Below are 131626 nucleotides of genomic sequence, written 5' to 3' on the forward strand. Positions count from 1 at the left end.
TAAGGTATCAAAAATCAATTTCATTTTCTAAATTCTATATTTTTTGAAAATTTGTTGTCCCATTTTTTTAAAATTAATTTTAGTCTCAGTTTTTTAAAATAATTTAATATGATGATTCCAATTTAGCAACACATAATTTATTCAATGCGCAGTAAAAAATTGTTAAGGTAAATATGTTTTAACAAGAGAAATCTAAGATAAAAAAATAATTGTTTAAAAAAAATTATAAATCTCATTTGATCCTTAATATAAAGAGTAAAAAAAAAATTTATATAGCTTAATCATTCTTTTTAATCTTTATATTAAGGATAAAAATCAATTTCATCCTCTAAATTTTACAAATTTTAAAAAGTTGTTATCCTATTTTTAAAAATTTTTTTTTATTTTTTAATTTTTTAAAAATAATTCAATATGATGATACCAACTCTTTTTAAAACTATTCAATGTGTTAACAACACATAATTTATTCAATGTGAAGTAAAAAAACTTGTTAAAATAATCATGTTTTAATGAGAGAAATCTAACGTAAGGAACAAATTAAATTGTTTTTAAAAAATTAAAAAATTAATTTGATCTTAATATAAAGACTAAAAAGGATAATTAATCATTTACGTGTTCATAATATGTTATTTTGGTTTTCCAGATTAAATTGTGGCAATTGAATTTTTATGTATAAAAATGGTACAACATCTCATGCAGAACTCTTGCACTAAATCATTCAACAGCTGGATCTTCATTTCTTGCGAACGAGTAACTTGCCTCAATTTGTCAACAAACTATAGATAAACAATTATGCAAGTAAGTTGTGGAAAAAAAAAATTCTACACGAAGTTTAAAGACTATAAGACTGGTTCCATCCGTTACCTTTTAGGATTTAGGATTTAGGGTTTTAGATTTATTTTTTACCTTTTTACTCATGTAATGTTTAAAAGTATTATCAAATTTTGCGGTGAACAATGTTATGAACTCGCGTAGTTCTGGCAGATCAGAAAATCTTGATGCTGCATATATCAATTGTTGTACAGCTTCTTTGCATTTATCAGGACAATCCCTATAGAAGAAGATTAAAATATTGTCATGAATAATTTCGGCTAATGCATTCAAGAGAATAAAATGTCATATGATAATATTTTAATCTTATATTGTAGGGATTGTCCTGATGAATGCAAAGAAGCTATACAATAATTGATATATACAGGACCAAGGTTTCCTAATCTGCCAAAATTACGTGAAACGTTGTTCACCCCAAAATTTCGAAATACTCTTGAACCTTACATAACATAAATAAAGAGGTAACCTATGGAACCACTCTTATAGTCAGAATAGTTCCTTCTATTCGTGTATGGATCTTCTCAAGATTGAAACCCGAAGAGATAGTGAAGATAAAAAACTGATTTTGTTATTTTTTTTATCAGAAAGTTAATTTATTGGATTAGATAATTACAAAGTTAATTAAATAAATACAAAACGATTTATTAAACATAATTCCTTATTTTATGAAAAAAAAAGTATATTTTAGGTCATTGCAATTTTAAGTTTCTTTAGTTGATTTTGAACTTTTATATTGTTTATACAACTCTTATAGTTTTTGTTTAACGTTCAAATATTTCATTAAAACTTTAAAATAAATAATATAATGTAAAACCATAAATAAGGCAACAAAATAAAAAAAACTATTAAAGTGCTGCAGATAAAGATGAAAAAAATAAACATTTCGGTAGTTGAAAATTCAAATGCTACTTAAGTAACTTTTGGAAAAAAAAAAATACCAGTTAATTAGGAAAATGACTTCATATATTAAATATTTAAAATATAGTCAATTAAAGAGAGGTGTTTGTTTCTGCGTATAGTAGAAACGCACTGAAATACTATTTAGTAAGAATCGAGAAGAAAGAGTAAAATTCAAAAAGAATAAACATGTTAATCGAGAAACAACTGTTGTTTAAACTTTTTATTTAAAACTCCGAAGAAAGTTTAAAAATAAATTATTTTTAATAGATTAATCTTTTATAATATAATTTAATTTTATTAATAATTACATTTTGTAAAAAAATAATTAAAATAATGAATAAATGATAATGTTTTATTTTAATTAAATATTAAAATAAAGTACTTTATTTGATATTAAAATTAAAATTAATTTATTATCATTTTAAAATTTAACTTTTTATATATTAAAATTTAAAATAATTTATTTATTTATTTTAATTTACAATTTATTTTAATTTTGTTTACATTTTTAAAATTTAGTTTTTACATTACATTTTTAAAAATAATAATAATAAAAATAAATTATAAACAATAATAATAAAAATAAAAATAAAAATAAATTATATTTTTTATAATAATTAAAATAAATTTATTAAATAATAATATTAACAGTAATAAAAAATAATTTTAATTTTGATTTGATTTTATAAAAAATACGTATTTATAAAATTTTAATTAACTAAAATTTACACACACAAAATATCTCATGTTTACATATTTAATAATTTTTAAATATAATAGTAAATTTACAAACTTACATTTTTATCAATTAAAAAAATATAATTTCAATCACACCCATCACATCATTCACAAACTTTCATAAACTTTCGACTCTATTTATCTTAATCCAAACACCCTAACTTTCTTTACACTTTCTCTTCAAATCATCTAAAATCCACTCCCTCAAATCTACTCCCTAATCCAAACACAACATTAGAGGTATAGAGGAAGAGAGTGCAAAACGTTTGAAGAAGAGAGCGGACACATTTTATTAAAAAATCACGCAAAACATAAATTGAAAAAATCTGAAAAAAAAACTTTGAACATATTCGATTAACCTATCTCTTAAAAACACAATCTAATTGATTAAGCTAAATTTTTCAGCACAATAATCAACTATGTCTTTACTTACAAAATAAACATAATTGAGTATGCTCATATTTACACACATCAGATAATTGATTATGCTTTCAAAGAAACAACACATAATCGATTATGTATTCAACCTAATCGATTATCAACTATTTTGAATGACATAATTGATTAAGTGTTGTGTTTCTTTTAATTGATAATCAATTAGGCATGGTAAAAAATTCACACAATGGCTAACATGAGATTGAAGATGCAATAACAAACTTACTTTCTTTGCACTCTACTAACTCACGAAGTTCTCCAAGGTCACTCAAACAATGCAAAAGTCTGTTTTTTGTTCAAATGCGGTATGTGTTTCACAGAACCATGCTTTATATAATTCATGAATGAACAACATTATGTATGACCTAACAACTTTGGGGCAATGCATTCACTAAGTTCATGGTGGTCAAAGAAATTCCTGTGCCAAAGTCAAAAATATTTGAAATGGAATAACTGTAATGTCTATCGTACATGACACTGGTGCATGACACTAGTGCAATATAAAATCAATTCACTGAAATATTGTGAAAAAAAAAGTGAAAAAAATAGAGGGTACAATGGTATTTCACATACTATGATGTGACTTTCTCCTCACTCATCTATCTTTTCTCTTCAACCTTCAGAAAATCACTCACTCACTCAACTTTTTCTTCCCTCACTCCTTCACTCTTGTCTTTGTCTTGGTCCAGATGGAGTAACAACCTCTCATTTTTCCTCAAATAATGTCAGTTCCTAATCCAAACACATTGATAATGAAATATACAATATATTCCTTTAATCTTTCATATAGATATATTATTTATTATTGTAAAAATACACTTATAATAAACTACAAGTATATAAATTAATTATATCATATAAAAATATTTTAAAATGGACCAACTCTATTTTACAATATTCATAGTAAAGAGAACACATAAGTATACTTATATATAAATAAATTTTAAATTTAGATAATAAATTTGGATTTTGTTTGAAATGTTATTAAAGTATTTATTTCATTGAGTGTTTAATATTAAAAAAAAATGGAAATAAAACTCCCATCATGGTTAAAATAAATTAGTAATCAATTAAACAATTTTTTTTAATAAATTGAAAGTATAAATATTACAAGGTATGAAAAAGTTAAGTATGTTTCCATGGAAGAGCATGTTTGTGCAGAGAGAAGCTTAAGAAGCAGGAGGTAGGAGAATGGAATCGGAAGGGGATGAGATGGGTGGCGAGGAAGTGATGAGCGAGGTCCACCTCGGTTGTCCACCTCATTTCACCGGTCCCTTTCTTTCCCTTTTCACCATTTCAATTTCTGGTAACCTAACCCTTCTTCTTCTTCTTCTTCTTCTCCTTTCTCACTCCTCTATCGTTCTTTCACCTCTCTATTTCTTCAATTAGATCTTTCTCGCACCACACACCTTCATCCTTCACAAGACAATCCATTACACGCTAACAATCTCCACCTCGATCAAGACGGTGACCTTCTTCTCCCTCGACGACGCCGCAGTAACTTCTTCACTTCACTACTCTTTCTTTTCTTTCCTTCACTTTTTCTATTTGTATTGAACTTATATAAGTGTTTTTATTTGTTAAAGCAAATACGCCTTCTTCGTGTGATGGCTTTAGCGTCAGAATCCAGCACAACATCACATCGACAATTCCAAATGTTGGCCTGCAGGTAATTCTGATTCATTTCTGATCATTGATGATTTTTTCGTTTTCAATTCTATTCCTGCATTTCTTTGATTTTATTATTTTTAATTTTGATTATTTTGCCCCGAATCGCCTTCAGGTTTGGAAAGCTGAACTGGTATTATCAGATTTTATATTGTATAAAGCATCGTGCTCCTCTGAGCTTCACGGAGTTGTTGCATTAGAACTTGGCGCTGGAACTGGTTTGTTATTTCTCCTTGCTTTTGCAATCAATTTTTTTTTTCTAAACAAAATTGTAAGATCTCCAAATTTTGACTTGCTTTTAGTCAGAAGAGCTAGGTAACATGTTGAAACCAAAGACTGATGGTTTAGTGAAATATGCTATTGGATCCCTCAGTTTTCATTTCTGTCGTATAATAATTAACTATAGTTATGAGATGAGAAATGCTGACGACATACTCTTTAAGACTCTTCTTTTAACACTTTTCTCTGTTATTGAATGAGTTGCATGTTAATCCCACAAATAAATTGGAGGCCAGGGTGGCTAGCATAATAATAGTTCTGCAGCACAAACACATTCACTAGAGATTTAGAGCTAGTTTGAATGACTCAAACTTGCAAGAAAAAAACACGACTTATTCACCCTAACTTTTTAGAATTTATCTCATCTGACTTCTTCATACACACCTATATTAAACCTACTATACTGGACCACAGAGAAAAATTGCTGTTATCGTTTTAAAAAGTAAAGCAATAAATGTGTTTTTGTTATCCAACTGCGGATTATTTTATAAAACCCTTTGAGTCACTCCTAATGACTGCTTTGATGATCTATGAAGAGGAATAATCAAATCTGACAATTTGAAATGACATCATGTTATTATAAATATATGTTTTTGATTTCAAGTTTTCAATCAGGCTTGGTGGGTTTATTACTTGCACGTGTTGCGAATACAGTGTTCCTAACAGGTATGTGCCTCTTTTTATTTGAGTCCTCAGCTCCTATGAATTATCATGGTGAAAATTTATATTCTTGTATACAAATGGGGATTTTATTGCATAAATGTTACATATAGAGAATTACGAGGATCAGTTTCCATCATTAATAGTAGCAAACTATTATCCGAGGCTGTTTAGTTCTTTTAAATTTTTGTTCATTTAAGGTTGACGATTTTAATGGACAGCTGATGCTTATTATTATGTCAGACTATGGGATTGAAATACTTGACAACTGTGCAAAAAATGTTCAGCTTAATTTTGGATTATTGAACTATCAAGCCAAAATTCATGTACGTGAACTTGATTGGTTCAATCGCTGGCCTCCAAAAGCAAAAATAGAAGAGGCTCCTTGCGCTCAAAAGTAAAGTTAATTATTTTGGCGAATAGTCTCTAATAAATAATTGCTTCTTTCTTTTTCTTTTGGGGGTTGAGTTTGAGTCTCTAACTTCTGAAAGGGATTTTTGTATGGCACTAACAATAACTACCTATGAAGCACCAACGCCTTATAAGACATCCTACATATGTGTGACACTGCATTTAAGTGTCAAATTTAAAACCAATTTTTTTTACTGTTCTGACACAATATTAATGGGTACAGACAGGGTGATTTTTCTTTTTTAAAGTTGAATAGTCAGAAACTTAATGTGTACGTTTTTATTTCTCTATTAAACAAACAAACAGCCTATTTCACATGTACATTTTCTCTTTACTTCACATTTACATTTTATCTTTACTGTGTCACTTGAGTTTTTCCTTCTTTATTTAAATTTTTCTTTAGATAAACATGAGTTAGAGGATGTCTTTTTAACTATGTGTTCATATTTTTATAAATCTCGATTCCCAGTTTAAATAATTCATTGTTCACTATATATATGTCCTACATTATAGAAATTTAGTGTCTGTGTTTCCGTTCTTCATAGACAAACTACTGGTTTAAAATTGTGTATCAGGGGTGCATCACAATCACTTTATGCATCACCCAGCTATTCGTGGACTTCTGGAGAAATTGAAGAAATAGAGAATGCTTCTTTGCTGTTGGCTGCTGATGTTATTTATAGTGATGAGCTGACTGATGCATTTTTCAGTACCTTAGAGAGATTAATGTCAAGGGGTTCAACAAAGGTATAATCTTAGCGGTAAAAAAAGGAAGAGGGGAAGTGCCGATAAGTGTGGAGTATGGGCTGGAAATTTTGCAACCATGATCTGTTTTGAGCTCCCCTTCTGTGCTATCATTTGTTCAATATTAGTTATTTGCCTAATTTTTTTGTAGGTGTTATACATGGCGCTGGAAAAGCGCTACAACTTCTCTATGTCAGACCTTGATGTTGTTGCAAATGGATATTCACATTTTCGAAGCTATGTTAGGGATGAGGACGGTAAGCACATAGACATATTTTTAGTGTGCATTAATTCCACCTAATTATTGTGTCAATTTTTTTTAAATAATTGTTCACTATATGGAGTGCTTGATGTGTATAATTTATTGCAGAAATTGAAAGTCTTGAGTCTGTAAGCATCTCTAATTTTGTTGGAAAGCGGATAGACATCTCTCAAGTTCCACAGTATGTTGGAGAATATGATAGAGGACGTGATGTTGAGATTTGGCAGATCAAGTACTTAAAGTAAAAAACATGAAGCCTCAGTTCAGTTGCTCTTGGGTGAAATTTGGAAGGGCAGGGGCCTTGGTAAAAATAAAAACAGTAAATAAAGTTTGTTTTGAATTTATAGAAAATCATGTTGGAATGCATAGGAAATCACGGCATGCGAACATTTGTAACATTTAAAAATTACATTTAATTTTTTAACCAGTAATTTACATGGCTTTTAACACTGAAAAGGAAAAGAGGGAAATTAAGAACATTGAAGAAAATTAGAAGAGAAGGAGAATTCTTGGCGAAATAGTATTTCTAGGAATTTTGCCTTTGATTGAGTTCAAAGACATTCTGTGTAGTGAGATAAATTTTTTGTTGTTGGCATGTTATAATTCTTTAATTAGTGTCTTTATAGTACTTCTTAGTATTTGCCATATTTGAAAAAGAATTTTATTACCATTATCTTTTTTATTTATTCTTGCTTAATTTTGTATTACTAGATTCATAAAGTGTAGGTCTGGTTTGAGTTCCTCGGTATTTGGAAGTAACATAGGATCTCAACAAATCCAGGTCAAATTAGGTGGGTTCACATAAGAGGACAAGGTTATCCAAATGTTTATTTATTTACTATTTTATTTCCAATCAAATTTGATTTAGTATTATTTAAGAGTAATGCATAGAGGTAGGAGTAGTAGCAGCAGCAGATGTAGTGCATTTCAAACTATTGGAATTTACATACTTTTGTGATTCAGTTTTTTTGATGATATTATAAATAATTTATTCATTAAATCAATTGCGATCCCTCTTCGTGGTACATTCCCTCCACTTTATTATTCAGTGTCTGTTGGCTGTCTTTGCTGTTTGGGTACAAATTTTTATTACTGATGAAGCATAGATATAACATGTGAGGTTTACGCCAGAAAACCAAAAGTTTTCATAATGTGTTTGGTTGGATAGATGTGTTCTTCACGTCAATTTGGAGACTGAAAAAGTGTCTCTTTAGTAGGCATGATTTGAGGTTAATTGATTGGAAAGAAAGGAGAGGGAGAGGGAAGAAAAGAGTGGAGCTATGATTTTTTTTTTTAACATGCTGATGAGTGAAAATTGAAACTGTATTTGGTGCCAAACAAGCATAATGCCATAATCATGCATAATCCATTATAGCCAAGTAGGTTCTGCATTTTTAATTGTTGGTGTTCAATTCTAAACAAAACATCTCATTTTAGATTCTACAATTATATCTTTGAATATTATCATAACATTAATTATTTATTTATATTTTTGCTCATTTTTAATTAGTTATATATATATGTGTATGTATAATTACACACACATATTCATTCTGATGTAAAAAAAATAAAAAAAATAGAAATACTTTATTAAAATTAATAAAATACATTATCTTTTTTGAAAAAAATCCTAATCGACATTTGTCATAAAATATATTTTTTTAAATTGAGAATAAAAATAAAAACTTATTAAAATGCATTTGCATGGTGCTTACAAGAAAAATTTAAAATTAACATAACAACCCTATATAAATTTAAAGAAGACGTCTTAATAACATTTTTTTAAATTGGAGATTATCTGACCAATTTTTAGTCTCCTTTTTTTTTTATCACGTTTTCATTTTATGTTAATATAAGTATTAATATACATAAAATAATTAAATAATAAATTTACATTTAATGGAAATATTGATAAAATGATAGTATTAACAATATTAATTATAAATATCAGTAATATTAAAAATAGTAATAGTTTTTAAAATTAAGTAATATTGAAAAAAATACATTATTTCTTCCCATAAATAAATTATATTTTCTTTTTCTCAACTAACAAACATATGTTTCTACTATTTTTTATATATATTTTTCTTAATTTCTCATCAGTCAAAGAATAGTATACAAATATTGAAATGGTGGAGTAACGTTGATGTGGTCATAACCCATTATAACTTTATTTTTTCAAATAAATATAAATAGATGGGCTGAGCATCTCAACATTGTTTAATGCTTGTAATTGATTAAAGTTTTGTGTAATCAATTAATATTGATTACTTAATTGATTTTTAATTGATTAGGAAGTTTTAGTCAACTCTCATACATAATCAATTAAAGACTTTGTATTAATTTATAAATATTTATTCATATAAATAAGTATATAAACTTTTATTAATAAATATTTTTTTTAATTTAAAATTTTCAAAATTTTGAGTCATATGTATTTTTTAAATCAATTGATAACACAATTATATTTTTATCATCATAATACTGGTTTTAAATAAAAATTATGACTTTTTAATTATATTTTTTAAACAAATAAATAAATGCATGTATCAAACTTAATATATAAAATTTATTTTTATTTTAATTCAAAATTTTAAAAATAAAAATACTTTAATAAATTAATAAATTACACAATTAAATTATTTTATATTTTAATCACATCAATCATATCATCTATAATTTTTTTTAATTAAATTCATTTTTTCTATATCCAAACAATTTAATTTTTTTCTCTTTTTCTTATACTTTCACTTGCACCCTCATCGAAATCAAACCTAAAAGAATGCAAGGTGAAATTGAATTCCATGGCTGTTTTAAGAATAACATGTTTGAAAAATTCATGGGGGTTACAAATTAATAATGGGATACATGTTTTTTTTGTTAAAACAAAAGATGATAATAGAGCCCAAAAAAAATAGTATAAATTAATAGTTGTCACACTGTTACTGCTAAACACAACTCAGATGGCATGCTGTAGCTTAACTGGTAATTTAAAATTTGAATTTTTAAAATATAATTAGATTATTTACCTGTGAATTGTAATAAATGTTTATCTTATATAGTTAAAGTTAATGATTGATAAATAAGTAACTTCCATTAACTTTCAACAGTACTATCTTTTAATGATCTTATTTAATTCAAATTTGAATTTAATTAGAAATTTACTGAAGTAAATTTCAAACTTGTTTCAATAACTTACACTCAATCTTTTACTAAAATCAATTAATAAGAGCACGGTACTTTGTTCGCTAATCCCAATTATTTAGTACTTATCTCATTATTAAGAGTACTAATGAAGTAAATAATAGGGGAAAAGTCAATTTTATCCTCCGAATCCCTTCTTCGCTTCTTCACTTTGTCTGCACACATTCGCATTCGCTCATCTCTGTCACTGCTTTTCTCACTTCAACGCATCTTTGTTCCTTTTCATTCCTCTGCAAAATTCAGTTTCTCTCTCTACGAGAAAAGTGCCAATTTCTCTTTCGAATCCTAATTCTGAATCTAAATCTCGCTGAAGGAGATATGATCCGAAGAGGAAACTGAGCAGGAATCGAAGGATTGAAAAATGGGTTGCAACCAATCCAAGATCGAGAACGAGGAAGCGGTGGCGCGATGCAAGGAGCGCAAGCGCTTCATGAAGGACGCCGTCTCCTCCCGCAACGCCTTCGCCGCCGCCCACTCCGCCTACGCCACCTGCCTCAAGAACACCGGCGCCGCCCTCGGGGACTTTGCCCAGGGCGAGGTTCAGAACCCTCAATTGCACTCCAACGACAATAACGCCGCCTTTCCAAACCCTCAGCCCTTCGAGATTCCTCTCCCGCCGCCGCCTCTCCCGGACTTCTCCCCCGCGCAGCCCCTCCAGCGGGCCATCAGCATGCCCGAGATGAAGATCAACAAGCCCGACCCCCGCCCCATGCACGAGACCGTTGGCACAATCGTCGAGGAGGACGGCGAGGAAGATAAAGAGTCGGAGAACGAAGGGTCCTTGAGGAAAAGAAGAAGCAACAACAGAATGAATGGTAATAGAAGAGTGCCGGCGGAAGAAGAACAGGAGCCTCGTCCTCCTATGCCTCCTCCTCCTTCCAAACAACCTGAACCTCGTGATCACATCGCTCATCATCATCACCACTCCATGGCTCAGGATACTCAGAGTGGTGCCTGGGAGTACTTTTTCCCTTCCTTTGAGAACATTGCTGGGCCCAGCCTCAATGCTGCCGAAGAAGATGCTGTGGGGAAGGTCCACGATGTTGAGAGGAAGGTGTTCGATGAAAAGCCCAACAGGGTGGTGGAGGAAATTGACGATGAGGTTGTCACGCCTGTGAGGCATGTTGAGGTTCCTGTGCCTGAGCCCGAGCCTGAACCCACGCCCGAGCCTGCCGCTGTGCCCGATGAAATGATGGAGACGCCGGTGGGGAAGGGCGTGAAGTTGAAGCAGACGCCGAGTTCTGTGGAGGGGAAGAGGATTGTGAAACATTCTATGAATCTGCAGCAGATATTTGCTGATCTCGACGACAATTTTCTCAAGGCTTCTGAGGCTGCTCATGATGTTTCAAAGATGCTTGAGGCCACACGTTTGCACTATCACTCCAATTTTGCTGATAACAAAGGTACTTACTTACTGCTACTCATCTCCTGATTCTCTGTAACTTTGTTTTTATGTTGGATACTTGTTGCTATGAAGTAACGATCTTTTAACTTCTAGTCTTCAGGATTATTATGTGGTAATGGTGTGATAAGGAGGATTACTAGATAGATTCCACCATAGGAGTGGCTAGTATGTTCATTAGAAGGGGGGACGTGGGAGGCAGATTGAGTAATAGTCCTGTTTATTTTGTGATAAACTCATGATGGCATACATCTTTTGTATCGCCATATTGATTTGTATTTATGCAAATCTTTTTTGCTTGTGTATTCTTTTTGCAGGACACATTGATCACTCTGCACGGGTCATGCGAGTTATTACATGGAATCGATCCTTTAAGGGAATACCTAATGTGGATGATGGGAAGGATGATTTTGACTCAGATGAGCATGAGACGCATGCCACCATCTTGGACAAGTTGTTAGCGTGGGAGAAGAAACTTTATGACGAAGTCAAGGTAAGTTGACTGAGGCAAATATTATGTGATAGGAGTTTTACTTGGATTATTTTTCTATTTGAATTTTAACAATTTTCTTTCACAGTCATGAATCTCTGAACATGTCAATGTGTGTGCGTGTGTATTTGTTAAATATCTATATTTTTCTTTCTGCTCATCTTTTTTCTAATGCCTTGTCTTTGCTTAGTTCTGGGTTAAATATGTAGATACACATTTTTTGTTCTAATTCTTAATTTGTCTATGTTCTTTTATAGGCTGGTGAACTGATGAAATTTGAGTATCAAAGGAAAGTTGCCGCACTTAATAAACTGAAGAAAAGAGGCACCAACTCTGAAGCACTGGAGAAAGCAAAAGCAGTTGTCAGTCATTTGCATACAAGATACATTGTAGATATGCAATCCTTGGATTCAACAGTCTCAGAGATTAACCGTTTACGTGATGAACAGTTGTATCCAAGACTTGTTCAGCTTGTTGATGGGTGAGTTGTAATTTAGAAATTATTATTTGTAATTATAGAAGGCTAGTCTTTTAACCTCAAAGAAATTCTTCTCTTTTTTGTTTTTACAATTCATATTTTTGGCATACGTCTTCTTGAGTATACAGTAATGTTTCTACTCAAATGAATGATTATTGCATATTTCTTGCAGAGAAGCTTTTTTTTGTTACCGTAATCCAAATAATACATTAGCCTGGATCACTATGGGTGCACAAACTCATCCTCATGCATAATATGACACATATAAGCTTCTATGCTGATATTGATGGCTTTTTATGGACTGTAGGATGGCTGAAATGTGGAAATTAATGCTAGAGTACCATGAGAAGCAATCAGATACTGTGAAATTGCTGAAAATGTTGGACATTTCCCAGTCTCCTAAGCAAACAAGCGAACACCATCATGACCGAACATACCAGCTACTGCTTGTTGTGCAACAGTGGCATTCACAATTTGAAATGCTTGCCAACCATCAAAAGGGATACATAAAGGCCCTGAACACTTGGTTAAAATTAAATCTTATTCCTATTGAAAGCAGCTTAAAGGAAAAGGTTTCTTCACCTCCAAGGGTTAGAAGTACGCCCATCCAAGGCCTTCTCCTTGCATGGAATGACCGTCTAGAAAAACTTCCTGATGAGCTTGCTAAGACAAATATAGGAAACTTTGTTGCTGTGATAGATACTATTTTCCACCAGCAAGCAGATGAAATCACTATGAAGAGGAAATGTGAGGATACGCGAAAGGAGCTATCCCGCAAAACAAGGCAATTTGAAGATTGGTATAACAAGTATATGCAAAAGAAAATACCAGATGAATACAATCCAGATACAGCAGAAGACAGTAACGGTCCTGATGAGGCTGTTACAGAGAGGCAGGTTGCAGTTGAACAAGTGAAAAAGAGATTAGAAGATGAGGAAGAAGCCTATGCCCGGCAATGCCTCCAAGTGAGGCAAAAAACTTTGGGAAGTCTCAAAAATCTCATGCCAGATCTCTTTAGGGCTATGTCGGATTTTTCTCTTGAATGTTCAAAAATGTACAGTGAATTGAGGTCTATATCACAGAACCTAGGTCAGAGCTCATCATGAGCTTGGTTGCTCATATTTTTTCTGGGTAAAGTATTTTTTCTTGGTTTTGTTATATGATTTGAGATCTCTTGGTTGGGGATGAGTCCTCGAGATTGCACATGACATCTTTAAATAAACAGCATTTGAATTTTCATATCATTGCAGACAATATATTTGAATGGATTCATGTCCCTTTATTGTAAACATTTCATGATCCATGTTTTGTTCAGTTGCATATTTGTAATTAATGTCAATCCCCTCAAACAGATTCAAAGTACTGTACATACTACTGACTGATAGATTATGTACAATTTACATTTATAAACATGCTTCTGGCCAAAAAAATTATTAGTTTATGAAATCCAATTCTATAATACAGTGGCCTTATATTGTACCTCTTGATCAATATCAATCTCATGTCATTTTTATTATAATAGTAAATATTGTTATTCTCATTTTAGCTGAAAGCATATAAAGGTCTTTCGCCGTAGAACTGAGGATGCGATCGTATATATACAGTGCAGTTACATTATTCATCTGCGAAACCACATTATCTATAAATAAAACTTCTGTAGTAAATGATTTTTTTTATATCTGATAACTAAACTTTGCCTCCTAATTAACTCAAGCATCATAAATTGATGTGATAAACTACTGATTTTGTGTTTGTTACAATTACTTAACATTTACCGCAACGTTCTAATGAGTAATTTAATATTTGATTTGATATGGCATTCGTCTTATTTTGTCATAGCGGCGTCCCTTAAATGTAGTCTGTACAATTTAATTTTAAATAAAACAATTTTAAAATTTTTAAAAAATATGGGGTGTAAAAAAAACTATGGAGGTACATAAAAAAAGAAAAGGGAATTACTTCCTGATAAAATTTGAGATGCTTAGAGCTTAGGTGAAACAATAAAGATGTCTTTAAATAAGGAGATGCAGATCAAAATAGATTTATGGATTTTCTTTTTTCAGAACACGCTTTTAAATTTTGTTTTAGAATTTATTTTTTGTATTTTGGAATTATTTTTCTGAATTAAAATTTTGATTTTTCAATTTTATTCCAAAATTTCATTTTAGAAACACAAAATGTACTCCATATTTATTTTTTCAAAATATATTTCTTTAATTTCAGAATGAAAAGCAATTCCGGAAATTTTATGATGTATCGAGTGCATGTAACAATTTATATAGTGCCAAAAGAAAAAGAAATTGAATCAGACAGTCCATGGAGAGACTTGGCGCATGCAGTGAACTAAGCTATAGTTAATATAATAAAGTGTTAATTTCTTTTTATGTTAGAATTTACAAAAAGAGCTTTTTAATTTTTTTAAACCAAACATTGATTTAAATGTGTATTTAGACCAGTGTTTCACAAAATTGATTTTGAGTGAATTTTTGAAAAGTAATTTGATTCTATAAAATTATTTTTGATGAAAAAAATATATCTTTATGTTTTTATTCTAAAAGTAATAAATCTCAATATTATTTTTGCGCTTCAAATTAAAAACTATTTAAAGTTTTTCAAACTCAAAACCAGTTCTCTTTAAGCTTTGATCAATGATACACAATCAATGCTTTGAATACAACCATCCAAGTTGGAAGGAGATTATATACTCACAGGAACAAGAATCAGAAGTAAATTATGTTCAAATATTCAGTCGTGAGTGCATAACAAAAGAACGATGTCAAAGGTACCTTGGCACATTCTGTGATTTGATTACATATGAATATCAAGCTGAGCAACAAAAATAAATTCTCCCTCTATCTTGTACATTGCTGTTCAAATTCATTCCAGTAGGCTTTGGTGGTAAAGCTCTAGCTAATCTTTTTGCTGAATTCATCAGATAGAAACAACTTAATACACCTGCTATATTCCTTTAAACTGACACACACCTATGGTCAATTTGGCGTGGAGGTGAAAATTTGTGGATAAGCTTTATCAGTAAAATAGTATTGCAATCTTGTCCATAAAATTTCAAATCAGTTTTCTCCACACCAAAAGCTAACCATTTGAGGAAAATGACTGAATTTGCTAGAGTGTTTTGAAGATGTTCAGAATATACCTATCTCATAAAAAAGCTCATTGATGTTCTCTGCAGTCTTAGCAGATGTTTCCATGTAGAACATTCCATTCTCCTGAGCAAATTGCTCTCCTACCTGCAATGGTTTAATTTACTCAAACGAGTCACAAGGTAAGAACAGAAGCAAAGAGGGAACTGTTGCAGTTACACTAACTCTGGTCCTCATAAGAAATAAATAATGAAGATAATGCTGAGAAATGAACTTTCTCTTCCATAATTTCAAAATGGAGAGGTGGAAAAAATGAAAACAGAGTTGGGTGAGAATTGATAAGAGTGTTATATGTTAACAACCATGCACCATATTATAACTCGAAAGAAAAACATTTTTTTGCTGAATTGGAGCAATTATAAAATTTTATAGGTCAAATCACAGTTATAAATTGGTGTTTTTCAATAATTTCCAGTTGTCAAAGTAACAATTTCCGATTTACAAACATAAAAACTGAGTATTCCTATGTATTTTTCATCATTTTTCTATTCCAAGTAAAAAGAAAGGAGAAGGGTATGAGGATGATCTCAACACTACCTCAGCTTCAACCTCTCTCTTTGGCTCCAAGTCAGATTTGTTTCCTACTAATGCCATCACCCCCTTCTGATTTCCTACATGAAGTAGATAGGTTTTACTGTAGCTACTAGTGACATTGGAATTAATGAAAATAGTCTATTGATTAATGTCCAAAGACAAATAAGAGTAGGTGGTGATTGAGGATAGTGGCTTTATTTCCAACTTCTTTACTCCTTAGGAAAAACTTGAATTGCAGCAACAAGAAAAATGTAAAAATATATAGCATTTGTTTATTTCCTGATTTGAAGCATTACCGTGTGTTTGCAATTCCTGAACCCATTTTTTTGCTCGAACAAATGTATCCTGGAATAGAAGATCATAACAGACAAAAAGTTTTAAGATTCATTCAAGTGCACTAAAAGAAATAGAACTTTCATGATAGAGAAACTTCCGAAGTATCAGTTACTAATGTAGTATTCAGTATTAACGTATAGTGCAGAATATAGAATTTTTTTGGGGCAGAGTATTACAATCTTATCAGTTTATGCAGTAATTTCAAACAAAATTGCAGTAAAGCCAAATGTTGCTGGGCTTGCAATGTCACAGCACAAGTTTCAGTGTATCTATCCACTGGTAAACCATAGTAATGCTTTCAAAATTAGTAAATTGAATACTTACAACGCTTGAGATGTCATAGACAACAATTGCTGCTGCTGCGCCACGGTAGTACATAGGAGCCAAACTATGATATCGTTCCTGTCCTGCTGTGTCCCATATATCAAACTTCACAGTTGCTTCAGATAATGATAATATTTGGGTGAAAAAAGCAGCTCCTATTGTTGGTTCCTGTGCCAGATTAATTTTATTAAGCTTTCTAAACTGTTTTCTTACCATTCTGGGGGTACAATACAGTGATGTGTGAATGAAGAAATCAGATTTCAAATTTCAATTAATGCAATAAAATGGAAGCAAATTACCTGGTTAGGAAAGAATTGGCCTTTTACAAATCTCAATGCTAAACTGGTCTTTCCAGTTCCCATGTCTCCAAGAAGTACCTACAATCAAAAAGGGCATATTATATGAATCTCTATGTTCGATCTAAATGAACATAGTTATAAAAGAGTACTATATTGAATGGTTCATAAGATGTTGATATATAAACATGTTAGTTGTTTTTTTTTAAATACTATGTACCAAATTGAAAATTTGGCCTGATTACATTTAGAAAATCTTGTGTGCTATCTTGATCTTCTCTGCCTGTTTCTATTCCATATTTAATAACGATCTATTCATCTGATTGTTATATCTGACAAGTACAAATGTTTGATACAGCAAGGATCATGCAATATACAGTAGAACTCTTGGGAACAAGAAAAATAAAATTAAGAACAAGGTAAGACATACCCACCAGCTTGGCTTGAATGATCTTGTTCCCTGGCCTTGCCATACTGCAAGTTAGGTAGGTTGAAGAAAAGGAAGCAAATTGTAGAAGCTGCAGAAAAAGAGAGTTATGTGATTAAAGAGAGTAATAGCTAAATTTCTCACATGAAACTTTGCCATCAACACAACCTGTGACTAGTTGACTGGTAGTTTTGTCTAGCGTTGACTGTTAGTTTGTTGAATATGCTCTAAATGTCAGCAATAATCCACACATATTCTAATTTCCTGCTGTTCTTATTCTCTTCAATAATCCATACACGAGATGCATCAAGTCAGTCCAAAAGCAATAATTTCAACTGGATGCTTCAGCCATATCTGTTCCTTTTAAAAATGCATCATCTTCAACATGGTTTTGCTTGCTTTGAATGTCAAATTAATTACACGTTAAGGAAAATAGCAGCAACATATTCTAGAACCAAGGTGAAAATTCTAAACTCTACAGTACCTATAGCACACAAACTTTTAAAATGTAGACAACAAAACCGAAATAAAAATAGTGTAGAACAACAAATATATTAAATTATTAAAGATATTTGATAAACTTATATATTATAGTTTTTTGAACTGAAAAATATGTTGCAATCTAAAATGAAAGAGTTGAAGGAGAAGTAAAAAGATGGTGAAAAGGGTAAATCCAAGTTAAGTGTACTTGAAGCATAAGAAAAATGATGAAGGAAGAAGAAAAGGTAGCATTCACAGACAAAATAGGAAAGCGCGCCACAATTTCCCAAACACCACACCTAAGTTAAATTATTATTCATATTCTTGAATTCTTCATATTCTATTCTGCAATCACATTATTATTACACACACACAGTGTTTAAAGAGAAACCATGCGAATCTCAAAACCTTCCTTCTGCGCCCTCCTCCTTCACAAACCCTACCACCATCAAAACCTCGTCGTTTTATCGCGGCGGCGTGTTATCTCGTGCGCGGTGAGTATGGCGCTGCTCGTGACCACTCTCTACGTCTTGTGGCCGTCAGGTCCAGATCTGAAGATCGTGGGGCTGAAGCTGCGGCGGATAAAGGTGCACCCGGTGCCGCCGATCACCGTGGACATCTCCATGTTGCTGACGCTGCGGGTGCGCAACGCCGACGTGTACTTCATGGACTTGGGTGCCGTGAACGTGGCAGTGGCGTACAGAGGGAGAATGCTGGGGCACGTGAGGTCGAGGGAGGTGCACGTGAGGGCGAGGGGGTCTTCCCACGTGGAGGCTGACGTGGAATTTGCCGGCATAAGTGTTCTTCCTGAGCTGGTGCTGCTTCTGGAGGACGTGGCCAAAGGTATCGTACCCTTTGACACAGTTAGCCACACTAGTGGCCAACTCGGCCTTTTCTTCTTTCACTTCCCCATGAAGGTAACTTTTTCTACTACCACTAACCAACTTATATTAAAATCTGTAACTAAAAATCAAGCTCCTTTATATGTTGGAGATCTCACGTCGACTAGAGATTAGAGTCTTTCATTGTATATAAGTGGGTCCAAACCTCAACTCTATAAACCGGTTTTATGGGGTTGAATTAGGCTTAAAGTCCACTTCGTAACATAGTATCAGAGCCATTTTGAACCTATCCTGTGTTGGACCTATCGTGTCACTCCCTATCGAAGTGTCTAATTTGTCTAATTTCAATTTTTGTGAACTATTTTTACTTGGAATTTGGTGATGCTGCTGTATGTAACACGATAACATCCGACAGGCAAAACTATCGTGTGAGGTTCTGGTGAGTATTGTAAACCAGACTATTATTCGTCAACATTGTCTCCACCAGGTAATTTTGATTAGCTTTTTTACACTTTTAATGTGGGGTAATGTTTGTTGATTAACTTTTCACTTTACAATGAATATATATGTTTATGATTTCGTTGTACTGAATGAATATCTTTATGATTTGACTTCAGTGACCACACAGGGTCCCCAGAAGAGTCCAAAAATGTTAGCCCCACTATATGTGTATACATCTACTCAAATTTATATAGGTGTATTGTGGGGGTGAGGCCAGTATAATGCATAACAGTATGATTATCTTAAAAGATTAGCAGCTGAAGCACAAATGTGTACTCCTTAATCATTGTTGTAACAGTGGCTAAACATCACTCATGATGGAACTAATTATGCTGACATCCTTATATATATATCAGTAAATTTTGATTTTGTAACATGATACTGTAATAACATTTTGATTTGGTTTGGAGTAGTTCTTTTGGCTTTTTGAGGCCATTTTTTGTGTTAATGGGACCAGAAGATAAAACAGTAAAATGAGTAGAACTGTGTTGTGTTGGGGGAAGGACTTAGGGTGGTGACAGTAGAACTGTCTAAAAGTGAAGAAGGAATTGATAGGACCAAAGGAACTGTTGTTGCTTCAGTTACGGACAGTAAAATGCAGGGACTATCAATGTCTGGTTCGTTAGGTAACATAACTTTTAGTTTATCTTAAACAAAGTTTTTAACAAAAAAAAAAAAAAACTAGGGAAAGTATTAGGAGACTCGAACAAGTGTATACACTTGTAGGATATGTATCGATGAAATGTCTAATTAAAAAAAATATTTATTGAATTTCTTACCATTTTAAAATAGAAAAATGCATTAATTTTTTAAAAAATCAAATTTATTATATAAATTTTTATTATAATTACAAAAATAAGGAACAAATACTTTTAAATCAGTGAAAAACATCTTTCTATTAAAAAAATAAACATATTTGTGCACGTAAATCTTGTCAATTTTGTCTCTGTATTTTATATTTTAGAGATTCTACATAGTTGTATTTTATATTTTAGAAATTGTACATACTTTTATATTAGAATTAAGTAATATGTATTTTATTATTTTTTTAAAAAAAATCTTACTTGTTAGTTGAGGTGATGACAAATAGAAAATAAAAAAATAAGAGATAAAAAATGGATAAAACTAAAACAGTGAATAATTTAAAATTATTTTACGAGAAAGATAAAATAAGTAAAAAGAAAAAAAGGATGTCCAGTTATTTATTTATTTAGAAAAAATATTTTTTAAGTTAAACAATTGTCTCTAAAAACGATGAACTTTTTTGATATAATATCAATATCATTATATAATTGGTTTCATTTTTTAGTATATTGAATTAAGTAATGTAAATATAATTTAAAATATTAATGCATGATTAGATAAAATAAATAATTTTTTTAGTTATTAATTAATATAGACACTAAATTTTTATTTATTTAGGGCACGAAATTATATCCATGGTCCTAAGCCTAGAACTAGAGTTTTATAGGATATTATTTACATAAAAATTAAAATATTAGGGCTTAGATAAAATTTTGAATCATTACAAAAATAAATATTTTTCTCTCTTGAAAGTATCATCGACCAAATATAATATTAGTACAAAAAAGTTTTAAAAATAGTGTAACACATTGAATCCATAAAAAATAATTAAGATATCAATTAATAATTGAACTTAAATACAACAATGCACAAGACATATTAATAGTAAAAATACGTAATCATTTCACACTTTTAGACAGAAAATAGTTTTATCTTATAATTATATCCTTAGTCTCTAAAAATGTAGTCTTAATTAATTATCCACCAAATAAGTTTCAGTGTCTTATAACCAATACATGAGAGTTTGTTTCAAATATTAGTTATTATTCTTCTTCTAAATTTTTTGCATTAAATCATTCTTTTATTATTAAAGTGTAAAAAAAAACTTTATCATATGCATAAATTTATTGCAAAAAGATTATCCACCTTCTTTATTTCAAATGGGAAAAATCATTTTTCATATAAAAGAAATACATTGATTTAAACTATCATAATAAATATAAACAATAAGCACATTCAACATCTTGATCAAATTTAATGTTTTAAAATTAATTTCATTAAATAAACATTTAATGATTTAAAAATAATGTGATTAAATAAACACTTAACCACATTTTATAATGGTTTAAAATGAAATTCATTGAAAGCAACATATATATTATTGAGTATTATAATTAATGGCAGCAAAGGAAACGCACAGTACACATATATTATAGTGACAGAGCAATTTGAGAAAAGTCATAAATTGAAATTTCAGTTTCTGACAGAACCAAAGAATTTTTTGATTTTGCAAGATCGCATTGCATCATTCCATACCCTTTATTTGCATCCCTTCCCATTATAAGTTCTTGCTGTTCTTTCCCTGTCCATGCACTTCAAATCAAACCACATTTTATGCTTTCAATTTTCTCTGGTTTTTTTCACCATGATGATGAACCTTCAAAATTCTCACTCTGTTGATGCCAAAAACAACACAAGTTGGTCAACTTATTATGTCACAATTTTCTGCACACCATTTGTTTGTGTGGATAATTTGATGACAAGATTGAAGATACCAGGGTGGAGAACATTTTGGAGGAAGATCAAGAGGGAAAAGAGGAGGCTATTCAGTGCTTCTTCACCTGCAGTTCATGCTCAATACGATCCCAATTCCTACTCACACAACTTCGATGATGGCTTTTCCAACGACCCTGATAACCTTTCTCGCTCATTTTCAGCTCGATTTGCAGTCCCCTCTAAGATCTTTGACAAGAATCAAATACTGTGCCCTGCTGATAAATTGTGAGAGAAAATGGTGTAGCTTTTAGTTCTTTTGCTCTCAGTTTTACTTTTCATATCAACATGATGCAGTTGTACAAATTTTTGGATGTTATGCAAGTGATGCTCTTGAAATGTTTCACTTCTTTTTTTCTCTGATCTGCTTTTCCTCTTCATGGTGGTATAATTGATCAAATTTCTTTCCAATAGGCCAATTTTGAGCCAGGTTGCTGTCAATCCAAGTGCATCAGCCTCTCATTGAACAAGTAATCAGAAATTCTTTAGAAGTTTTGCTGAAAACATTGCACCATTACCAATAATTAAAATTTGGGATACCAAAACTGAGTTTAGCCCATATTTATATAGTTACAGTTGAATCAATTTTGAGACTATATATTTGATAATGATTTGATGGTGTATGACATAATGACACATAAGTTGTTGAAGAAATCTTAGAAGAGGTTTATGGTAGTTACATACACAATTAAAAAACTTCTGAGAATATTAAATTGGTTCTTTTCATCTTACAAGAGGCTCTGTGGTTGAGGATTCTTTAATCTTGCAAACAATGACAAAATAGAATATCACTAATCTTGCACAAAATCCCTCTATTGCTGATTATTATGCATAAAGGTTTTGTACTAGCTAAGCTTTATGGTTCACTATGTCTGGCAAAGTAGCATAGCAGAAACTACAGGCCCCATGTGCGTTGAACATGGACTTGTTTTATTCAAAAACCCTTCCCTTGTCTCTCGGTTATTTCCTTGAGTTTTTTTTCCCTTCTTTTTGCCTGGCCTTTCTTCTTCTGCTACAAATAAACAGCATCAAACATTTTGAATTGTTACTACTTGAGTTAATGTTGGAAAGTAGAGCAGAAAGTATTGGAGAGAGTAAAAAACAAAAGAAAACAAATAGAGATAGCAAAAGTTGTTGGTGCATTTGTTTTCTGCTATGTTTTCTTTTATCACACCATAGATATCACGATCAGCTAAAGGTTTCAGACTTTGCAGCGTGGCTCGTGGAATTTAATGATTGTCCTTGTGTTTTCATACCTTGCTACACATATTTTGGACCAAACTGTCCAATGCAATTATTAATGCCTGCACACTACACTGCAAGGCTCCAAATTAGTGACAGAACTTCACTTGGATGCTCCATTAACCACTGTACTTAAGAATCAAGTCATGCTTCCACACAGTTTCAGAGCAATTGTTTGTTCCTATCTTTCTACTGTGCTTCTAATTGGCAAATTCAGTAGATTAGGTGCAAGAAAATCACACAACTCTATCTTTATGGCTACCAACACAAATGCTACATATCAACCTTGCTATTTTGGATCACATGTGACTATATATGGCAGCTTGGGAAACTCATCCTCCACCAAAAATACAAAAGTTGGCAGCACCACCAAAATTAACACCATTCCTCACATTGCTGAAATAAGACCCAACTTTAGCCACCTACTCTACTAGCCTTGTGACCACTCTCTTCCTCACTTCAACCAAACTTTCACGGTTGTGTGTCATTGTTGAATAAGTTAAAACACATCGATTTCAAAAATGAATTTGTCCTACATTTGAGTATTAATGTGTTTGAAGAACAATATGTAAGAAAGAAGATACATGTAACTATTACCTTAATGTTATTGACTTAATGTTTTGGATTGAGAGTGATGTATCAAATTTTTTATATAAAATGTTCATGATTCGTTAGTGTAGAATCACCTGACATTTTTTTTATATAAAAAATTTAACAATATAAAAATTGAAATATTGAGAATAAAAGTGATATACATTAAGTCTATTTTGTTATACATTGTTTGGTTCTACATTAAATTTCTTTACTTAGCTGTATTAATATATTATTATCTAAATTGGCAAATTTTACATCCACCTCCATACCCTCCTCCTGTATCTTCATATTTTTTTAAATTCCCATAATATCTTTCTAAGTATGATGGAGAATGTGGTGTTGTATTCTTCATTTTCAAGTGGTGGTGGTTGTTTGTGGTGATGGGTGGTAAACATTGGTAATTGAAATAAGTTTTGTGGTGTTTTTAGTAGTGATGGTTATGTTTTCGTTTGATTTTTTTTAAAAAAAATTATAAGGCACAAAACTCAGGAAAAAAAAACCAATAAAGTGTAAAAACAGAGTACAAAACTAAAAAAAATATTTACTTACAAAGATTGAATACATGGAATCTTCTCTTTAACCCTCTCATTCACGCTCAAATGATGAAACTGATCTCTCAAATGCTACAACTGGAGAAGAATCGAAATGTTTCAACTGGAAGACATGTATGAAACTGAAAAGGAAATATGTAGTGTGAAAAGTTATTTAAAAAGATAAAGATATGTTTCATTTTAGATTATTTAAAAATGTTAAAACGTTCTTTTCACCATTAATATAATTAATATAAAAGTGTTTTAAGTAGTTATGGAGGTCAAGAAATTTTTTTCCTAAATTGTATGATAAGATATACTCACTGTTGTGGTAGAAAATAAATTAAGAGACCAAAAGATTAGACTAAAAATATTTTAAGGATAATAATAGGAACAAGAATAAATAAATAATTCTTTCAGAAACTTAAATCAAAATTTTATAACCTTTCTGATACGTAATCCTTAAAAAAATGATTACATAATCAAAACAAAAGTGAGTCACGTATTGAAGATCTTAAACTTATGTAAACACTGATTATTTATATTGTCCTATGAATATTAAGTAAATATATTATATTATACATGTTATTTCAAGTAAATATTTCTTACCTTACATTCTTTATTGAAATCGCGTTCTACTAATGTTAAATCTAGTTTATAATTATTAATTTATATTTGAATACTTTAAGGATTATTGTTTATATTTATGTTATAAGTATTGTTGTTACCTCACAAAAATTTAAGAAATTTCAAAATTCTTAATTTTGAGGGGTTTTTTTGAAAGACAAATTCAATCCAATAAAATTACTTAGGTTTGGCTAAAAATTAGACTAAATTCAACTTAACCTCAGTTACACTCCTAATAGTTTGTTTAAGAAAATGTAGAATTAGTTCAAACTATTTCTGACTAAAAGTACTGTTCTTGATCATTTGTGATAAACAGAAAATTTCAACAATTTCCCTTGCTTAAAATACTAATAATACACTTCAATACAAACGCACACACAAAAAAAAGATTTTCTATAACAATTGACTATACCAAAAAGGAAAAAAAATAAAATTGCATTTATATGTTTTTATAAATTTTTTTATAATAAAGAAAATAGTTTGTGATAAAATCATATTTGGATTTTTCTGTGATAAAAGCATATATGGATTTTTCTTCTTATATTTTATCAGTACATTTAAAAATAAAATTAAGGGTATAACCTTCCCTTGCTTCCGCCTCTATGAAATAGGGCCACACGAGCCCAAAGTTTCCTTTTTAATAATATAATAATTTTCTTTAACTTTAAAATATATAAAAAAAAACTTCCAACTATTAGTTCAAATTTCATATATGCAACTTTATAATTATATATTGAGAATCTCACCTTATTTTAATGAGAACCATGTCAATGAATCTTGATAACTGATCCATTGAATATATTTAATGATGGTCATTTCAAAAGCCTTGAAATTATAACTCTCTCTTGAAAAAGTGATGAGTTTTAATTATCCACTATCTCTTTATGTGAGAAGTCTTCCTATCACTCTCTATATAAAGGGGACCTGTGAAGAACAAAAAAGACTAGCAAATAGCAACATACAAAGTAAAAGAGATGATTAATATCCATCACAGTGTGAAATTAGAAATCCTAATAAAAAGTTAAAGAGATGTTGTATTCCATCTTTTTGAGTAAGATTGAGTGTTATCCTCACAGTGTGAGAGAAATAAATATACGAATATTGTAATCCTACCTACCAGGTCTCGTGGATTTTATTTCTCAAGTTGAGAAAGTTTTTCCACGTTAAAAACTCTCAGTGTCATTATTTCATTTGTTTATTTCTTTCGCAGATGCCCATTTTGTATCTACACCAATTAAAGAGATAATTAATTCTTATTTTCCCAATACTATTCTACCAAAACCCTTCCAACTAAACAAAAATCTCATTCTAAAACTTCAGCCTCAAAATATCATCAATGGAGTTTGCAAAATTAATGAGATGAGTAAGAGAAGCACCAAGATCTAGGGATCTAAAACAATATGTACTTAAAAAAACAATTAAACTCTAGACAAAGACTAAATTAGTTTAGATGATCAATTTTTAACTAATTACCTAGATTAAGCTCAAACATTTATAGAAAAAGTAATTGAAAAACTTATATAGCAATAAGACATTTACTCTAAAATGAAATGTGATAGAATAGGAAATAAGCATTAATGTGGGATATCTTGAAAATGATGAGAATTGCAATGAAAACCTAAAATAAAGATGCATGGCAATGGCATCAACAACTATTACCATTAGAGAACATTGCAGCAGCATGCTTCATGCTCTCACATTAGGATCGTGTTTTATATATTCGAAATTTAATATTATTATAATTAGTTACTAAAGTTGTTTTTACCAAATTTATAATATAAAATAATTAGTAATTAAAGCATTTATACCTAATTAGATACCAATTTAAAAACTATTTATCAATAATAAAAACTAATTTAAAAATTAATAATTTTTTTAATCTCTAAAATAATATATAATTTAATCAATATAGTAACTAATTATTTTTATTCTTTAAAATTTTTTTTATTTAATAATTTTTTAATACTAACGCATCTACTCACTAATACATTTTGATACATTACAATTATCTCCTATTAAAATACACAGTATAAATTGCAGGTAAATAGATATATTTTATATTTTAATTAACTAAAAGAATTATAGTGATGGCTTAATAAATTCATTTTATTATTATGGATTCCTTATTATTGGTTTTGCACTGTCAAAAATAATATTTTAAAAAGAAATCAACGGTCGTGCATCATGTCTAAAATAGTTTTTCATTGTCATTTAATTATAAAAGTTAATAATATAATTATAACTTTTAGTGTAAATAATCAGTTCGATATAATAAATATTAAGATATTTTACTTTTAGTACAATATAAAAAATAACAATTTTAGTAAAAAAATTAATTTTACAGTTTTGTCTGGACTTAGTTAATAGTTTATAATTTTTAATATTTTTTCATGTATATTTATCAAAGAAAAAATTAACATTAATATATAATTAATCTTTACAAAATTTATATTTAAATGAAAAGGTAAAAAATAAAAATTCTTTCCAAAATTAATTAACTATATATTAACATTAATTTTTCTTTTAATAAACACACTTAAAAATTATTATAGATCACATATTTTTTCAACTAACTCAACTTTTAACGAAGTATAATCATAATAAATTAAGTTGATATACACTAAAAGCAAAATAGATTAATACCTATTATCCTAATTTTATGACAAGTTGGTATATATCTAGAATTATTTCTACGAAATTAAATTAATGTAGACGTTATTGAATAAAACTTATAATTAAATACTGAATTAGTGAAATTAGTGAAATAAAAACTATACGTTAAAAAATTGAAAATAAAAACTATTTGTTTTAATGTAACATTAGTGATCTTTTTAGTGCTTTTAATTAATCATTAAAAAATTATTAAATGACTAGACGTTTTTGAGGAAGCAAGTATAAAAAATAGTAGAGTAATTCAAATTGCCTCTTGGTTCTATCAAAAGCTAGCTACTAGGCCTAGGAATTAGTAATAATAATAAAATATTTCAAAATTATATTTTTAATCTTTTTTCTTTATATCTATGTATACAAGTTTCAGTTTCGTTTTTCATATTTTTTTTTATCTAAAATTTAATTTATCTCTCTACACTATATAAAAATTAATTTTAGAAAAAAAATAAAAAATTATTGATATATAAAATAATTTATATTATTAATAAAATTTATAAACTAATTTTTAAATTAATATCTAATTAGTTATAACTTTAAAATATAAAATAGTTGGTAACTAAAAATTTAGATAATTAAATACAAATTTTAAAAATATAATTTATAAGTTTTGTTAATAATAAAAACTATTTTATATATCAATAATTTTTTTAGTTTTTAAAATAATATATAATTTAGTTAATATAGTAATTAATTAATATTTAATTTAGTAATATTTTAGATTTCAAGAAATAAATATTTCAAAATATTCCCTTTAATCCTTAATTAATATGAAGTGGTATTCTAACATAGGTATAGACACTAATAAAAATAGCTAATTTAGTTTAATTTTAAAAAATTACCGGTATACTAAATTAACCTTAATTATTAGTTGGTTTAAAATTTTCATAAATATTCATAGTTTTCATTAAAACTTCATGTCTTGGATTATAAAAAAATTATTCAAAATTCTCTCTTAAAATGCAAACAATAATTATTTTTCCAAAAGTAAATTAATACAATTTAGTATATATATTACAAGAAAATTATTAAATAAAAACTAATTTAAAAAAAATATTTATTATATTGATTAAATTAAATATTATTTTAAAGATTAAAAAAATTATTGATATCTAAAATAATTTTTAGTATAAAAAAATTTATAAACTAGTTTCTAAATTGATATCTAATTAACTACCAACTTTAGAATATAAATTAATTGATAATTAAAAAATTGATAATTAATTAAATTTCAAATAAACTAAAAAAAAAATTACTTAATGATTTTTCTACAGTGACATGTGATAAAAAAACAAAATTAATAAATAAACAGAAACTTATAAGACTAAAAGTATAATTTGATCATAAAAATACGTTAACAGTGTATTAAGAGCTATGATGGGATATATTTTTACCAAGTAGATTAAGTTTACATATTTTTATACAATTTAAAACTATGACATACTGTATTAAATAATTCAATTAACGTATAAATAAGGTGTTTATTAAATTATAATTAAAATAGAGTATAGTTACATAACTACAAATGTTTTATTTATTTAAAATTGAATGTGTGCATTCGTTAAATTAATATCAAAATATTCAATAGTTGAATCAATAAAGTTTAATAGGTACAAAGCATTATTTAATAGGATCATTTGACCAGCATCCATTCCAATTTTAAAATTATCAAAATATTTTTTTTTTATCAAAATCCTATTAATTTTTAATCATGTATATATATAGTAGTCTCATTATAATCTTTAAAAGCAAAATCAGAGAATATTAACAATAATGTTTCAAACATATTTTAATAAAGAACTAACATATCCCTAGTTAAAGTTAAACTAGAGTCAAACTCTTTAATTAAGTCCCATATAGAGACTTCACACCAACAACAACAAGACTAAAAAAACTAATAAAAGATAATAAACATTTTTATATGTACGTTAAGTTTGCACAGTAAAATCATCAAATAAAAATTAATTTTAAAAATAAAAATAATTAGTTATTATATTAATAAAATTATATACTATTTTATAGACTAAAATATCATTGTTATCTAAATTAATTTATATTATTGATAAATAATTTCTAAATGATATCTGATTAGATACCAAGGTTTTAGATACCAACTTTAGAATCTAAATAATTGGTAACTAAAACGTAAGTAGCTAATTTTTTTTATATGTACGTTAAGTTTACACACTAAAATCATCAAATAAAAATTAATTTTAAAGATAAAAAATAATTAGTTACTATATGGATAAAATTAGATACTATTTTAGAGACTAAAAAAATTATTAGTATCTAAAATAGTTTCTATTATTATTAAATATTTTTTAAATTGACATCTAATTAGCTACCTACCAACTAATTAAATACCAATTTAGAAACTATTTAACAATAATAAAAATAATTTAGATACCAATAATTTTTTTTAGTTTCTAAAATAGTATATATTTTAGTCAATATAGAAACTAATAATTTTTTTTATCTCTAAAGTTGATTTTTATTTAATAATTTTCTAGTAGTACTAGTATAAATACTTTCATTATTTATAATTTCTAGGTATAAATACTTTCATTATTTACAATTTCTAGGTATTTTTTTATTGTTTTTTATCATATGTTACACTTTGACATTTATACCTTATATTATATACCAAGAACATTAACATTTCACGAGGAAATAAGTTAAAGACACGAAAGAGTTACTAAATTCATCATCAATGCTTATCTTTTGAAGTTAAAGTTAGAGAAAAGTTTCAAGTTAGTGATGCATTGACTCAAAATAAATATCATGGTTGATTTGACGATGAACACCTCAATCTATGGCACTTATTGATGTAGAAGAAGCAAAAGAAAGAGATAATAACCACATTCATAGTTTGTGGATGTGCAAAGTGGTAAAAAGATGATGATTGTGTTGAAGAAATTATTCTACTTTTCAATTGGATTTGGCAAGAAGCATGATTCTCAAGTCTCAACCAAACCAAGTTCATGCGTTTCACCAAATTCTCCCTAACCAAAAATTCATTTAATAAATCTGGATTTTGAGCATGTTCTTTGGTGTCACACATAGCATTCAATAAACTAATTTTTCAACCCTCTTTCGCTTTCTCATGTTCCTTTTATTTATAAACACACTCCCTTTCTTCGTTCTCACTCATCACAGTTCCTTATTATATCACACATGATTCTGAAACATGCCAAAGAAAATTCGAGATTACCTCTTCAGAATCAAAAGCCCTCGTCCTCAAATCCGATTACCCTCCAAGAATTGGATTCTTTCTGGTTGCAAACATCCTCGGACACCGTCCTTTGCCGTGTACAGCGGCGGAAATGAACCTCGTCATCATCACCATCACCACCATGTTCATGTTCGCAACAACAACAACGATGCAGCCACCTTGGCAGACGTTGACCGTTTCCTCTTCGAGAATTTCAAGTCGCTTTACCTCAAAGACGACGAAGAAATTACCTTAAACAGCAAAAGGGTCTTCGATGGTGAAGACGAAAACCGCGAAGTGGAAGAAACGACATCGCCGCGTGATCCTCGTGGGTCGCTGGTGGAGGACGTTTTCACAAACACCACGAATACAACGACCAGTGACGAGGTGGGATCGGTCTCAACCGTTTCGACTCTGTACGATGTTTCGTCTTCCGGTTCCTACGAGAAGGCGCGTGCGGATCACGCGCTTCTTCCGGATGATAGCATCGCTCTCTTGTCGCACTCCACCAGCCCTTACGAGGATTTCAGAGGCTCCATGGAAGAAATGGTGAAGAAGCACGAAGGGGTGGTTGATTGGGATTTCATGGAGGAGCTCTTGTTCTGTTACCTTAACCTCAACCGCAAAAAATCGCACAAGTTCATCCTCGGTGCTTTCGTGGATCTCGCCGCCGCCATGCGGCGGAGCAATTCCGAACCGGCTTCCGACAAGCCACGTAGCGTTCGAACCGTTAGGACTGTGACCAAAAACGTAACGTTAGGGTTTTAGTTTTTTCAGAACGCAATAATAACCATTAAATTTTTATGTCAAGTGGGGGTTAGGCTTCAAGGGTTAAATAAGAAAAAGTGTTCTTGGAAAAGCATGCCAAAGATATTTTCATGAGACGAGGTTCAAGAAGATCATGGGTTTGATTTTTGAACTCTTGTTTTCGATGTTTAATTTTTCCCAGACTTCACATAAAGTAAGTTGTACCATGATGATTTTGTGTGTTGTTAACAAAAATGTGCACACTTTGCTTATAGCTTAAGAATTGTATTTTGTGATTTTGAGTGAATGTGGAATTATCATAGGTTTCTAGCTTTGTATATAAGTCAAGCATGTTTCAACCTAATAAACTCAAGAATTAGGAAATGGTGATAAAATCATAATTGGAAAAAAAATTCACAATAAGTGAAATTTAGAGTAATGGCCGAGATCGACTTCACATAATAACATAATTACCTATTGATCTTAATATTTATAAGTAAATTAATGTCATATCAAAATAATTAATCTTAAATAAGAGATAATATTTGAATTAGGTCAATAATAAGATCGGATATGACAGATAATATGATGAAAATTTCGATATATAACATGGAATATAAAAAAAAAAAAAGATAGATTACACTAAACTAAAAATACACTTATTATTGACTATTCTGAATGATTTGAACTTTAAATCGTCTATACTCTTATTAGTAAGATACTCTAAGCCAATTGATTTATAGATATTTAAAATCAAATAATTTTATTTGTGCAATAACATCTACCAAGAGCATCAACTTTATCAATCAAATTGTAGTTTACGTTTCTTTATTCTCTAAGTAGGTTGTGAATTTTCCTTCTTAAAAGGTATCATTCTCTTATCACACTGTGAACAACTAGATAAAGAGTATTGTTTTCGTGAAAAAAAAAAGCAATTGATTCATGTTAAGCAAAAAATGAACTGAAACCAGAAAGAAGTAAATTATAATTTGCCCAAATTACAGAGCAAATTCACTTGGAAAATCAACACCTTAATAAGTTGTTGCTAACATAATGATAGTGATAATGTTAATATATAATTTAAATATAACATTTTTTTTATCAACACTTTTAGTGTGTGTATCTCTATAGGGGACACATGGTTGACCCTAGCATATGCAGTGTCTCAACAAGTTAAATTGACGAAGATTATTATTATACGGGTGCTGATATCTTGAAATCACACATTAACAAACACTCATTTAACAATTTAATAAATTAATATCTTAATCATATTAAATTTAAAATATTATTATAATTTGTCAACTTATGTGTTTTACTTTTTTGAGTGTCAACAATTTTTTTTTTGCTTATTATACCCTCTTCTTTTAAACGCCATAAAAGTCATACTCCTGTGATAGCTAACCTACCTGCTGAGAATACGTAATGATATCTTTATACTAATTCTATATAAAAAATTTAAAGGTGATTTATTATAGTATAATATTTTATTCTAAAAAATGTTAAATGATTTTTTTTATTGGAATGTCAAATAAACTTTATTTATAAAATAAAGAATAATTTAAACTCAACATGAACTAAACACGATAAAAAGAAAAAGGTAAATAGAATAGAAAAGCCTGATGGTAAAGAAAAACAAAATGAGAAAATGTCTTTATATATATAAAAAAAAAGAGAAATTGTTTCAAACAAAAAGAGTCACTTTTGAACATAAAAGGTCGTGTATTTCTATTAATTCATTGATATTTGAGAATAACTTTCAAAGAAATGAACAACAATCATGTCATTTCAAGATATGAAAAAACACTAATTTAAAACATTTAGTGTATTTTCAAAAATGACTATTCATAAATGATAGTAAATTAGGTCATTGATGCATGAACTTGAACAAAATGTTACTATCAAACACCTCAACATCATAAAAAAATTACTATTATTGTGTTATATTGCTTTAAAGCTCAATATTCTGTAAGTCATATCTCCCTACACCATGTTAATTCACCTATTGAAAATGACAAAATCCCTTCAAAATGATGAAAATAATCTTAAATAAAATGAGGATGTAGATGAAAATTACTTCGAAAACCCTTTATGCAGAAATATTCTGGATTTGGATTTTGAAAACACATTTTTGAATTCCAATTTTTTTTATCCAAAATGCATTTTAAATTTGGTGTTTTTGGATTTTTAATCAAGAATGTATTTTTTTTTAATTTTGAATTATATTTATTATTCAAATCCAAAATAAGGGTAATTTTGGAAATTTTAAAAATTGATAGGATGCAAGTTAAAATTGATATGGTACATGAAGAAATTGTCTCATATCTTAACTAGCATTGCACTAAACTATTTTTAAATTCATTGTATCAAGTTATATCTTAACTAACATCGTACTAAACTACTTTAAACTCAGACATTACGTTGAGTTATATCTCACTTAGCATCACACTAAGCAACTTTAAACTCAAACATTCCAATAGAAAATAATCATCAATAAAACTAGCGAATACTTATAACACAGTTCATTGGAATTGTTGCAGGAAGTTGAATGAATATGTACCTGTATGGGTGAAGACTTAATTTCCCGGCACCAAATAATGCACACTTGGGTTGAAGGGGAGTTGAACTCTTCGCAAGTTGCCAAACCAACACCACGTATAGATAATAAATACTCTGACAAATCATAAATGTTTTTTTAACATATTGTTCGCATTGTTTATTGACTATCAAAGGAACTCAATCTACATTACTAACTATTTGGAAGTAAAAAGACATAGTAAACTATTAATGTATTCAATTACAATATTCACCAACTTCATGGAGACCTATGTACAAATAAATCCATGAAGATTAAACAAAATTAATGATCAAAAAACAATGCATTTCCTCACGAAGCACGACATTCGAAAGATGCTTCATGAAAGCCGGTTATCAAAGGGCTTGCTTGTCTGGCCCTCAAAAAAATTCACTGGCCATTCTTTTGACGAACTGATTCCTAAATATATCATCTGCTGCTGATCCACATAGGTCAAACATCAAATCTCAAGAAGCCTCATCTCAACATGTTTGTCACATTCAATGCTATGAAGTATACATGCCAATGAATAATCTGTTTGAAGTTAATACTCCTGAAGCAAACATTTATGAAATTATTGTCTATTAAATTATGAGTGAAGAAATACCAATATCTAATTTATATTTTCTTCACGTGTCTCCGCATTCCTAGTCTTGTTATGTAATGTACTAATATTCATTCCTTTCCGCGTCTTCAATAACAATCCAAGAAAGATGCCAAGACTTAAGAGATCGCCTGGTTTTTAACTGACGAATTATCAGATGATAGTCACAAGAAGGCACCTAAGTCTTCACGTGATTGATGTTTTTTCTTCAACATAGTGCTCATACAAAGAATGATATTTTGCTGGGATGTAATCTTTGAACCTGTTAAACAAGATGACGAAGGTAAAGTGATGATTCAACGTCAGGAATCTCAATATGATCAAAAGTCTGAAATATATTTCCTTCAAGTAAAAGGCATCATGCAAGGAAGTGAGTCTTAAGTGGCAATCTCGAGTGCAGGAATCAGTCATTTTCTTTCACGTACCCCGTTTTACACTTTGCAGTGAGAATATCGAATGACTTGGCTCATGCATTATAATTAAACTTGACAATAGCGCTACATGAATTGCAACCAATCTTAAGGATATATGTTACATCAAGAACTTTCAATAACATAGTGACTGGGGATGAATGGTATAAAAAGGACAACAGTTCAAAGCCATAAAGGTTGCTTAAAATATTATAATTTCATTGGATACCTTTTAAGTAGAGGTAGCCTATCAGGTCCAGAGAACAATCTAGAAATACACTGTAAAACTTCGCTAATTTTCATTGCTTTGGTCTTGAGTGCCTTCATACAACCCACGAAGTCTATGTATTCCGCAGCACTGAGCTTATCTCGAACCTGTAAGGCACAATTTATACAAAATATCCTTACTCAACTTGTCATCAGTATCAATATAAAGGAACATCAAATTGCAACACCATGTTGCCTCATAACAAAATCCAAGCCCAAGTATAAACCTTGAGGGTTGATAACAATAATAATGAAAATTCTGTTACAATTAAATGCAAACTGACCCAAGAATACTTGCACATCAGCAAATAAATTGGAAACAGAAATTGAGTTTAAACTGCGTAAGAATTATGATCAAAATCTGATTGTCCTTATAGCTCATGTTTATAATTACAGTTTATTGGACTTTCTTGCATATTAGCTTTAATAATAAAGAGAATTAGTTTCACCTCCATTTATTGCATTCCCTACTTTCTGAGGCTACATGCAATTTATGTATCACAAATAACAATTCTACCTGAGCAAGGAATGCTGATCCTTGGGTTTCATCACCAACTGAAGGCACGGAATCAGCAGGAGTGTTGCCTTTTTGTCTAGTCAATTCAACACTATTGGAGGCCACACCATCTTTATCTCTTAGATCTACAACCCCTGAGCGTTTTGACTAGCCATATCATAAATCTACTCATGTACCATAATTAATATAATTAGAAACTGAAATGAGAGCTTTATTATTCAGAAAATTTGTACCAGATGATGAATGCTCATTAGAATTTCCAAAACATTGCTTTAAGTCGTACTCTCCTGACATAAATTTACGCTTCTTGGAAGAACAAGGTGCTATTGGTGTATCCTTTGATTTTTCACCAAGATGACAACTATCGGCCAACTCAACCCTCTCACATTCTGATGATAGAAGAGTCTTCCTTCCAAGCAAAACCTTGCCGGAAATATCACTTGAACTTTTACAGTGTACAGTCTTGCAATTGTCAAAAGAAAGAGATGAGCGATTGGCCGGCATGATTTCTCCCAGGAATGATGCACGACCTTTTTTAGTATCAATCAAAGATGATGCTTTCAAAGAGAAATTTTGAGCCTTTGGTGTGGTCTGCAAGAAAAATTATTATCAAACCGAAGGGCCAAACAATAGCATTATATGACTGAAAAAATGAGCATAATTACAATGCGTGATCAAGGGTTACCATAGGTGAAAAAAGTTTTTCAATATGCTGCTCTGATGACGTTAATTCTCCTAGATTTCCTGTATCAGCAAGCAATGGTCTAGTTAAATCATATCAGTAGAAAAATGATTTAAAATAAATATATAAAAGAAGGGAAACTACAATAGAAAGAAATGACATGACACAACCAACATAATGTAGTACTAGAAGACACTGACCCTCTTTTTTAGCTTCCAACAAAGACACCTTAGTAGGACACTGAGTTCCCACATCTCGAAAAAACCGAGTTAGAGTGAAAACGACTTCTCCAAATCTTGAGAAACACTGCAATAATGGAAACCAGTTAGTATAAAAAAATTGTAATCCAAAACGGCAATTTCAGTGAAGAGTAGCACCTTTATATGAGGCTGTATCCAACGTGAGACTTGGGACAGGCGTTGTTGATGTGAAAACCTGTAACAACTCCAATACTAAGAATAACCCTTAGCAAAAATGGGTAAAAACAACAAAGGCCAAATTAATACTTAGGTTGTAATATAACATGCTACTGATATTTACTAAATAAGAGAATAATTATAACTAGGACCATGACATGTTTATTAGTTGGCGTTTGAATTACTAATGTATATTGTTGAGATATATGGTGAAGAGACAAAATAATCTCTCTATGTGTAACTGTTACAACAGAGGAGCATGTATATATATATAAGTGTCTCAAATTCAAAGAGATGGGCCAAGGCCCATATATTAGTTACATTTAACCCTCCCCCTCAAGTTGACACATAAATCATATGAACCAAGCTTATTTACATATATACTCAAATCTAAGATCTTCCAATTATTTAGGGTTTAGGGTTTCCACTAAATCTTCTAACTAAAATTTGCTTCTAGCTTTTCCACATGATCAAATTGTCCCAAAAAATGAAACACTATCCGAAGGTAGACCTCTGTCAAACAGAGATTCAACCCAATCTGCATTTGAATAACCTACAACACGAGTGTGATTATTGTGACCTAACAAACTATTTCTAGGGACACCTTTAATATACTTCAGAATGCCAATAACTGCAGTTTAATGTCCTGTACATGGAGAATTTAGAAATTGGTGTACCACAGTGACTACAATGTCACGAAGTGTAATTATGAGATAGTTCAATTTTCTAACAATGACTCCCCTTGTCTAGGTAGATGTCTGGAATTAGGATCCATGGGTGAGTCAATGGGCTTGGAATTTATTAGTCCAATTTCCTCTAAAATATCCAATGCATACTTTCTTTTAGAAATGACAATTCCATTGTTGGATTGTGCTATCTCATCCTCAAGAAATATTTAAGTTTGTCAAGGTCTTTTGTTTGAAAATGAGAAAAGAGGTGTTGTTTTATTTTAAAGATGTCATGATGATCACTAACTATAAGAACAATGTCATCAACATACATGACGATGAAACACAAAATGATCTCCCTCACCTCTACTCATACCAAATTGTTGGACAGCTTCACTATATCTACCAAACCATGCTCTAGACAACTGATTGAGACCATATAAAGATTTGCAAAAGTAACATAACAATATGGAAGACTCCCCCTAAGCAAAAAAAACCAAGAGGTTGCTCCATACAAATTTCCTCTAGCAAATCACTGTAAAGGAAGACATGCTGACATCCGACTGATTAAGAGGCCAACAATGAAAAGCAGTCATGTAATACATAACACCTTTCAATTATATGACCTAGTTTATGGCAATATTACAAAGTTGACTTTAAGCCTAACTCAACCCCATAAAACCGGCTCATGAGGTTGAGGTTTGCACCCACTTATATACAATGAAAGACTCTAATCTCTAGGCGATGTGGGATCTCCAACACACCCCCCTCACGCCGAGATTGCCAAGTCGTGCGTGGGACTATATATTATGGATGGTCCGATAGCGATCCGATAGCGGGTGGCCTGATAAGCCCAACAAATACTCGCTAGGATAGGCTCAAAATGGCTCTGATACCATATTAAAGGAAAATAAAGAATAGGGTAAATCCCTTGTGTATATTGAACACATAGGGTTATGTTTATATAGGAAAAAGGAAAAGAAACATATGGGCTAAGCCCATTACATAAATATGAGATATCTAACAATATCTATAATATCAAATAATATCTAATTATATCTAATAATATCTAACAGCAATGATCACTTTTGGGACAATTCTTGCTAGGTTTGTGAGTTGGTTGTGATCATCACATTGAGATATGAATGTTGAAGAGTCACTAGTGGAGATAGAAGAAGGTATCTCAATGGATTAATTGCGCAGCATGCGCAAGAGGGTGGACCAAGCAAAAGTCAAAGTGGGCATATTCAGGGATCTCAACATTTGTTAACAAATAACCAAATATTCTTTGGAAAGTTTAGTGTTATTCGAATTCTTGAGTAGGAGTAGAAGCAAGAGGCAACAATTCATTAAAGTCATGAAGGAGACCATGTACTTTGCCCCAATATTCAACCAATGAACCATTAAGACATTTGGGAGTGACAACATTCAAGAGATTTTGACAAACGCCAAAGAGACGTTATGTGTCATTTGTGTACAGTAATCAAGCTTGTTCCCATACTCCAAAACATGTCATGGGCATGAAATATATGTTCGAGGGAAGTATTGATAGTCAACTCGAGACCAGCAAAAGTGATATTTTTCATTAGGTTGTTGTTTATGTAAGATGGTTAACATAATTTTGGCCCTTAAGCTAAAGTTTTAGATCAGTATCCAAGTGTCATAATTAGTTTCATCTAACTTGTCAAAGGACAAAGGAACGTTGATGTAATTAGTAAAAATAGAAGAATAAGAACAAGCAACACTAGGAGAAGTCATTGCATATTAGAGAGAGAAAAATGTCTCCAAATAAGGTGAGAAACTTCAATCAAGCTTTGATCCCAGAAGCAAGACTAAATCGGGAAAAACACATCACAACAAGATCGACACCGACAATTACACCACCACAAATGACGACTAACAAACCTACGAGAAGGACATGTTAACAAGTGTGAAGGTGCATTGTTGCTCCATTGGATGCAGGATCGACGAAACAATGATCATCTAGTGGAGGCGATCTGAACAGTGGTGTCCTCAGCGACAATGATGGCAAAAGCATTGTTGCTCCATTGGATGCAGGATCGACGGAACAATGATCATCTAGCGGAGGCGATCTGAACAGTGGTGTCCTCAGCGACAATGATGGCAAAAGCAGAGACGACAACAACAGTAGAAAAGACAATGGCAAAATAGTGGCAAAAGAGGTCGGATATTATAATGACAATGAACAGTGGGTCCATCGGGAAATCACAAATCTAGTTTAGGCTCTAGATACCATGTTGAGATATATGGTGAAGAGATAAAAAATAATCTATGTGTGTGTTGTTACAATACAGGAGCCTGAATAAGTGTCTCAAAATACAAAGAGATGGGTAAATATAGTAGTTACATTTAACATATACATCAAGATATTTATGAGATAATTGACAAAATGAAAATTAGTTTGTATCATATTATCATGACACTAACCAATTTACATTTATATTGCATTCGGCTTATATAGCTTGAACAGAGCCACCCAAAAAACCATCAACAAAAATTTGTTGGGACCAAAACAAATCTCTGATGTGCAAATTATCCATGTTTCATTGAAGAAGTAATACACAAAAGAGAGAATGAGAATTAGTAATAAAATAAAACCCATGTATTTTAAGGATATTTAGACCAAATTAACTCCGGGTAAAAACCTTTCATCACATAAAATAATTGCTCCATAGTCATAGCGATGGCGAATTACGCGCCCAACAGCTTGATTCACAGCTCGGGAGGCTTGTTGGTTATACCATTCATCTCCCGTTAAAACCTATTTAAGTACAAGACAAATAATTAATACTTGTATACATATTGCATTGATGTGTACAAAATTTATGCAAGTAAACCAACATAACCTTGAACAGTTCTCCCTCTGGACGAGATTGTTTATCTAGGTATTCTCGTTTTAGTCGAACCTATAGTGATTAAAAGTGAATTTTCATAACAAACATAAGTACATGTACATGCATAATTAATAGACAATACCAAGAGAACTATTTGGAGTTAGGATTGTTAATGAATGAGATAACATACAAGAATGGGAAAAGATAATCAAACCTTAGGATCAGTACTTGTCGCAAATGGCAAACCAGTAATTACCACAGCTCTTCCAGCATGATCAGCAAAATCTAATCCTTCACTTACCTATTAAAATAACCAATCACAAATACATCTAAGTGAGGCATTATGAATATGTAGTACAATTTCTAGGATAGTGCTTGACCTTTATGAACCATTCTCCCTTAATTATAAATGTCACTAAATATTTTAATATTATATAAATGATCTTCTATCCCAAAATCTTCAAATATATTGACATCCCTTAGGTCCTCCTGTATACCTATATCATAACAATACAGGTACCACTACACCTTACAGTATTTTGTATACCATAATAAATGAATTCCTATGAGAACAACTCAGAAGGTTGTTTCTCAACTCATGATTAAGTCCTACCTTCCCACGACAAACAGCAAAAAAAACTGCTCCAGTGGTTGAGGTGTCATTCAACTTAGACATATAGTCCTATACAGAGAAGCATAAAGGTCAAGTTAGGCACATCTTAGGATATGATGTATCCAAATGTATATTATAGAAGAATGTGTTTTCACCATGTTACATAAAAGTGTTACCTTAATCGACAAAGGAAATGACGAAGATTCCCTAGGTTCTATAACAGGCTTCTTGTGTTTGCAAATTCTGTCCCATATTGACATTGAATTTTCATTACTCTGAAAATAACAAACCTCAACACCATGTACCATAGCTTGACCAAACAAATTTATCTTTCATTAGGTTTGTATGAATCTTACCACACTTTTCCAACAACCAATGATTTGGTCCAAAAGGTAATACGATGGGAAGAATACAAGAAGTCCATCAGGAACAATTCGGGCCAAATTTACTGGAATACAACATAGAAATGAAATTATGGTTAGTTAATGACAGTACCCATCAAGTCTTTTCATCAATTTTTGATAATGATGCAAGCTACTTATTCCAAATTTTGTAGGCTCTGGTGTCTCAATCTGGAATATAGAATTTTCTTTAGTTTTTATGAAATTATACCCACACAAATGAAGTCATGAATACAAATTATATAATATTAACTTGTTGAAATCTTCATTGGGTTTCCACTCATAGGCCTCGTTATGCCTCAAACACTCACATCTATCTCCAGGTCAATGACTAGAACAGAGCATAAACTATCAAATCATGACATTGACAACTTAACCTCTACTTAATCAACACTCCTATTTAGGACTGGTTACACAAGTCCATCTTAAAATAGTGTGAATTATACCACATACCTTTCTAGGAATGATCCACAAGACCATCAAAAATCATGTTTGTATCTGAAGCCTAGATATGTTTGACTCAAAAAAATGTTGATTTTAAAGCACTCCAAAATCTGAAATAGGTTGGGGTATAAAAGCAGAAAGCTGTAACAAAAATGCAATGCTCCGTTCACTAATGAGGCTTTCACTACCAAAATAGTGCAACTCCATTTTTTTAAACTAGATATGCAATTATCAAAATGGTGAGACAAATATTACATAAACTTCATTTTGCCAAATTCAGTACAGCATAAGCAGGTCAAATACCAATTGCATTTCCAAGGTCCTGCTTGTACTGTAGTGAATCACGAGTGCGGTAAGAGGAGTTAAAAGTATATCCTGAAGGACCAACCGGAACAACACCCGCCCATATCTGATTTGGGGTTATTACATGTGGATTTTCTAGCCGGATGGGGAAGTCTCTGAGATTACCAGAATCAATACTTTTTGTTAATGGCAACCAATATATTATTGATGAAAACACAGTTAGCAACAAAGGAACTTACAACTTCAGTTCCTCAGCAAAAGACTCCATAGGAGATAATGTGCCCGAAGTCAGTATAATAGATCTAACCCCATATTTATTACGAAAGTCTTCCATGGCTATTCCTGGATTAAAGCACCACCAGCTGAGTGTCCTTGACACCTTGCCTGCAGCATCAAAACAACAAGACATATTAGCATAACTGTGAATGTAACATACAGGGACAAATAAGTTACAAAACACTGTACAGATCTAATGGAAACAAGTTAGAATGTATGTATAATGAAAGGAACAGCTTCATTTACAAAAAGACTAAAGCTCAACAAGAAACATTTCCTCCTCTTGGTGCGTATCACTTGTATCATGTAACCAACCAGAGTTAAATTTATAAATCCAACTCCTCTTCACATTCCAACACCAAAAAAATATAAACCAAAAGGCCTGGCCTAAAAGCTTTCAGAATCAACCATATCTTTTAAACATTAAAATATATTTTGCACAATAAAAATAAAAACATTATTTTTCCAAAAAAGAAAAGAGCAGCAATAATCTGTACAAACACATCTGACTAGGGGATAATTTAATGAAGTACAATGACAATAATTGTCAAATTTCATTGTAAAACCAATTGTCATTACGCAAAGTTGCCAACAAATATATAAGTCATTCCAAGAACTGAGCCACATTAGGCGGGACTTCCCAATACCCCTTCTACAAATGTCTACCAGAACAGGCGAGTCTATCAGAACAGGACACTTTAAGAAGACGAGCTATAGGTCCTAATGCCATGTCAAATTTCATCTTAAATCAAATCGACATTAAGCTAAGCTGCCCAACAAATATATAAGCCTCACTTCAAGAATTGAGGCAAGTGCTGTGGGACTTCATGACAATAATGGATAAAAAATAATAGAATATAAAACTGTCACAAAAAGAATCGCAAATTGTACAATAAACAAGTCCACATAAATTATGAAGCATTCCTTAACATGTTAAATAAAACTGGTCAGTTTTAAAGTTATAGTATTAGTAAATAGTAAGTTTTTGAAAGTTGATAGAGGAAAAATAAATGGAGTGTATTTAAAGAAAAAAGATTATTTCAATACATTGAGAAATCTTGTACATTCAAACAAGTCTCAATTTACCTTTAGAGTCATTGGCAGCCCAAGCCTCAACCTCCCGCACATGAACCTTTTATGCAAAGGGAAATAAAGCTCCAAGTAAGATATAATCCATAGAAATGCAAAAATACAAAAAAAAAGGAGTGATCATAAAATGACAACACAAACAAAAACTATCCTGTGAAGTGTAACTTGGATACAATAAAGTCCAATACTTACACGATAATATTTAGCATGTGCAGTTCTTCCATCCCTGAACACAATATCAAGAATTTCACCTATTCTATCCAACCTGCAGACCGTGCCAGTTGATTTCTGCTGATTATGTTCCTGGAGAAGTGTTGAAGCTACACCAATTATACCGATTAGCTTAGAAGCAGTTTTGTGCGTGATGTTAAGATCAGCCAGCAGTTCATAGATATAAGGCCCAGGCTTGGTGTACCCCAACTCCTTAGATTCGATAGGCACCTCAGAAATACACTTTTCAAGCTTTAGAAGAAGTGCTGCAAGAAAGAAAATATTAATCTGTACGTGTGATGACAAAATATATATGGCTTACTATTTTTGGCGTACCCAGACCAGAATCTGAAAAGAAAAAAATAAGAAATGCATGTAGGTGCAATTGGTTGTTGCACCCAAAAATCCAGTAAACACAAACATGGTTTATATTGAATATCATTTTCTCAATAATGCTGTTAAATTGAGTAAAAGCATGCATCGTGATATTGTCAGAAAAATTGGAATTTGAGTGGCATTCTGTAAGATTAAGCTAACCTCTGAGGATAGCAAAATCATCTGGATTTTGTGACTTATCATTTGATTTATCTCTTCTTTCTATAGAAAGGTCAATACAACTTTCTGCCTCTTTAATACAAGTAGTTAGAAGCCAAGAAGGCAAGTCAAAGGAGGCTGCATCAGCACATATGCTTTCCTGCAAGTAAATAACAAGCAAATTATATAGCTTGAATATATTTCAGTAACACAGCAGACTGAAAGTAGTAACATTAGCATGAATAAAATTTCAATAATACATAATAGCAGAGCACTGAAAGAGGACAAGATTGAACATAGCAAAGACAGGTTACACTTAATGGAACTAAAGTCTATGCATAGATCTTAATTTCTGACAAATTTGTAATGTCTTCTTACCAAATTGTGAGCTTCATCAAATATGAGTACACTATTGCTCCAAGAAAGTTGCAGAGAATTTCTATATCCACGATCTATAAGATAATTATATGGAGCAAATAATATATCAACAAACTTGTGGAGCTCCTTTGATAAATAATAAGGACACCTGAAATAAGCAGACACAAATTAAGGCAAAATTGTTCACTTGGAGAGAGAAGAGAAGGAAAAGGAGGCAAACAAAATTGCCCATTAAGATGATAAATTATGGTTACAGCCAGCATAGCTGAGAAAACATACGGCCCAAATTTTCTACCAATATCGACCAAATCCTCAATATCTACGGGCTCTTCTCCAAGATGGGAATTGCCCTTCAAGTACTCTGCAACAAAATTTTAGCAACATTCTTAAGATAAGTCGCAATGATTTTACTTAACAAATAGTTCATAAATGATATGTAGATTTCAGCAACCTCCATAAACATTATATCCTATTCTTACACACACATGATATCATTTGAGCTTCAGAGTACCTAGTCCACGAGGGAGAATTTATATGAAGAGAATTATTTATTTGGTCCATAAAAGCGTGTGGCCGTATTAAAGTAGTGCCTAAATGATAATAAACTAAAAGTAACCTTTGTCTTTCACATTCATCCTTCATTTCAATACAGTTCGCGTATGGTATCATTAAAATGAAATTTGTCCCTGCATATATGGACTAAATTGCATTTTAATGATAACTTAAACCAACTAAATTTAATTTCAATAGTAGTATTACAAAGACTTATCTAAAATGAAAGATGAATATGAAATTTAAAAACTACTTTCAAGGACTAACTTGAACCCATCACAGAATTTCAAGGACCAAATAAATCATTCTTCCTTTCTGGATCAATAAGTTACTATATGTTTGTATGAAATAATTAGACACAAATAGCCTTTTTAGAATTTGGGCTTAGAATCTAAATTAACTTATAAGGTAAGAATTATCTAAGTTGTAAACCACTGCTCAAACCTTATTTGTAGTTAATGTGGGACTATATCCACTTCTTCACACCTATCACGATGAAGTATATGAGGCAACAAATTGCCAAGGGTGTCCATAATTAAGGCAGGTTAACATAGCATATCAAAGTGACAACGGAAAAATAAAATATTAATAACAATAATAATAAATAAACAAATAAGAATAATATAAAATCTGGTATGTTGTAAGTTTATGCTTGTTCATCATTTGAATTATGGCAATCCGTGGTACTAAGAGTGATCACGCAACATGTATGAGAACATTCATTTGGTCAAATAATCTACATGTTAAGTTTTAAATATGGGTTACTGATACACATATAATGAAAAATAAGGTGCACACGTAATATATAAGCACCCATATTGTATGCATAGAAATGTTTTTTCCAAAATTACCCGCAACTTGATGAAAATGGCTACACTGACGCTTCCCACGCCTACGGCAGAGGAATCGGCAAGCATTTGTTTGTGTTTTTCCTCGAAGTAATTTCACTTCATCATGAATGCATAGTTGCTCCCGAGATCCCAGGACTCCCATCTTAGGCCTGCATACTGATAAATATCAGGTAAGCTTAGGCCCAACATACTAATCATCATAAAAACTGCAGACAATAAGTTTTATTTGGTTCAGCATAAGTAGTAGTAGTACACACAAAATATTAACCATGATAGTTCACAGAATCCATTTTTTTCTCTCTGGACCAATATCACCAACTAGATATAGGAAATAAAAACTGAGGAAGTGCAAGATAATGGTAAATTCACATGATATTGACACAATCAATTATCATCAACATTGACAAGTCAATAATCAGCAAAACCATACAAAAACAGAAAAAAATTCCTAAATATATAGTATGACCTGTAAGATGTTCTTTTCAATTCTTGAATTACTTGACGGATTTGGCTGTGAGTGCGTGAAGCATATACAATTGTAGAGAATGTTGAGGACTCAGATTGTGACAGTGACACATCAGTTTTACCCTCTGATTTGTCACCAGTATGCATGCTCACACCAGTTGTGAAACTACCCAAACTCTTCCGCCATGCTAAGGTAGCACAGAGAAGACAGAGAGTTTTTCCAGTTCCTGTGGGACTCTCCAATAGTGCATTACGTTTCTGCCATGCCAAAACACACAGCACAATTCATTCAGTATCTAATAAAATCACAGTCTGAACGGTAAACAAATGATAGAAAACAGATGCCATAGGGGAATCGTAATAGCAAGACATTGAGCACTTGAAAACAAAACCAAGGTAAACAGCAGCAGATAATGACTTCAAATCTAAAAAGGCACAAAAACTTCTATATAGTACCAATGCAATGTCATAACACTGCCAGATGCATATCCATGTCAAATATTTCAAAGACAATTCAATCTTCTTAATAGCGTTTTTTACAATTTTTATACTTTTATTTTTAAAACCGTTTATACCAATACTAATTAAAACACTTCAAGAATTAGATAATTTTTTTATTTTTTAAACTTTTTAATATCAATACTGAATAGAACACGGGAAATACAAAACTTTTTATACCAATTCTGATGAGAACACCCCGATATTATACTGATTCGATGGTAAACCAAGGATCATTTGAAGACATATTAATCTACGACAGACCCACGTCATTATCAAACTATCTAGTATCAAGTAATATCATTAACATTGCGGCATCACATTCAATTTATCCAAAAGGAAGTTTATAAATACAACTTCAAGAACACGACCACTCTCGCCAATTGGCAATTGAAATTTGCAACAACCTTAATTCATATCTCCGTATTTGAGAAGATATTACAACTCACTGAAGTAGATTCTAAATTGTTACCAACGAACTCTTCTACCACATGGTGAATCAAGATTTGAATCCCCACTGATAAAAGAACCCATATTCAGTACCCAACTGCAACTCGAACAAATCTACCTCCAACGAATAATACATATGGGAAATTAAATAAAAAAAAAGTATTCTAAATCGTTACCTCCTGAAGTGACTGAATGACTTTGTCCATGTAAACGACCTGGGAATCATACGCTTCGTACGGAAAATCTACGTCGATTCCCCTTATCTTGTAGGTCGGCATTTCTTCGTTTTCACTCGATTCCGGCAAGAAAATCAGAAAACACTTACCTCTTACTTTTCTTTTGTTTGAACTTTTCATACACCAATGAACCCTAACATGAGAACCCACTGGCGCCAGTTATAGAATGAGATAATTTTCCCGCCAATTCATTGCATATCGCTGAACGACGTCGTAGTGTAGTAGTACCTGAACCCTGTTTTAAAGATTTAAAAAGTTAAATGGTCATTTAAATAGTTCTTAAACTTTGTCAATTTAATTATTAAATTGGAAAAAATATTATTTAAACTAGCTGATGATATTACAGAAACTAATAATTTACTTAGATACTAAATAATATATTTACCATTTTTAAAATTAAATTGACATTATAAGGCAGTAAGAATATAGCAAGAATATAGAAACTTAAAATAATATAAATAAATAATAAAATAAAATAATATTGGATGAAAATCTAATAAATAAACCAAAACACAATAAAAATATACTTAATAATTGTAAGGTGTGAAAAGTAAAAATCAAATTAAAGTTTAATAACAACTATTGTAAATAGATAATTTGTTTAAGAGCTAAGTATAATGTTTTTAATGAAGAAATTGATTATGACTTTATGATCGATTTTCCGACACATCCACTTGAGAATGATCTTGAATTTAAAAACCGATAATTGACCCACATCTAGTAGTCGAAAATAAATTCATATAATTAGGGGTGGCAATGCGGGTTGGCCCGCCCCGCATAGGTCTGCCCTGCACTTGGCCCGCAAAATGCGAGTTGGGTTGGCCTGCCCAGCATAGAATTTACGGGTTGGTTTTTCTAGCCCGCCCTGCATAAGGGTTGGTCCGCGGATTTGCGAGTCAGCTCGTATAAGAAATATTTATTAAAAAAAATAATTTTTTAAATAAAAATTTTGATTTTTTTTTATTTAGATGGATTAGGTAAATGATATCATAATATTATTTTCGTGAAACATGCGTAATAAGATGTTATTAAAAATTTCGGAAGGTAAAATATGAGGTTACATGAAGAAAATATGGGGTGTAGAAAAAATATATATATTTTTTAATTTATGCGGATTAAGCCGACCAATCCCCCACCCCGCACTTAGCTCGCGCAAGATGTGGGTTATGCGGGACAGACATAAGCGGATCAGTGGGTTGAAATAATCAACCCACTCCATATTTTTTTCAGCGGATCGGCCTACTTTGCCACCCCTACCTATAACAAAGTCAAAACTAATTGATCTAGTACGAAAAGCTCAAATCAACCATAAGAAATTGAAAATTTCATAGAGAATTAGTTAATTATTTCTAACATCTTGTTAATAAATAACATTATAATTTAGGTAAACAGAGATTAAAAAGTTTACATAAAATTCTAAATTTTTATATCTTATGGATAAATTGAGAACGAATAATTTTAATTGCTAATTAGATGATTAGTTAATCTTGTGTTTAAAAATATTAATCAATGTTGTGTTTACTGGAATATCAACCATTTATTTATTGCGATCATAGAAAAATATCAAAATGCATTAATTCATTTATTTACTCGTTAGAAATAAAATTAAACATGAAAACATTACGCACTCATCTTTAAATTAAAACTAAATCAAATAAAAAATCATTCTACAAATAAAGTTGTAATAATATATTATATAATCAAATGCAAAACAGTCTAATTAAATTCAATAAGATAATATGCAATAAATTTAAAATATATATACAATTTAAATAAGAGATTAGATAATCAAAATTGAATCTGCTACTTAATTTAAATTTGAAATCAAAATCAAATTTTATCATAAGTTCCTTAACACTTGACTCAAAGCTGCTTAAATAAACTAGCTCATTTTTTTTCACACTTCCTCGACCAAATATTGTTCATTATTTTTTCATATTTGTTAACCTTTACAAAATATTGTTTTTATAAATATATATATTAAATAATTATATAAATAAATAAATTCATTTTAAAATATATTTTTAATTATTAAAATACAATATCAATATATATATATAAATATATTTCAAAGTTAAATATTATCAACAATAGTTACTTCTTCAAATTGTTCAAACAAAACATGTAGTGATAATGAATCATCTAATGTGTAAAGACATTGTTTGCCATCAAGACTGGTAAAAAGAATAAAAAAATAATAATTGAAACATCTAAAGACAAGAAACAAAATATTTTTCAATATCACATTAATTTAGAATCTTAACAATACATTTTAAAATATATTTTTAATTATTAAAATACAAATATATATGTTTCCAAGTTAGATAACATTAACAAACAAAATAAAGTAAAACTGTGAATAATTTACTTTTAAAAAAAAGTTAACGTGTAAATTTATATGTTTCTATACAAAAATTGCTTAAACAAATAAAATTTGTTATATATGCAAAAGTGGGGTTTTATCACCATGGTTTATGCTTTGAAACAAACCTTGATTAATCAAATAACATATACATTTATATTAATAGAAAATTATGTTTTTCTACTGATATCATTAAAGTAATTATATATAAATATTATTTATATTTTTAATATATAATATATAATGTAAATTACAAATATATATTATTTGAAATTTTTATTTTGATTCCAGTAAAAACAGTAGTTTTAGGTTTAAAACTCTAAGAAAATAAAATTGACCATTTTTCAGTTTTTAATTTTTTGTTATTTTTTATTTTATAAGTTATTTATCCAAATTTTTAGTTTTGAAAAAAAAATGTTATTAAATCAAATTAAATATATATTGAAAATGACAACCGAGTAGGTGGATAGTGAAAATGCACTGAAATTTATTTTGACTAAAACAAAGAAACAACCATTTTATTGGAAGATTCCCAATGCAGGGTTGATTCGATGATTCCAGAGTCATTGCTTCATTAGTCAATAATTTTTTTTAATAGTGTTGTAAAGTCACATTTTAATAATATTTTAATTTTATTTTAATTGTTTTTAAATTACAGATATTTAATTATCATATTTAAATTATTTTAGTGTTATTTTGACTATGTAAAAAATAATATTATAATTAAACAAAATATAAACTTGTGGTGACGAATCTTTAGGGTGGTTTCTTTTATCCAACTTTTTTTCTGTTCATATTTGTTGATACTGGAAAGTTTTCTGTTGTTATTTTTCATAAATATTTTAGGTTTGTTTTTTATTATTAGATATTGTGGAATTATTTTTTATTAGTCATTGTTTTGATTTTTTTTATCTAGATTTTAGGGTGTAAAAATTACTTTTAAAATAAACAATTGATTTTACACTTTGTTTGGTATAACTTATTTTACTATTTAAGTATATTGATTTCATGAAGATTATTTGAGATAATTTAAAGAAAAAAAAAACCGTGTTAAAGATGAAAAGGAACTGAGAGTTTTGAAAATATTATTTTTTGAATGACCAGTTTACCCTATGTAAATTGTTATGTGTTTTTTTCTCTATTTAAGCTTTTTTTTTATAATAATTATATTTATTAAGTTTCTTTTTATAACATCACTTTAATCCTAAGTTTAGAGTAAGTTTAAGACTTAAAAAAGTCAAAACTCATTATATATAACTAAATGTTTTATTAAGTTTTTCACAATATAAAACATTAATTTACGTTATTGAAATCATTAGTGAAGTTAATGATATATTGTACATATTATTATATCAAGATCACTTATCATCTAAAATCTTACTTCAATTTCACACATGAACATCATTCACATTCCTTCTGTTGTTCAAAATAATGATAGAATTATACATAATTGAATAAAGTTATAAATAATTAAAAATTACGATATGATAAGATTTAAAAAAAGTTAAAACTATATATATATTTTTAAAATATTTATCAAAATTATATTATATTAAATTTTTCATAATTTAAAAATTGACTAGACAAAGTTTCCAAATTACCAGAATGAGTATATGTCATTTCTATTTAAACATTAACTTATTCATTTATGTACATTATTTCATTATTTTTATTTAAATAATAATTAAACTGTACTATAAAAACTGTACACTATATTGCTTAATTATTTAAGTTTTTTATATGAGAGAAAAACAATGGATAACATTTATAGATTAATAAATTTTAACTGAAATTAATTTATATAGAAAAAATCACTGCATACTTTTTAATCACAATAAAATTTATTTATTGAATCTTATTTTTTTTGTTTTCACCCTGACTTTGTGGAAGATTTAAACCAATAATTTTATAACAAGAATATATATAGTTTTGATTTCCTTAATTTAAATTTAACCATTTAGTTATTTTGTTTCGTGAGGGTTTTTTTTGATGGAATTGGAACTCCAAACCGAGTGTAGTAATTGTGACGAGTTATTAAGTAAAAAGGCCGAACCGAAAGCCGAAAGAGGCCCAATTGGAGGGTTCAAAAAGCAAAAAGAGGGACGAAGAGATCCGAGTAATGGATGTTTCTAGAAGGTTAGAGGATTCTCCAGACATCTCTGGGACCAATTGAGTGGAGCACGTCTTTTGTTTCGTTAAAAACTGGAAATTTAAGAAGTGCAAAGGTCACAAACACAAATATTAAACACAAACCCAAAATACCACACCGGCCCCAGACCAAACTAACTCAAGAGTCACTCCCTCTACTCTCTCTAGCCCCCTTTATTAGGATTGTTCCAGAACCTCTCAAAACCCTTTTTCTCATTCTTTCTCTCTGTTTTTCGATCGCCTTCCACTGGTAAACCCTATTTCCTCTTTCCTTAGATTTCTCTTCCTTTTGCCTCTTTTTCTCATAGATCTGTGTCTCCTCCTTAATATATCCATGCATTTTCTCTAGAATTAAGGTTTATGCTACCGCCTCTTGAATTAAGAGGAAGTTTTTTTTGTTGTGTTTGGTCTTTTGCTTGTTGCCTGAATTTATGAATGTTAAACTGCAGTTTTGTTGGGAAGTGTGGAATGATTTGATCTCCTAAGCTTGGTTTATCATGCAAGATTATGTTTTGTTTCTTTTTCAAGATGCTATTTTTTTATATATGGAATTTGTAGTGCTGAATGTTGTGTTATGGATGTTATAATGTATTTGAATAACTGTTGTATTTGATTGTTGCTTATGTGACAGTGCATGAGTTAGTACTGTAGGACTTGTTTTGTTTTCCTTCATCAGGTGTTTTTTTGGACTTAGAGATCAAGCAAAAATGAGTGTGGTTGGATTTGATTTTGGTAACGAAAGCTGCATTGTTGCGGTTGCAAGACAGAGGGGGATTGATGTGGTGCTCAATGATGATTCCAAGCGTGAAACACCTGCAATTGTATGCTTTGGTGACAAACAACGGTTTCTTGGAACCGCTGGAGCTGCAACTACTATGATGAATCCAAAGAATTCAATCTCACAGATAAAGAGCTTGATTGGTAGACAATTTTCAGATCCTGAACTGCAGCGAGATCTGAAAACTTACCCTTTTCTTGTCACTGAAGGGCCTGATGGATATCCATTGATTCATGCAAGGTACTTGGGTGATGTTAAAACATTTACACCTACCCAAGTGTTTGGAATGATGTTATCAAACCTTAAAGAAATAGCTGAGAAAAATCTGAATGCTGCTGTTGTTGATTGTTGCATTGGAATTCCACTTTATTTTACTGATCTGCAGAGGAGGGCAGTCTTGGATGCAGCCACTATAGCAGGGTTACACCCTCTTCGACTATTTCATGAAACAACAGCAACTGCATTGGCTTATGGAATTTATAAGACCGATCTTCCTGAAAATGATCAGCTGAATGTTGCCTTTGTTGATGTTGGACATGCCAGCATGCAAGTGTGCATTGCTGGATTTAAAAAGGGTCAGCTTAAAGTGTTGGCCCAGTCATTCGATAGGTCTCTAGGTGGGAGGGACTTTGACGAGGTTTTGTTCCATTATTTTGCTACAAAGTTTAAGGATGAGTACAAGATTGATGTATTGCAAAATGCTAGGGCTTGTATAAGATTGAGGGCTGCTTGTGAGAAGCTGAAGAAGGTGCTTAGTGCTAATCCAGAGGCACCTCTAAACATAGAGTGCTTGATGGATGAGAAGGATGTCAGAAGCTTTATCAAGCGTGATGAGTTTGAGCAACTAAGTCTTCCAATTTTGGAACGAGTGAAGGGACCATTGGAGAAGGCACTTGCGGAGGCAGGTCTTACAGTTGATAATATTCACGTGGTTGAGGTGGTTGGTTCTGGATCCCGGGTACCAGCTATAAACAAAATATTGACAGATTTCTTCAAAAAGGAGCCTAGACGGACAATGAATGCAAGTGAGTGTGTTGCCAAGGGCTGTGCATTACAGTGCGCAATTCTCAGTCCAACTTTTAAAGTGAGGGAGTTTCAGGTAATTTTCTTTCTGCTTGTATTATTCTCTGGTTCAAAAGCCCCTTTGACAATGCAAGACTGTTTAGACTAATGTAGAACTGTTTGTTTAGATCTCAAGAATCATGTTTTCAGCATTTGTTTGATATTTTTCGGGTACATGTTATGTACTTTGAATTGCTTTTTCTTTGGTATCTCCCTTTACATTAGATTATAATTTCATTGTAAATTATGCTTAACAACTGCTGGTTTGTTGTGGTGAATTGTTTGTCTTGTGTTAATATTATATTTTATATAAGTTTGATCTTCTGTTTCATGATGTGAAGGTCAATGAAAGCTTTCCTTTCTCAATTTCTCTCTCGTGGAAAGGTTCAAGCTCTGATGCACAGGAAAGTGGACCAGATAGTAAACAAAGTACCCTTGTCTTCCCCAAGGGAAATCCCATACCAAGTTTTAAGGCACTGACAATCTACAGGCAAGGAACGTTTTCTATTGATGTTCAATATGATGATGTGAGTGGTTTGCAAACACCTGCAAAGATCAGCACATACACTGTAAGTTGGTATTTAAGTTTTTATTTACATGCAATACACATAATACGTTCTTTTGTTAGTCATTTGACTCCAAAGTTAAATGTGCAAAGAGCAGCACATATACTGTAAGTCTGCTTTAAAGTTTTTATTTATACGCACACAAAATACATTCTTTTGACAATCATATGACGCCCCAAGTGTACTAAAATGTATGCAGATTGGCCCTTTTCAATCAACAAAAGGTGAAAAAGCAAAAATTAAAGTTAGAGTTAGGTTGAATCTGCATGGAATTGTATCTATCGAATCTGCAACTGTAAGTCCCTCCCTGTAGCATTGGTTTTTTATTTTCTTATTTCTCCTGTATACCTGTGAAGTCATTATGGAAGTAAACCATATGGCCCCTGTTTCTTACCTCATTTTTCTCCCTTAAGCTCTTGGAAGAGGAAGAAATTGAGGTTCCTGTTTCCAAAGAATCAGCAGGAGAAAATACCAAGATGGAAACTGATGAGGCTGCTGCTGATACTGCCACACCTCCTAGCGCCAATGACAATGATGTTAACATGCAAGATGCTAATGTCAATGCCAATCCATCTGCTGATGTCGCTGGGGCTGAAAATGGTACCCCTGAAGCAGGAGATAAACCTGTGCAAATGGATACTGATACCAAGGTAATGGTCAAAAGAAAATTTAAGCATATGATTGAAATGTGTTTTGTGTAATTGTTAATTTTTTTAGATGTGATATTTCTATTTTTGATATTTAGATCTTATGTTGTTTTGTGGTTTTCTGTCTATATTTTGTTCTGATAGTATACTCATCAATAAGACACCATTGACAATTGCGATCAGAGTCAGGAGTTTATTAGATCTTAAATGAATTATAATAAATAGTATATTTGGTATATAAGATGATAGTGTGAACTTAATTTTTCTGGACATTGTTTGGATTAAATGTGGTATTTCGCATTTTTCCTTGTTTTGAGGTGCACGAAGCTGTTTGTTTTGTTTTCAGCTCTTCATTTACAATTGACTTAACCCTTATAAGGTCTTGTTTTCATGTTTCCTTTGTCCAATTTTTGTCAATCAAATATTGAAAATAATTTATCAAACAAGAAAATAAATCAAGGGTGACCTAACTGATTCCTTTCCAGTAGTTTGAATATTAAATGACCTTTGTATTATGCCCATTGATCAAGTTGTCGATTTGGTCCTTTTTAGGTAGTAATTGAACTGCTTTTACTTGAAACAGGCTGAGGCTCCAAAGAAGAAGGTGAAGAAAATAAATGTTCCCGTGGTGGAGGTAGTTTATGGAGCAATGTCAGTTGCGGATGTTCAGAAAGCTGTCGAGAAGGAGTTTGAAATGGCTTTGCAAGATCGAGTGATGGAGGAAACAAAAGACAAGAAAAATGCTGTAGAGGCTTATGTTTATGACATGAGAAACAAGGTTAGAGTTGTCATGATTTTCTTGTTATTTTATGTGGAGTATTTGATCGTTACCAAACTAATTTCTTGTTATCATTTCAGCTTAATGACAAATACCAAGAGTTTGTCATTGATTCAGAGAGGGAAGCATTCACTACTAAACTTCAGGAGGTGGAAGACTGGCTATATGAAGATGGTGAAGATGAGACTAAAGGTGTATACATTGCCAAACTAGAAGAGCTCAAGAAGGTGAGATATTTCGGGGATTAAAATATCTGACCCTAGCTGATTATGGTATTCTTAAGGCCTGGTTGTTTTAGAGAGTACTTTCCAAGGATGGAATGAACATAAGTCTTATTCATAAACATGGGCGAAAATGATATGTTTGTGTTTTTAGTTTTTACAATCTGATTGGATATTTACTTGATTGCAGCAAGGTGATCCAGTTGAAGAGCGTTACAAAGAATACACGGAGAGGGGTTCAATAATTGACCAACTCGTCTATTGTATAAATAGTTATAGAGAAGCTGCAATGTCAAGTGATCCCAAATTTGATCACATCGACATCAATGAGAAACAGAAGGTAATTGGTTGATACTGATTCTCTCTTATTCATATTTTCCTATTTGGCATTGAGCTGGACATGTTTTCCATTTTATTTGTTTTTGCAGGTCTTAAATGAATGCTTGGAAGCTGAGAAATGGCTCAGGGAGAAAAAGCTTCAACAGGATACGCTTCCAAAGTATGCCTCCCCTGTACTTTTGTCAGCTGACATAAGAAAGAAAGCTGAAGCTGTTGACAGGTATTTGCTTTTGTTCTTTAGATTTAGGTCTCTCTTCTGTGTGCGGCATTTTCATTAACCTTGCTCAATTGTGTTTCAATAAAAGGTTCTGTAAGCCAATTATGACAAAACCAAAGCCACCTCCACCAAAGCCAGCCACTCCAGAAGCACCAGCAACCCCACCTCCTCAGGGTGGTGAACAGCAACAGCAGCCCCAACAATCACCATCTCAAGAGAACCCTAATGCCAGCAGTAATGAAAATGCAGGGGACAATGGTAATCCGGCCCCGCCACCACCATCTGCTGAACCAATGGAGACTGAGAAATCAGAGAACACAGGCTCTGCTTAATTTTTGTTGTTGATTTTGCCATGATCTCTTTCTATGATACGTACATTGTGCCTGAAAAAGTAGGTATGGGTGAGTTGATGCTGGAAAATTTGTTTATGGGTGAATTATGGTCTTGGGCCCGGTTTTTTTTTTTGTCAAACTCTTACGATCTCTAGGATTTTAGATTATTTGTGTACCATTTTCTATAAGTGGAATTACAATGCTTGGTTTCATTGAGTTAAACTTTCGATTTTCCTTTCGATGTTCCATTTTTTCCCCATTTCCCTTTGTGAATCTTCTTACATTTCTTTCTGCAATTTAGGTTAGAGGAATGCCTTTTAATGTTATATAATAGAATCTGTTTTTAGTAAGATTGGTCAGTTAATCATCTTTAGGATCCAGAAGTTGGGCTGAATTCTATAGAGTTATTGAAATTATTATTCTTTCAAGTATTTTATATTTGACATATTGAAACATATTTGTTTGAATTCATTAGTTTTTTTAAAACTTTTTAATTGGAAACATTTAAATACAAAATGATTAAATCTGTGATAACTATCATGTGTATTTTTCAGGCTTTTAAATTTAAATCATATGTTTTCTATTTTATTAAACTTAATTATATGGGTAAAATTACATATATATATTTTTTAAATTCTTCCACTTTCTTATCTTCAAAAGTTGTCTATTCTAATAATATATTTTGCTAACGAAATAGTTTAAATTCTCTAAAACTCCAAACGCAGAACAAATTTTCAAGTATTGTATAATAATTTACTTAGAGGAGTATTTCATAATTCAAGACTACTATAATTTAATTAAGTTCAAAGGAGAGGGTGATATTTAAGAAATTATAGTGATTTTTAGTTAAACACGCAATTAGTTTCTAATTTTTAAAACAATATTAAGTTAATAAATAGAACATTGTGGATTTGGTTTTTGTTACATTTATTTTTTTCATACCATTTTATTAAAAAAAAATGTTATTAAAAAGGAACCAACAAAATGGAAGACACAAATCTGAGGTAGATTTTTTTTCCAAAAGAATCAAATAAGAGGGAGAAAGAGATGAATAATGGGGAATGTTGAACAAAACGTAAATTTAGAATGTAAATAATAATAAGATTTTTTTTCAACCTAATATCACGGGCCTGATTTGTGAATTTTTACATCCTTCTTCGTGCACCTCCGTACCTTCTTGTCTCACTCCCATATTTTTCATATCAAATGTAAAAATATTTTTTTATCTTTTGTATACCACATACATAATTTGAATGTTTTTGGATATGGAAGTCTTCTTTATATTTATGAAATTCAGAAACTAATAATACATTTTAAAAAAATATTTTAAAATTTCATTATTCAGAAACTAATAATACATTTTAATACATTTTAAAAAACTTTCATTATAATCCATAAGGTAATCTTGTATATAGAATTTTTTTTTGAATTATATAATCTAAAAATAATTATAATTTCATTATAATCCATAAGGTAATCTTGTATATAGAAATTTTTTTGAATTATATTATCTAAAAATAATTATAAAAGACTTCTGAAAATAATTATAAAAAACTTCTGAATTACATAATCATATATTTTTGAAATACAAAAGCTTAAGGGTGGTACAAAAAAGTATGGGGTGCAGGAAGAAGCAATTCACAAGTTTTTATAAGAAGCCCAGCCCATTTGATGGAAACAGGCCCAATTAGTTGTTCTTTTTTCCTTCTTCTTTTGGGTATTTGCTTCGTCTACGGTGTGAAGTGTGAAAACTGAAAAAACAGAGAGAAGGTTGCGAATACCGTTAATAAAAAAACAGGTTCAACACAATTCTACTTTTATGTTGAAGAGACGAAAGAGAAGGTTGCGAATATCATGTATGGGTTTCGAATCTCATTGATTGAATATTTAATTTTGAAGCAAACCTTTTGCAGTTCATGCTTTGTCGCAGAAATTAAAATGAGAGAAAAATTTGTTACGTTCAGTTTCAGGTACGCAAGTTTTGTTGTCGTAGCATATAGCTCGATGAAGATCCAATGATGCTTGCTGAATCATTGCTGCAATGAAGAGGGGAATATCAACTTTTCCCCCTTTCTCTCAGAGATTAAAGCAAACAGGTTCTACTCACTCGCTCACTCAACTTAAATGATGTTCTTTGTCGTTGCTGTTTATTCTGTTTGTTTGATATTATCAACTGTAACTTCTGAGTTTGTTTGATTTGAATTCAGGCAATGGAATTTTTTACCATATCTGATTTGGTGTGATTTTTATTAAACTCGCAGAAAATGAGATTGTTCAAATGTTTCGGTTGCCTAATCCCCATGAAGTAAACCACCAGAACGTTCCCGTGAAAGGAGGATATGGGTCGAGGAAGGAACCTTATTCTCGGACATTGGATGAGAGATTCATTAGGATTTTGAAAATATTTAAATGGGGACCTGATGCAGAAAAGGCCTTGGAAGTGCTGAAACTGAAGGTTGATGCTCGCTTGGTTCGCGAGATTCTGAAGGTAGATGTTGAGGTCAGTGTTAAGACTCAGTTTTTTAAGTGGGCTGGGAAGAGGAGGAATTTTGAACATGATTCAACCACTTACATGGCGTTGATTCGCTGCTTGGATGAACATAGGATGTTTGGCGACGTGTGGAAGACAATACAAGACATGGTTAAGGGTTCATGTGCAATGGGTCCTGCTGAATTGTCTGAAATTGTGAAGATCTTGGGCAGGATCAAGATGGTTAACAGGGCATTATCTGTCTTTTACCAGGTTAAGGGTCGCAAGTGCAGACCCACAGCGACCACTTACAACTCTGTCATCTTGATGCTGATGCAAGAGGGGCATCATGAAAAGGTCCATGAGCTATATAATGAAATGTGCAGCGAAGGCCATTGTTTTCCTGACACCGTTACGTACAGTGCACTTATATCTGCATTTGCTAAACTAAATCGTGATGACTCTGCCATTAGATTATTTGATGAGATGAAGGAAAATGGATTGGAGCCCACTGCGAAGATTTATACAACTTTAATGGGAATATACTTTAAGTTGGGTAGGGTTGAAGAAGCATTGGGCCTATTCAAGGAGATGAGAGTGAGGCGGTGTCTCCCAACTGTCTTTACTTACACAGAATTGATAAGGGGGCTGGGGAAGTCTGGGAGGGTTGAAGAAGCATACATGACATACAAGAAGATGCTGAAAGATGGTTGTAAACCTGATGTCATTCTGATGAATAATTTGATTAATATTTTGGGAAGATCTGATCGCTTAAGAGATGCTATTAAGCTTTTTGATGAAATGAAATTGCTGAATTGTGCTCCTAATGTTGTGACATATAATACCATCATCAAATCTTTATTCGAGGCCAAAGCGCCACCTTCTGAAGCTTCTTCATGGTTTGAGAGGATGAAGAAAGATGGAATAGTCCCCAGCTCATTTACTTATTCAATTCTCATTGATGGTTTCTGCAAAACAAATCGAGTTGAGAAGGCTCTGTTGCTTCTTGAGGAGATGGATGAAAAAGGCTTTCCACCTTGTCCTGCTGCCTACTGCAGCCTGATCAACACCCTCGGAGTAGCAAAGCGCTATGATGTTGCAAATGAGCTATTCCAGGAGTTGAAGGAGAACTGTGGAAGTTCAAGTGCTCGTGTGTATGCTGTAATGATTAAGCATTTTGGAAAATGTGGGAGACTCAATGAAGCTATCAATCTTTTTAACGAGATGAAAAAACTTGGATGCACCCCTGATGTTTATGCTTATAATGCTCTCATGACTGGAATGGTAAGGGCTGAAAGGGTGGATGAAGTTTTCTCCTTGTTTAGAGCTATGGAAGAAAATGGTTGCACCCCAGATATAAATTCTCATAATATTGTCCTGAATGGTTTGGCTAGAACAGGTGGCCCAAAGCGTGCTTTGGAAATGTTTACAAAAATGAAGAACTCAACTATTAAGCCAGATGGGGTTTCTTACAACACCATTCTTGGTTGTCTAAGCAGAGCAGGTATGTTTGAAGAGGCTGCAAAACTTATGCAAGAAATGAGTTCAAAAGGATTTCAGTATGACCTCATCACCTACTCCTCAATACTTGAGGCAGTCGGTAAGGTTGATGATTGTAAAATGGTAGAGTCATGAGAGCCGTCTGGTATCACCTTTTTGAGAGACTCTGTTAATGATTATTAACTATACCCTTGAATTGCATTACTGATTTTGAAGTGAGGAACTAATGTTTTTTATTACAAGGGGATAGGAACATTCAATGAAGAAAACCAATATTGTAGAAAAATCCCTCATATATTAGTTTAGAAACCATAGAAAGTGTAGTTGATTTCAATCTGAGGAAGGAATTTTTTTATTACATTAATTAGTTACCCTGACCTTTATGCTATGTTAATTATGTTGTATGTGTCAGAGTTTTTCTTTTTTCTTCCAAACAATGGCTTGCAATTCTTTTTACCATCAATGGGTAGATAAGGATGGAAGATAAATAGAGAAAGAAGTAATATTATTACGTTAGAAAATTGTTTTATGGATAGTGCGACTCTTTATTTTGAGTAATAGATAGCACATTCAAAAACAGTTTATTTACATGTCTTTTATTTTGAGTAATGATATAAATAGCAACTTATTCTTTCAGTTAACCATACTTATTCTATAATCCGCCTTAAGAATAGTAACACAAGTTAATCTGACTTACATCCTTGAAGTATTTAGAGTTATTCTGGATTAGTGAAAAACATCAAAAAAAATGAATTAACTTTTTTTGTAAGTTAAAATTAGTTTATATATAAATTAATTTGAAAAACTTTTTTTCGTATAACTTTTTTAATTTTTTATTTTCATCGAACTTGTGCAAAAATAAATTTCATATTTTAAAAAAATTCTAGAAATTTGACCAAATCAACTCTTAATGTTACACCCAATAGCTTTAGGAAAATTATGTTTGCACAATTATAAAGATATGACTGTATTTTGCAGCATCAATATGCAGTGCTTTACTAAAATTAATATTTTAACATGTCTTTTAAGTTTTTGAAAATTAAAATGTAAGGAGTTAACTTCTATAAAGTTGCATTATAGTCTAACCTTACCAAAAGATGAGAAAAGCAGGTAAGTTGAATAGAAGGTTTTGACAAGTGAATGATGAAAAACTATAAATTAGATTTTGAAGTCATTTTTTGAATGAATTAAATGATAATCTTAATAAATTTTTATTAAGATTTAGATATGCTCTTTCTTATAATAATTATAATGGACTCTAAATGATTCTAATACCATATTAAAAAGTGAATTTTAAGTTCAATTCAATCTTATAAAATTAAAGTAAAATTTATACCTATATAATATAAAATATGGTTATTCCTAAATCTATAACATTTATATACAAACTTGTTACAATTAAAAGTTAGCACAACATGCCACATGGGTTCATTTTGGAGGGATAGCAAGATAAGACTTGGTAGGGAGAGGGAGATAATAATAATGAACATTTTAAGACTATTATAAACCCTTTGTACTCCAAATTAAAATGCTATGGTCCCTCCCCTTTAGAAAAGTGGTTAAACTTTACCTTTTTCTTTACCACTTCTATTCTATGTACGATTGTCAATCAGAGGAATCCATGAAAACAACTCAAAGGACAGTACTGAAAACCTCTTGGAAAAAAACAAAATTTACAAAATGAATTGAATAATAACATTTAATAAAAAAACTGAGATGTGTATGTTTATAAACTCATCACCAATCATTCAACTATTGTATTTGCATATACTTATATAATGTTATTTAATTATAGCAAATATTCAACATATTTTTTCATACCAAAAAGTAAATATCTTGAATACAAATATGATTTAATAAATTTATTATAATTTAATTATATTTCTAATTGATGTAAAATAAGATTCGATTTAAAATAAAAATAGGGGTGCCCAAAAGTATTATGAAGTATAAGGCTTACAATAATCTTTGAGGGCATGCGTCAATTATATATTTCAGAGCACGCTTTTCTTTAAACTTTCCATTTGGGGCGTTTCTCCATAACAGACAATGAGTTAGGAGCCTGTCACCTGGTCAAATCAATCATTCTTCTTTGCAAGTCATGTTCTCATTGCAACTTCTTTTATAGGCTCCAAATTGAACAGATATCACACATTATCTGTCGAAAAATGGTGGACAGAAGTTTTTTTTTTTATGTAGCAAATTATTTTTTAATTTGATAGTAGCTGTCTAATGCCTTTCCCTGTCTATTGGGGGATAGCAGAGTTATTTGATGTCATATATTTCAGAAAGATTTGTCATAAAAGGAAACGATGTAAAACTGCATGAAGTTATCTGCATATGGATCTGAATCCAAATTAAAGGAACTTGAGCCCTTTCACATGATCATAACAGTGATGGATTGAGGGTTTGACATGAACACCACAGGGATTATAAAACTGCAGAAACATTATTCATCTAAACTTGGCAACAAAATTGGAAATGAATCTATTTATACGATATCTTCTATAAGATTTGATACAGAATGAACTGTAATCGATCACCTGTTAAATAACATATACATGAACAATCTCTGTTTTCTTTAAAAACTATAAATAAAAATGTCAACTCATTTAGTAAGTAATTCACATCATCGAATCTTATTCATGAATTTGAAAATATAACAGTAAAGAAATAGACCAGATAGGCATTGAGCACAATTTTGAAAATGGAAACAATGACTTGGTAGTAAAATGCAATATTGCTGGCAAGAAGGGGCAAAATGCCTCAAATATGATACAACTAATAATCTAGTGTCTTCATTGTATCTTACACAGCAATGGCAACTACAATGCATAAGATTTCACATACCATTCTCAGCAGAATCATCGTTCTCATCATTTATCTGCTCTAGTTTTGAAATCTCAAACTGCAAATTCCCAAACATCTGCCTCTTCTGTGTTTCCAAATCCTTATGGAAATCCATTCTCATCTTTTCCAGTTCCATCATCTGCTGCCTTTTACTATTTTCTATCTTTTCATATATCTTACTGAATTTTTGAATGGAATCGGCAAGTAACCTGAAGGAAGAAGCCTCACCACTGCTCCTTCCTTTCCTTTTCTTTGCTTGAAGTCCATCCGAACCTTCTTCACCGGTAGATTCCACATTCTCAGGACTATCCCTTATTTCATCCAATCCATTAGCATGATTCAAATAAACTCCGGGGTTCGTAAAAACATACTCTCCTGAATCCAAACCACAAGAGATACCAACTTGCTGTGGAGGAGAATTCATTAGCTCATCCATCTTTTTAAAATAAACCCATTTGCAATCTCCACCATCACTATCTGGAAATTTAGCCTTCTCCTTCTTGTATTTTTTCTTCAGTGTGTCAAGGCGGTTTCTACACTGAGTTTCCGTCCTTTCAATTTTAGAAACTCGTGCTACCATTTTCGATACTTGCTGCCACTCCTCACACCGAAGACTCTTCCTTCCATGTTGAAGAAACCTATATCCCCATGCATCAAGAAGAACAAATGTCTCATGCTCAGTCCAGTCAGTAAGTGAATTCCTACCCCCAGAAGATGGTTTGGGAGCTGAAGGAACTGGAGCTGCTGCAGCTGATGGCGCTGGCACACGAGGAGCAAGTTCATAGGTTGAAATCAAACTCTTCAGCTTTTGCTTCTTTGGGTGCCACTCCAAATCATCTTCAGTCTTAGTGGCATAATAAGTAATCTGTTTATTGTCCTCTACCTCCTCTTCCTCATCACCATTTTCATCACCACCCCCATCCATGCCATTTTCTTCATCCCCATCCTTTTGGCCAAGCTGAAGGCTGTTACTTTGATCAACCTCATCATCTCCTTCTAACTGCTCTTGTTCTTCATCTTCATCATGATGATGGGCATACTCAGCATTAACCGGGAGGGGGGAATATGGAGAATTCTGATAACCAAAACCATAGCCATAACCATAACCTCGTTGGTGACTGATGATGCGATATGGGTTAGGGTGATAGCTCGCATCATCCTCAATGCCATCCATTGAGAAACAGAATATTGGTAGGAAACTAGAGCTACAAAACTAGTAATATCTCTCTATCTCCCTTAACCAACCATTCAACAAACCCTCTTTGAGCACACTCTAATATTCTATTCCAATCAAAATCAATTGCATGACCCTAATATTCACAATAATATTTCTTGCATGTATGAACAAAATGAATTTAGGAAAAATAATTGCATCCAATTTCTCATTGAATTTCATGAGATAAAAGCAAAAGCATGAAACATGAGAAGATTGTGATTAGTGTTTCATACCTGAGAGAACGCAATTTCTGGGAAACGAAAAGTGTGAGAAATTGCAAACAGAGTGAGAAAAAAAGGAAAATAAAGAAACTGTCATTTGGCAAAGCACCATCACAAGTTCCACAGAGATAGAAGGTGCTCTTTGCTAACGTGAGCCTGGTGCGTGCCGTATAATTAATACTTTTCATTTTTTATTTATTTAATTTTAGTTTCTTATTATTATTTTCATATTATATTTGGACGCATTGTTAAACCCAAGATCTCGATCCCGTCTCCAAGAAAAAACCACGTCACGCTTCGTGCATGATTCAAATTTTTAAATTATTAAAAAAATTATCTTTATTTTAAAAACAGCAAAATAAAATAGAGATATTTTTACTATTAATAAAATAAATAAATTATAAAAATAATATTAAAAATAAAAATGATAAAATTAGCTTTCCGAATTAGGATGCATTATTTGTATATTTATTAAATATGTGTAAAGGGTCATAACTAATAATATTTGAGAGAAGTAAAAAGTGACTTTTTTTCTCTTATTTTTTTTAAAGCATTATTTTGTTTTTTTATTTAATCTCAGTGCTGGTAATCTAAATTTTAAATTAATTTTATACAATTAAAATCCTGTTTTACTTATCATTCAAATTAAAAATGTCTCTTTTAGTTTGATTCAATTGTATGATTTTCAAAGTATTTGTTCACAAAAATATGTGAAAATACACTGTGGTTCTTTCTATTTCGATTTTTGCACTTTCTGTGTTTATATTGCAAACAATTAGGAAGTCGTAATAATGCAAAAGATTTACTTTTATTATACACTTATGAATAATAAGTATATGTATTAGAATTATTCTCTTTTGAAATCTTATTTTTTTTATAATGATGTTGATAAGAAAATTAATAGTGGTTTTTATTTCATTGATAAGAAAAACTCTTACAATTGAAAATGATTTATTCGAATTTGTTTACTAGAAAGATGAATTTTATCTGTACTCTTGTGTTAGGACGTAATACTTTATGATAAAACTTTTTTAAAAGTTTATATTTTAAGAAATATTTTAAAGAAATGTTATTTAAAATTATAAAAAATAAAATAAAAAGAAAGAGTATTCATGGATATTAGGGAATTTTAAATATGTGTGTGATGGTTAATAAATAATATTGAATTTTTTCTAGATAGAACATATATATAATTACGTTCTTAAGTGGGATAAAAATGTAGGTGAAAGATCACAAAAATGTTTATTTTGTTTATTTCCCATGTTCATAACATTTCCTTTTAGAATCATTAAAACAAGTCTAAACATATGAATATATCTTGGTGTAAATTTTTTAGCTAGTCATTAATTAATACTCAATCAACTTATAATTAAGTGCATTTAAATGGAAGAGAGTATGATTAATTCATCAACTCACTTAAGAAAATACTTAATTATAAATGAATATTAAAATTTAGTAAATTGAGTTTCATTAGTACGACTTAATATAATTGAAGTTGTGTTCTAATTTCATGACTTTTGATCCATAAATTCTTTTGAATTAAAATTGTATTCAAATACTACGATTTTGGTGTTGCATCAAATCATGTAGAAGTTGTAAAGTTTGATAATAATTTATTTAGCAATGAAGTCGTCATTACAGGAAACTACTTGTTTATAAAATTTTGTTGTTACATCTTAGATAATGTATTTTGGATTTTTAAGCCATACAGTGATGATTTCAATTACTGCAAGTCAATAGTGTAAGTTGATAGGACATTTTTTACTGAAAAATACCATGGGACTTTGCTAATTGCAATTGGTCGATATGGAAACCGAAACATATTCTCTTTAACTTTTGCAATAGTTGGATGTGAAATAAAAGAAGCATTGACATGATTCTTCCAATTGTTACAAGCATATGTCACACCAGAATTAAATATAAGAGGAACGATTATACTATAAATATTATAATATGCAAAAGTTGGTTGAGAAAAAGATTATCTCCTTTTTAGTATATTGTATACGACACATTAAATTCAAAAAATACAATTGAAGAGATAACTAATAATCATGAGTATCTATTTTCCTTACCTTTCATTAATCAATATTACAAAATAACATAAACTTTAAATAATTTCATTTATTAGAGTGTCATAAACAACCAATTCATTTATTCAATCTCCAAGCATAATATTATTCATACAAATACAAATAATAGGATGTGATCTCTTGTAATATTTTTGCAATTTTTATAAGACAATTTATTTACTTCATTTCACACTTTATATTATTTTATTTCATGTCTTATTTAAAACAAACCTTACAATTTTTTACACATATATTAATAATTTAGAACATATTATACAATTTGCAAAATATTTTTTTATTACATTTTTAAAAAACTACAGATTATGATTTCATTCATTTGTTCAATAATTTTAACAACATATTTATTTTTTATTCATTTCTCAATTAAAAATATTTATGAATTGTGTTTTGTATACATAACTTCACTATTAATTAAGATCGTGATCAAACTTGACAACTTCTGCATTTGATACAACACCAAAGTCATGGTAACAAGATTTCAATTCATTTTTTTTTTCTAACACGAAACTTCTATTGTATGAAGCTAGTGAAACGTGACTTCTAAACTTAATTTTGTTTATCCATTCTAATTAATAATTTTGATCCAAATACATTAATAATATATATTTTATTTTATAGATCTTAATTTATTTAAATACATTGATTTTTCTTTTAACATACAACTAGTTAATTAATATCACATAATATTAAAATTTAAATAATTAAAAATAAAAAATATTTTTAGATGATTAAAATATAAACCGACTAAATTTTATAAAAAATGTCCGTGCGTGTATATATGTGTGTGTATATATATATATATATATTATACGGTACAGGGACAATACGTATTTGTATATGTATTGTAGCTCTCAATGATGAGAGTGAGACGAGAAAGAGAGAGAGAGAGTGTGTAGTACATCGGAAGACTCAGTGAGTTCACTGTTTCTCTGACTTTGATGCATGCAGATGCAGGTGGAAGAAGACGGTGAAAACTAAAAAAGAAATCCGATTAACTGTGAAGAGAAGAATGTGAAGAGGGTTGTGTAAGTGTAAACAAAAGGTTTGGTCTTTGCTGCTGATGTTCATCACTGCAAGTTTTACGCATTTGGGTTTCCCTCAGATTGAAAAAAGCAGGTCTCTTTACACTAAATTTCTCTGCTTTCATTCCTCACCAATCGATGCATTCTAGGATTTTTCTTATTCTTTTAGTTTGCTGTTCCTAAAATGTTTAGTGGTTTCGGAGTTCATTCCAAATAATCTCAGTGGTTTTTTACTAAAGATGTTTTTTTGCAATATCAGAGACCCTTTTTACTTTTGCGGGATTGTAAGATTAGATTTTGTTTTGGGTGATAATCAGAATCTGCATAAGCTTATTTCACTGTTGATTTTTGAGTGTTTGATGAACTATTTTTTTTCCTTTTTGGAAAAATAACGATCTTTTGCAATCCCAAGCTAGATGTTTTATTGTACTGTGCTTTCTTATCAGTTGCACTTTTATGTGTTTGTTTGAGGTATCATCTGGGAATCTGACCTGTTTTGGTGGTTTGCAACTTCAATTATGTATTTCTTACAATTTTTTCATAGTTTTCTAAATCCGATCATCAATGTTGTTAATGAATTTGTTTGTTCCTAATTTGTTTCGAAGTATTATGTTATCGAGAATGTCTTTGGAGAAGCTTTTATTTGATAAGGTGCTAAAATTCTCATGAGATTTGCCATACTAAATTTACCACTTCAGGAAATTTAGATTCTCGTATTGCTCTTTGTGCAGCAAATTTCTCGTTTATTTGGAATAGAAATGAATACTCACCTTGATATCAACTGTGAGCTGCCAAAAGTATCAATAGATTTGCAGATTTAACCACTTTCTAATATTTTGCACGAATTCTACACCTAATCTGTGCCAAAATTTGAAAGTTCCATTTCCTCATAATATCTCTGTACTCTGAAAAAGGAAAAAATCTGAGTGGCTAAATGAACTAGCAATTTTTTTATGTGTTGTGAACTTTGGTCGTGATTCCTATTGTCTGGGAATTAATACATTGCTGTTTCTTTAGCTTTTTGAATTTGATGCAGCAAGGAAATGGTGATTTCTTGCTTTTGAGAGGAATGGGGTACTAGGATAATGCAGAAGAAGGGAAAGGCTCATATTTGGAGGATTTGTAATTCCATGGCTGATTCTTCTTCCAAATTCTCTTTACCCTGTGATGCATTAAGACAAATGAGTTTCTCAAATTTCTGTATCTCTGGTTCTAGGTTGGGAATTGGTGCTAAAGGTTTGCTGGATTCTGAATCTCTTTGGAGCCCTACATCTCCTCTTGATTGCAGACTCTTCTCAAATCTTAGCAACCCCTTTAGTGTAAAGTCTTGTAGACCATCATTTCAAACTGGTCATAAGAAACAGCTTGATGGCAGTGAAGTAGTAGGCCTTGGCATCATAAGTTCCCTTGTCAATGAAACCAAACATAACAATGACATCCTTGGTAAATTTCAGAGGAAAAGTATAATTTTTGGACCACAGGTGAAAACTGGCATCCTTAAATTTTCAAACAACCATGAATTCTTTGCACCTTATTTGAAATCTAGTTCTTTGCCCAAAAACTATGTAGTTTCACTTCCTTCTGAAACCAAAACTCCCAAATCTGAAGTGGAAAACTTTGACAATGTCTCTTTGCCTGGTTCCTTTAGGCCTTCATCATTAATAAACTCAAATCAAAACTCCAATTTGGGAATGAATGAATTATGTTTAGGAAATACATCTACTACATTAAGGAGTTTGCCTCTGGTGACAAGCAGAGACTCACAAAAGGTAGATAAGTCTTTGAATATTAACTCAAATTCTCTTCCGATATCCATTGATTTTAGTAAAGGGTGTCTAGGCTCGCTCTCCGCAAGAGAGATAGAGCTTTCTGAGGATTATACCTGTATAATTTCTCATGGTCCAAACCCCAAAAGAACACATATTTTTGGTGACTGCGTTTTGGAATGTCACAACAGTGACTTCACTGAGTTTAGCATGAAGGAAGAACCTGCTTTCAAGGCTTCTCAAGTTCCTACATTTTCAGAAGGTTCATCCCCTTATCATTCTGACAATGTTTTGAGCTTTTGTTACTCATGTAATAAGAAATTAGTTAGGGAGGAAGAACTTTACAGATACAGGTTTGTCCCAAACATCTCACTATGCTACTGCTACTTCAATCAAGACAAAAGCAATAGTTGTAATATACTATCTGTATATCTTGCAGGGGTGGCAAAGCATTTTGCAGTTTTGAGTGTGGATCAGAGGAAATTTTGGTAAGGGAGGAATTGGAGAAAACTGGGACTTACTCAGCTGAGAGTTCTCCTGGATCAAGCCACCATGATCTCTTCCTCACGGGTCTGCTTTTGTCCAAATAACAGACTTTCTTTACTTTCTTGAGAGACAGTGAATAATTTGAAAACATCTACCTATGAGGATTTGTTTGTGCTATGCATGGTTGCATTGCAAATTATATAGTGTGTTGGTGATGAAGAACCATATTTCATGGTTCAGTTAGGTAGAGTTTTCTCCATTCTGATGAAGAACCATATGTAATGTTCAGTGGATGATGAGTTTGCATTTTTTTTTTATATAAACGTTTTTATGTTAGGTATCACTATATAACTTGACATCTTAGTTAGACTGACACCTCAAGTAATAACAATCATCTGTCATTATATGAAAAAAATATTATTAAAAAAAAGAAAATACAAAAAAAATATGGGAGATTAAACCAAATCATATATTAAAAAAAAACGATACAACTATATTTATTTATAAAGAATTATAAAAACATACTAGATTAAAATTTATTATATCAATAAAATGATTCTATGTGAATAAATTTTAAATTAGCTAATTTATCAGCACACACAATCCTATCACAACAAATATAAATAATCCTAAATCTGATTTTTTTAGAGTAATTAAGACAAATATTATATCTACTACGAAACATTCATGTAACATTAGTACATTAAATACAACATGAAGGAAGATAAAATCAGTTTCAACCCATTAACCCTGGTTTTTCTTTCATTGTTTGATCAACAGATAAATTTGAAGATGAAGTACTTGCATTTGAACTCAAGTCATGCGTCATGATGGAATTTTAAAATTTAAAATAACGGATACGTGATGATGTACATGAAATATAATTTACTGTGTTTTACCAGAAAATATAATAAACAATTTTATTCAGAGTCTAACCCAAAGAAATATGTTTTAGATGATAAAACTCAATATCACTTCAAAAGACAAAATACATTAATAACTAAAATATCTTAATAAATGAATCTTTTAGTATACGAAATTGTTATTGTTTAAATATTTATTTTATCTATCATAATTAAAGTTTTTAATATTAGTTTTTTAATATTAGTTTTTTAATATTAGTTTTTTAATATTAGTATGACTGTATGACTTTAAAGTAGTATGATACAGAATATTTTTTCATTATTTTTTACCAAAAGTTATAAATTATTTGATAACAAATGTTACTCTTTGGTAAATATTTTATTATAATTTAAAAATTTAAGTACTTTTTTATATATGTTGTTTTAAACGTTTTTTTAACCAGTAGTAACTCTTTTCCTATTATATAGGGTTGGTTACCTTATTATTTTAAGTGCGGAAAATATTTAGGTATGATTTTATGTCCTATTATTATAAATAAATAAAAGATTTTTGAGAGAGAAAAACATAGACATATATTATTGTTAAAAAGTATTATTTTTTCTCATTATTTTTTATACTTTTTAAAAAAGTTTTGGTATTTAAATGGTTTGGAGGACATTTTTCCTATAAGTAAAAACTATTAATTGTGTTTTTATTGGTTATTAGTATATCAATATTTATAGATTCTTGGTGGTTAATGTAAGAAATTTTCAATAATTTTATTAATAAATTTAGAAAATGGTTTGTTAATCTTCGAAAATATTTTTCTCTAGAAAGTATAAATTGATTAATATTATTTGTGATGCTTCATTATGAAGTTTAGAGATGTTTCTTTGAAAATATTTTATTTTTAAGGGATAAATTGACTAAAAGTGTTTACAATGCTTCTAGTTTTGGTTTACCTTTTAATAGAAATACTAATAAATGTGTTGAACTTAGAACCTAGAAGAAGTAAAAGATAGAAAAAGGATAAAAACGTTGTTGATCCTAGATTTGATGTTTTTGATGATCATAAATCTTTTGGTAGGGTTTAGGGTCATGAGATCTAAAAAAAACTATTAATAATAAGACAGATTCTCTGACATGAAATACAATTTGGATTTTTAAGGAAAGATTAAGAATCGATTGTTGTTAAAACTAGATTTTGAGCAGAAGAAGTTTGTAAAACTAGATTTCTTTCATACATTCACCAACTGTTTGTTATAATTTTCAATAAAAAGGATTCCACTTTTGATTCTTTAGTATTTTCTTTATATTAATCAACGTTTTTAAATGGTATGAATTTGTTAACAAAATTTTACTATAATAATCAATGGATGTAGCATCTATGAAGAATGTTCCACCAAATACTGCTTCATTATTCCAATGATTTTGAGCCGTCTAGCATTGCAGGTTTTTGAGGTTGCTGCTTCATTATTCACCAAATCTGTTTTTTTTTTTTTTATACTAAAATAGTCATGTTTTAAGAAACACTGCTTTTACCCACATGGATTAATTGTGTCAAAAATGTTGTTTAAAAGAAGAGATGATCATTTTTTCATACTTTGAACTCAAATTTTCATACTTTGAACTCAATTTTTTCTACATGAATGAGGGTATCATACATTCCTCGGATTCATTTCCCTCTAAGAAGAAGCAAAATTGCTGAGAAGCAGAAACTAAAAGGAGTAACAGTGATTTTGATGGCAACTCCTTTTTTCCTTTTAGGGGGAAATATTGTTTAGACGGTGTCCCTACTAACAGAAACTAGACTCTCTGGAATTTAAACAAGCATTCGCCACAGAAACAAAAGGTTAGAGTTTATCTCATAAGTCTTGTGGTTCTATGAACAACACCATTGATGGGAAATCAAGGCTGAGTTTTCCAGATCGATGAAATGTCAGCCACAGCTTCTCCCACTGTGAGATAGACTCCTTTTGATCCAAAGGAATCCAAAATTTTTGACCTGTGCAACTTTTCTGCCACATTTGCAACAGGGTTTGCCAACACAAGCTGCATGAGCCAATTATAAATGCAGAGGTTAGCAATAAAATAACTGTAGTTTGTGAGACACTGTGAGTTTGTGACATGACAATCAGAATCTGTACCTGAAGTGATCTCTTCTCCAGCATCTTTCTAAGTTCACGTAAAGTCTCAAGCCCACTTGTGTCTATGGCCGTGACGGCTGAGAAAAGAATATTGTTGAGTCAAAGTTTTGTGACCAAACTTTAGACAACTAATGTTGTAGGTCCAATGAAATATGTTACCTGTCATGTCTAAAATCATGCACTTCAGTGGAGCTCCATGATTGGCTTTAATATGTTCTTCCTCTTCTCGAACCCATCTCAGTATCCTGTTTCAGGATAAGCTCTCAATCATATCATGGATTCAAAAGCAGCATACTAAACTTCACGAATTGAAACTATGGAAATCTCAATGACCAACCTTTCTTGAAGATAAGTTGAGTTAGCGAAATAGATTGGTGACTCAACAGCCAAAATGAGGAATGAAGGAAGTCTAGACGCTTCTTTGTATTGGTTTATGTTGTGGAATATTTGAGTTCCTGGTATATTCCCCAAAACCAAAGTGTTTGGTCGAGTGACATGAAGCAGGATCTTGATGACTGATATGATAACCTGAAGATTTTGACCAAGTTAATTGATATTGATGGCACAGCAGTTACATAGATTATCATGCTATTATATTTTAGCTTTGTAATAAGAGGAAACAAATCTATCAACTTACCGCTATACCAAGGCCTAAAGGCACTGAAATGAACAGAACCCCCAAAAAGGAGCACAGACATGCCAAGAAATCAAGTTTGTCAACCTTCCACAATTTATACGCAGATTGATAATCTATTAGCCCAATCACAGCAGTGATGATAATGGCCGCTAAGACTACATTTGGTGTATAGTAGAACAGAGGCATGAGAAACAAAAGGGTAATAAGAACAGCTGCAGCCATGATTATGTTTGAAACAGTTGTCTGTGCTCCGGCATTGTAGTTAACAGCTGATCTAGAAAAAGACCCTGCAAGTATATTTTACACATAAGATTGCTGCTTCTTAAATAACATGGTTGTTAGGTATATAGTTGTTACTTGAAGTGTCAACTTATTCGGATGTCAAGTTGCATAGTGATATTTAACATGAAAGTTTTTCCAAAGAAAAAAAGTAACTAGGCATATGGTCAAATTGGAGGAGAATCATTACCTGTTGTGACATAGCATGACGAACAAGAGCCAGCTACGTTCATTAGACCAATAGCCATCATTTCTTTGTTTCCATCCACCTGGTAGTTCTTAAGTGATGCAAATGTTCTACCTACTGCAATTCCTTCCTGAGACATTAGAAAATTTGGTGGAATAAGTGTGACAGTTAAATGAAACTACACAGTATGATATATCATTAACGTCTCTAAACATGTAGCTATGTCCAATATGAGAATGCAAAATCAGTAGTAGACAACTTACAGTTAGAGATAAGATCCCAGTGATAATGCCAGTTTTGATAGCAAGAGCCAAGTAAGGACCATTGAAGTATAACATGTTTGATGAAGGTGGATTAACTCCCTTTGGTAAGTGTCCAATCTAAAATAGTAGTTATTAGAAAAAGAAGTTATATTTGTATTGTCTCATATCATGTGTTGAAGTTGAAATGGCCAATGATCAAGTATCTATCTTACAATTGAAATTTGATGAGTCTTGTTTCTCAGAAGAAAGACTAAAATGGTTGACAGAATAACTGATGTCAATGGTGCAGCGGCTGAAACCCAGAAGAGTTTTGGTTTCTTCAAGCTCTGTTGCAATGATTAGGAACTGTCAGACTATAGGGGTGAAAAAACAGTGAAAGCAAATGTTTTTGTGGAAGATAGAAAAATTTACAATGTGTCTTGTGGTCATCAAGAATGCCAAGAAGCTGAATCCCAAAAGAATGGTTTGCCATGACCACTGCAAAGTTGCTCAAATATGTTAGAAAACATGCATTTTTAAAGTTCACATTTGCATATGCACAACAACAAAATAGCAAATTTTTAGAGTTTTATACCAGTCTTATATGATCGGTTTAAAAATAAATACATATAATAAAAAATAAATTTAAAATTAAGTATGATTGTACGAAAAATGTAAATTGTGTAAAGGAAGAAAATAAAAAAAATATGATTTTTTCTTTTGTGATTCTCCAAGATTTTTGTTTCTTTTGGGAATGTGATTCCCTGTAGAATACTACTCCAAGAAAACACATTTTAAAAAATAGGTATCCTTGGCTTAGAAATCTTGGAGTACAACGATAGTCTAAATTCTTAAAAAAAGAATAAGTTCCATGAGAATGTTTGAAAGAGTTGTGTGGTGCCGAATAGTTGTTTTTATTTAAATTCATTTAAAAAACTAATATTTATATTAAGTTTTTAATATTAGTTTGTAATAAATAAATTAAAGAAAACTTTTCATCTTACTATTTCAGAATACATGTTTCTAGTTTGTAATGTACGACAAAAAAAAAGACGTAAGGTTCGAAGGTCTACACGTGTCAAATACCCAAAGCATAAAGTCGCCTCCTTTTACCTTGAATTTTTTTAAAATGATAAAAATTAATATATCTTAAATTTTAAGCATTAAAAATAAAGCCATTTCAAAAAATCCAAGAATATAACAATTCTTTTACTTTACACTTTTTAACATTTTTAATAAAATGACATTTATGTATTTTTCAAAATTTATAAATAAGTATTTATATCTTCTAAACTTTAAACATATTTTATAAAAAGATAAGTTTATTGCAAAAAAATATAATTTTTTTTAGTGTGATTTAAAATAATAGTTTAATTAATCCTGATTGAAAAATATTTGATTGGAATCATTAGATTCTATGGTGGTGGTGGTGGTGTGAGTACCTCATGTCTTTGCTTGAAAACAGAGATCATAACAGGAACTATTTGCATCTTGCTGGTGAAGTGCACTATTCCAAGCAAACCCTTCAGCTGCTGCAGTGACACGATAATGGCGGCACCGCCGGTGAATCCAACCAGCGTTGCCTTCGACAGAAAATCAATCACGAACCCTAATCTGTCGTAGAACAAGTACACACACACAACCACAAACAACGGTTATTTTCATCACAAAATGGTTAACCAATTACAATAACTGTTCTTAACTGCAGTATTTATTTCATCAAGACAAAAAGTTATGATTTTTTTTGTACCTTAATATACCCAGAGAAGCTTGGAACACACCGGCAAAGAAAGTGGCGGTGAAAGCCAATCCCAGATACAGAGAAGGGTCTTGTGTGAAAGAAACTTTCTCGCTTAACATTGATCCCATAACCAAAGACGCGATCGAAACAGGGCCAACACCAAGATGTCTAGAACTTCCAAGCAGCGAGTATATCAATGGAGGCACAAAACTTGAATCTGCACCATGTTCAAGTCATTTCAACCGTTACTTCTTCTCCCACAATATTTTGCAACAACCCAGAAGAAAAAAATCACATTTTTACGACAGAGAAGAAAGAAACACTAACATAGACCGATAATGGGTGGCAAGTTTGCAAGCTTGGCGTAACTGATCCCCTGCAAAGAGACAACAACGTTGAACACGTTGAGTTTATGGTGGTTATCAGAAAAAGACAAAAAATGAATTTAGTGACGGGAGAAAGAGAAGCGCGTGTGAAATGGAGTTTTGCGGGACCTGAGGAATGGCGAGGCTGGCAATGGTGAGGCCGGAGATGAGATCAGAGCGGAGAAGGGTGAGGTTGTAGGTTGGGGCCCATTGGAAAATGGGGAAGAGATACTGAAGCGCGAGGATGAACCTTTTGAAGGTGGTTTGGTTCTTGAAACGGTAGAGAGGGTCGTCGGGGAAGAAGATTTCGGAGACTCTCTGCCGGAGTTTGTGGAGTGTGGTTCGTTGCGGCGGCAACTGCACTGCATGGATTTCCAATGATGGTGTCTGGGTTTGGATTCTGAGGGTGGCGTGGTGGTTGTCGAAGTGTTCCACTCTGTTAGAGTTCACACCCATGGATTATCGCTTTGCTCTGTTTTCTCTGTTTTCTCTGTTCGCGGTTTCTCTTGAACGCAACCACAGAGTTTCGCAATTTATAGAGAAGAGATCTTTTACACAGCGACGTAACTGTCCCTGTTGTTACTCATTACCGTCTAACGTTTGTGTTGCAGGGGCATGATCGTCATTTTCTTTTATTCTATGGTATATTCTTGGTGTTATTACTCTCTTCTTCATTAATTGTTTTCTCACTGCCATTTTCCTTGACTAATTATCTAATTTATTAATTATTAATTTTACAATAAAAACAGTAGTCAAATTCTGATTCAAACACTGAAATTTGATTCAAACACTGAAATTTGATTCAATGAATTAACCTTTCCCATGCATCTTGAATTACTGGATTACTTCTTTTATTTTTTTCAATTTTTATTATACAGATTTAACCTTTGTACAAATACAAATATATAATGATAATAATCTCCTACCACAATTCCTTAAATTAATTTGTTTTTCAAATAATTTAAAAAATGTGGATTCACTTTTATTTTGGTGGTAAAGAATCTCAAGAAAATAATGTTTTTATATTTTTACTTAATATATTTTAAATAAATTTTTTTTTTTTTTTTTTTATAAAAGTTGAATATTAGGTATCACTATGGCACCTGACATTTTAGCTTTCAAGTAACAATCATTTGTCATGAAAAAAATATTATTAAAAAAAATACAAAAAAAATATGGGAGACTGGACCAAAACCCATATGTTAAAAAAAAGATACATAGGTAGATTATACATATTCATAAAGAGTTTTAAGAACAGACTATAGAAGCCTATTCTAGGAAAGAAATAATCCTTTATGAATAAATCCTAAATATTCAACTTATCATTATGCATTCCCTTCCCGAAAAATATGAGTAACCATAAATCTGAATTTTCCACAGTAATTAAGACTAGTATTTCATCAATTACGAAGCATTCAACGAACATTAATCATCAGAGTAAATGTAGCAAAGCCAAGTCAGAATCATATTCAACCTATACATTATCAAGCCTCATCTATTGAGTTTTCTCCCTAGCATGTATAACTTCATAAAACTCAGCAACCATAACCATTTGAACTTCGAGAAACAGAGAGAAAACACCAATAAACTTTTTGATACTTCTACGAAAAATACCTCCACAAGTAGCAAGACAATGATATCCTCTTAGAGCCCCATCAATGTTATTTTTAACCCAGCCTAGTGAAGGGAACTCCCATCTAACAGAAAGAGGACGAAAATCTTTACCAGTACGAGTATTAATACCAAAAATTTAATTATGTTAAAATCCAACATATCATTCTTCATAGAAACTTTAGACGAATTTTCCGCTACACAAAGTTAAATTTTTCATACGTCATTTTAAATAAATTTATTTGAGAATTCATGTCTTTCTAATTTTAAGGAGCCATTTATTTTATAATAAAATTTTGTAAGTTAATAGAAAGTGAGTATATTACATAAATTTCTATATATACTTATAGATTTTTTCAGAAAGAAGTTATTAAACTCATTAAGAAATGTATTTTTAGAATATGTTTGATAAGACCAATAAATTATTTATATATTAATTATTTCATTAAATTATAAACTAGTTTTACTAATATAAAAATATTTATTAAATATTCCAAAATAATTTTTTTTTGAGTTTTAATCTTTAAGGTATAGTTTCATCAAGTATAACTTTTAACTTATTTAATATTTAATATTTATTATTATCTTTTATATTTTAATACATTATGTTATTGTTCTTAATTTTTTATTTATTATTACTTATTTTCAATTTTTAAATAAATAGTATGACAATGACTTAAATTAAGAAATAAAAATAGATCAAATTTGAAATTAAATAAAAAAAACTAAATTTAATTAATATTCATTAGTTCAATTAGTTTAAATAAAATTATTTATTGAAATTAGAAAAACATATATAATACTTAGTATCAAATCTGGATAAGAGTTAACGAGAATGAAATTTTATTTCTAAGTAAACCTTGGTTGGTATAAAATCTAAAGAAAGATTCTTAAGCAAAAAAATCTAGAGTGTTTTAAAATGGTGAATATAAAGACACTCCAAATAGATAAGTACTACATATGAAAATTAATTTCACTTACTATAGTTTTAATTTAAAGTTAATTATTTTAACACTAAAAAAAATCATAAAATAAAAACTAACTTTTTAAATACCAAAATAATTAGTTGCAATAATAACTAAATTAGAGAACATTTTAAAAACCAAACCAAAAATTGGTTTCTAAATTAGTTTATATTATTGTTAAATAATTTCTAAATTGATATCTAATTAACAACCAATGTTTCAGAGACTAAATTTAGAAACTAAATAATTGGTAGTTAAAACCTTGGTTGCTAATTAGATACTAATTTAAAAACTATTTAACAATAATAGAAACTAATTTAGAAATCATTTTTTTTAAGTTTATAAAATGGTCTTTAATTTAGTTACTATTGCAACTAATTATTTTGGTTTTTAAAAATTGGTTTATATTTCATTATTTTCTTGTAGTGTAAATATTTTCTCAAGGTGATATAAATAAATAGGAAAGAAATCAAATTACAAAATCTTACTAAGTTAATTGCATTTTTTATTATTTTGCAAATTTTGTCACTTATTCTCTCCTGCTCATTGTATTATTGTAGTTAAAAAATTAATAGAATTTGATTGAAAAACAGTTTAAACAACGTGACCAATAAAAAATGGAGGAAGTTACAAGTTAAAGATGGAATTATGATGTGTCAAATAAAATATGACATATATATATATATTATTTATTTATTATTATTTTGATTGTTGAAAATGTAACATAAAGAATTGAATTTAAAATTACTAAATGGAAACTTTAACATTTTTGTGACTGATAGGTGAAGGTACACTGGGAAAGGTGTTTAGTAAATTACAAAATTTCTTTTTCTGAGAAAACTATATTGTTTAGAAGAGGTTTAATGAATAAAAATAAGGCAGAAGATTTATATTGATTAACTAATAAAATAATTATCATAAAATAGATACACAAATTATTTATGGTTATCACAAGTTGATAATTTATTCTTGATTATCTTAATCTTTTCTTAAAATTAAATATTCTAAGTATTTTTAACTGTCACTTCTAATTACACATAACAATGAATAAAGTGAAGATGTGGAATAACTCTTGTATATATACAATAAAAAATTCTTATTACAAGATGTAACTTTAAGTTGAAGGATATTATAAGAAGGTTTCTCTCAACTTACAAAGGTTGAAGTTCATATAATATTTTCATATTGTTCAATAATTTTGATATTGTTTTCCTTTAATCTTAATGTATATAATTATTGAAATTAACATATTCTCTCTTGTATTTACATATGGAAGGATGTGTTTTGTTCAATATAAAAATATAAATAAATGAAAATATAAAAACATCAAAGATTATGTAAGTCATTTTTTTACTTATTTGAATTTTAGTTCAATTAATTGTCATAGGTAACAATATTAATTAGAAGGTTACATTATTAGACGGTCAACTCGTGCAAGAGACTATATATTATGGGTGGTCTGATAGCGAATGACACGCGGTCCGATACCATATTAAAAAGTGAACTTTAAGTCTAACTCAACCCCATAAAACCAGTTCAATGAGGTGAGATTTGCACCCACTTATATACTACGAAAGACTTTAATCTCTAGTCGATGTGGATCTCCAACATCATAATTTTGTTAAACATATATATGAACTAAAATATAGGTAATAAATTATACTTTCATTATATATTTTTAGAATTCATTGAATTCAAAATAATGAGTTATCCAACTATAAATATAAAAAGTGTTAAGAAGTATATCAATGAGAATGAACAAAATAATGAGTTATCCAACTATAAATATAAAATGTGTTAAGAAGTATTAGTAACGTTGCAGTTTTGTGCACAAAAGTACAATACAATAATATAAAAAGGTTGAAACATCCTTTAATATTTTATTTAATTTTATTTATTTTTTATTATTGATAAAAAAAATATAAAAGATAGATGATATATAAAAAATATCACTGTACCCTAATTATTATTACTTGTGTATTTTCTTCTTAATCCCTTGCTTTTTCCACCTTTCCTAGTTAATTTGTCCATATATTTTTTCATAAAAAGTAGAATATAGTTTATATTACAATATGAACAAAGCACATATGTCATGATATCAACCCTAAAAAGAATACTTTTTTTTTAATTTAAAAGTAACAAGCTTTATAACCTAAGTCACTCTCACTGTCTCCTGTGTGACAGTTTTTCTGAAATTAACTTGCTGATAACAGTTAAACTTAAACCTTATCCTAACAAGTTAGGCAATAAAGTTAAACAAAAAGTTATATTAATTAATTTATACTTTTAGTAACAGTTCTTTCTGACTATATAACACAGTTCTACTCTCATATAGTTCATGTTCAACAAGTAAACACCACTTTGAGTCTACTATTTGGAAAATCCAAAAAACTGTTTCTAACTTGATTTGGTTCTGTAATCTGTTTAACTATTCAACTATTTTGCATAGTGGCACATTTTGTTTAGAAGATAAATATATGTTTCTTTTTGTAAACTATATTAGAAAAACACGTTACTATATAATAATACAATTGATATTTTTAATTGAAGACCCTTTTCTTGGGAGGAAGAACCAACATCAAAAATGTCTTTTCCCTTTTGACTCTCCAATAATCAAGGCAAGTGCTTGAGAAGTTGGCAAACATGTCATTCAAATTCCTCTCCCAATATCTCAGCATTGTGCTGCAGTACCCAATTTACTAAATATACAGAATTGGAAAAAAAGTTCTCATATTCTATATTTTTTTATAAACAAAAATAAAATAAATATAAACGAACACGGTTCAAAGGAAAGATCCAATAATCTGGTCAGAACTAGTCAACGTCTAAACAAACACTACAAGAAAATCATGAAATAGAAACCAATTTGTAGAAACCAGAATAATTAGTTGCAATAGTAACTAAATTAGAGACCATTTTAGAAACTAAAAATAAATTTGGTTTCTAAATTAGTTTATATTATTGTTAAATAGTTTTTAAATTGGTATCTAGTTAGCAACCAATGTTTTTGCTACCAAATTTAGAAACTAAATAATTAGTAGTTAAAACCTTAGTTGCTAATTAGATACCAATTTAGAAACTATTTAACAATAATAGAAAATAATGTAAACTAATTTAGAAACCAATTTTGTTTTTAGTTTCTAGAATGGTTTTTATTTTAGTTTCAATTGTAACTAATTATTTTGGTCTCTAAAAATTGATTTCCATTTCATGATTTTCTTGTAGTAAAAATACTACCATCAAACTTTCAAATGCAACAAAAAAAACTAACAGAGATTTTAAAATCGACATCAAACGTCAACAGATCAAGATATTAATTATAAAAAGAAAAACGAACAGATTTTAGTTTGATTAAAAATCACGAGGTGTGGTTGCTGTAGCATGGTTTTCTTCTACATTCTTCCACACTCATCATCTTCTCTTTTTCTTCAGATTCATACAATGATCACCTAAACAGACCATATGTTTACATTAATTCTGGCTTTGTTTATAACAAGTTGAATACAAACAATAGTATTAATGACTTTATCAGATTGTAATCTCACTAAAAATCAGCTCCTACCGTTCTTCTTTGACTGAAATTAACCTATTAACATATTGATACAGAAAAACGTGAATACAGAAAGAAACTAAGCAGAATATAAGGTTAGGTTTAATTAGGAGAATTAATGTAACAGTTTAGGCATTGATTAAAGGTCCATTTATATCCCACTTTGAAGATTCACCAGTAGAAATTCTACATCTGGATTGCTGTTTATAAAGACAAACAAATCAAATTATTATCGTCATCTCACCCATAATTTGGCCTCTGATTAATGATTTCATGATCGATTTAATTATTCATAAAATTGATATCATGAGCCCCACCACTGTTCTCGATCATCACACTTTTATAGGTACTCAGTGTCTATCCCTTGCTATACTATTGGAAAATTATCTGGTGAGAAACTTATTAAGCAGTTCATGGATCTTGAAACGTAATTAAACGTGGTCCAATATCAGTTGATAGCGGAGGATCTGATCGACCAAATAAACTCTAGTTAGGATATCTAGTTAGAATACTCTGATGTTTTTATCAACACAGAAAGATGGAATAAATGTGACTCATTTAAGGGTGATGTAATCCTCATACAGAACATACGAGACATAAAAATAAAAAATAACCCTAATCGACAATCCTATTAAAATTAGTTAAAATCGACTTAAATTTTAAATACCAACTCTGTCATCCTATCAGCAACTTTTAATTAAATACATACATACTAGAGATTCAAGGTACTTTTGACAAGATCCAAGACCAAACCTTAACATCTGCTAAGTATTACTCTTTCATTAAACTTTAAACTTTATTCAACTTAACAAAATCGAATTATAAAGTAAGATTTATATCCACTTATATAGAAATTTTTTTTTATACTAATTGATATAACATCTTAAATTAGTAGTATTACATAGCCATTGAAAAGTGCTTTAAAATAAACAATTGTAACACTTCTCTACTTCCATTGATCAGAAGGGCAAGTTGCACACCTTATTGGAGACATAAAGATCATTCATACAAGACTAAGCGTTTCTGTGATAAACAAATGCAAGTAGATAGACAGAAAGGACATTCTGAGAGATCCAATTAACAACACAAAGTTAGGTACACATGAACCGTTGGTTCCTTTTTGTTTTCCTCCATTTGCCAATGAGTTAGTACTATTGTCTGTTGGTATAGTTCCTTTACTTCCCTTCTTTAACCAAACTTTCAAATATCTCTGCACAACTTTTCCATTTGTTTTTTTGAATTTGTACCAGCCAATATCATCAATCTTAAAAAGGGTAAGATTTACTTTTCTTAAATCAAGTAAAGCCCCTCGGTGCAGAATAATCAAAGAGAGTCAAAAGTTTGTGTAGGTTGAAGCACTCAAGAGCCACTAATATTTTTGAGGCTAGATAGATATTTGACTTGGGTGGAATACGTGAGGAGTTGGTAGATTCTACTTCTCTTTTTTTCTTTTTTTTTTTTACTTCTTTCTTTTTATATATATAAGAATGATCCAACCATATACAAAGAAACAACGACAAACAAACAACATAACATCTTCTAAACAACTACTCAAAATAGTAATATACGCGTTGGAGGTTGGTGCTCCGTCACAGTTTTGTCTTAAAAAGGTATCTCGATGGATTGGAGGAGGAGAGAGTATATAAACTGTCATTGATCTCGAGTCCTGAAGAATGTGTGACTATATTGACATATAAGAACATGACCTAATACCATACATTTAATTGAGTCAAAGAAAAAATCTCAAAACTACACTACAGGTTTACAAATAATATTATTCCTAGATGTCTTTGTTGTTTACTGGTTTGAAGAAGAGAAGGGAAAGGGACAGGAAGAGAGTAGTATACGCGGCGAGAGAGAGTTGTGCGTGTCAGAAAATGGATTGGAAAAGATAAGGAAAAAATTTGATGCATGATGAATGAGGTGCCCACAATTGATGGATCAGATTCTGAAGGAATTGAAAAGGAAACACAATGAATGGAGTAGATGCAATTTCCTTTCTCTTTAGACTCTTCCTACTCCCATTTTCAGAGGTTCTCTGCTTAGTATGAATAATTAAAGCTTTCATGCCAACACGTGGCTTCTCACCAATGATACCTCAGTTGCTGTAGGTCAGCGTTTCCAGATTCCTGTACAATGATTTTATTTTCCTCACACCAATTTTATTCTTCCTTTTCGAATCATCTAACTATAGATTTCCTTGCAAATCTTTTCTTCTTAAAGGCACGGATCAAAATTAATCTTATCAACTCACTTCAATCTTTGGGGCTGGAGAAGGAATAAGCACTATTATAATGCCTCTTTAATTTTTTTAACATGTTAAAGTTTGATTTTAGATATTATCAGTGAGTTTATCTTTCTCTGACTGTGACTGATGTCTAAAACTCCTAATATGTATATACTTAATCAAAAGTTACTAATGCTCTTGGGTTGTTTTTTTAACTTTTCATTACCTTTAGTTGATTTTGATTGCGTAGACAGTTGGATTTTTTTTTGTGTGTTTTTTTTATGCAAGGAGAAATATTTGTGTCTTTTATTCGGTATAAGAGTTTGATCGCTTCTAAAATAATTTATCTTTTATTGATAAAAAAAACTTTTGATTTTTGACTCATCAAATTTTATTTTTAAACTAATGAGGCTAAAGGGTGTGCAAAAGGTTGCACCAGCAGGGTTTAATCAATATGGTGATCAAACTTATAACTTTAATGTCTTCTGTGAAGAGTAGGTGGGGCTGTAATGCATGCACGTAAAAACATTAGAAATTTTTGTGTTCACAATATTGTGCATAAAATTTATATTTGCTTGGTATTACAAATATTTTTTATTTAATTTATACAATTTTATTTAATGTTTTAAATTTATGACTAAAATACAACTTTTAACTGACTAAGTTAATCATGTCACTGTAAAAATGGATAGAATGGCCAATTTAGTTTAACCGATATACCTAGGAACGTTAAAAAAAATATTATTTTGGATTTGAAAATTTTATATTAATTTAATTTACATAAAATATTTTACGTATTTTCCTTTCAAAGTTGGCTTTAATTGAGGTTAAGTAATTCATAAATTTGACATTTTCCAATTAGATTATTACTTTAAAAAATTAATTTATTAAATATTTAAAATGTTTTAATTTTTTAAGTGTTTTATATAAGAAAATTATATAAATTAATTTTTATAATGTGATTGTGTGAAATAGATTTTCGACCTTGAACTTAAATGTGATTTAATAAAATAAAAAAGCTAATTTGATAAAGACTGAAAAACACTAAAAACATAGGATTTTGTCTATGTAAAGAAGGTTATATAAAGATAAGTGTTTATTTTTATTATAATTATTTATGATATTTAATTTGATAGAAACTGGAAAACACTAAGAATATAAGATTATTCTGTCTCTGTAAAGAAGGTATATAAAGATAAGTGTTTATTTCTATTATAATTATTTATAATACTTGATGAGATCTAATCTAATAGATATTGAAAAACATTAAAAAAACATAGGATTCTGTCACTGTTTTGTAAAGAAGGTTATAAAGGTAAGTGTTGATTTATATTATAATTAATTATTTATAATACCTGATGAGATCTAATCTGATAAAGACTGAGAAACATTAAGAACATAGGATTCTGTCTCTATAAAGAAGGTTATATAAAGATAAGTGTTTGTTTTTATTATAATTATTTATGATATTTAATTTGATAGAAACTGGAAAACACTAAGAATATAAGATTATTCTGTCTCTGTAAAGAAGGTATATAAAGGTAAGTGTTTATTTCTATTATAATTATTTATAATACTTGATGAGATCTAATCTAATAGATATTGAAAAACATTAAAAAAACATAGGATTCTGTCACTGTTTTGTAAAGAAGGTTATAAAGGTAAGTGTTGATTTATATTATAATTAATTATTTATAATACCTGATGAGATCTAATCTGATAAAGACTGAGAAACATTAAGAACATAGGATTCTGTCTCTATAAAGAAGGTTATATAAAGATAAGTGTTTGTTTTTATTATAATTATTTATGATATTTAATTTGATAGAAACTGGAAAACACTAAGAATATAAGATTATTCTGTCTCTGTAAAGAAGGTATATAAAGGTAAGTGTTTATTTCTATTATAATTATTTATAATACTTGATGAGATCTAATCTAATAGATATTGAAAAACATTAAAAAAAACATAGGATTCTGTCACTGTTCTGTAAAGAAGGTTATAAAGGTAAGTGTCTATTTATATTATAATTAATTATTTATGATACCTGATGAGATCTAATTTGATAGAGACTGAGAAACATTAAGAACATATGATTCTGTCTCTATAAAGAAGGTTATATAAAGATAAGTGTTTATTTTTATTATAATTATTTATGATACCTGATGAGATCTAATATGATAGATATTAAAAAACATTAAAAACATAGGATTCTCCCTGTAAATAAGGTTATAAAGGTAAGTATTTATTTCTATTATAATTATTTATGATACCTTATGAGATCTAATTTGATAGAGATTGGAAAACATTAAAAACATAGGATTCTATCTATGTAAAAAAAAGTTATAAAGGTAAGTGCTTATTTCTATTGTAATTATTTATGATATTTATAATATCCGATGAGATTTAATTTAATAATGATCGAAAAACATAAGATTTTGTCTCTCTGTAAAGAAGGTCATAAAGGTAAATATTTATCTCTATTGTGAATGTATGAAATTTCAAAATCATATATTTTGTAAGATCTTTATATCATAGAAAAAGTTTGTCCATTTTATTATTTACAAATGTAAATCAATTAACTATGTGAGAATTTATTTTACCATGCAATCAACTAAAAAGAATCTATGAAGTATTTGAAACTTAATTAACTTGAATAATAGCTTGCATATTTTCAGTCACGAAACAACATAGAAAACAGAAAATTTCTAGGGTGCTGAGAGGCACAGATTCCCTTTTAAAATTTTGTACTTATTGCTCAAACTCATGAAGATTTGCTGTAACGAGAAGAAAAGTGTTGGTAAGTGAGACTCAATTATAACAAGGTGAATCCTCAGTTCTTGGCCAATCGAAAAGCATGCACCAAACCATAGTTCATCTTCTACAATAGCTGGACCACAGAAACATTGCATGCAAAACCACCTTAAAGATTGCATCAGAATCATCATTGATGTGGTCTCCACGTGAGGCACATAGATATTCAGCAGAAGACAGAGCTCGTCACCATTTTAAATCATTCCTATTGTAACAGTCTGGTAGCCATCGAATATTTATGAGATGCTTTCATCAGAACGGTGTTCAGCCAAATTCAATTTGTGTTTTTCCATACTTTTTATCAGTAATCTGTCTGTCTTGTACCTTTCATCTTCCTATATGAAAACAACCAAAAACCTAATAATTGTGTCTATTATTGTTTTATCATTGTTATCAATAACAAACATACCACCATACTATCTGTCATATAAACAAAATAATTCGAAAAATCAATGTATAAAATGACAAACAAGAATATAATAATGTTTTTGTCACAATAAATGAAAATTATGTAACTATTCATAATGTCTATTAAATTTTACTGAATGAATTTGCATGTTTTTTTTAAATGGAAGTACTAATCGATTTTCTTATTTCTGGTATTTATCTTTTGATTAGTTTCTGGTATAAGTCTTATAAACAATTAATCTTCTTCTTCTCTTCTCGGTCTCTTACTATCATTACTATATTGGACTTTCGACTATTGGATTCAGACAATTAATCTTCTTCTTCTCTTCTCGATCTCTTGAACTTTCATTACTATACTGAACTTTCGACTATTGGATTCATTGATTTGGACTTGGACTGATTCTTAAATGTTAAATATGGACTCTTACTTATCTGCTTGGTCAGGTTCAACTCTCATTGATACATTGATATGGACTCTTATTAAGTATACTTTAAATGTTTTAGGTCTATTTATTAAACATTGATACAATATTTTCTTGTTCTACTATTTATTTATTTTAGTTTAATTTTCATAATATTAACAACCTCTAGATTTTTCTGCCACTCCTCCTAACTAGGCAACTTTAAAATAGAAAGACACATTTAATCACATGTATCAGAAAGTGGGTACTTGTCAAAAAGTTTTTGTTCCACCACTGTGTTGAATATCTTGTTTCATCGATCTGATCCACGAGTTGTGCTCAGCAGTCTAATCAGATTTAAGAAATGCGTAGAGAAACCATGCAACAGCAAATTTATGAACATTAATCGAGCATGAGAAACATGAAAGAAATCCACACACATTACAACAGAAGAATACAAAAAAAGATAACAAAGTGCTGAAAATGCACGATTCAAAGCATTGGGTAGGTATGCATATATTGGGGCTTCACTAGGGGCCTCCCTTATTCTAAGAGTGAGCTTGAAACTTAACAGAGAAAGTGACAAAGTTAGCTTTGGAAAACGTGGTGAGTGGAGGAGTTTATTCCTAGAATATACCCATATGCCTCAATTTTATCTGCATTCATTTCTGTTGTTTCATAGATATAATGATTTGCATGTTGATTCATGTGGTTTTCCCCAAAACATCACTATAAAAAGTCAACTTTGAGGGTTTTCAAAGCATAACTGTGTGTTCTGTGCCATTAAAATCGTAGTGGTGAAGGCACTGAGGAAAGAAACCTACATATCCTCTAATGGTAGTTTCTGCGAAAGTGGGTACTAGAATTTGTATAACATTTACCTAAAAAGGAACAACAGAAGAAAAAGCATGTGAATTAAAGTAAAATTAAGGTCTAAATGACGCAGTTACGTGTACAAAAAGGAAAATCGGTGGAACCCTGCAAGTGTTTGTCGGCATAGTTTGTCTGATATAACCATTTTATTCACACGATTGAATAGGGTTTGATGATCTAACAGGACAATAATGTTTAATGTTATCTATTTTTTCTTTAATAGAATAGGTATTACAGTCACTTATATATTATCTAGTTAAATTTTTGTTATTATAAATTCAAGGAGATGATTCTACATTTAATTTGTAAATTAATTGATAAAGAAAAATTTACATTCATTTATACATCGTTAACATCTAATCTCCAACTTTATTATTATGAATAACAAGTTTTTTAGTATTTGATATAACATATACTTAAAAATTGAATTTAGAGTTATTAGTTAAACTATAACATATATATACTAATTGAGTAGGTATTAACCAAATAAATATTTTTTTAAATCATTGAAGATATTTCTTTTTGCATTTCTGTAATTTTCTTCCTGCACCCCTACATTTTTTGAAATACCAGAATTGTCCTTAATAATTTTGGATGATTTCGAAATAAAAATTTCATGAGTAAAAGGTGTTTTCAGAATAGAGTTTCGTAAGTAAAGTGGATTTCTGTAATAGAAAATCCAGAAGACAAAACCCATTCCAAAATATATTTTTTAATTTTTTGAATGATAAATTCAAAATTCATAAAATTTATTCAGAAAGTTTCCAAAAATAATAATCTAGAAGTTATTTTTATAAAGGATATAAATTGGTCTTTTCTAAAAATGACAAGGTGTAGGAAGCCTTTTGTTCGGGTGCGAGAGAAACATCCATTAAATTGTAGGTCAATCTGACTAAGATCTATTTTGAATCCTATTTAAGAGATTCCTTGATTTGGATTGCTGATTAAGATCTATTTTGAATCCTATTTAAGAGATTCCTTGATTTGGATCGAAGTAATGTCACTTCATCTTTATCAAACTTACTACAATCTATCTTTTTTTTGTTATTTTAAGATGGTTAAAGATTTTTTTTTTTTACGTGACTGTTATTTTAAGATGGTTAAAGATTATAACGAGAAATCGTGTAGTATATATTATATAGAATAATGTTTACTTTTATTCAAAGTTTGAAGGCTATCTTATTATATCACTAGTAGATCATTCTTTAAAAGTTTATAGCTATATAATATACAAATATCATCTCTCAGAGTTTATATTTACTAGTAATAAATAAATATTAACCTATTCAGTTGTTTTCATGTATTATTTGTTAAAACCGACCTCTTTTAAAAGTATTAAATTGACGGAAGAAATACGTTTTAAATGATAGGTGAAGCTATCGCAACCGAACGTTACACAATATAGTAATGAAGTGGAATGACGAAATGTTAGCATATGTCATAAAGAGAAAGACAGAATAAAAGTTATTTCAGAAAAAACCACTAAACTATTCAGAAAATTGCTTCCAATGAACTACAAAAGTTATTTCAACAAAAAATCAAAAAATCAGTCAAAGTCAAGAAAAAAACTCACAAAGAGTAGTTTAAGTTTAAAATTATAGTAAAAAAAATTAAAAAATAAAATACTTTATTAATATAAGTTATGAGTCGATTTTTTTTTTTTTATCAGAAAAAGTTATGGATCGGTTAACATATATAATGTAGAAATATATTATTTAATACGTAAAACTATAAAGTATTGATCACATTTCATTCAATCCTAGTTGATAATCTATACTATTATGCTTTTTTTAAAAAATTGGAATTTCTCTCAAACTTGCATATTTGTACTTATTATTTATGCAAATATAGATGATTATATCGTCCAACATTTCAAAATAAACATTTAAAATATTTATAAAGTTTCTGTAATATTTACATATTTCTCCAAATATTACATTCAAATAAAATGAAAGATTTTCAAATATTACATTCAAAATGAAATAAAAGCTTTTCAATAGTAATTTATTTAAAATATTTCATCAATAATATTTATTTAACTTATTTCATCAATTCAGTATTGTTTTTATTTAGTTAGACAACTTATGGAAGATGTCATGAGTACTAACATCATATGGTAACACTTGTTTGTTCTATACTTAATAATATGTTTAGTTATTGATCACATTTCATTCAATCCTAATTGATAATCTATACTATTATGCTTTTTTTTTTAAATTGGAATTTCTCTCAAACTTGCATATTAAAAAAAATTAATATTTTTCATTCCTTGAGATTTTCGTCTTAAAAAGTTATTGTTAATAATATCACATTATTTAGGAGTTGAGGTCAAGAGTACTTTAAATACAACTTTCTCCCTTAAACTACAGATACACCTTTTAAGGACAAAACTGTGACGGAATTCTAAACTCCAGAGTGAACAATACACACAAAAATTATTAAATAAAAAGTAAGTTTAGAGACAAAAATAATTAGTCACTATATCGACTAAATTATATATTATTTTAGAGATTACAAAATTATTGGTATCTAAAGTAGTTTTATTATTAATAAAAAATTATAAAATAATTTATAAATTAGTATCTAAATTAACTATCAAATTTTAGCTATTAATATTTTAGATTATAAATTAGTTTCTAAAAAATTAACATAGATTAATTTATTTAAATGAATTATTTTTAAATCTATCTAAACCACTTAGCTCAACCTAGATTTGAACTAACTCGACTCGACCTTGACTAATGGATTTAGCCTGACTCTAACCAAGATCAACTTAACTCAACTTAGTGCTACCTTACTTGGTATGATTTTACCTAATAATTCATAACTTAAAATAATCTAGATATACCTTGATTTTGAATTTTTAAAATTCAAAAAATTATTCAAATATATGTCCAATGTTAATCTAAATAAATAGATTAGACTTAAAATAAAAATATAATTTGAATTTACAATAATTTTATTGAAATAGATTTAAAATAATATGAATTTGAATAACTATAGATTAGATTTTACAATTTAGATATGAAAAAGGAAACAACTTCCTATAATCTAGTCTAATTTGAAATCTATTGTCAAAATTAATATTAACCAAGTTTTTCTATAATATTTTAAAAATCATCTCTCAATTTAATATGAAAATTAAATATTAATTATTTTTCTGATTTTTCTTTTTCATTTTTACACTCTAAATCACATAATTAAAATAAACAAAAATATAATTAATTTGAAACAATTTGTTTTTAAAAATGTTTCGGACAGAGATTGTAACTTACATATTTGCCTATTCCTAGTAAAGTTGGGATTTCCAATATTTGTTTATATAAAATTTATTCATTATTTTATTTTGTTTAAAATATTTTGAGCAACTTAAGGTAGTTTCCTTGTACATGGGTTTCGGGACACATTTTGTTGTCGTTGTGATGCTCAATTTTCTTAAAAAAAAGATCTGAAGAAGAACCTAAGTGTTGATAAGAAATAATGGTCTTTTTTACGCGTGAAGACCATACGAATTTGACTATAAAATTGGCTTTACCTTGTGATTGGTAGAAACAGATGATGTTTTTGGAACTTTCAACCTTAATCTTCTCATTTTTCTGCATTCCTTAACTTAACTGCGAAGCATCCTTAACTATATAACCAAAAAAATTCCTCAGAAAGCTTCATCTGCAATTTCTCTGCTACAAAGCCCTTCTATTTTCTGCAACCAAGTTTTTATAATATGGTAGGTCACTTCCTTCAAAAAAAATCTCTTTAATTTCATTATTTATATACTTTCTTAATCCCTGTGCAACTTTTTTTAGGGTTTAGTTTTCACACAGTAAAATTTTTAGATTGTCTATTAATTGAAAATTAATCTAAATATTTAAAAAAAAAATAGTATTATGGTATTTATTAATTTAGAGTTTAATGATTGTACTGTTTTAATTGACTTTTACATCATTATTACTTCATGATTTTTGCATATCATATTTTCATCAATTTACAATTAAAACATAAAAGTATGAGAAAATAGTTAATGGGGAATTGCAAGTAAATTTTCATTTTCTCTAATTTATATATATGTTTGAATTCACTTATTTCAATTATTGTGCTTCATTGACTCAAGGTCTGAAGACCAAGACCAACCTTTTCTTTCTTCCTACACCTCCATAATTTCTTGTGTAACCCCATACTTCCTAAATACTAAAAATATCTTATTTTTATTTATTTTGGAATAAGTGATTTAGAAAAACTTTGTATTATAGAAATAGAAGATATTTTAAGACTGAGAAAACCTTCTAAATTCTATAATTTAATACATTCATAGTATCCAGAAGATATTTTCATATTATAGAATCTAAAAATTATTTTCAAATTCGGAAATATTCTTCGAATTCTATAATCCAGATGTATTTTTTTTAAAAAAAATTGGATTGTAGAGTCCAAAAGATATTTCTAAATTCAAAAATACCTTTCGAATTTACAATTTGGGAGGTGTAAATAGATAAAAAAATACTTTTCCATATTTTAGAATGCATAATGTATTCTTTTAAAGACAAAATGATATTTTCGACTGACCTATGAAAATATCGTAAGAATGCATGAAAGTGCAAAAAAGAAACACCCTTGGAACAAACTGAAACATACATGGTATTAGTTAAGCCCAAAAGACCAACCTCTTTGAACAAACCTTATGGTGAGAGAAGATCAAAGTGTGTCATTCATTTTAGACTTTTTTTTCTTCTAAACTAAATAGCATAGTGAACCTTATATGATTGCCTATTTCGAAAAATAATCAAAACAATCAAGCTATTTCAAATTTTTTTCTTAAATTCTTGCTCTATTGTGTCGGGAAGAACAAAAGTTTTGGCATAATGTTTTAATAACGCGCATACTTTTAGCTTGATGAAACATGTTAACTATGAACTGACTAATCTGCTTGTCGATTCTGTAGGAACAAACACTCTCCTTTGAATTTGAGGTATTGTTGCTTTCTACATTATCTATTTTAGTTATGTTTCATCTGTTCATATTCAAATTTTGGTTTCCTATGTGAAAAACTTGTTGACATTATTTTCCTGATAATTTATATCAGCATGAATTTGTTCAAAACACTGAAAGAGTAAAATCTGTTGATCTCCATCCAAGTGAGCCATGGTATGTAACAAACCTTCTATATTGACTTGTTTAACATTTTTTATGGCACCTTCAACGAATTACATGTGATATATGTTTCTCATGCAGGATTCTACTGGGTTTATATTCAGGAACTGTTTCTATTTGGAACTACCAGACAAAGGTAATCAATTATACCTGCACTTATGTACTAAGTACAATGACACAATTGATAATAGTAATGTAGGAGATCCCAGATAGATATTTCATTCTTTACAAGTGAACGTAAAACTTACTTTATAAGCTGATTTTATGAGGTTGAGTTAGACTTAAAGTTCACTTCTTAACATGATATCATAGTCATTTCAAACCTGTCTTAGTGATTGTTTGTTGGTCTATTAGATCACTTACTATTGGGTCGTTATTACGTACGAGTTGATATACTCGGCGTGAGGGAAATGTGTTGGAAATTTCACATCGACTAGATATTAAGACATTTCATTCTTTATAAGTGTGTGCCATTAGACTATAGAACTAGTAGTTGTTCTGTATCTGTCTGCTTGGAACTTTATTGTTAACCTTCATTTTGATACCTTTTCTTATTTTGATAATATGGCAGTGTGAAGAGAAGTCTTTAAAAGTCAGCGAATCCCCTGGTAAATTACAACACTTGTGTGACTTACAAACTTTTGCTTCCTCTGTTATAATTTTATTTGTGCTACATGTCTCAGTATCTTACGTTTGTTCTGTGTTTTTTTTTCCAATGTTTGCAGTCAGATCAGCAAAGTTCATTCCTCGGGAAAACTGGATTGTTGCAGCTACAGATGACAAATATATTCGCGTCTACAATTATGACAAAATGGAAAAGATAGTAGAATTTGAGGAACACAAAGATTATATAAGGAGTTTAGCAGTTCATCCTTTCTTGCCATATGTAGTGTCAGCTTCAGATGATCAAGTTCTAAAAGTGTGGAATTGGAAGGAAGGTTGGTCTTGTATTGAGAATTTTGAAGGGCATTCACACTATGTGATGCAAGTGGCATTTAACCCGCAGGATCCCTCTACCTTTGCTAGTGCATCCCTTGATGGCACCTTGAAGGTATGATAGTATTAGTATCCATGAGCTCGAACACATTTATAAGGAACAAATTCTTTTGAATCAGTTAAGAAACATCTTTCTGCTATAAAAAAAACTGAAACATATTTGTGCACATAAATTTTTATTGTTAATTTATATAATTCATAATCATATATAGATCTGTGTCTCAGTATCCTACATTTTAGAGATTATATGTATCTCCATGTCTCTGTATCTTTCATTTTAGAGATTATATGTATCTTCATGTCTCCGTATCCTTCATTTTAAAGATTATACGTATCTTCATGTCTCTGTATCCTTCATTTTAGAGATTATACGTATCACAATCTCTGTGTCCGTGTCTGTGTTACATAGATTAGAATCCCTTACCTTCAAATCTTATGACTGCAATCTCAAATTCATTGACTAACATTTTTCTGTAATTGTCTTCTTTTTTGTAGATTTGGAGTCTTGATTCCTCGGTACCAAAATTTACCCTGGAAGGACACAAGAAAGGAGTGAATTGTGTTGATTATTTCATAAGCAATAGCAAACAATATCTTTTTAGTGGTTCTGATGATTACACTGCCAAGGTTTGCTTATCCATAGTTACTTACTGCTTAAAAGTAGTTTTTCAGTCCTTTGAGCTATTTCTCATCAAAATCATAATCCAAATTTCTACAGGTTTGGGATTATCAGTCTAGAAACTGTTTACAGACACTTGAAGGACATGAAAACAATGTCACTGCCACATGTGCTCATCCTGAGCTCCCTATAATAATAACAGCTTCAGAGGATTCTACTGTTAAAATATGGGATGCTGTCACTTACAGGTATTCATTAGCCATTTGATGTCTCGTTTTCATTTGGTATGAACCATATAAATCAAAATTTACAATTGAAAATCTTACATCGACTAAAAATTATATCATTTCATAATATATAAGTAGGGGCAAAACTCATAAACCAGTTTTATGAGGCTGAGGTTGGTTTAAGGTCCTTCTTATTTAGTGTGTCAAAGAAACTTTCTGGTTATTCAAATTTTAAACAGTTGCCACTTGCCATTAACTTTGCAGGCTTCAAACCACGTTGAACTTTGGTCTCGAGAGAGTGTGGACTATTGGCTACAAGAAAGGATCATCACAGTAATTATCTGAAACTTCCCTTGACTTAAAAAAGGAAAAAAATAAAAATCTTGCTATAATTTCTCACTGACTGCAATCACATTGCTGCTCTGTGCAGGCTTGTTTTTGGATGTGACAAAGGCTTCGTCATTGTCAAGGTAAATCTCGTAGCTGCCAAATGAAACAAGTTTTGAAACCTTAATATCCTTATAGAAGTAAATACAAGTTTATACTTAAAATTTTATAATCTTAGACACTGATTTTAAATGAATTATTATAATTCTGCAATTTAACTTCTAAATGTACTTCTCACTTTATCAGTTACACCTTTTTTTTCAGATTTCTGAAGGAAGAATCCAATAAGCCAGAAGACAAGTACTTATGCTGAGCTTAACTGCTGATAGAGCATGATATTCTGCAGTTAGGTTAAACGTTTGTTTCTAAGTTGTTCTTAGAATCTACGTTTCTCTTTATGTACTAGTGTGTGTACCTGTGTGTTCGGATTCATGTGTTTTAATTTCTGTGATATATTCAATAACATATGTTTTCATTTCTTGCACCTCCATATAATTTTAAAATTCGAAATATATTTTTTACAATCCCATGTACGATTACAGATACAAATAAAATTTTACAAAATGTTATGGTTTCAAAAATTAAACATCAAATTATATAATCAGTATGTGTATCCTAAATTTGAATATACATACTTAATTATACAATTAAATATTGGATACTAAATTATACAATTAAATATTGATTAATTCTTCTTGCACTATATCAATTGTGATACACATCCGGCACATGTATAAAAAATGTCTATTTTATCCTTAATTTTTGGGATATCCATATCTGTAACATAAATAAGACAGTTCTGGATATATAAATTTGGAATTGAGATGTGTCTTTCGGATATGATCATCCATAACATAGAAATGTATTTTAGACGTTAAGATTTGAAAGTTTTTTTTCTCATTTCATTTCAGATGCAAAAATTTCAGAAAAAGTATCAATGATAATTTAGAATTAAAAAAAAATATGGATGCATATGAGAATTGATCTGGTACGGAATATTAACACCTCCATATGTTCTTCTCTCACCTCCATAAATTTTCATATTTCCAAAAATATTTCTATGTAATATTTCGGATTATATAATTCAGAAGTCTTTTTTCAAATTCTTAATTAGTTTTCGGATTGTATAATTCAGAAGTTTTTGTTCAAATACATGATTAGTTTTCGGATTACATAATCTGAAAGTCTTTTTTAGTTTTCGGATTATGTAATCTAAAAGTTTTTTTTCAAATACGTGTTCAAATTAATCCAAAAACTACTCTATAGGATGATAAAAAGAAATAAAAATATATTTTTAGGAGATGGCAGAAGAAACTACGGAGGTGCATGAAGAAATAGCCAATTAGTCATAGATATTAATTTTCTATTAGCATAAGTATCCTGTTTGAATATCCGAATCCAGTTAATAAAAGGCCCGTAACAAAGAGTCTTCGGGGGCACCAAACATCTATAAAAAGAAGAAAGAATGAAGAAAAGGGGTTTTCTTCTTTTAAGAAAATTCATCTTCAATAACCGAAACACAAACCTTTACCCACGACATAATATAATTTATTACTTGATCCGGCAGTAAAATTTGTACATAGTATATTCTGTTTAGTAAAGTATTGAACCCTTTGAAATATTAATAATAATTTTCGATTATCGATCAATGATATCTTTATGGCCCACACCAAAAAGAAATTTCATTGATATAGAGAAAAAATAAATTTATTATTTTAGACTGAAAATTAGTTATTTATATAATGGTTAATAGAAATTTAGTTTATTACACAATTATAATAGAAAATTTATCTAATTCAACTAATTAAAATTTCATTTAAAACTATTAAAGAGGATATTTTAGAACAAAAATACTATAAAATTAAGCGAATAGAAATTCACCATACAAAAATAAATACCCTAGTCAGATTGATCTCAAAATTTAGTTTTCGAAATTTTTATTAAGAATAAAATTAAGTATAAAGTACTAAGCATATTATTTTTTTAAAGTATAGACATTGACACGAACTCTTAGACGAAGGATACAAATATACGTACAATCTCTAAAATATAGGAAACGGATATATATATATATATAACATAATTATTAATTATATAATTTAATAATAATAAAGATTTATTTACATAAGTATGTTTCAGTTTTTTTAAGTAGAAAGATATTTTTCATGGCTGATTCAAAAATATTTATTTATTATTTTTTAATCATAACAAAAATTTATACAACAAATTTAATTTTTTAAAATATTAATGTATTTCTCATTTTAAGATTGTGTGATAACCGTGCTAAAATTGTTTAAAATCTAACAAATATTTTTTTAAATTAAATACTCCATTGATACATATTCTATAAATGTCAGTGTACAATACATATCGATACATACACACTATTTAAGAGAAGTTGTCCGAGTTCATAACTCTCTATTTATAATTTAACGAATTAAATGAATATGATAAAAATTATACATAAAATAAAACATGAAAAAAAGAGCTTTCGGAAATCTTATAAAAGTAAAAGTTATTTAATATATAAAAAGTGGGTCCGAGGAGCCACGTGGAAAGCACGTCATTGCCACGATGTCACCATTCCCCGTATATTTCCGCACCACCATGAAGCATACGGTGTGACAAGGCACAGGGTAGTATCCGATCCAGTGGCATTTTCGTAATCTCGCGTAGCTGCATAGCACCGCTCTCCTTCGTTGGTTCGTTCATCCTCATGTTATTTACACCGTGCTCTCCTACAATACAAATAACCATATTTCTCTCCCTCGCTCCCTCCCTCTCTCTCTCTCTCACTGAGCTCGATCTCCTTGGGCTCGTCGAATTCGGTTTCTGATCTCCGAAGATTGATCTCGGTAGAGGCTAGTGCACTCTCCAATCTGCAGAAATGGTGAGCTTCCTCTCTGATCTGCTCCTCCGCAAACGCTTCTGCATTCCTAACAACCTTAGATCTGGACCGAATTCCCTTCGATTTCATGTTTTATCTTTCCGTCCTTCGCGCTTTCAATTTCGAATGCTTTTCTACCTGTTGCTTGAAATGCGAGCCTCGCAATTCGCTTTTCCAGCTCTTGCTATTTCAATTTCAATGTGATCTACTGTGGAACCGTGCACTGACTCGTGTTTTCTGTTTGTTTGTTTGTTTTCTCTCCTGTTACTTGCATTTGCAGCCTCTCAGACTCGAAATCAAGGTAATTGTGTCTGTATTCTGAATCAATGTATTTTTGTTTTGGTTTCCCGTGGATTTTTTATTTCCTGCCTACGAGATTAGATTTCTCGGAAACTAAGCGCAATGTGAATGGTTAACTTTCTGGCTACTTAATCTAACTTGTTATTGTAAAATTTGATCAGCGAAAGCTTGCGCAAAGATCAGAAAGAGTAAAATGCGTGGATCTGCATCCAACAGAACCATGGTAATGCCTCTTATTCTGCTGTAGTTTTGTTTCTGAATCTAATTTTTTATGTGAGGAAACTTTATTATTGGGAATTATCTGTAGTTTGCGGCGATTTAGTCACTAATAGTGATGTTTGTCATCCGAGGTTACCGTTGGTGTCATTTAATTAATTACTTGAAGCAACCTTGTCAATGCAGGATTCTGGCGAGTTTATACTCTGGAACTGTCTGTATCTGGAACTACCAATCTCAGGTGTGCAATTCTTTATGTATATTGTCATGAATGAGTTTTTTTTTTTCTAACTGAGAAATGTAATGGTTGATATGCATATCTTGGCACTTAGTCAGACACAGGTGTTTGTCGATTGATCTACAAACAAGCCACCTTTTGCATGGTGCCCATATATAATGAGCTACTGATTCAAATAGGGGGACCTATTTTATCCATAGTTCCTTCCAATTTCAAGTATCTATATTATATGATTGATTGAACAGAATAGTGTATGATGTAGAGACTCATTAAGTGATGTATTGAACGAATAAATGGTGCTCTTTAAGTGATTTTGTCTTGAAGCATGGCTAGAAAATATTATAGTATTTTGTACTTCAAAATGGATTGAAACTAGGACTTGAGTGAAATTTACATACTGGTAAGTAATTTGATGAGTAAACTGTGTGTTTCTTTAATCCATATCACACCCTTTTGAAAATTCCAAAGTAAGACCAGTAATTAATCCCATTTAATTGATTCTATGATCACCATTTGGCATTTGTCTTTGCTTTTAACACTTCACATTATGCAAGCTTGATTTTGCAGTTTCTAGTGCATTGCGTTGCGGTTTGTGGCCTTGTTTGTCTATGATGCATATTGGTCTTGATTGTTTGTTTATAGTTTCATAGCTTGCGACACATTCATTGTATCTTCATAGATTGTTAATAAGGGAAGGATGTTAGTTTCTAACTCTCCTGTTTTATATTTAAATCCTTCACAAAACTGCTGCTTTAAATGGGTTGTTGTTAATTTCAATGGAGATTTGGTTATGTTATTAACATAATTTAATTTATTCTATTTCAGACCATGACCAAATCTTTTGAGGTTACTGAGTTGCCAGGTACATGAAGTCATGAACCTTCTTTAGTCTATTTGTTTGTATATCTACCTCTTGATGCATTTTCTCAAAGGCACACTTTTCTTTTCATATTCAATTTTTTTTCTTGCATAGAAAACCACTAGAGCTCTTGTACAATTTGATTTTGCAGTTAGATCGGCCAAGTTTATTGCACGCAGACAGTGGGTTGTTGCTGGAGCAGATGATATGTTTATTCGTGTATATAATTATAACACGATGGATAAGGTCAAAGTATTTGAAGCACATACTGATTACATTAGGTGTGTGGCAGTTCATCCCACCCTTCCTTATGTGCTTTCATCATCTGATGATATGCTCATAAAGCTCTGGGATTGGGAAAAAGGTTGGGTCTGTACCCAGATATTTGAAGGCCATTCTCATTATGTCATGCAAGTTACATTTAATCCCAAAGACACAAACACCTTTGCCAGTGCATCTCTTGATCGGACCATAAAGGTATATTTATGTTGTTTCCTTTTGTGCTAAATAAATAAATCTATGATCCTATGATATAATGCATCAATGCAACTGTTTTCTTCTTTTTCAGATTTGGAATCTTGGCTCTCCTGACCCTAATTTTACATTGGATGCACATCAGAAGGGAGTGAATTGCGTTGATTATTTTACAGGTGGTGACAAACCGTATCTAATCACTGGTTCTGATGATCACACTGCCAAGGTTTTGTTTTAATATTGGTTTTCATTTGTTTGCTTGATTGATTTATCTGTTTATGCAATTATATACATAAAATATGTATCACGTATGAAGAGGAATAACAGTTGAAACATACATATATGCATATAACATACGAGGAGGAATAACAGTTGAAACTTACGAAACAGGTATGGGATTATCAGACCAAAAGTTGTGTCCAGACCCTAGATGGCCACACACACAATGTATCTGCTGTATGCTTCCATCCTGAACTTCCTATAATCATTACTGGTTCTGAAGATGGTACAGTACGCATATGGCACTCCACGACTTATAGGTAAAGTGAAATGCACAGATTACTGAGCTATGAGGTTTAACATTATGCTTATTCCATTTGTCATTTTGCTCTAGTTTTTTTTTCTTCCTTGGTCATCATTTGTGTTGGAAATTGGATTATTTGCTTATGATTGACTTTTGACCTTAGAGACCAAGGCTTATATGGGTCTGCCCTTTTTGTTTTTTGCTGTTTCTATTGGTACATAAAAGATTGGAAAGGTTTATTTTGGTGACTATAATGTCTAGATTTGATTTAAAATTAAGATAGCACATATTGGGATTGACAGGATATATTTATTTCTTCATTTTTCCATTTAATTTCAAGTGTCTGTTTTTAAGCTGTTGCTATATTTATTGGAAGTATATTTTAAAAAAAAATATTATGGTTTGATGTGCTTGCAGGCTTGAGAACACATTGAACTATGGCCTTGAAAGAGTTTGGGCTATTGGATACTTGAGGGCTTCCCGTCGGTGGGTTTTTTGTGGATAATTTTTTTGCAATTTCTTAATATAATTTGTTATACCCTTGAACAATGTTGAGTGGGAGACTGGCAAAGTATGCTTGAATTATGAAGTCTCCTTGCCTTTACTCCTTTTTCATAACCAAAATTATCGGGTGCATTCAAACAGAGTTGTGATTGGCTATGATGAAGGAACAATTATGGTCAAACTTGGTCGAGAGGTACCTGTGGCTAGCATGGACAACAGCGGGAAAATTATTTGGGCTAAGCATAATGAAATCCAGACTGTCAATATCAAAAGTGTAGGAGCAGATGTAGAGGTGTGAGCTCTATTATACCTTTATTTGGCTGTATAATTTGCGAGCAAGAACTGTCAAGTTCCCTTTATTTTTAGTGACGTGCAAGTACTATGCTTCTTAGATTGCTGATGGAGAAAGGTTACCTTTAGCTGTTAAGGAGTTGGGCACCTGTGATCTCTATCCCCAAGTGAGTTAATATACCTTTTTATATTTTGTTTCATTCTTTTTCCCAGCTTTTATATTTTTAATTATTTTTGCTCTAATGCAAAATTTGACAAATTCAGAAAGTGGCATATGTACATTATTTAGCAAATTAGATATTTTGGTACAGTTACATTGACCTCATCATTGGCATTTTCTCATGTTTCATGAATCATGCTCAAGTTTCCATTTTCTTTGTATTAAAAAAGATTGTGTTTGCATGTAGGATTAAATTGGTCATCTAGCCATCCTCGTTTTAGATATTGTTTATATACCATGGATATAAATTTATGTATGCTTAAATGATATTTTATTATGTAGTAGGCAGGCCTTGAAATGCAAAATTTAGTGTCTGGTTGAGCATTTATATACTTGATTTTATAAAATTGATTTAGTTACAAGTGAGCTTGAAGTAATATATTTAAAAATTAAATTTGAGATAAAATGGGATTTAAATTTCTCAATTCAATACAAAAGCTACATTTTTTCACTTTTAGTAAACATGCTTTTAAAAACAAAATTACGTTTGACAAAAAAATAACAAACATGTCTTTTTTAGTCAAAATCATAACCCAGAAAAGTTGTAATTGCAGGTATCTTGTGTTGTTAAACTTAGGCATCTATATAATATAGCAAACCAGTTGGTAGTTTGGAATTATTTTTTGTAGTTTCTAATTTATATTCATAGATGTTAGTTTTAATTAAAATAGTTCTTATTGCTGGTTGGTTCAATCATCAGCAATGTTTTATGGGTGGTTGGTTGGTGATTGTTGATTTAATTTTGTGTGCAGAATTTAAAGCACAATCCAAATGGGAGGTTTGTTGTTGTATGTGGAGATGGTGAGTATATTATATACACTGCATTGGCTTGGAGAAATAGGTCATTTGGTTCAGCACTGGAATTTGTTTGGTCTTTTGAGGGAGAATATGCTGTCAGAGAGAGTACATCAAAGATTAAAATTTTTAGCAAAACTTTCCAGGTTTGTTCTTCTCTAAAAACTTTATAATATTGTGCTTTGTGTAAGGAAAGTTGTGATGAGAACTGTTAGAATAGTTTATATTATCTTCTAAGCAACTTTGTAAAAGCTGCATTTTGTTGTATCTATTTATCTATCTATCACCTAGAGTCCTAGGGGTGTACTTTATTTTGTTTCTTATTTTCTCTCTTTGTTCTTTTGTTGCAAGATACACATATGTGTATCAGTGTGCTCTACTTGTTATTGTTTGACGAGGAAAATGTTGTTTGGTGTCTTCTGTTGCTGGCTACTGTCTTTCTCTCCAGCAAGCACCAGATCCAGAGCATCTCTTCGAGTGACACATAACCCAACTGATCATAGAGGCAAATTCCACCTCACACCACTTATTTACGCCAAGGCATGGGTTCCATGTGGTGCCTTTCGGTCCCTAGAGCTATGTTGTGCCACCTCCATTGGTTTCACCAGCCTCTTTAGTCCCTGTTTTAATCATCTTTCTATCCTTCCCTTACTTGTTGAAGCATCGACCCTCTTGAACGCCTTACAAGTTTCCGTTTTTACCCTTCCCTTCCAAAATGTCTTTCGGACCTGCCCATTTTTTTTCTCAATTACTTTTAATAAAGCTTAATGGAAAAATTTCCTATCTCGGTATGCATTTCTTGATCAAGGTTTCCATGATCACTTGGAAAATATAGTAGTTTAATATCATTAGAAAATGTTGAACAATGGAAGAAGCTAGATTTTCAACTTTGAGCTTTGTTATGACAATTGTGAAACCCTCATTTTGGGAACCCTCATAATTCAAAGCGTGTGAATCCTTTTGGAAGAAGACTCATTATTTTTGCGAATGAAGTTCAATGGCTTTATGACAAAAAGTGTGTAATTAAACTATGTGAGCTATTAATTTTGCTTATAAGACATTTATATTGGAAGTAGAGTTTGACAAATTTGTTTCAAAGTGAACACCAAGACTTCTATTTTTCATTTTCGTTTATTGAATTGCCTTGATCATCACTCTGGAGAGTTCACTAAAATTTAATCCATATTGTTATAGTGGTCTCCAAATTGAAATAAACTTTGCAATAAATGATCGTCACTCTGGGGAATTCTAAGTTCAAATTCAAACAATGGGTATTTCAGGAAAAGAGGAGTGTCCGACCAACATTTTCTGCTGAAAGAATATTTGGTGGCACTTTACTGGCAATGTGCTCCAATGATTTCATTTGCTTTTACGATTGGGCTGAATGCAGGTTGATCTATCGCATTGATGTCAGTGTGAAAGTAAGTACTTTGATTAGGTGATTGATATTTATCTGTTCTTTCTTTCTTATTCATTGTTAGATTTAATTTTGTTAATTTTCTTTTTTCAGAACCTCTACTGGGCTGACAGTGGTGATCTAGTAACGATTGCTAGTGATACATCATTCTACATTCTGAAGTACAATGTATGGATTCTCATGAACTTCATTTTCTTCTTATACTTTTGACTTGCTTATATTTTGCCCCCAACAATATCTGCTGATTGATATTTGGCCTTTACACATTTTGACTTCCATTATTGCAGCGTGATGTTGTTATATCACATTTAGATAGTGGAAGACCGGTAGACGAGGAAGGTGTTGAAGATGCTTTTGAACTCTTACATGAAATGAATGAGCGTGTTAGGACAGGCATCTGGGTTGGGGATTGCTTTATCTACAACAATTCCTCTTGGAGACTTAACTACTGCGTTGGTGGTGAGGTATTAACTCTTTTTCCATCTAGAGATCTAGTTTAAAAAAAAGTGCTTGCATTCGTTTTTAATTTAATTACAAGCATAATCTGAGACCTTTTGATGCATAATTTTATGTATTTAGGTTACTACAATGTTTCATTTGGACCGCCCTATGTACTTGTTGGGATATCTTGCAAACCAAAGTCGTGTTTATTTGATTGACAAAGAGTTTAAGTAAGTGAAACTTCTATTTTGCTTATTCCAAGTTTTAAATTGAAATAATCTAACTATTTTTCTGTTTCTCAATTGTTTTCAGTGTAATGGGATACACACTACTTTTAAGCTTGATTGAGTACAAGACACTTGTGATGCGTGGTGATTTGGAAAGGGCCAATGAAATTCTGCCATCAATCCCTAAAGAGCATCATAACAGGTAGAAGTTACTTTGTCTAACATTACAAGAGAATGATTACTTTCCTTTCAATGTTTAGAAATGTGTTTGATATGGTTAAAAATTATAAATACTTTTGGTATTAGTTATGCTTTATAAAGTTATGTATATAATGTATTACATATTACATTCCCTCTATACTTTTTCTTCTGTCCAAGAAAAGTGTGGTATGATCCCATAGAGTTTCAACCTGCTGCAAAATATAAGTTCATCTTTTATAGCTGATTTGGGAGTTTTTGACACTTAATAGTTTTATATGAATAGTTATTACATTTAATTGGGACTTTGTACCATCTTCTTACTTCTCCCCATCTATCTTTGCTTGTTGTGCCATCCTTTTATTGTATTAAACTATCAGTGAATAATATTTACAGACAAGTGTTACATGTTCATTTACCTGTTACTTTGATTTATAATTTTGTTATTTTGTTCAAACTTCAGAGTGTCTTCATATTTTGAAATTTGGTAATTAGTGCTAATATATTACTTACATCGTAATTGAAATACTTGATATTATGATAGTGTGGCTCACTTCCTGGAATCACGAGGGATGATAGAAGATGCTCTTGAAGTAGCTACTGACCCTGACTACAGATTTGATCTAGCGATACAACTTGGAAAACTAGATGATGCAAAGGTATGTTCATGTAACAAGTGTACCAGGAGTTATTGCTAAATTCGTTGAATTCAACTTAAGCATCTAATTTTCTTAATTTCTCTTCTTGACTTTGATTTGGCTATTCATCCTCTTTTGTTGCAGAGTATTGCAATAGAATTACAGAGTGAGACTAAATGGAAGCAGTTGGGAGAATTAGCTATGTCTACTGGAAAGGTGCTTTCTGTGATTTGAATCTTCAAGTGTATTGATTTTTGTGATAGTTGAAGCTTGATTGCGCTCCTAAATATTCATAACCAAATGTACTAAAGATTTCCATGATGATGTGCTTCTGAATTTGACCATGTGCACATGATGTATATAGACCTTATTGAAACTTTTGTGATGCAAGAGACTACGGATTTTAGTTGTGTCCAAATTAAGATTTGCGTCATTGTAAGTTAGAAGTTATGGTCATGCGTTTTGTGTCATCGATACTGATTCTAGTGTATAATTGAGACGTTAAATGTTTTATCTTTTATCTTATTAGAATTAGGATTAATTCTAGAAATTGGGGGAATATACATATTGCTTCTTGTTGCAAATGTCTCTTGTTCCATTGTAGCTCAGTGCTCACTGTATGTTCCATTATTGCAGTTAGAAATGGCTGAGGAATGTTTGCAGCATGCAATGGATTTGAGTGGTTTGTTACTCCTATATTCTTCTTTAGGAGATGCTGAAGGAATATCGAAACTTGCATTCCTTGCTAAGGAACAAGGGAAGAACAATGTTGCTTTCCTGTGCTTATTTATGTTGGGTAAATTAGAAGACTGCCTCCAACTATTGGTAGAAAGGTAATCGTTTAAACTTGTGCTCTTTTCCTTTCTAACATTAGTGGCAGGGAAGAATGATTAGACTGCAGTTACATATATAGCTGACATATGCATTTTGCAGCAATCGAATTCCAGAGGCAGCTTTAATGGCTCGATCTTATCTTCCGAGTAAGGCATCAGAGATAGTGGCAATTTGGAGAAAAGATCTCAATAAGGTAATTTTTTATTCAGGTAGATGATGTTTACTTAGGTTGGAACTTCCTGATATTTACTTCGACTGTGATATTGTGGGAATCTGAATCCTCTACAGTCCTAAAAAAGAACTGCACCTTCTGCTGTGGAAAATATAAGAATCAACACCCATTCATTGTATTTGGTTTCAATATTTTATCATAAAAAACTATTTTTTTCATAAGGTAAATATCTTCTGATCCTAATCAATTATTGTCAGAAGGAATGACCATTCTCTTCAGTTGCCTTGTTTAGGCTAGTCTTGTCACGTCGATAAGTTGCTTGTGGATTAAATAGAGTACATATATTTTGTTACAGGTTAATCCAAAAGCTGCTGAATCATTGGCTGATCCTGAAGAATATCCAAATTTGTTTGAAGACTGGCAAGTTGCACTTGCTGTTGAATCTAAAGCTGCAGAAACAAGGTCAGGATAAAGAATGCATACTTTCTTGCACCTTATCTTGAAGCATCTTAGTAGATTAGCATTTTTGTGAAAAACATCTTCAACTCCATGAAATGTTTACTTTTTCTTTAACTTTTCTTTTTTATCTTAGGGATGTGTACCCTCCTGCGGACCAGTACGTCAACCATGCTGACAAATCACACATTACCCTTGTTCAAGCTTTCAGAAATATGCAGATTGAGGAAGAAGAGGAGCATCTGGAGAATGGGGTATGTTATTTTGTTTTATGCTACATAAATAATAACCTCAATTCATTGTTAGTTGTGGTGTTCGACTGTTAGTTTATTTTGTTGTCCTTTCATAGTTGACTGAACAAAATGGAGAAGAGCACTACACAGAGGAACAAAATGGAGAGGAAGGAAGCCAAGAGGAGGCAGTTGTAGTGGATGCAGATTCTACAGATGGTGCAGTACTCGTTAATGGTAACGAGGCTGAAGAAGACTGGGGTACGAATAATGAAGGAGCCCCGTCAGCCTAAAAGCAATTGGTTGGGGTGGTGTGAAAATCGAAATTTTGTCTCTGGTGATTAATTGTTCTGATGTGCCATTTCTAAACAGTTTCACGACTACCTGTTTTTACTATAACTACTACCACCTGAGTCCTAACATTCTTAATTGCTCTCAATTTTTTTAGAGTATCGGATACTACACTGCAATTAGGCTTATAAAAATAACACTGCAATTTGGCTCTATACTTGAGAATCGGGGAGGAAATAGTAAAATAACATCCATTGACTAACTGTTGCTTACTAGGAATGAGGGCGCTGTAAATATAAACATTATATAGATACTTGACTTTATGAATTCATCCTTGACCAACCATTTATTTGTTATTTTACGAAACTTTATTATTAGACTGTGTATCATTACAATATTACTGAACTCAATGTGAAAGGCACCTCAATAAAGTTGTTTCTTTTAGAGAAAAAAAATAATTTCTCCTTATCCTCGCTTAAATATTCATTTTTGTTGGCAGTGCTTGCCCCACATCACTAGGTCTCGTCAAGACCGTCTGTTCCAGCTTCTGGGATATTTATCTGAGGTTAGGATCAAATTTCCATATTGCGTTGGCTATGACATCTGCATTTGCAAAACATTTGTAAATCAGTAGTCTTAGTCAGTTTGCTGATAAAAATATTTGTTTTAGCATATTCAGCAGTGTATGATTAAATAATAGTTTTTGGTTATTATCATGATCTTATTACCATCCAATCCAACAGACTGTTTCTGGATTGAAAAACTATTCCTTCCTTCCCCATTTGGATGCTTGCATTATGAGTAGTGTTGTGTTTTTTTGTGCATCTGCCAGCATTGCATTTTTTTATGATTGTGCATTACATAAACTCCATGGTTTTCTACTTTACTATTGTCAGTTTCATGTTCTTTACTTTAAAATGCAGGTCTCCTCAAGGTGACATAAAGAGGTTTTTGTGGACTGGTAGTTTGTCTCCTGGTGTTGTGGTTTTGTAGTGCCCTGAATTTTGTCATTTTGCATGTGGTATAAGCAATATTCCATAGGGTCAGTTAGAATTTTCTAGATATATATATAGCACATTCTTTTGAGGCTTTTACCTCAATATATATACTCTTGTCATTGTGAATGTAGAAAAAACGGAACTAGAAATGAGTGACTGCTTAAATTTTAGATAGTTTTTTTCTTTTTTTAAATTTCATGACCATTCTTAAACATTTGATATTTTATGGATTGTAAACATGCATGGTTAATAGAGAAAATAATGATTCCCCCGGTACTTCAACTTGCTGTTACCAACCAGTATTTCTTGAGTCTGCATTATTCCTGAAATCTTTGTACCTGTGAAGTGAGATAAAGTTTTATCATGAACCAAGATTTACAGTTGATAGGTCAAATGAAGTGGGATAAAGTTTGGTTTATACCAATTCATAGTTTACAGTTCATTGCACTATATACAGCACACTAAAGTGTATAATACCTGTCATTCCTAAAAATAGAACACACCAAAATAACTATATTTAGTTTTTTTTCAAAATTTAATTGGGAGGAATTTTACTTCTCAGGTTGGGAAAATAAAAAGAAGTTAAACACTATTTAATTCAATAAAAATGTGATTCAACGGCTCATTATTTGTTTTAAATGCAATTATTCATATAAGAAATAATAAATTTGTTTTCTTCCTAATTATTAAAAATATGGATTTACTTAGGGTGAAAATGAGCTTACAAATAAGGGATTTCATTTTATGATTAAAAAAGTTATGTCACTCAAAATTTGCAATCACGAATTCAAATGTTATTTTGCTCAAAATTTGAAATAAGAGACTAAAAGTTGGTAATTTGAAATCACAAAATTATAGTTGGATGAACATTCCACAAGAACATGTCGAATGTTATTCCTAAAACAAGAGTGGTTGAAGTTTTGAAACATTTTTTTACTTTAAACTATGGTTAGAGTGATTTACTATAGATGTTTGGTGGTTTTCAACCGTTTATTAACTGATAGTAACTTTGGTATGATGTCTGGAACTATCCATTCATAAAACATATGTGTACTAAATATGTCTAAAATATAACATGTTAAGTTTCAACTTTTAATCATTTTTTCATCATCCAAATTCTTGGACAACATATACAGTCTAAAATTTAACACAGTGATGGTTTATTGGTTTTGGTCAAAGTCATCCAACCTTAGAAATTTTACAATTTTCATAAAGGAATGTGTGATTTATTTTAAGTTTTTTTTTCATAATGATATATTTTTAATTTTCTGGTAATGAATGATAATATATATATATATATATATATATATTCTCTTAACTAAATTATAAATTTAGGATATGAAGTATAGAGAGTTTTTCATGTGATTATTGAAGTTTATATTTCAATGAGCTCCTTTCTAAGCATTTTGTTGGGGAAATGTTAAATTAGTTTATAAATAAATTAAAAACAATTTAAAAATATATATAGGTTAATTTTAATATAAGTATATATATATATATATATATATATTGCGTTTAACTAAGAAGAATGATTAACCTTTAAAAAAATGTACATGTAACTATAAAGTACAAAATTATTATATGTAAAAACCTAACTAAAAAAGGTAAAGTCTTCGATTTGTAGTGAAACAAATATAATAATTACACTATTTGAAATAAAAATCATGTACAACATTTTGTAAAAAAAGCTAACAAATGGGATTATTAAAAAAATAAGTATTAAAAAAATCAAACGAACAAACATTATTTAAAGACAATAAATAGATTACCAACTTTTTATAGTATGTCTATATTTTTTATTACAATAAAAATAGTTAATATTCACTTACGATGGTGATGAAAAGAAAATTAAAACATTAATAATGTAGTAACTAAAAAATATGTAAATAAAAAGTAATTTATAAGTGAATTAATTTTTAAACATATATACAAATTAATCAAACTCAATACATTTTTTTATGATTGACTTTGTTGTTATGGTTTCTTATTTATGACAATTATTTAATTGTGTTAAATAATTTTTTACTATCATAAAAAATTGTACATATAAACTATATACATATAGAGAGAGAAATAAAGAAATTTCTATTAAAATATATAAATTAATTTATGATATTATAGATTTTATTAATATTACATTGCTTAATATTTTTATGTTTTCAAAATTTACAGTTGAATTAAAAATTATTATATTAATTTAAAATTATTTAATATTGATGAAAATCATCTAGTTTATATTTAAATATAATACTTATACAAATTATTTGATGGTATTATTGTTCAATTTTACAAATTTTGTATGAATCATGAATGTTTATGTAACAAAATGCCACCTGTCTATATTCTGTTTTTTTTTTTCTACTTAAAGGGAGAGTGGTGCCAGCTGTGAGTACATTGATGCCACTATCATCTTCCCTCTCTCTCTCTCTCTCTGTGCTCTCCCCATAGTTTTAGGGTTTGCACTCTCAACTCTTCATTCCTTCTCTTTATCTTTTTCTTACCTCTTTTTTCCTTAATTTTAATTTATGTTTTTATTATTTTAATTTTAATTTTAATTTTCTCTTACATGTTTGTAAATTTTTGAAATTGAAAGGATTGGTGCAGGATCGTAGAAATATCTTTCGCTGATTGCCTGTGAGTATTCCATATTCCATACCCTACTTTTTGCCTCTGAATTTCATCATTTCGATGTTTGATTCGTAGCTCTTATTATTGTTCTACCATTTGTCCTAGGTTTTTATGTTTTGATACTCCCAAATAATTCATATTACTTTCACTGTTTAGGTTTTTAGGAACATTCTGGTTCCCAGATTCCTCTGATTGATTTTGGGATTCCATTTTTTTTCTTTATTTTCATTGGGAAGGTTATATAGTCACCCTTGTTCATCATCCTGAAATCTTCTTCTCTCTTCTATTTATCTATTGTTTGTTTACTTTGTTGTCTCTTTCTACCAAAGAGGAGACAATGAAAGGTTATGGGTATCCCAACTTAACAAATCCAGAGCTGCACAAATTCTGAAGTTATGATATTTGACCCATTGTTATTTTTAATAGGTGTTACATAGGTCCCATTTGAATAAACTTCATCGTAACACTTAGCAGAGAAGAAAATTAGTTAGTGTGTAAATAATTTAATCTTAGGTCATGCATGCGTTATTAGGTTCTAGAACTGTGTTTATCGAATACTTTATTAAAACAGACTTATGAAGTCTTCATATAATACAGGCATGTTGAAACCAAATAAAACAACGTCTAGTTGCAATTATATTATATTTTGCACCTTGTCACTGGAGTAATTTTTGTTGTGGGACTGGTTCCTGTGTAATGTTACCCTTCAGGTGCTGTCTCAATCTGTTTTTTCTCTCCTTTTTAGTTTACCCTGTGTAGTGCTTTATGTTATCAAATTTTTGTGAGTAAATGTACTTGGCATATATAATTTAGGTGCTTCTTTTTTACCGAGCCTTCTACAGTCTTCTCAGGAAAAATATAATATGGGTTACCTTGTTAGATTCATATAGTTGAAATTTCTAATCGTTATGTGTTTTTGTTAGTTGTTTGGTATTTTCTTAGTTTATGGTATGTTGGCTATAATATTTTAAGTTATGAGGTTTTTAACTTTTATTGTTTACTTTGTAATGCTTGATTTGCCATTATTCATATGGATTATTTTGTTGGCTTGAATTTTTACACACTTTTTGAGCATAAGGAATGAGAATTGTAATTTCCTGATTGCAGCTCCTGTTGTCCTTCGCCTTAGTGGACAAGTAGTTTTATTTCTACAATGGGAGATGCTGATAATGCCCTTCCACCTTCAAAGAAAAGGGCTGCTGGAAGGGAACTCACTCGAGATACTCCTGTTGACGATGAGGAAGATTCTCCTGAGCTTGAGACTGGCACTTTCAAGAGAGCCAGTGAGGATGTTCTGGCAACCAGAAGGATAGTCAAGGTTCGTCGCCAACAAACTAATTCTGCTCCTTCTGCAAATCCTTTTGCTGGAATACGCCTAGTTGCTCCCACTGAATCCGGTGCTAATCTTGCTGAGATTAGTGAAGTACAATCAGCTGGTGAGAACACTGGTGCGGATGATTCAAAGAGGAGTGATGGTATAGCTAAGGATTCTGAGAAAGTTGAAGATGGGGAAACTAAGTTGTCAGAGAGCAAAAATAGTGATGATAAACCTATCGAGGATAAGGATGCTGCTGTAGAAAGCAATGCAGAGAAGGACCATACTGCAGAAAAAGAAATTACGGATGACAAATCTCAGGTAGATAAAGAACAAAGTAACGATGTCACAGGTAGTGAAAGTGAGGATAAGAAGGATGCTGCACATGAGAGTGCCGGCAAGTTAGATAAAGAACAAATAGTGGAGGGCAAGGATTCTGAAAATGATGATAAGAACAAGGATAAGAAAGACAAGGATTCTGAAAATGATGATAAGAACGAGGATAAGAAAGACAACACATCTGAAAATGAAGAGGCAAATGCTGAAGGTGGCCATTTGAAGTCCTTTCAACTGCACTCAAGTAGCCAAAATGCCTTTACAGGTCTTGCTGGAACTGGATTTTCTACTTCCTCATTTTCCTTTGGATCCTTTTCAAATGAAGGGTCCGGTTCTATTTTTGGACTGAAAAGTGATAAGCCATTTGGTCTTGCTTTATCCAACAATGGAAGCTCTGTTTTAGGGGCATCTGCTGTTTCTAAGAATGAGGGGACTGGTATAGCAATGCAGGAGGTTGCTGTTGAAACCGGGGAAGAAAATGAGAAAGTGATGTTCAATGCAGATTCAGTGTTGTTTGAGTTTGTTGACAGCAGTTGGAAGGAACGAGGAAAGGGAGAACTGAAGGTTAATGTTGCCAGTGAGACAAAAAAAGCCAGACTTCTTATGAGGTCTAGAGGAAATTTGAGATTGATATTGAATGCACGTCTTTATTCTGATATGAAGCTCACAAATATGGACAAGAAGGGTGTTACTTTTGCCTGCATCAATAGTGCCAGCGAAGGTAAAGGTGGTCTTTCAACATTTGCCTTGAAGTTCAAGGACGGGTCCATAGTGGAGGAGTTTAAAGCCGCTGTCATGGCTCACAAGGGTGAGACATCAACACTTCTCAAGACCCCTGAAAATTCTCCCAAGGCTTCTGATGATTGAGAAACATCTCCTTACTCATGTTCCTTCACAAAGATATTTTACTATCCTGAGTTCGTTTGCCCTTGTGTGGCATACTTTAATTAGTGTACTTGAATGAATTTGAGTCAATCTCCAAGTGATAAGGAACTTAATTTTGGATTTAGACCGCACAGTTTTAACTCTTGAACCTTCAAACTTTCTATAGTGCTGTTATTTCTTGAGCCTGGAGTTTTGACAAATTTAAAAGTGACTTTGTACCTTGCTATTGTGATGTTGCCGCTACGAATTCACTTTTTTAAACTACTTTATTGCGGAACCGCCAAACAGAGCATTTTTTTGGGTTTCCTTTCGAATGAATAATGTAAATATGAATGAGTCTGGTGGCTAAGTTAAATAAAGTGGTACATGGTTTGTTTTGGTGCGAGATAATATATATCACTGTTCCTTTATGAAAACAAAATCAAAATCTCATTGGAGGTTGTTGAGGGATAGATCCTCTCAATAAAATCATATATATCTCTGTATATTGTAACTTGTGAACCAGAATACTTCTTCCCTCATAATTAAGGTCGTTTTTTGAGTTCTTTATGGTTTTCTCTTCTTCAATGTGTTTTTTATCATTAATTTTCTTGTTCTCCATGAGGTTTGTCACAATTAACGGAGGATTGAAGAGATTTTTAGAATTCATTTGAAGATTTCGTATCGACTTAGGGATTATGATATCACGATTATGATATCACTACAAGAGATTATTATGATATTTTGTTGGAGATTTCACATTATTAGAAATTAGGATATTTCATTATTTATAAATATAAATTTTATTTTATAAATTGATTTTATAAAATTGAGTTAAACTTAAAGTTCAATTTTTATTACCATAATTATTTAAAACTTATTTCAATAAGAGTTTGTTAGGCTTATCATGTCACTTCTATCAAGAGGTTATTAAATCATCTATAATATATATTTTCATACAAAATTAATATTTTTTATGAGGTTGAGTTAGACTAAAATTTTATTTTAAACATTATTTCTTTAGATTCGAGCACACATGTAAGTAAGTAGAAAAAAGAAAAAAGAAAAAAATATGATATACACACCAAAACTGCTTCTCTAATGCATCGTTTTTGAGATCAATTATTGAAAACACTAGAGGGATATCGATGAACAAATTAAAAATTATGTTGCAAAGAATAGACATTTTAATCGTTACAATTATTAAAAGAGTCATTATAATTATTTCACATAATTATTGATTCAAGTTTAAGAATTCATAAATTTATATTGATTTACTTAGCAATTTTTTATTTTAATATTTTTTTTTATTTTTACAAGAAACAAATTCCTTAAATAAGCGATATTATTAAATTATTATATCAGAAATACCTATTTTAAGTTTAAATAAATTGAATTTATTTTTATTAGTTTTCTATATGTGGCCCAAAAGATGAATTTAGTTTTAGATTTTTTTCATGTATTAATATTTTAAAAAATAGAATATATTAATGTGTATAAAAAAATTATGAACTACTCCTGAATAAGGAAAAACGTGTTGCTAATATATATAAGAAAATGTAAAGGGAATACATTTATAAAATAGATTTTATAATAAATAAATATCTTTTACTGTGTAAAACATGTTTTAGGTCTATATTAAATAATTTAAATTATGGTATGAGTTAGTTAGTAGGCAAACCAATCACTCACTCCAAATCTCAAACCGACAACGAAAATTACTGAAATACCCCCGATAATAAGATAATTCCACAACAACCCTTCCGCTTTTAAGAGCCTTCTTTCTTCGTCTCTCTCTGTTTCAATTGCCAACGACACGACACAATATCAAATGTCCCAAAATTATCTAATCTAGGGTTTCCCTTCGCAAGGTGCAAACCTTTCTTCCCATTCCCACCCCAATAATCTAGGGTTTCATCTATCTATTTAAGTTTTCTCTCTTCGCTTCTCGCGCTCTCCAATAATCTTGGATTTCCAATTGGCTGCATTCGCTTTTGGTTTCTTTCGTGTGTTGTGGAGGTTGCGATTGATTTAGATTTTTGGGTTTTTGAGGGGTTTTAGGAATGGCTACGGCGGGTGAAGAAGGGCTTGAGTACGAGAGTGATCCCGAAGAGGCCACGAGATCGCTCGCAATGCGGAGAAGGCGCGAGGCCAGTGATGATGAGGAAGGCGACGCCGACGAGAGGAACGTCGCCGTCGATCGCCGGATAGACTATTCCGATGATTCCGACGGCGAGGGTGGCGTGGCGGATTATGACGACGAAGAAGAATTGGAAGAAGAGGAAGAAGAGCAGGAGGAAGAGGAGTTGTTGGAAGAAGAAGAGAATGAGGGTAGGGTTGCAGAGGAAGGAGGTGTGAATGGTACAGTGGTTAAGGACTCTGATGCTGATGTTAAAGAGCCTTTGGAGGAATCAGGGAATGGAGACGAGGAAGAGAAGAAGGAGAATGAACCGTTTGCGGTGCCCACTGCTGGAGCATTTTATATGCACGATGATCGCTTCAGGGATAATTCCGGTGGACGCCAGAGGTGTCTAAATCCTTACTGAAACCTGTGCTTAATTTGTGTTCAGTGTTACGTTGTTGATTTTAAGGTTTTGTTTTGTTTTTTACGTTTGTTTGTTATCTTGTTAGGCGCATGCGTGGTGGAAGGAGACTCTGGGAGTCCAAGGATGACAGGAAGTGGGGACATGATAAGTTTGAGGAAATTACTCTGCAAGAAAGGCACTACAAAGAGGTAATGATTGATTTTGTAAATTACTTTGAACAAATTACTTGAACTTTTTTATTTTTCCTTTTGAAATGAAAGAGACCCTGTTATGTAATCTATGTAAAATTTAGGGAAGGAGACCTTCAAAGGGTAGTTATCGAGGTCGTGGAGGTAAAACACGAGGTGTTGATCGCAGTGGAGGATATGTTCGAGGTAACAGAAAAGGGTATGATGATAACAGGGGCAATCAAACACAGGCACCAAAGAGTGTTGTCCGAGGGAGAGGACCCCGTAGGTACGAGCCTACTAATAAGAGCAATGATTTAGCATCACAGGCGCAAAATAAAGAGTGAGTACAGACTTTTGTATTTTATAAGATCAGTTGAATTTGTGCTACCTATGCATGTTATACATGTTAAAGGTTCCTGATCATAATGTTGTTATTTCATTTTCTAAGATATGGGAAGCAGCCAGAGAAAGTTTCACATGGTGGTACAGGGAAAACTTTCACTCCAGTCTCAAATTCTGAGCCCGATCCTGTACCTTCCAAGAAACAGGTCTTTGCATCAAATTTGAATTATGCATCTCCCCCTTTTTACCCTTCAAGTTCTTCTAACAAAGATACAAGTGTGACATCAAAAGGGGATATCCAAACTGCTGCTGCAAGCAGGAACATTCGGCCTGGTGTTGTCGATGAGGGTTTTTTTGTTCAACAAAACAATGCACTTCTTCGGGGAAAGAATGTTGTTGATCATGTCAGCATGGAGAAGTTGTATATTGATCGGTCTGGCGCTCCATCTGTTGGGAAAGCTTTTAACAATTTGCATATGCCGCCACCTGGATCTTCTGGAGTTAATGCATCTCAGTCTACTCATTCAAGAGGTACTGGGAGGGGTGGAGCAGTACCAGTGCAGATGAATTATCAGCGTGCTGCCTCTCATAATCAAGCTAGTAAAATTGATCCAACTCAACTCCAGGCTATTCAGAGAACTGCTCCAGGGCGAACTTCACCTTCTGTGCAAGCCCCTGCTCCACAGTTGGGTCATCGACCTGGTAGTGGGTCTCAAGCTTCATCTCCCCCAATCACGTCCGCTGCAATTAGTTCATTGGATTCTGGAGAAATTGATGGAGCTTCAGAATCAGGTAAATTGAAGGGTGCATTGGTTGGGAAGGGAAGGGAAGCTTCCCAGGGTAGCGGAAGGGGCTCTTTTGTTTATGGTGGAACTATGGGCACTGCTGGAAATGTCAATGGTAATCATGGAGATCAGAACTTCCCAACCTTTTTGCCAGGTCAGTCTTAATCCGCTATCTTTGTAAATATCACAGTGCCATTATAGCGGAAAATTTTAATCCAATATAATTATTGTTAATTTGTATTTCTGACATTGTTATACAATGTTGCCGAACGCCCGAAGTAAAATTAGTAGCATCAATAGTCGGTGGAAAGTCAAGTAATTGTTTGCTCTGTTAGAGATGTTGTTGTGGTGAGGGTGTTCTGATTATCTTCATCCTCTGGTTTTGTTGTGTGTTTATACTTGTGATTCCTTCAGAACAGATGCATAGACTTTTTTTGTATTCTTTGATCAATTTTTTTTATTTTCACTGGACACTGGTGGGACACAGTTATGCAATTTGGTGGGCAGCATCCTGGTGGCATAGGAGTTCCTGCTGTTGGCATGGCATTCCCTGGATATGTTGGTCAGCCTCAACTTGGTTTGGGAAACTCTGAAATGACATGGTAAGAATATTAATGACCGAATTCTATAATGTGTTAAAATGGTTGAAATCTCCTTCCTTAGTACGTACATCTGTGTAAGGTGCACATTGCAATTTTCATAAAGAAATTCATAATCAATATATTTAACTACTCTAATAAACTAATGTTTGGAATATTCATGCACACAAAACCCCTTATTCTTTGTGAAAAAACAAACTTTTGTTATGTTTTAGTTTCCTTTTTGGACATTATTTAGCTACCTATTTTCTGGTTTAGGCTACCAGTTTTGACTGGGGCAGCAGGAGCTCTAGGGGCGGCTGGAGCTTTAGGGGCTACATACTGTCCACCCTATCTCACTGTTGATGGTGCTTATCATCCACGACAACCAGGGCAGACATCTGCAACAGCTACTTCAAGGTCGGTACTTTTATAAGTTTATTATGAATTCGTATTGTTTTACACTTTTCCTATATGTTATTAAAATTTTATGGCTTGGCATGACTGATGATATTTGTATTTTAATCTATTACATTTGTTTTGTGTGAGTCTGGAAGGGGTGTTTACAATGAAGTGGCCTTTCCCATGCTTTTTCTTGCCTCCTTGATAGGTTTTATGTTTCTGTAGCTTTTTGCTGTTTTATAATTTCTGTTATGATTGAATGTTTGCAGCAAGGAAAATAATGTGAATAAAGGTAGTAATGAATGGAAGGCACCCCCAAAATCTGGTACGACATTGATATTCTTTTCCATTGATATTGGTTTCTCGTTGCCATTGGTAATAAATAATTTATTTTTCAAAATTGATCTGTCTGCAGAGACTGTAAATGATGAGTTTGGACAGCGGCATAATAAGCCCCGCAGGCAAGTTGATTTTTTAAACATCTCCATTCTATTCATTTGAAAGAAATTTCTTTTTCTGAATGCTTGAGCATGGTTTTAGCTGTTTTTTTGTTTACTGGTGGCGGCACCTTTTTTAATTAGATCAACACAATCTCAATGAATGTTGTTGGTTATGTTCCATGCAGATACTCGGAGATGAACTTTGGGCAATGAAGTATTATATAGAATGCAACTTGTTTGAATAAGAAGATAAGGTTTGTTATTGCCCTCGATTGATGCATTATTTTTCTTATTGTTACAGTTTTCTAAGTTTTCGTAATTTTAGTATCACAGGCCTTCTTCCTACTGGTCCTTTGTCCTCCAGCTTTTGTTCTGGAGAGTACTTTGGGCAGCGATATGTTTCAAGAATTTTTAGGTGATTATAGAACTTGTATTTTCGCTGGGAATATCTATTAACTTATTTTTTAGTGTTTACCTTGGACTTTATACACTGACAGACCTCTTTTTCTCCCCGTATTCAATTTGTTTCCTTGCAGTTATATAACCGCCTGTTCATGCTGTTCTCCATTTAAAGAAGTTAATTGCAGCTTGACAGGTGGTAGTTGCTTGTGTAATTGTGCGGTAAGTATGATCGAAGTATAATATGTGAATTTGCAGTTGATGTCTTTTTGTTATAGTTGCTGAGGAAACTATGTGAATTTGCAGATTTTTCTTGCGTTTTGCTTTCGTTAAGCTCGTGAGAAATATAGGCAGACTTTTCTACAACTATAGATGTGGGGAAAGAACAATGATTGTTTTGCAGCAACTGATTTGCTCGTGGAATTGAGAATTTCTCGTGGAGTTGAAAATTTCTGGTGTAAATTATGGTTTTATTATTCATATGGTATTTGACTTGTGGTAAATTATCATGAGCCGTTAATAGTGTAATCTTTTATATTTTTCCACATTCAACCTAGTGTTTTTTCACTGCTTGCTATTTTTGCCTTCTGAACTTTTTTGTTTCTTCTATTAAGACTTGAGACTAAGACTTCGTGTTATCAATAACAGCTTTGGTAGAGAGACTCTTGATGTTATATAGATTTTTAACGTCACATGTTACTCTCACTGGTAATTATAATCAATATCTCGAAAAAAAATCTCTATTGAAAAGGCCAATAAATAATACTTTCTTTTTAGATGCTTAAAATTAATTTTGATTCTATTTAGGAACTGAAAAATTGAAGTCTTGTTTAATTTTAAAAAATGGCCTTTGGTGATTAGTTCCTGGCATTATAACAGATTTGGAATTGCTTGATTGAATAAAGTTTTGTAGAAATATGAGAGGGAAATTACCTTCAATCAAACAATATTAGAATACTCTAGTTTTTTACTCTAACCTGAAGAAAAAAAAATAGTTTGAATAAATATTTATAATAAATTACATTTATATCAATCTCTTGATATTTCTCCAATGATGCATGATATATCTACTTTTTTTAATGTTTATATTAATCATTTTAGGAGAGTAGTCGTAATAATTTTAAATAATTAAGAAAGATCAATATAATGCTTAAAAGGTGTATGTATGTGTAATATTATTAAAATTAAAATAATTAAAACATTTTTCTGTAGATCCCAATAAAGAAATACCTGATAAATTCACGAAAATCATAGAGTCTTGTAATTTATTCTATATTAATATTAGTATGCTAAATAATTTTAAAAATTAAACCGTTACTAAATACACCACCTTCTCGCCGATTGGATGACGAACTAGAAGCAATAAAAGTCAAAATGGTGGGACCTAGGTCAAACGCCTAGAAGGCCGTTGGATTGATCCAACGGTCAGAATCTGAGGATGAGACTACCGACGATGCAGTGCGGTCGGTGACTGGGAATGAAATTGAGAATGATGGCACGTGCAGGGCGCACGTGGTATTGTAGTTGTTTCTTTCTATCTGAAATAACTCTCAGAAATTCTCACAATGACACTGCAAACTTTCTCTTTCTCTCTCTGAACTCTTCAACCTGTGCTGTTGAATGTGTTGAAAGAAGCTTAGCTCAGTGTTGAATTGAAGAACAAGCTTCAAGAATCGCTCTTCAAACTCAATAATGCGCAGATCTCGAACGATCCGTGTAATGTTCTCTCCTCTTCTGCTATTTTGCCATTTTTACACAATGGGTTTCTTGGTTAAGTAAACTATGCATTATTCATGTATTGCTATGCGTTTCCTCTTTTGGTTTGGGATAAATAGATAGAAACAAACCCAACTCCATTTCATTACAATCAGCTAAATAAAATTGTACGATTTTACTTCCAGTGGTTTTGGTAGGACGACAGAAGGAGAGATCTTGAGAATAACAAGAAACGAACTGTTTAAGGTTTTGGACAACTTGCAAAAATTATTTTTCTTTCTTTCTTTCTCTTTGGATGAATTATGATGGGAAATTATTTCTTCTGTGTGGTAAATTCAGAAAACTACTGTTCGAGGTTGAAGCGTTCTTGGAATTATCCATAGAAGAGGATGGAGTGAGGCTTTTTTAGTGATATGATAGTTCAGGAAGATTATGGAAGAAAGCATCAATAGAGGGGAATTTCAGCCTAATTTGGCTAAACAGACTTCATTGAGGTTAGGTGGTAGTTTTAAATCAACGTTATCTGGAAGATCAACTCCGCGAAATTCGCCTTCATTTCGGCGACAGAATTCTGGCCGCACACCAAGAAAAGAAGGAAGGAGCGGTATAGGCGGGGCACTGTGGTTTCGGAGCAATCGTTTACTTTTTTGGTTGCTTCTAATTACCCTCTGGGCTTATCTTGGGTTTTTCGTTCAGTCCAGGTGGGCTCATAGTGATAAGAAGGAGGAATTTTCTGGGTTTGGAACTGGGCCGCGGAATACTGGCTCAGACGCGGAACAGGTTCAGCGCCGTGATTTACTTGCTAGTGATCATTCATTGTCTGCTAATAACGAGACTGATGCAAACATAGCATTGTCTAGTAAAACTATAAATGTAGTTTTGGCCAAGAGAGGCAATGATGTTCCATCTCATCGTAAAACGAGCTCAAAGAAGAGGAGCAGGAGAAGACGTGCTTCGAAAGGTAAATCAAGTGGTAAGCTGAAACCAAGTACAGATGTTAAGGACGCTGATATAGAGGAGCAGAAGCCAGAAATTCCTACGGCCAATGGTACGTATGGATTGCTTGTGGGTCCGTTTGGCCCAGTGGAGGATAGGATTCTGGAATGGAGTCCAGAGAAACGTTCTGGGACATGTAACAGGAAGGGGGACTTTGCACGTCTTGTTTGGTCCAGAAGATTTATCTTGGTATTCCATGAGCTTTCCATGACTGGAGCTCCACTTTCAATGATGGAGTTGGCAACAGAACTTTTGAGTTGTGGGGCTACGGTTTCAGCTGTTGTGCTTAGCAAGAAAGGTGGCTTAATGTCAGAGCTTGCTAGGAGACGGATCAAGGTGCTTGAGGACAAAGCTGATCTCAGCTTCAAAACTGCAATGAAGGCCGATCTTGTCATTGCTGGTTCAGCTGTCTGTGCATCATGGATTGGTAAGAACAGATTGGTAACAATTCATTATTTATATTGTAGTTTTTAGTGTCAGAAAGTAGTTGAAGTTTGTCAAAGGCTTAGTTATTCATCTCAAACTAGTTCTAGAATTATTGGTTTAGTACTTTGTTTCTAAACCTGTCATACAATGATACAATATTATATAATTCGATTGTCTCATTAAATGGGGTTGGCAGAGGATCCTCACCACCATGCCTCACTTCCTGCATATAGATATAAACTTCTAACCTTTTAATAATTTGAAGTTTGAACTATGGAAATTGATAAAACAATTGAGTTTGATTGTACATGGAGGTATGCATATTGCCCTATTGGTTGATTGGAATTTATAATTTGTCAATGTGAGTTTGTAATTCCACATCTCTACATGTGTTGATAGAAAATCATTATGTTTTTATATGCATCCAGATCAATATATCGAACGTTTTCCTGCTGGTGCAAGCCAAGTTGTCTGGTGGATTATGGAAAATCGGCGAGAGTACTTTGATCTTTCAAAAGATGCATTGGACAGAGTAAAGATGTTGGTTTTTCTTTCTGAATCACAATCTAAACAGTGGTTAAAATGGTGCGAAGAGGAAAGCATAAAACTTAGATCCTACCCTGAAATTATTCCATTGTCTGTTAATGATGAACTGGCATTTGTAGCTGGTATTCCTTCAACACTTAACACTCCATCCTTTAGTACTGACAAAATGGTGGAGAAAAGGCAGTTATTGCGGGAATCAGTCCGAAAAGAAATTGGCCTAAATGATAGTGACATGCTTGTGATATCTCTGAGTAGCATCAACCCTGGGAAGGGCCAGCTCTTGCTTCTTGAATCAGTAAGCTCAGTACTTGAACAAGGATGGTTGCAAGATGATAAGAAAATGAAAAAGGTATCAAATATAAAGGAAGGCATATCTACCCTGGCTAGAAAGCATCGTATTAGAAAATTGTTGCCGGTGTTGAAGAATGGCAAAGTAGCTTCAAATGATATCTCAAGCAATTCTTTAAGCAGGTAACACAAATTTAAAAAAAGGTTTTATAACTTATGGTTGTGTAGTATCCAATTTTTGTATGTTCCAGTGATCATGAGAATTTTGACATTCCCAGGAGGAAACAAGTTTTGCCTGATGACAAAGGAACAATTCAAAAATCTCTCAAGCTTCTTATTGGTTCTGTTGGATCAAAGAGTAACAAGGCGGATTATGTTAAAAGCCTTCTAAATTTCTTAGAACAGCATCCAAACACCTCAAAATCAATTTTTTGGACTCCAGCCACAACTCGGGTTGCCTCACTTTACTCTGCTGCCGATGTTTATGTTATAAACTCTCAGGTAGGATTAAAGGTTAAATTATTTGTAAAGTAGTAAATGAAATGTTTATACATACATTAATAGGTGTAAGTATCCTTCGTTGTTTGAGTGTGCATGTGTTTATGAATATAGTTTAAATTTGACATCTATTATATAATATATAGTTCCAAACAAATCTATTTGTAAAATGACTATTGTTTCAGTATGTCTGAAATATTATTATAATGTCATAGTAAGTTATTTTTGTTGAGGCAGATGAAATATGTGTATTTTTTTTTTCTAATTTGGATTCTCATCATATTGTCTTGAAGACTTGAATTTGTACCTAGCCTGTTTAGTTTTCTCTAGCAAACAAATATAAGATTTACAACAATTCTGCTATGAAATTATTGCAAATAACTACAAATCCAGGTTTTGGTTCCGGTTTCTGCGATAATGAAAAAACATTTCATTTTGCAACTTACATAATTGCTAAAACTACACATTCCAGATACATGCAGAAATCGAATTAATTGTAGAAAGAACTATTTGCTAGTATGCAAAGCTGTTGCTAATCAGCAAAATGGTGAACAGGGGCTGGGAGAAACATTTGGACGTGTGACTATAGAAGCAATGGCGTTTGGTCTTCCGGTATGACTACATTTTCTCCTTAAACTCATCATAAGATAACTGTTACTGAAGCATATGCATGTCACAGTTGCCAAAAGATAAAAGGCAACAATGCCTTCTGACAACATTTTGGCTCTATTTATAAGAAACTTCTGATAACATTATATTTACTTTGTTTCTTTCTATTTACTTATTCTTTGAAAGTAGTTGATAACTCAATGGTTTTTATGTCATCACATGTGTATTGTCTGTGGTGTAGGTTCTTGGAACGGAAGCTGGGGGAACAAAGGAGATTGTTGAGCACAATGTTACAGGTCTTCTTCATCCTGTTGGACATCCAGGGAATCTTGTTCTGGCTCAGAATCTCCGGTTTTTGCTCAAAAACCAGTTGGCAAGGAAGCAAATGGGGGTGGAAGGAAGAAAGAAGGTACAGCAAATGTATTTGAAGCAACACATGTATAAGAAATTTGTAGAGGTTATTGTGAGATGCATGAGAAGTAAATAAGTGAGAAATAATTGTTTGGTACTTGTAATGCAATACTCCCATTCTTTTATTAGATTGCACAAACCCTTTTCAATCCAATTTATGGGAAAGATTACCATCTCTTCTGGTTTATTTCGTTTGGATATAAACAAGTAATGTTCCTGAAAAGCAATAGTCATCTGTGTTTGAGTGCAAATCAATTAATATAATTGTAAAATAAATTAAATAAAAGGAATTAGTAAAATTTAGTTGAGAGATTAAATAGTAGCATATTTATGTTTTAGAATACAATAAATTATCTTATGTTGGTTTATTGAAATACATGATCTACAATGATTTGTTTACTTAATCAGACAAGATGTCATTTATTTAGTTTATTTGTTATTTTTTATTAATAAACTATGAAATAACTTCACATGATATAAAATTCGATGCCAAGGTGGTGCCATGTTGCTCACCTTCTATAAGAACACCAAGTTCACATCTGTTCAAAGCATGTCAACTTTATGCCAATTATACAGCATGTGTCTCCTAATAAAATTATGGTTTAACGTTGTCTCTAAACTCTCTCTCTCTTTGTATTATATTTGTATTATATATATATATATATATATGTATTTATTCAACAACAAAAAATTGAGAAAAAGTATGATACCATCTGAAAATTTATTTTATACATAATTAAATTCTATGACATCAAGGTGAAAGTTGTTTTTTTTTTTACTTTTATGTTTTTTCATTTTGGAGCTTTATCAAAGATGAGACTTAGATTATTGCAATATTTTATTAATTTTGGACCTTATCAATTTTAACCTGCAACTTATTTTTTTTATATTAAAAAATTTAGAATAATAAATATAATTCAAAACTAAAAAATATATTTCAGAAAATTGAAAATATATTTATGATAAAAATTTTCCGAATTCAAAAATGTATTCTAAAAATCCCAATTTAAAATATTTTTAAAAAAAGTTTTGAAAGTAATTTTTAATCACGTCCTTTTTTTTATTTAAGATTATTTTTATCATAACATTTTTGTCATTTAAAATAACAGATTAGATTGATAAGATGCAGGGAGAATTTGTCTAAATTATTTTTTTTCCCCATAGACCTCCCCTATCTAATATTATTGTCCTTGATATCTAAATAATGTTATAGATGAATACTCTTAATAATAACTTTATACCATTTTAGAATATGAATTTAATGACTAATTTAACTTTAGAACATTGGTTTTGTAAATAACTTTATACCATTTTAGGATATGAATTTAATGACTAATTTAACTTTATAATATTGGTTTTGTAAAGATGAATTAATTTAAAAACCCGCTATTAAATTAATCTAATAGAATGCGATTCCCTACATTTTTTTTTAAACTTTTTTATTAATTTTATAATTAATCTAGAAATGCTATTGAAGTTGAATTTTGAAGTGGAGAATGATGATCCATGTTCTTATTATGCTTCTTATCCGAACAAGTTGGAGGAAGTGGCCAACTTGTAGAGACTTTTGTCTTAAAATAAAGTTCAAATAAGACATTCTTTTATTGGCTTCAATGAAAAGGAAACTATTTTATTGGAGTAAACATCTCAATCAATAAACCAAAGTGCCAAAAAGTCTTAATGAGTCTATCTCATAACTCCAAAAAGTGAAGACTTCCTACATCAATCTTATATAATTATTCAATGTAAATTTATTTATGATGTATTGACTCTATATTATTATGGTTATATAAATAACATAAAAGACTATCTATTAGAGAATATTTAGTAATATTAAGATTATTTAAATTGTTTATCGTCTTTTAGATAGTTTATTTTCTTTCTCTTGTATTATTTTTTTTTTCTTAATTGATTTAACAATTTTTTTTATTACTTTTCATTTTCTCTGTATATAAAATATGTTAAATTCTATTATGCATATAATATATATGTTAATTATTTATGTGTAGAATAGTCTATATCTTATATTACAATCCAATTGTTTTTCTTTCGTTCTTATTTTCATGTTTTTCTTATGATTGTTGAGCGAACTTACCAATTGATCTTGTTTGTGTGTACAATGAAAAGAAAGTGAAGAAAAACTAGGTTTGAAAACATGACCATTAAGAATGGTATTGAAAAAAATTCTTGTGAGGTCGACTTTGACTTTGGGATTATGAAGAATTAAGATAAAAATTATTCTGATATAATAAGATGTACTCATACAGTAAAAGTGGGACAAACGTGTCAAATTTTTTGTCTCAAAAAGGAAAAGAATGACAAATCATAAAGTCATAAACATCATAAAAATTATAAAAAGAATGTTTATAGTATTAAGAACCTGAAAGAACAATCTTTAAATATTACATGATTTAGTAATGATCTTGCATGCATTTGCAACTAGTTAGACAAGAAAGGTGAAATTGTGACATCCGAAGTTGAGACATGTAAATAAAAGAGTTTCGGTGGAGCTCGGCAAGTTGAACATGCTAAGAGGTAATAAAATGAAAGAGTTGTAGTTTTGTGATCAATTGAACTTTGAAAGTCTCATAAATTAGTTTGAGATTGATAAACATGTTGCAGATCTTTGGGGTCCAATACAAGTTTGGATTCATGGTAGAGAGACTTATTTCCTCATTATCATAAACTATTATTTGTGAAGGGTGTGAATTGATACTTTAAAAAGTAAGACTAAGACCTTTTAAAGGTTTAAGGAGTAACATACCATGATCTCGATAATCAATAGATAACTAAATTGAAATACTTAGAATTGGACAATGAATTGAGGTTTGGATAATAATAATTTAATGAGTTTTGCAAAAAAAATTACATAAGACGCATAAGATAATCATAGTTATACCTCAACAAAATAGTTTTGATATGAGAATGAACAAAAATATTATATTTTACTTTGAGTTGGTCCTGCCTAAGTCCTTTTGGGGAGAAGCTGCAAACATTAAAGTCTATATATAAATAAGAGTTTATCGTCTACTCTAAAGTTTAAGATTCACAAAGAGGTATGAAGTAGAAAGTCAACGATAATTTATGTTGAGATTTACGCATATAAAAAATGATAAATTAAAAGTACAAATAAAAAATTGTATCTTCATTGAATACATTAAAGGAGTAAAAAGATATAAGTTATGGAGATTTGAACCTAAGGAAGCAAGATGTTTAGACGATACAAGATTAAGATGTTTCATAAGTAATAATTTTATAATATATGGTTTAAAAAAACTATAAAAAATGTAATTAAGTTTATGATGAGAAATAATGTAAGTTAGAGATTTTAATAAATATAAAAGGAGACAAATAATTAAGAAAAATAATAATTATATAATAAAAAAGTTTTTTTCAAATGAAATAAAATTAAAGACAATAATATGAATAAATTAAATATATGAATATACAATAGATGAAGTAAAATAAATATAAAAATTTCTTCTCTTACCATATATGACGACAAAATATCATAATCCAATGCCATATCTGGTGAAAGGAGAATATTTCTGCTCTTAATAAAAGTAGGTTTAAAAATAATTGAGAAGTCATTCCTATTGTAGTTATAATTCTCTTATATCATTACAAAAAAGGATCCATTATAAGATGTTTAATTATAATTAATAAGATAGAGACTATTACATAAAACTAATTAACTTTGTTAATCAAACATCATGATGGTTGAAGAGTCTTGTACGCAACACTCATCTCAACTGCGAAAGCGATAGATTTAATGGGAACTCATAGAAGCTCCACCCTCAACCCAAGTTCAATTCGGGGTTACAACATCTCTTTTATTTTATAAAATTCAAATTCAATTGTTTTGGTGTAAGAGTTGAGTTCTAAGAGGATTCCTCTTTCTCCTTGATTTTCAATATCTATTAAATGGGAAGCGGTCGTATTGATTTTTAATATCTATTAAACGGGATATTTGCAGAAAACACTTCAATACTCAATTCAACAAATATGTGATACTCATTTTTTTATAGATAATTACGTATTTATTTCTTAAGATATGCACTATTTATATTGAATTTTAATAATGAATTAAACTGTATTTAAAACTATATAATTTTTTTTATTAAATCATATTAAAGGATTAAATTGTATTTAAGACCATATTTATAATTAATTATTTAATTTTTAATTATGGACTAACTTTGTTAATCTTAATCGAATATAACTGATCTTGAACTATCGATCGGTCAATGATCCGATTAACATGTGTTAATTAACTTTGTTAATCTTAATCGAACGTCTGATTAACATGTGTTTCGATTTTATTTAACTTCTAATTATAAATTAATTTTGTTAATCTTAATCGAATGTAACTAATCTTGAACTTGATCAATGATCCCGATTAACATGTGTTTTAATCTTATTTAAAATCTAATTACAAATTAACTTTGTTAACCTTAATCGAACGTAACTAATCATAAACTTAAACTATCGATC

General features: G+C 30.9%; 17 protein-coding genes across 33 annotated transcripts; 13 read left to right on the forward strand and 4 right to left on the reverse strand.

Moving 5' to 3' along the window:
• Positions 1 to 3541: 3541 nt before the first annotated feature.
• LOC137835959 (Putative methyltransferase family protein) lies at positions 3542 to 7556 on the forward strand. Of its 2 annotated transcripts, XM_068644728.2 has the most exons (9): positions 3542 to 4210; positions 4294 to 4401; positions 4491 to 4573; positions 4688 to 4790; positions 5467 to 5517; positions 5755 to 5908; positions 6498 to 6669; positions 6818 to 6923; positions 7037 to 7556. In XM_068644728.2, exons 1-9 carry the CDS (start codon positions 4096 to 4098, stop codon positions 7171 to 7173), a joined length of 1029 nt encoding a protein of 342 aa, XP_068500829.2. In that variant the 5' UTR covers positions 3542 to 4095; the 3' UTR covers positions 7174 to 7556. The 2 variants fall into 2 exon arrangements, 1 of the variants encoding a protein (XP_068500829.2); XR_016521018.1 differs by lacking the exon at positions 5755 to 5908.
• A 2668-nt stretch (positions 7557 to 10224) lies between these two features.
• Positions 10225 to 13793, forward strand: LOC137835960 (nitrate regulatory gene2 protein). The gene is made up of 4 exons (XM_068644729.2): positions 10225 to 11535; positions 11852 to 12027; positions 12282 to 12505; positions 12810 to 13793. The coding sequence occupies exons 1-4, from the start codon at positions 10494 to 10496 to the stop codon at positions 13606 to 13608; spliced, it is 2241 nt and encodes a 746-aa protein (XP_068500830.2). The 5' UTR covers positions 10225 to 10493; the 3' UTR covers positions 13609 to 13793.
• Positions 13794 to 15214: 1421 nt separating this feature from the next.
• Positions 15215 to 18215, reverse strand: LOC137835964 (ras-related protein RABF2b). Of its 2 annotated transcripts, none has more exons than XM_068644742.2 (8): positions 17749 to 18215; positions 17588 to 17671; positions 17157 to 17234; positions 16858 to 17025; positions 16494 to 16542; positions 16201 to 16274; positions 15657 to 15750; positions 15215 to 15424 (listed from the first exon to the last, which is right to left on the reverse strand). In XM_068644742.2, exons 2-8 carry the CDS (start codon positions 17624 to 17626, stop codon positions 15324 to 15326), a joined length of 603 nt encoding a protein of 200 aa, XP_068500843.1. In that variant the 5' UTR covers positions 17627 to 17671; positions 17749 to 18215; the 3' UTR covers positions 15215 to 15323. The 2 variants fall into 2 exon arrangements, with proteins under 2 accessions (XP_068500843.1, XP_068500845.1); XM_068644744.2 differs by having other exon boundaries at positions 17584 to 17671.
• Positions 18216 to 18452: 237 nt separating this feature from the next.
• On the forward strand, positions 18453 to 19777 carry LOC137835965 (uncharacterized). Its single transcript, XM_068644747.2, has 3 exons — positions 18453 to 18977; positions 19318 to 19389; positions 19520 to 19777. The coding sequence occupies exons 1-3, from the start codon at positions 18453 to 18455 to the stop codon at positions 19520 to 19522; spliced, it is 600 nt and encodes a 199-aa protein (XP_068500848.2). The 3' UTR covers positions 19523 to 19777.
• Positions 19778 to 21852: 2075 nt separating this feature from the next.
• Positions 21853 to 22212, forward strand: LOC137834435 (uncharacterized). The gene has a single exon (XM_068642490.1). It carries the CDS (start codon positions 21853 to 21855, stop codon positions 22210 to 22212), a length of 360 nt encoding a protein of 119 aa, XP_068498591.1.
• An 8225-nt stretch (positions 22213 to 30437) lies between these two features.
• Positions 30438 to 31936, forward strand: OFP14 (ovate family protein 14). Its single transcript, XM_068644740.2, has one exon. The coding sequence runs from the start codon at positions 30828 to 30830 to the stop codon at positions 31617 to 31619; it is 792 nt and encodes a 263-aa protein (XP_068500841.2). The 5' UTR covers positions 30438 to 30827; the 3' UTR covers positions 31620 to 31936.
• Positions 31937 to 34286: 2350 nt separating this feature from the next.
• On the reverse strand, positions 34287 to 48107 carry LOC137835961 (RAD3-like DNA-binding helicase protein). Of its 6 annotated transcripts, none has more exons than XM_068644733.2 (24): positions 47833 to 48107; positions 46710 to 46966; positions 46244 to 46392; positions 45120 to 45201; positions 44841 to 44988; positions 44466 to 44622; positions 43911 to 44194; positions 43716 to 43761; positions 42593 to 42737; positions 42354 to 42508; positions 41562 to 41653; positions 41382 to 41480; positions 41206 to 41274; positions 40807 to 40893; positions 40605 to 40664; positions 40404 to 40519; positions 37031 to 37088; positions 36854 to 36959; positions 36657 to 36715; positions 36205 to 36562; positions 35972 to 36105; positions 35417 to 35562; positions 34909 to 35039; positions 34287 to 34609 (listed from the first exon to the last, which is right to left on the reverse strand). In XM_068644733.2, the coding sequence occupies exons 1-23, from the start codon at positions 48010 to 48012 to the stop codon at positions 34964 to 34966; spliced, it is 3063 nt and encodes a 1020-aa protein (XP_068500834.2). In that variant the 5' UTR covers positions 48013 to 48107; the 3' UTR covers positions 34287 to 34609; positions 34909 to 34963. The 6 variants fall into 6 exon arrangements, with proteins under 6 accessions (XP_068500834.2, XP_068500831.2, XP_068500833.2 ...); XM_068644730.2 differs by having other exon boundaries at positions 34287 to 34726; XM_068644732.2 differs by having other exon boundaries at positions 34287 to 34679; positions 34781 to 35039.
• Positions 48108 to 52316: 4209 nt separating this feature from the next.
• LOC137835966 (heat shock 70 kDa protein 15) lies at positions 52317 to 57564 on the forward strand. 2 transcript variants are annotated; one of them, XM_068644748.2, is made up of 10 exons: positions 52317 to 52652; positions 53079 to 54279; positions 54584 to 54811; positions 55008 to 55103; positions 55222 to 55458; positions 56039 to 56233; positions 56314 to 56460; positions 56645 to 56794; positions 56883 to 57013; positions 57099 to 57564. In XM_068644748.2, the coding sequence occupies exons 2-10, from the start codon at positions 53110 to 53112 to the stop codon at positions 57340 to 57342; spliced, it is 2598 nt and encodes an 865-aa protein (XP_068500849.2). In that variant the 5' UTR covers positions 52317 to 52652; positions 53079 to 53109; the 3' UTR covers positions 57343 to 57564. The 2 variants fall into 2 exon arrangements, with proteins under 2 accessions (XP_068500849.2, XP_090158593.1); XM_090302467.1 differs by having other exon boundaries at positions 52479 to 52652; positions 53097 to 54279.
• A 1378-nt stretch (positions 57565 to 58942) lies between these two features.
• On the forward strand, positions 58943 to 61679 carry LOC137835967 (Pentatricopeptide repeat (PPR-like) superfamily protein). The gene is made up of 3 exons (XM_068644749.2): positions 58943 to 59198; positions 59307 to 59438; positions 59604 to 61679. The coding sequence occupies exons 2-3, from the start codon at positions 59384 to 59386 to the stop codon at positions 61445 to 61447; spliced, it is 1899 nt and encodes a 632-aa protein (XP_068500850.2). The 5' UTR covers positions 58943 to 59198; positions 59307 to 59383; the 3' UTR covers positions 61448 to 61679.
• Positions 61680 to 63923: 2244 nt separating this feature from the next.
• LOC137835968 (uncharacterized) lies at positions 63924 to 65745 on the reverse strand. The gene has a single exon (XM_068644750.2). The coding sequence runs from the start codon at positions 65334 to 65336 to the stop codon at positions 64155 to 64157; it is 1182 nt and encodes a 393-aa protein (XP_068500851.2). The 5' UTR covers positions 65337 to 65745; the 3' UTR covers positions 63924 to 64154.
• A 2766-nt stretch (positions 65746 to 68511) lies between these two features.
• LOC137835969 (FCS-Like Zinc finger 10) lies at positions 68512 to 71266 on the forward strand. 5 transcript variants are annotated; one of them, XM_090302691.1, is made up of 4 exons: positions 68529 to 68805; positions 69729 to 69833; positions 69928 to 70830; positions 70917 to 71266. In XM_090302691.1, exons 3-4 carry the CDS (start codon positions 70403 to 70405, stop codon positions 71065 to 71067), a joined length of 579 nt encoding a protein of 192 aa, XP_090158817.1. In that variant the 5' UTR covers positions 68529 to 68805; positions 69729 to 69833; positions 69928 to 70402; the 3' UTR covers positions 71068 to 71266. The 5 variants fall into 5 exon arrangements, with proteins under 5 accessions (XP_068500853.2, XP_068500852.2, XP_068500854.2 ...); XM_090302693.1 differs by having other exon boundaries at positions 68555 to 68805; positions 69748 to 69833; XM_068644751.2 differs by having other exon boundaries at positions 68517 to 68805; positions 69729 to 70830.
• Positions 71267 to 73543: 2277 nt separating this feature from the next.
• Positions 73544 to 77969, reverse strand: SULTR3;4 (sulfate transporter 3;4). The gene is made up of 13 exons (XM_068644756.2): positions 77534 to 77969; positions 77367 to 77415; positions 77049 to 77256; positions 76741 to 76912; positions 75731 to 75796; positions 75532 to 75645; positions 75320 to 75436; positions 75060 to 75186; positions 74591 to 74877; positions 74291 to 74481; positions 74113 to 74198; positions 73954 to 74030; positions 73544 to 73858 (listed from the first exon to the last, which is right to left on the reverse strand). Exons 1-13 carry the CDS (start codon positions 77858 to 77860, stop codon positions 73715 to 73717), a joined length of 1965 nt encoding a protein of 654 aa, XP_068500857.1. The 5' UTR covers positions 77861 to 77969; the 3' UTR covers positions 73544 to 73714.
• A 15751-nt stretch (positions 77970 to 93720) lies between these two features.
• On the forward strand, positions 93721 to 98112 carry LOC137835971 (coatomer subunit beta'-1). Its single transcript, XM_068644757.2, has 11 exons — positions 93721 to 93978; positions 95191 to 95217; positions 95332 to 95393; positions 95481 to 95535; positions 95971 to 96007; positions 96125 to 96450; positions 96891 to 97022; positions 97114 to 97262; positions 97506 to 97574; positions 97672 to 97711; positions 97893 to 98112. The coding sequence occupies exons 1-11, from the start codon at positions 93976 to 93978 to the stop codon at positions 97914 to 97916; spliced, it is 924 nt and encodes a 307-aa protein (XP_068500858.2). The 5' UTR covers positions 93721 to 93975; the 3' UTR covers positions 97917 to 98112.
• A 2069-nt stretch (positions 98113 to 100181) lies between these two features.
• Positions 100182 to 111119, forward strand: LOC137835973 (coatomer subunit beta'-2). 3 transcript variants are annotated; one of them, XR_011085174.2, is made up of 26 exons: positions 100182 to 100518; positions 100796 to 100816; positions 100977 to 101038; positions 101218 to 101272; positions 102095 to 102131; positions 102280 to 102605; positions 102697 to 102828; positions 102993 to 103141; positions 103543 to 103611; positions 103771 to 103921; positions 104022 to 104087; positions 104893 to 105081; positions 106216 to 106356; positions 106446 to 106520; positions 106640 to 106816; positions 106932 to 107023; positions 107106 to 107222; positions 107763 to 107877; positions 108001 to 108072; positions 108493 to 108689; positions 108790 to 108883; positions 109218 to 109324; positions 109455 to 109572; positions 109668 to 109885; positions 110339 to 110404; positions 110763 to 111119. XR_011085174.2 is itself a non-coding variant. In XM_068644758.2 (26 exons), the coding sequence occupies exons 1-25, from the start codon at positions 100516 to 100518 to the stop codon at positions 110356 to 110358; spliced, it is 2727 nt and encodes a 908-aa protein (XP_068500859.1). In that variant the 5' UTR covers positions 100250 to 100515; the 3' UTR covers positions 110359 to 110404; positions 110763 to 111119. The 3 variants fall into 3 exon arrangements, 1 of the variants encoding a protein (XP_068500859.1); XR_011085175.2 differs by having other exon boundaries at positions 100250 to 100518; positions 109668 to 109859; XM_068644758.2 differs by having other exon boundaries at positions 100250 to 100518; positions 109668 to 109809.
• Positions 111120 to 113204: 2085 nt separating this feature from the next.
• LOC137835976 (nuclear pore complex protein NUP50A) lies at positions 113205 to 116125 on the forward strand. Its single transcript, XM_068644764.2, has 3 exons — positions 113205 to 113292; positions 113431 to 113471; positions 114573 to 116125. The coding sequence occupies exon 3, from the start codon at positions 114619 to 114621 to the stop codon at positions 115981 to 115983; it is 1365 nt and encodes a 454-aa protein (XP_068500865.1). The 5' UTR covers positions 113205 to 113292; positions 113431 to 113471; positions 114573 to 114618; the 3' UTR covers positions 115984 to 116125.
• Positions 116126 to 117670: 1545 nt separating this feature from the next.
• On the forward strand, positions 117671 to 122316 carry LOC137835975 (protein MLN51 homolog). 2 transcript variants are annotated; one of them, XM_068644762.2, is made up of 12 exons: positions 117671 to 118507; positions 118612 to 118714; positions 118819 to 119036; positions 119145 to 119977; positions 120311 to 120425; positions 120681 to 120821; positions 121073 to 121128; positions 121219 to 121264; positions 121429 to 121497; positions 121569 to 121658; positions 121780 to 121864; positions 121949 to 122316. In XM_068644762.2, exons 1-9 carry the CDS (start codon positions 118044 to 118046, stop codon positions 121454 to 121456), a joined length of 2004 nt encoding a protein of 667 aa, XP_068500863.2. In that variant the 5' UTR covers positions 117671 to 118043; the 3' UTR covers positions 121457 to 121497; positions 121569 to 121658; positions 121780 to 121864; positions 121949 to 122316. The 2 variants fall into 2 exon arrangements, with proteins under 2 accessions (XP_068500863.2, XP_068500864.2); XM_068644763.2 differs by having other exon boundaries at positions 117746 to 118507; positions 121577 to 121658.
• Positions 122317 to 123114: 798 nt separating this feature from the next.
• Positions 123115 to 127339, forward strand: LOC137835974 (UDP-Glycosyltransferase superfamily protein). 2 transcript variants are annotated; one of them, XM_068644759.2, is made up of 7 exons: positions 123153 to 123358; positions 123544 to 123604; positions 123698 to 124781; positions 125209 to 125797; positions 125893 to 126115; positions 126668 to 126724; positions 126963 to 127339. In XM_068644759.2, the coding sequence occupies exons 3-7, from the start codon at positions 123791 to 123793 to the stop codon at positions 127206 to 127208; spliced, it is 2106 nt and encodes a 701-aa protein (XP_068500860.2). In that variant the 5' UTR covers positions 123153 to 123358; positions 123544 to 123604; positions 123698 to 123790; the 3' UTR covers positions 127209 to 127339. The 2 variants fall into 2 exon arrangements, with proteins under 2 accessions (XP_090158622.1, XP_068500860.2); XM_090302496.1 differs by lacking the exon at positions 123544 to 123604 and having other exon boundaries at positions 123115 to 123358.
• The last annotated feature ends 4287 nt before the right edge of the window (positions 127340 to 131626 follow it).

The sequence above is a fragment of the Phaseolus vulgaris genome, chromosome 5 (genome assembly GCF_051622355.1).
Source record: "Phaseolus vulgaris cultivar YP4 chromosome 5, ASM5162235v1, whole genome shotgun sequence".
Taxonomy (NCBI): domain Eukaryota; kingdom Viridiplantae; phylum Streptophyta; class Magnoliopsida; order Fabales; family Fabaceae; genus Phaseolus; species Phaseolus vulgaris.

Excerpts from the sequence above, each read along its gene's own strand:
- LOC137835973 (XM_068644758.2), top strand. Across the intron at positions 103,142-103,542 it reads TGGCACTCCACGACTTATAG|GCTTGAGAACACATTGAACT; the intron begins GTAAAGTGAAAT and ends ATGTGCTTGCAG. Across the intron at positions 108,073-108,492 it reads TAGCTATGTCTACTGGAAAG|TTAGAAATGGCTGAGGAATG; the intron begins GTGCTTTCTGTG and ends CCATTATTGCAG.
- LOC137835960 (XM_068644729.2), top strand. The coding sequence starts at position 10,494 with ATGGGTTGCAACCAATCCAAGATCGAGAACGAGGAAGCGGTGGCGCGA. Across the intron at positions 11,536-11,851 it reads CAATTTTGCTGATAACAAAG|GACACATTGATCACTCTGCA; the intron begins GTACTTACTTAC and ends TTCTTTTTGCAG. Across the intron at positions 12,028-12,281 it reads AACTTTATGACGAAGTCAAG|GCTGGTGAACTGATGAAATT; the intron begins GTAAGTTGACTG and ends GTTCTTTTATAG.
- LOC137835967 (XM_068644749.2), top strand. The coding sequence starts at position 59,384 with ATGAAGAGGGGAATATCAACTTTTCCCCCTTTCTCTCAGAGATTAAAG. Across the intron at positions 59,439-59,603 it reads TCAGAGATTAAAGCAAACAG|AAAATGAGATTGTTCAAATG; the intron begins GTTCTACTCACT and ends TTAAACTCGCAG.
- LOC137835959 (XM_068644728.2), top strand. The coding sequence starts at position 4,096 with ATGGAATCGGAAGGGGATGAGATGGGTGGCGAGGAAGTGATGAGCGAG. Across the intron at positions 4,574-4,687 it reads TTCCAAATGTTGGCCTGCAG|GTTTGGAAAGCTGAACTGGT; the intron begins GTAATTCTGATT and ends AATCGCCTTCAG. Across the intron at positions 6,924-7,036 it reads CTATGTTAGGGATGAGGACG|AAATTGAAAGTCTTGAGTCT; the intron begins GTAAGCACATAG and ends AATTTATTGCAG.
- LOC137835971 (XM_068644757.2), top strand. Across the intron at positions 95,394-95,480 it reads CTCCATCCAAGTGAGCCATG|GATTCTACTGGGTTTATATT; the intron begins GTATGTAACAAA and ends TTTCTCATGCAG. Across the intron at positions 97,712-97,892 it reads AAGGCTTCGTCATTGTCAAG|ATTTCTGAAGGAAGAATCCA; the intron begins GTAAATCTCGTA and ends CTTTTTTTTCAG.
- LOC137834435 (XM_068642490.1), top strand. The coding sequence starts at position 21,853 with ATGATGATGAACCTTCAAAATTCTCACTCTGTTGATGCCAAAAACAAC.
- LOC137835976 (XM_068644764.2), top strand. The coding sequence starts at position 114,619 with ATGGGAGATGCTGATAATGCCCTTCCACCTTCAAAGAAAAGGGCTGCT.
- LOC137835966 (XM_068644748.2), top strand. The coding sequence starts at position 53,110 with ATGAGTGTGGTTGGATTTGATTTTGGTAACGAAAGCTGCATTGTTGCG. Across the intron at positions 56,234-56,313 it reads TTTATGACATGAGAAACAAG|CTTAATGACAAATACCAAGA; the intron begins GTTAGAGTTGTC and ends TTATCATTTCAG. Across the intron at positions 56,795-56,882 it reads ACATCAATGAGAAACAGAAG|GTCTTAAATGAATGCTTGGA; the intron begins GTAATTGGTTGA and ends TTGTTTTTGCAG.
- LOC137835974 (XM_090302496.1), top strand. The coding sequence starts at position 123,791 with ATGGAAGAAAGCATCAATAGAGGGGAATTTCAGCCTAATTTGGCTAAA. Across the intron at positions 126,116-126,667 it reads TTTATGTTATAAACTCTCAG|GGGCTGGGAGAAACATTTGG; the intron begins GTAGGATTAAAG and ends AATGGTGAACAG. Across the intron at positions 126,725-126,962 it reads CAATGGCGTTTGGTCTTCCG|GTTCTTGGAACGGAAGCTGG; the intron begins GTATGACTACAT and ends TCTGTGGTGTAG.
- LOC137835975 (XM_068644762.2), top strand. The coding sequence starts at position 118,044 with ATGGCTACGGCGGGTGAAGAAGGGCTTGAGTACGAGAGTGATCCCGAA. Across the intron at positions 118,508-118,611 it reads AATTCCGGTGGACGCCAGAG|GCGCATGCGTGGTGGAAGGA; the intron begins GTGTCTAAATCC and ends TTATCTTGTTAG. Across the intron at positions 121,265-121,428 it reads CGGCATAATAAGCCCCGCAG|ATACTCGGAGATGAACTTTG; the intron begins GCAAGTTGATTT and ends TGTTCCATGCAG.
- LOC137835969 (XM_068644752.2), top strand. The coding sequence starts at position 69,797 with ATGCAGAAGAAGGGAAAGGCTCATATTTGGAGGATTTGTAATTCCATG. Across the intron at positions 70,831-70,916 it reads GAAGAACTTTACAGATACAG|GGGTGGCAAAGCATTTTGCA; the intron begins GTTTGTCCCAAA and ends TATATCTTGCAG.
- LOC137835968 (XM_068644750.2), bottom strand. The coding sequence starts at position 65,336 with ATGGATGGCATTGAGGATGATGCGAGCTATCACCCTAACCCATATCGC.
- OFP14 (XM_068644740.2), top strand. The coding sequence starts at position 30,828 with ATGCCAAAGAAAATTCGAGATTACCTCTTCAGAATCAAAAGCCCTCGT.
- LOC137835964 (XM_068644742.2), bottom strand. The coding sequence starts at position 17,626 with ATGGCAAGGCCAGGGAACAAGATCATTCAAGCCAAGCTG. Across the intron at positions 15,751-16,200 it reads AGAGAGAGGTTGAAGCTGAG|GTAGGAGAGCAATTTGCTCA; the intron begins GTAGTGTTGAGA and ends AAACCATTGCAG. Across the intron at positions 15,425-15,656 it reads TGAGCTTTTTTATGAGATAG|CAAAAAGATTAGCTAGAGCT; the intron begins GTATATTCTGAA and ends TGATGAATTCAG.
- LOC137835965 (XM_068644747.2), top strand. The coding sequence starts at position 18,453 with ATGCGAATCTCAAAACCTTCCTTCTGCGCCCTCCTCCTTCACAAACCC. Across the intron at positions 18,978-19,317 it reads TCTTTCACTTCCCCATGAAG|GCAAAACTATCGTGTGAGGT; the intron begins GTAACTTTTTCT and ends AACATCCGACAG.
- LOC137835961 (XM_068644733.2), bottom strand. The coding sequence starts at position 48,012 with ATGAAAAGTTCAAACAAAAGAAAAGTAAGAGGTAAGTGTTTTCTGATT. Across the intron at positions 43,762-43,910 it reads CACATGCTAAATATTATCGT|GTTCATGTGCGGGAGGTTGA; the intron begins GTAAGTATTGGA and ends TTTGCATAAAAG. Across the intron at positions 37,089-40,403 it reads ATTATTTTATGTGATGAAAG|GTTTTCACATCAACAACGCC; the intron begins GTTTTTACCCGG and ends GAGTTGTTACAG.